This window comes from Sceloporus occidentalis, unplaced genomic scaffold (genome assembly GCF_023333645.1).
Source record: "Sceloporus occidentalis isolate IW3139 unplaced genomic scaffold, rSceOcc1.0.p SCAF_21, whole genome shotgun sequence".
Taxonomy (NCBI): Eukaryota; Metazoa; Chordata; class Lepidosauria; order Squamata; family Phrynosomatidae; genus Sceloporus; species Sceloporus occidentalis.
Genome location: NW_028317001.1, coordinates 15,673,561 through 15,812,185, shown reverse-complemented (window position 1 = coordinate 15,812,185; position 138,625 = coordinate 15,673,561). Strand labels below are relative to the sequence as shown.

The 138,625-nt window shown below is 43.5% G+C and overlaps 3 protein-coding genes across 3 annotated transcripts; 2 read left to right on the top strand and 1 right to left on the bottom strand.

The window, feature by feature from the left end:
• Nucleotides 1–24,508: 24,508 nt before the first annotated feature.
• Nucleotides 24,509–82,864, bottom strand: LOC149301678 (uncharacterized). The gene is made up of 4 exons (XM_089484351.1): nt 82,856–82,864; nt 64,923–65,435; nt 63,969–63,973; nt 24,509–25,553 (listed from the first exon to the last, which is right to left on the bottom strand). Exons 1-4 carry the CDS (start codon nt 82,862–82,864, stop codon nt 25,004–25,006), a joined length of 1,077 nt encoding a protein of 358 aa, XP_089340477.1. The 3' UTR covers nt 24,509–25,003.
• Nucleotides 82,865–91,616: 8,752 nt separating this feature from the next.
• On the top strand, nt 91,617–99,731 carry LOC149301677 (uncharacterized). Its single transcript, XM_089484217.1, has 4 exons — nt 91,617–91,678; nt 93,584–93,752; nt 94,590–94,710; nt 98,456–99,731. Exons 2-4 carry the CDS (start codon nt 93,678–93,680, stop codon nt 99,508–99,510), a joined length of 1,251 nt encoding a protein of 416 aa, XP_089340343.1. The 5' UTR covers nt 91,617–91,678; nt 93,584–93,677; the 3' UTR covers nt 99,511–99,731.
• Nucleotides 99,732–116,205: 16,474 nt separating this feature from the next.
• On the top strand, nt 116,206–121,357 carry LOC149301676 (uncharacterized). Its single transcript, XM_089484123.1, has 3 exons — nt 116,206–116,309; nt 117,124–117,278; nt 119,943–121,357. Exons 2-3 carry the CDS (start codon nt 117,245–117,247, stop codon nt 120,842–120,844), a joined length of 936 nt encoding a protein of 311 aa, XP_089340249.1. The 5' UTR covers nt 116,206–116,309; nt 117,124–117,244; the 3' UTR covers nt 120,845–121,357.
• Nucleotides 121,358–138,625: the final 17,268 nt, after the last annotated feature.

The window sequence follows — 138,625 nt, the reverse complement described above, 5'->3', positions numbered from 1 at the left end:
ATAATTTTAAAAGGATGTGGAGAAAGTGGAGCGTGTCCAAAGGAGTGTGAATAAAATGATGAAGGGTCTGAAACCATGCCCTATGAAGAACACCTTAGCGAACTGGGGGTGTTCAGCCTGGAGAAGAGATGGTTAAGAGGTGATATGATAGCCCTGTTTCTTGAAGGGATGTAATGTTGAGGAGGGAGGAAGCTTGTTTTCTACTGCTCCAGAGACTTGGACCCAGAACAAAGGATGCAAGCTCCAGGAAAAGAGATTTCACCTCAACATTAGGAAGAAGGAACTGACAGTAAGAGCTGTTCGACACTGGAACACACTCCTTCCTCTGAGTGCAGTCGAGTCTCCTTCCTCAGAGGTCTTTAAACAGAGGCTGGATGGCCATCTGTCAGGGATGCTTTGATTGAGATTTCCTGCATAGCATAATAGGGTTGGACTGGATGGCTGTTGTGGTCTCTTCCAATTCTACGATTCTATGATTCTATGAGTACATACATTATAGCCCCCAGAATTCCAAAGCATGGAGCCATCAATCTGCATTAATCCTACAGTGTAGGTGCCGCTTTATTATCTGTCTTTTATTGCCCTTTGTCCATAAGAGCAAGAAGGGGAATGGCCTCTGCCTGCATTGAGATCCTTCACTATCATCTTAACTGATAAGCTCTACAGACCACCCCCAAGGGATGGCCTGCAGTCGCCCCTTTTTGCGATGGATCAGGGCTGTGGCAGGCTCACCCTGTGGCCCTGATCTGGCCTTTCAAGAGTGCAAAAAAGAGTCACAAAAAGCAACACCTTTTTGCGCCCTCGAAAGGGCACCATAGCCACATTGCCACAGCTATGCAGCACTTCTTTGGGGCTGTGTCATGTGGAGCAGCACATGGCATCAGGGTGTCCTGGGAGGCAGAGTTGGGCATGCAACTTGAGGACACTATGCCCTGACACTGCCCCTATGCCAGCCTTAATGGCCAGTGCGTACAGGGCCTGAGTAACATCAGAGGCAGCATGTAGGCCTGTGGCTCCATTGCAAAGTGGTTTGAGCACTGGTTTATGACTCTGGAGACCAGGGTTCAAATCATAGCCCAACCATGAAAGCCACTGAGTGACCGTAGTCAGGCTACACTCTCTCAGCCTCAGAGGATGATCAAGGCAAAGCCCCTCTGAAGAAATGTGACAAGAAACCTCCTGATAGGATCGCCATAAGTCAGAAATGACTTGAAGGCACACAACAACTGTTATTTATTCGTTTATTGTAACCTAAAACATAACATAAACATGACATGACATACAAAATGACATAAAATATATAATAAGAATTCCTTTCATTCTTTCTCTCCTTCCTAAGATATCTATGCTTGGTGTTTATCCATATTTTTGGTAATGTTCCTTCCTTATATACACATGATAATAGATAATAATAAAGGCTGCACCTACAACGTAGAATCAGTGCTGTTACTTATATACAAATGATTTTTGGATCTATCTTAAATATATAGATCATCCCAAATTCTGAATAACTATAAAACAGCTTCTCTTACTTAGTCCTGAAAACCAAGAATTGACATTTCTCCCAACATGTTACTTAAATATTTCATTACCAGTTCCCAAATACTGACAGGTTTCCCTAGGCTTTCGGGTTTCATGGCTTTTATATGGGGTAGATGTATTAGATAATGCGTTTTCACTTTTGTATGTTTTTAACCTTAATTTTATACTGTTTTAATGGTCTTATTTTAAATTGATTTTTTTTAATTGTTTTAAAGGCGTTTTATCTTGAGAGCCGCCTTGGGAGAAAGGCGGTGTATAAATAAATAAACAAATGCATGAGACATATCCATTTGTCTCTTTCAGCCATTTCCAATAGTTTTAATGACCAATCTTGCACCAAAAGGATTGAACTCTCTTTCCATTTCGATGCTATTAAGATTCTGGCTATCAATGTCACATAAGTCAATATCTTAGCATCTCTGCCGGACGAAGAAGCCAGTTAAGCTTTGAAAGTTTGCATGATGCAATTTTTCCCCCATTTTGGGTGGCCAATAAAGGTATATATTTTGTATTGTGGACAAGTCTAGGTTTCCAAATCTTTAATCATCTTCACTCATCCTTCCCTGGAGACATTATTCCAGCTTGTCCACATCCTCTTGAATCGTGCTGCCAAGAACTGGACACGGGATTCCAGGGGAGGCTTGACCAGAGCAGAATACAGTGGCACTATTCCTATGATCTAGAGTCCTGCTGATTCATATTGGAATCATACTAGCTTTTCTGGCTGCTGCTCCACACTGTTGACACATTTAGCTTGGTGTCTACTAAGACTCCAAGATCCGTTTCACATGTGCTCCTTTCAAGCAAGGTGTCACCCATCCTAAGCTGAGCCTGTCATACTTTGTTCATGTCACGTGAAAACCTGAATCACTAGAAAAAGACAATAAAGATTGGCAAGGTAGACCACTGGAGCCAGGGTGCAGTAGTGGACTCCTCCTGCCCTTCCCCTGGCCTCCAGTTGTGGACGATGGATCTGGAGACCAGGGTTCAAATCCCCGCTGGGCCATGTAAACCCACTGGGTGATCTTGGGCAAGTCATATGCTCTCAGCCTCAAGGGAAAGCCATGGCAAACCTCCTCTGAACAAATCTTACAAGAAAACCCCATGATAGGCTCAACTTGGGGTCACCATGACATCCTGCATTTTGCATTGCCTTGGCCTCCTTTGCGGTGATGGCGAACATTTCTAGGTCCGTGTGCCGGGGGCGGGGCTTCTGCCCTCTGTGGGTGGGACTTCTGCCATCCATGGGCAGGGCTTCCACCATCGGAGGTGGGGCTTCCAGGGCAGGAAGAGACAGCTAGAAGCCGGGGGAAATTAGGGGGGTGACAGGCACCTGTTGTTGCTTCTGCTCCTCCTGCCCTTCCCTTGGCCTCCAGCTGTCTCTCAGCTGGGGGAGAGTAGGGGCCCGTGGTGGGGAGGAGCAATGGGCCCGCGCCTCTGCTGCCCTCCGCGAGGCTTTGCCAGTCCTGAGGTGTACTTCCAGGGACCATTGGATTCAAATTTCTGCATGTCTTTCGCTTCAAATTGTTTTAAAAGGCTGTTGGCTCTTCTTTTAATTTGCCATAATTTAAAATACAGATTAAGCCCACTTAAATCACTCTTGTCTTAAATTGCATTGCCATCTTATGGCACCTGTGAGACTACCTGAGCAAAAGAAGCTGAAGCATAAACTTTTGTAGACTTGGTCTCCGTCCTCAGATCCATGGAGTCAGCAGGTGCCCAGGAAAGACCTTCGATCCTTCCTGAGCACCCTCTCACTCCTTGCATCTGCCGAAGGAGATCAGGTCTACAAAAGCTGATGCTAAAACATCTTTCAAAGGCAAAAGACCTGGTCCAGCTCCTCTTGACTTCTCCACTGGGTTTTTGGCACAACTGGCCTCACTTTTATCTTTCACACAGTCCTTTTTCTCCTCCATTTCTGGACTAAATTCAGCAGGTAGTCAACTTGGGCTTGGAGCTGCTTCTCCTGTGGCCTTTTGTATCTCTCAACTAACATGACCTTTGGATGGGAAAATAAAGAACAAAAAGAAAAGAAAATCTCACCTAGTTTTTAATTAAAATTCCCTGCCGGAGCAGGAGAAGCAAGAGTCGGAAGGTGAGATTGTGAACCTGATGTGAACATTGTTTTCTGGGGGCAGGTTGTAGGTGGCACATCTGGTTCACATGGTCATCAGGGTATTACTGGAAACAACAACAATGCATGCTCTTTGATTGCAGTTTTTCTCCTTCTCCTTCTGTATTAATAAACATAACACTGAGAAATAACAGACACGTAAAAGTAATGATGCAATAAACAAACAAATGAGTTTCGACAACGATTTCCAAATCATGGCAGATAGGAAAACCCGGCAAGACAAATCATTTGGATCTGTGTACCTTTCTACAAATATATGCAGGAGGTTTAAAGGGAGATGTGTCTATTTTTGTTTACATATGCAATGCAGATATCCCAAATCTCCAACAAAATGTTGTATAATCAAATATTCTCTTGTATCTGGGAAATGTCTAATTAACAATTTGTAAGCCACTCTGATAGCCTTGGTTGAAGAGCGGGGTATAAGTAAATTATTATTATTATTATTATTATTATTGTTGTGTTTATTTTGGTAAGGAATTCACTTTATATACTTTCCCCCCCAGTAGTGATAGGCATTGATCTGCACCTTTTAATATATCTAAATGATAGGCTCTGACCTGCACCTTGATATCAAAAGTGCATCTTGACCTGAGTAGCTGTATGGCCCTAGCATGGGATCCAAATAACAGGTTCCCACTGAAACAAGGGGAAGCCATGGGTTTTGATATGTAAACGAATTTCCTTTCCCAGCTCTGAAGATGGGTGAGATCATGCCAGGAGCTGCTTAGCTGCTATCAGGCAGATGCCTTAAGGAAGTATTTCTCTCTTGCGATTGAGGGGGAGCCATTTGAATCAAAAGAATGGCATTCGCATAGCCATTTTGGGTCCCTACTCTAGCAGAAACATTTGGTAAGATCAAAACATGGACCCAAGATGTGAAATACACTTCAAACAGTTTCAGACTGATTGCCCTTTGTCTAGAGACCCTGTTAAACCCTTAAAAGGTCTCCTAAATTTAGGGATGTGCTGCTGCCATCCACTCTCAGCTGCCTCCCTCACCCAGGTCTCTGGTCATTTTGCAGCCAACATCTATGTCAGACTAAAATCAGAGTCGCTCTGACCTGGTCTGCTAAGCCTTAAATATTAAGCAGACTTACAAACCCTCACACAAATTGGACTTCCCAAGAGAGAACCTCTACATCAGGTGAGTATTACCATAAGAAAAGCCTATTATCTATCCCACATCTACCAGGTTATTTCCTGAGCCTTGTATGAATGCATGTGCATATGCTCCTGTGCGTGTTTGAACTCCTGTTTCCAATAAAAGAGACATTGATTGTTCTTAGAGCCTCTGCCTCATTTCTGGATTTCTAGTTCCTGGTATCCAGATCGAAGGGCCGATCCCTGAGGTGTAGCAACAGGCCTCCTCTTGTGACCCTGAGCTAATTAAATTCCCCATTGATAATATGGTCACTGTTCACTGTTACAGTAGAAAGGTGGTATGTAAATAAACCTGACTTGCCTCATAAAATTCATTGAATGGCTCTCACTAAAGACAAAGGTCTGTGTCCCATTGTATCCAGTCCCCTTAGTGGCTTCCATCTTAGTGGGACAGTGAATCCATGTTGGTTTTAATCTTGACTGTCCAAGACATTGAATTTATTGGGGGGAAGAGAGTTCAGTAAAAAGTTTGGGGTGGATTTAATGCCCTGACCTCCGTTACTTTAAGGATAAATTCTCAGTGGGGAGGAATAACTAACTCTCTTTCCAATACAGCCAGATGTGAACACGCTGCCCAACTCTAAAACACCATGGAAAGTGCATAGGCTTCTTCTGTACCTTTTCAGTTAGTTCCAGGTCGTCCTCTGATTCTATGAGATCCATGTTCCTGCAGCCATGCCAGTAAGATCCCAGCGGCAAATGTGAGTCATCCTCCAATCTGCATTCAACATCCAAATGGTCTGCTTTGACTCCGTAGGTCAGAGAAAACCTGTCCATTTGAACAAAGAGTAGAAAGATGAGCTGGTGCCCCTTTTCCATATTGCGGCTTGTCTCCTAAGGCCAAGAACCTATTGAATAAAAGTGTCCCAGACTCACTTGGCTCCCTTCTTCTGGGTCAGAAAGAATTGTCTGGTTCAGGATCGCCGTCTCTTCTTCATTTCGCATGATGCCTTTGTCATTCATCTTAAGGCCAGACAATTTTGTGGAGGGACCTTTCTTCTTTCCATGTCCTTTGTCTGGAGAAGATTTTTTTAAAGTATAAGAACAGTCTAACAAATAAATACAATTTTACATGAGCAAATTAAGTGAAACTCAGAAGAAGCATCATAGGATCTATCAGGAAGAACTCTCTTCATCATGTAAACTTTTAACAGGTTTGCTAGTGGTCAAGTTGAAGGCAGTTCTTCATTAGTCTGTGTTCAAAGGAGGTTTGTCATAGGCCATCTCCACCATAAAACTGTGGATGAAAAGCCCACCAGCCTCTATGCCTAGAAAAGAAATTGAGGGCACCTTCCTGGTAGGATTTTTCTTGAACTGCCTCCCAAATAATATGTCTTCTGTGAAAGATTACAAGCCTTGTGTTTTTTAAGGAGCAAATCTGTGACTAAACATGGCCATGAAAGAGGTCCATACATTTCTAAATGGGGTTGAGAAAGTGGAAGGAGACACAGTTTTCTCCTCCTCTCTTCTTGCTTGATCTTGGGGTCATTTAGTGGAGATGGGAAATTCAGGACAGACAACAGCAAAACAAAAACCACATTTCACACAGTTCATGTAAACATTGACAGACTGTGACTTCCATATTATTGGGGCATTGAATTTCAACAACTATTATGATAATTAGCTTCTTGTTCCCCAAACCACAGAGTTTTCTGAAATCTGAAAGACTGTGTTTATCACACGGAGGTTTTTGCAGCTCTTTGCAGCTCAGATCCGAAGCCACTGCGGGTCAAACGATGCGAATCCACGCGAAAATGTGAGTGTCATCACACAGGATTCCTTTCTATAGGGGCTCCTTCCATGGGGCTTCCGCAGTGGTTCCAAAGTGACCCCTCATTTTGGTGAAATAGGTAACAAGCGAATGCTCAGAAATTGCTTCCAAGCTCACTCTGATTCCACTCCGAATTGGTCTGGTGTGGAATGCAGCTCTGCTTCTGCTCTGTTTCAACACCGCAAACCCCCCAGTTGCAAATTTCCCATGATGCAGCGCTGCAATTCCCCCCACTTCCTTCCGGTGGTCCTTTCGCTTTCAGGGCAACCAAGGGGAGGGGGGAATAGGCAGCCAATGGGAGCAGAGGAAGGTCCAGGTAAAGGGAAGGAGGCCACGCCCCCTCAGGAATGGGGAGCCAATGGGAAAATCACATTAGTCCCCATAGACTTCGGTTTTATCAATAAAGAACATGCTTAATACAACGCCGCCCTCTTGTGGATACTCAGGGCACTGCAGCCTCCTTGGGCTTCTCACCAACTTCTATCCTGGAGCGCCATCTGGTGGCCACTCTGGGCAATTCACTAATAGCAATTAACCAAATTAAACGGTATATAAAACAAAAACATGAAACAAGCTAGACAAGGTAACTGTTACATGGAATTGTAATTGGTTGACCAGCCGAACCGAAATGGTGCTCAACAATGACTCCTTTTCATCCTGGATAGAAGTGACCAGTGCTGTGTCCAGTGGGGTCCTTTCCTGGGCCCAGTGCTATTCAACATCTTTATCAATTACTTGGATGACAGAATTGGGGGCATACTTATCAAATTTGCAGATGACACCAAATTAGGAGGAGTAGCTAATACCCCAAAGGACAGGATCAAAATTCAAAAAGGACCTGAATAGACTAGAAAGCTGGGTCAAAGCTAACAAAATGAAAATTAACATGGAGAAATGTAAGGTACTGCATTAAGGGCAGAAAAATGAAATGCACAGATATAGGATTATGGGGGACACCTTGATGAATGAAACTATGTGTGAAAGGGATCTAGGAGTCCAAGTAGACCACAAGTTGAACATGAGTCAACAGTGCGATGTGGCAACTAAGAAGGCCAATGCGATTTTAGGCTGCATCAATAGAAGTATAGAGCCTAGATCAAGGGAAGTAATAGTACTACTCTATTCTGCTCTGGTCAGGCCCCACATGGAATACTGTGTCCAGTTCTGGGCCCCACAATTCAAAAGGATGTTGAGAAACTGGAGGACACCCAAAGGAGGGCAACTAAAATGGTGAAGGATTTGGAAATCACAATGGGACATCCTCAGTGCTTCAGGCAATGAGCATCAGCTGCCCTCGGTTCGCCTCTGACATCTTCCTCCTCCATATCTTTAATTTCGACACCATCCACTTCATAAGGTCCTTTAATTCTTTTATGTCTTCCTCCATTCGATAAACGTCTACCTGGGGTTCTTCTTTGCTGGGGCGGCTATCAAGCGACTCCCCCACTGCCAGGTCCCAGGCGGTCACTCTGCCCCCCGACGGCCTTCCTTTCCCCAGTCTGGGGCCGGAAACCCAATTCCTCCAGTGGTGGCCTGGATGGTGTGAGCTTCAGGAGGTTTCCCAGTCTTGGGCTTGGCCCTAGTTCCTCTGAAGAAGGCACCTGCTCCTCCACCACCGGGATCTCCAGAACCACCAGGTTCCCTAAGAACTCTTCTTGTTCCTGGGTCTCCATTGGAGGTAAAACTGTGAGACTTTGCAAACAGTGAGATCTGGAGTCAGTCCTGTGCTCAGAAAATAAAACTCATTTGAAACAAAAGAAGCGTTATTGATGAATCCAGGCAGAAACACCCATTAACACCTTTTTGCAAAGTCTGAAGTCCAAAGGTACTTGCTCAATCCCTCCCTAAGCCAGCCCCCAATTCCCAAGCTAAAGCAACACAAGCGGAGGTTGCATAGATACCAAGGTTGTGTATACTTCCCTTCCCTTCTCCCAGACAGCCTCACCTTGAAGAGCGGTCTTCCCAAGCCAGCTTCACTCCTCCTTGATAACCATCTACAGCTGCAACCCCAGCCCCTCTCCAAACACCCTCCTTCATCTAAAAGCCACTCCATCTGCCCTTCTATCATTTTCCATTACATCCTTTCTATAATCCATCACTCTACACTGCCTACTATGGACTGCAACTATAACTCCTACTTTAATAACCAAACCCTAATATTTTTACCCTTTATGACAGAACTCTGACACACAATGGGCCAGTCTCAATCCTTCAGGGACACACCACCAGTTTGAAGTGACAATTCTCCCATCTCAATCGTTCAGGCAAGGAGCATCAGCCTGAGGTTGCAATGGGTCAGTCTAAATCTTTCAGGTAAAGAGCACCACCCTGAAGTCACAATAGTACTCTCTCAATGCTTCAGCCAAGGAAACTCAGGCTGAGATCACAATGGGCCAGTCACAGTGTTTCAGGCAAGCAGCATCAGCCTCAGGTTGCAATGGTCACATCTCAAACCTTCAGATAAGCAGTATTAGCCTAAATTCACAATGGTCCCATCTCATTGCTGCAGGCAAGGAGCATCAGCCTGAGGTCGCAATGGTCCAGTCTCATTCAGGTAAGGAGCACCAGCCTGAGATCACATTATCTCATTAATACCTTTATTTATGCATCTATTCATTTAGGGATTCATGTCATAAGGGTTATAGGTTTAGGTTTAGGTTAGAGTTAAGATAGATGGGATTTATGGTGGGTTAAAATAATATGTTTTAATATGTGCTTTAATAGAAGATACTAGAAAGAGGTAGAGAGATCATGGCTAAAGAATGTGCTTCTTTGCTAGGATTGGAATGTGTGGGAATCATCCTTCTAACAGAGGCTTGAGTTTAAAAGACTGGTCTCTGGAAAAGGAGGGGAAACATAGAGAGTTATGGATATTTTTATATTATATTATGTTGCTATGGGTTTAGGCATATTATATTTTCATGTGGTATCATATTATGTGGAGACTGATAGGGTTTTATATTATAGATAGCTATATATATTGCTAAGCCATAATGTAAATTAAAACCATTGTGTGGCTGAGTTCTGTGGTCCAAGGCCACAGGTGCAGTGGTTGAGAAAAGGCACATGAGAGCTTCATTGCTTTTAGGAAAGCTGCCAGAATCCCGGATGGGAGGACACTGCACCTAAAAGGGCGGGAGAACGCTGTGCGGGAAAGGGCTATCCTATTAATTAGCTTCATTGGTAAATGGAGTGAGGTGGATGCATATGGTTATAAAAGGAATATGTTTATACCTTCTTTAATTCCTGACAAAAAAGTTACTTCCATTACTTCTTCTTCAATAAAAGCTATTCCTTTTTCAAAGTACTGCCTTTTGTGTTGCAAGATGGGCTGCAATTAGGACCCTGACAGATATCTCTCTCCCCTTCCATTCACCCTTCTATCCCAAAAGGGCTGGAGAGCATACCAAACCAACCATGTGTAATGCCAGGTCAGTCAAAAATACAACGCAGATAGTCTAGGATCTCCTACTGGACGAAGAGGCTGACCTGGCTTGTTTCATGGAGACCTGGCTGCGTGATGATAGCTCAGCCACCTGGGATCAGGCCTTACCAGCCGGGTTCTCCGTCAGTGAGCAGGTAAGGGGACATCGCTTTGGTCCATAAAGACAATCTTGCCTTGAGCAGGATACCTATCCATATGATCGACCACATCAAATGTATTTGCCTCAGCTTAAAGACTAGGCGAAGTCTAGGGATTCTGTTGGTTTAATGTCCACCCCGTTCCTTAACAGACTCCCTAGCGGAGCTGACACAACTGGTCTCTGAGATGCTGCTGGAGTCACCTAGGCTTTTGGTCCTGGGAGACCTCAACATCCCCCTCGAGGCCCCTCCTCAACATGCGCAGGATTTGCAAGGGCCTCTCTGCTGCTGCTGCTTATTCCACTGGTGGCCTTTGAGGGAAAGGAAGGTATGCGCTGGGGATTCAGCAGTCTCCCCTTTCTTCCCTTCTTTCTTCCTTTGAGGAGACTCCAGGCGAGCCCAAGGTGCAGAGCTGGACTCAGGAGGAAAAGGCAGGAAAGGAAGGCTCTGCTTTGGAAATAAAGCTCTCTCTGTGTATCTTCTATGTTTGTGTTTGTGTGTGTTTGCCTCTGCTGTTCTTATGGCTGGGAATGGAACAGAAAACTGAGGAGGGAATAAAGGGTCAGTTTAGCACAAATTCACAACTTCTGTGCATTTAAGAGTCCAGTGTGTTGAAATAGTAAAGAACTTTATTGAGAACACAGAGTCAAAAATTCAGTGGTTAAGCCAGAACTGCCCATTCCAAGCAAACAATACATTAAAACCCCAAACACCTAAAACTGCTCCCTCTTCCAAGCCTAGCTCCCCCTTCCAATTCCTACAGTCTATGCCCCACAGGTAACAAGCCCCCCTTTGCCATCCCTAGAAACTAGCCCTTTCTGTTAATACCAGCCTCCGACTTTCTTCAGCCAACATCCCACACAATGCAAAAGCTATCATTCCCATAAATATTCTAGACAGCTGCAACAAATCCCAGCCCCTCATCTAGATAACCTATACCATGACCCACAATCCCCAGCCAAATAGACAACCCATAGCAACTATCTATACTATTGGCAAATAAAACCTAAACTTAACAAAATAGAACTTTAAAACAAACAGACATATGGACAGAGAAACGTTACAAACAAAATCACAAGGGCCTTTTCTTAGCACCGTTGGATTGAAAATATTTTATATTCCTTACTGACAAAAATAATGTTAGTTTACTGCTGAGATTTGTGTGGCTTCGCTCCTGTGTGGACTCTCTGATGTGTCACTAGGCTTGACCTCTGAGAAAAACATTTCCCACAGTGCTGGCATTTGTATGGCTTCTCTCCTGTGTGGACTCTCTGATGTTTCACTAGGCCTGACTTCTGAGAAAAACATTTCCCACAGTGCTGGCATTTGTATGGCTTCTCTCCTGTGTGGACTCTGTGATGTTTCACTAGGTCTGACTTCCAAGTAAAACCTTTCAAATGCTGGCATTTGTATGGTTTCTCTCCTGTGTGGACTCTCTGATGTGTCACTAGGTTTGACTTCGAAGTAAAACATTTCTCACAATGCTGGCATTTGTATGGCTTCTCTCCTGTGTGGACTCTCTGATGTATCACGGAAGGTGCCTGAAACAGGTCCCAAATCCTCCCCCCCGACTTCAGCAGTCCCTTTATGCTTCTCTTCCCTTGGCGCTTTCATTCCTTTCAGATGCCCCAAAGACCCCTTATCAGCATGCGCAGGGATTGTAAGGCCTTTGCTGCTGCTGCTGTTTATTCCATTGTCAGCCTTTGGAAGAAGGGAAGGACTATGGCCTTTTTTCCTTCCTTCCAGAATGGAGCCCAAGCTGCGGAGCTGGACTCAGGAGGGAAAGGCTGGGAAGGCTCTGGTTTGTACATATAGCTCTGTCTCTCTGAGTATATATGTGTGTTTGCCTCTGTTTTTATGGCTGGGAAAGGAGCTGAGGGCTGAGGAGAGAAGAAAGGGTACATTTTGTGCAAATGCAGAATTTCTGTACATCAATGAGTCCAGTGTGTTGAAACAACAAAAACTTTATTGCAAACACATAATCAGAAATTCAGTGTTTAAGTCAGAGCTGCCCTCCCCAAACCAAACATTAAAACCCCAAAACCTAAAACATCACACTCGTCCAAACCTGGCCCCCACCTCCAATTCCCACAGTCTATGTCCCACAGATAACAAGGCCCCCTTTGCCATTCCCACAAACTAGCCCTTTCTGTTGATACCTGTCCCCAACTTTCTTCAGCCAACATCGAACAAATTCCAAATGCTATCATTCCCATAACTGTTCTAACCAGCTGCAGCCAATCCCACCCCTCTGTTTAACTAACCTATTCCACCACCATGATATCCACTCAAATTTATAAACGAAAGCAATAATCTATAATAAAGGCAATTAAAACCTCAAAATAACAAAATATAATTGAAAAACATAAACAGGCATATGGACACACAAACCTAACACACGAAATCACAAGGGCTTTTTCTTATCACCACAAGATTTAAAATATATTCTTTGTTTTGCTTCTTGATCAATATAATGTTAGTTCATTTCTGGAATTTGTGTGGCTTCTCTCCTGTGTGGACTCTCTGATGTCTCACTAGGTGTGACTTCGAAGAAAAACATTTCCCACAATGCTGGCATTTGTTTGGGTTCTCTCCTGTGTGGACTCTCTGATGTGCCAATAGGTATGACTTGGAAGAAAAACATTTCCCACAATGCTGGCATTTGTAAGGCTTCTCTCCTGTGTGGACTCTCTGATGTGCCAATAGGTGTGACTTGGAAAAAAAACATTTCCCACAATGCTGGCATTTGTAAGGCTTCTCTCCTGTGTGGACTCTCTGATGTCTCACTAGGTTTGACTTCTGAGAAAAACATTTCCCACAATGCTGGCATTTGTTTGGGTTCTCTCCTGTATGGACTCTCTGATGTGCCAATAGGTATGACTTGGAAGAAAAACATTTCCAACAACGCTGGCATTTGTATGGCTTCTCTCCTGTGTGGACTCTCTGATGTTTCACTAGGTGTGCCTTTGAAGAAAAACATTTCCCACAATGCTGGCATTTGTTTGGGTTCTCTCCTGTGTGGACTCTCTCGTGAGTGACAAATTCTTCTGTAAAGGAGGACAATGACAGACAAGACTCAATCTCAGTGTTAAGAGATGAAAGTGTTGCCCAAAGATTTAGCCCCACGTTCATCCCTCCCTATTTGAGATTAAATTAATAATGTTGGTGTGAGTGACCTGAGCATGACCCTGTTCTGGATGCCCCAAATCCATATAATGACTGTATCCTTACTCAGAGCTACCAAAGAAGAAATTGAAGGGGAACTGTCATGAGGAAATCAGTAGAAGCAGATAGTCAGACAGTTGAAAAATATTCCAATAAATATATGTAAAAATACTTTGATTGAAAAGTGGCATCATTTCCTGTGAGAATGCCACAGAGTGTTGAGTCAGAGCACATGGCATGATGCAAGCTAACTGTAGAGGATGCTTCATGCTGTGTGTCACCAGGAGATGACTCACAACCAATACAGTATACAGCTCACATGCTGATTGATGTGGGTTGGAGTTGTGTGTACAAGAGATTGTGAAGTTGATGGAAGTCAGAGAGAAGAGCTGGTACATATTTGTTTTCTATTGCAAGTCAAGCTAAAGAACCTCCAAGGACTTGGAGGAAATCAACTGTGGCTGTAACTTATTTTTATGTGTGGAAAGTGGTTAGTGCATTGCCAATGCCTATATCTAGAGATTTGCTACTGTACTCTGCTATGTTATTATTGAACTCTGGGAGTGTTGCCTTCAGACTGTGCTATACATTGGCTTTGAATGGGACCAGAATTCAGAGCCAAGAAGGACCTGAGAGCCAGTGTGATAATCCTTTTTGGCTGAAGTATTTCCACCAAGCACCCATTTAATTTAATTCAGTTTCAGACAATTCTTTCCCCACCCAGGAAACATATTAAAGCAATTTAAACCTTTTTGAATGCCCAGTTTCTGCCCCCAAGCAACAATTTCAGTATAAATATCAGCCCCAACTGGCTGTTCTTCAGCATCAGTCCATTTGCAGACAGACACTCTGTTGGTTTACATTGCTAAACACCTCACTACACTCACCAGCCTCACTTGCTATAGCAGTTAGTGACTTCTCTCCCCATTCTGGACCCACAGCAATTGGAATCAAGATCCATCTAGGTAATGTATTACCATTAGCAAAGCCTTACCCTATTCACCACTCCCACCTTTGTTACCTAGTTCTTGCATGTGGTGTGTGAACACCTATATGTGTATATGTGTGTGTGCGTGCATGTATTTTGCTTTCCCCCTAAATAAAACACAAAAGCCTATTTGAAACGCCTCTGGAGTTCTGTGTGCTTCTGGGCCTGGTATAGTTGGGATGAATCCCGAGGTCACTGTTGCCTCAATCTCTCCTTTGAGCTACATATGAAATTCCCCTAAAAGCATAGCACTTGTGGGTGTCCTCCCCAGACTCCAGCATTTCGAGTGACAAAGGGCCTCTGGAATCAACCACGGAGCTAAGAAACCTCAGGTTGGAAAAGAAACATTAGAGAAAGAGGAATTTTTGTGATACCCTTTCCTCTCTTCATAGACATTGCTCATAATTGCTAAATGGAACCCTTAATATGTATGAAAACAAGGGCCTGATTTCAAGTTCATTTCCTAAATTCAGTGTTCTACATGGGGCTACCTTTGTACCAAGTTTGGAAGCTTCAGTGAGTTGAAAACGTGGCAGCCAGATTGGTCACCTGAACATCTAGGTCAGACCATATAACACCAGTATCCCTACATTGGCTGCCAATTAGCTTCCGGGCGCAATACCAAGCGTTGCTTATTACCTTTAAAGCCCTACATGGCTTGGGCCTGAGCTACTTGAGGGAAGGCCTCTCCCTACACCATCCGCCCCTCACTCTCAGAACATCTGGGAAGAATCTATTAGATTACCCAAAGGTCAGGCTAAGAACAACTTCTCACAGAGCATACACAGCCATGGCCCCCAAGTTAAGCAGCAATTTGCCGGAGGAGATCCATCTTAACACCACCTTGGATGCTTTCAAGAAAGACGGATCCCTTCCGGCAGGCTTACCCAGCTGACCTCTTGTAAAGAACTTAAGGAAAAATCCCACTTCTGATCACAACTGTGCATTTTAAATGATGTTTTTATTTGTCCCAAATTGAGTTTTAAGCGTTTTGTTGTTTTACTGTGTGTAAATTGGATGCTATTGTTGTTTTGTGGCTATTTTACGGTTGTAATACCGCCTCGCTCCATTGAGAGAGGCGGGTAAATACAAATAAAACTTATTATTATTATCAGTATAATCTGTGAGGTTGGTGGCTGCCTCCCAATCCCCAAGGCCCCTCTCCTGGTCCTTCCCAGAGGTCCCTTTCTCTCCGCACAGAGCTAGGCAATCCTGGCTTTGCTCCTGCCTCCCCCTCCTGGCTCCCATAGGCCTAGAATCATAGAGATGGAAGAGACTACAAGGGCTATCCAGTCCAACCACATTCTGCCATGTAGGAATCAAAGCATCCCTGACAGATGGCCATCCAGCCTCTGTTTGAAGATCTCTAAGAAAGGAGACTCCACCTAAATCTCAGAGGGAGTTTGTTCCATTGTCGAACAGACCTTACTGTCAGGAAGTTCCTTCTTATGTTGAAGTGGAATCTCTTTTACTGCAGTTTGCATCCATTGTTCCGTGTTTTAGTCTCTGGAGCAGCAGAAAACAAGCTTGACATTCCTTCAAATATTTAAACAGGGCTATCATATAACCTCTTAACCTTCTCTTCTCCAGGCTAAACATCCCTAGTTACCCAAGTCGTTCCGCATAGTTTCCAAATCCTGCACCATTTTAGTCGCCCTCCTTTGGACATGCTCCAGTTTCTCCACATCCTTTTTGAATTGTGGTGCCCAGAACTGGACACAATATTCCAGGTGAGGCCTGACCAAAGCAGAATACCATGGCACTATAACTTCCCTTGATCCTGACACTATACTTCTATTGATGCAACCTAAAATCGCATTGGCCTTGTTAGCTGCCGCATCACACTGTTGACTCATGTTCAACTTGTGGTTTATTTGGACTCCTAGATCGCTTTCACACGTAGTTTCATTCAGCCAGGTGTCCCCCATCCTATATCTGTTATTTCATCTCCCTCTTAAGCCTAATCTCCTTCCCTTTCTCCCTCCGCTCTCCAACCTTCCTTCTTGCCCATCTGCACTGCTTCAGTATTTCACCTTCACCATCTCTTTCCTGCCTTTCTGTTTTTCACATTCGCTCTTTCTCTCTATCACAGACACACACCCATTTATGTGATGCATAAAAGGGACACTTTGAGGCTCATTTGTTGAGGAAGGCAGGATAATCCATATACAAATTACTCATTGGGAAAGGCAAAGCAAGGGGGCTGGGACCTGGACTTCTGTTTTGGTGAGGATAAAGCACCAGGGAGCAGTATTAAGACATCTCTAAGACAGGGATGGGCTACTGTTGGGGATTGGGGGCGTCACATTGGCCCCCTGGGGATCTCAGGGGCAACCACACATTGTATTGCCTTAAAATAGGAATAAAGTTTTGTGCCTCAGTATCTCATTGCATCCCTTTGGGGAAGTGAAGCAGAACCTCAAAAGGCTGGAAGAGGGCCAAAAAAGGAAAAATACTCAGAGATGTGCTACCATTTCAATGAGAAATGCATTACTGGTAATCTCCATGCTGTCTTCGTACAAAATCCTAGCTTTGGTGAGATATCTGGGGCCAGAACTTAGCTTCAGAATTAAAAAGTCCTTTGCTTCCACCAAAAGGTTTATTGAGAAACTCAGGCAAAAGGATCCATTAATAAGTCTAAGCTGTCTCTGAAGTGTCTAAACCTTTTCCCTCCGTCATGAACTACCTTCACACTCCTCCCTTTTCCTCCCCTTCAGCCCCTAACCAGCCCGGCTGCCAAGGTACCTCTTGCCTTCTTCTTCCACCGTTCACATGCGCCTCTCCCCACTGGGGCATGTCTGCCACCCAGAGTTCACAGACCAGGCAGTTAATACCCTCCACAACTGCTTCCCTTCCCCCGAAGCCATTCTAGGCCCCAATATCCTTAGTAACTACTTAAAACTACTAGCATTTAAACTACTAACAATCCCTCCTAGACCCCAATACCATTCTGGATGAACCACAGAACCTGCTTCTGACAATTGGCAATTTACAATGCAGTATTTAGAATCCTTATAAAGTGGAAACCAATAGTGCCTCACTAAACTACAAATTCAAATATTCTACAGGATTTTGCTATCACAATTAAACTATGCTTCAAAGGGATCTAGGACTCCTAGTAGACCACAAGTTGAACTTGGACCAACAGTGTGATGCGGCAGCTAAAAGGCCAATGTGATTCTAGGCTGCATCAATACGAGTATAGTTTCTAGATCAAGGGAAGTAATAGTGCCGCTCTATTCAGCTTTGGTCCGGCCTTACTTGGAATAATCCTGTGTCCAGTTCTGGCCTCCGAAATTCAAAAAGGATGTTGACAGGTTGGAACATGCCCAGAGGAGGGCAACCAAAATGGTGAAGGATCTGGAAACCATCAAGCCCTATGAGGAGCGGCTTAGAGAGCTGGGTATGTTTACTCTGGAGAAAAGAAAATTAACAGCGGATATGATATCCAGGTTTAAATATTGGAAAGGGTCGTATTGAAAATGGAGCAATCTTGCTTTCTGCTGCTACAGAGAAAAAGAGACACCACAATGGATGCAAACGACAGAGAAAGAGGTTTCACCTAAACATTAGGAGGAACTTTGGGACAGTAAGAGCTCTTCGACAGTGGAATATACTTCCTTAGAGTTTGGTGGAGTTCTCTTCTTTGGAGGCCTTTAAACAGAGGCTGGATGGTGCTTGGAATGTGTATTCCTGCATGGCAGAAGTGGGTTGAACTGGATGGTCCTTGTGGTCTATTCCAACTCTATGATTTTATAATGCTATTGGATTCCGGTTCCTTACCCACAGAGGCCACATTCTTATAATTCTCTATCATGACATAACTGTACATCAGTCTCTGCTTCTTCGTCAACAGTTTCCATTCGTCCTCAGTGAAATATACAGCCACATCAGCAAAGGTCACCTGCAACAGAAAATAGCCCTCATCCACAGAGTGACTAAGCTAAAGGGAAGGAAAGCACATGGTGCATCCAAATATTATTTGATCACTTTAGAATTCAGTCCAGGAAATAAACTTTACATTCTGTCAGCAAGAAAAAAGCTACTGCCTTTGAGACCCAGTTTGTCTCGAATCTTTTCAATATAATATGCAATATAATCAACAATATAATTTAGGCCATGGCTGGGATATTGATGATGGATTAGGATACTGACTATCCGAACACATACAGTACATTTAGCCACCAAAGAATTATAGTGCATTTAGACATTTCTTGCCACATTTTGGAGGCAAATGTCATTTTTATAAAGCAGTTCTGGGGAGCAATCTGGGCTTAAGGGTCACTGGGCCCAATCCCAATTTATATCCAGAGACATTCTCCCATGGTCCCCAACATTTCATTGATGGGAAAAACAAGACACATATGGACAAGCAACCCAGAAGGCACTGAAGATGGCCAAAATTGTTTATGAGGAAGATCACACAAGCTAGGAAAGGCACAGCAGTTTGCTTTTGCTTCAACCTCCTGGGTAGGGCCATATCCAGTCTCCTTCTTTCCTCTCCTCTCCCCACTTTTGAGCTGAACTGAAGTGAGCTGAGAAAGGGGAAAGTGGGAGGAGGATAGACCAACTGGGACATTTTTAAAAGCCCCTGAAAAAGTGGGGTGACAGAGGATTAACCAGGACTGTCTCTGCCAAACTCTGACAGTACAGTGGACCCTTGTTATACGCTGGGGTTTGGTTCCAAGGTCCCCCGTGTATAACAAAATCTGTGTATGCTGAAGTCCCATTACATATAATGACATAGCAAAATGGTGTCCCTTATAAAAAATGGAAAATCAAGGTAAATTTATACTTTTTTGGAACATTTTCAATCCGTGTATGCTTGAATCAGTGTATAAGAAGGGCCGACTGTATTTTATTTGCTTCCTTTCACAAACTGGCCCAGCAGCGACACAGATGAAGCTAATAGGATAGTGACTCACCAAAGAGCTGGTGTATCTTGGCAACCTCTTTCTGTTGGAGCCCAACTCCCTCCGCTTGGCTTCTGTGTCGGCCATCAGGTGGTGAAGGGGTCCTGGTGGCCCTGCACTTGGTCACTTCCAGCAAGAGAGGCCCCAAAGCTGTGTCCAAGGAGGCCGAGATGAAGTTCCTGAGAGAATGGGCCAGGATTAGGATTGGCTTGGCAAGAAACCCTGCAGCACTCAAAGACACAGAGAACAGCATCCTGCTGGTGACATATGCAGGTGACATATGCCTCTTTTGGGCCGATGCAGAGCTGGGCATCCCCTTCCTCCCTCTGCACCAAACAAAGCCCCCTGGACCTAGCATAGATTCACTGCAGCTCCCATACACAACAGATACTCCATGCCTTATTAGGGTGGTTGGAGATTAGGGGATGGGGAATTGGAGAGGGCCCTGGTTATGTCCTGTAGCTAGATGTGAAATGAGGGCATCACAAATAAATAAATCATCTGCTGAAACCTCCAGTGCTTTTCCCCAGCATCAGCCCTTTTCCCAAGAAGGCTGCATCTGCACTATATAAATAAGGCACTTTGACACTGGTTTAACCACTCAGTGCTATGGAATCCTGGGATTTTACATTCTCTGCCAGAGAGCTCTCATGCCACAACAAACTACAAATCCCAGGATTCCACAAAATGGAGCCAGGAGAGTTAAAACGGTTTCAAACTGGATTATTTCTTCAGTGCAGATACAGCCACAGTTGGTTGTAAAAGGGTAGAAGCGCCCAAGTCTTGTTTAATTCTTGGTAATATGAGTTATTCTGGTCTTTCTTCTTCCTTCTTGTCTGAAAATCTATTAATAAGGAAACTGGGGAGACTTTAAAATTCCCAAAGGAGCCACTTTTGGCCTTGTTTGGGGGACTAGCCTCCTCTTAGAAGCCAAAGCCCAATGTTTGTGAAGAAGAAGAATAAGGCTTGTATTAAAACTATCCTCCCCATTTCTGACCCCCTTTAAAACCCATGATCCCCAGAAGGAGCAGAGCTGTGTAATAAGAAAACCCTCTCAGAAAAGAGACACAAAAGACACACAAAGAGACACACTTCCTTCCTTTTGGCCCAAGGAGCCTGGCCTCCTTCTCTCTCTGGAGCCTCAGGAGAGAAAGAGAGGCCTCTGTTCAACTGAGACTCAGAGAAGGTTCTGGAACAAAATGGCCACTGGAACACAAAATGGATGCCAGAACACAAGATAGCCAGGGATGGTGGGAGGGACAGGGGTTCCAGCCAATCAGGGCCAGGGATGGTGGGAGGGACAGGCATTCCAACCAATCAGGGCCAGGGATGGTGGGAGGGACAGGGGTTCCAGCCAATCAGGGCCAGGGATGGTGGGAGGGACAGGCATTCCAACCAATCAGGGCCAGGGATGGTGGGAGGGACAGGGGTTCCAGCCAATCAGGGCCAGGGATGGTGGGAGGGACAGGCATTCCAACCAATCAGGGCCAGGGATGGTGGGAGGGACAGGCATTCCAACCAATCAGGGCCAGGGATGGTGATAGGGACTGGGATTCCAGCCAATCAGGGCCAGGGATGGTGGGAGGGACTGGGATTCCAGCCAATCAGGGCCAGGGATGGTGAGAGGGACTGGGATTCCAGCCAATCAGGGCCAGGAATGGTGGGAGGGAGTGGGCTTCCAGCCAATCAGGGCCAGGGATGGTGGGAGGGACTGGGATTCCAGCCAATCAGGGCCAGGGATGGAGGGAGGGACTGGGATTCCAGCCAATCAGGGCCAGGGATGGTGGGAGGGACTGAGATTCCAGCCAATCAGGGCCAGGGATGGAGGGAGGGACTGGGATTCCAACCAATCAGGGCCAGGGATGGTGAGAGGGACTGAGCTTCCAGCCAATCAGGGCCAGGGATGGTGGGAGGGACGGGGATTCCAGCCAATGGCAGCCCTCAGAGTGTCCTCAGGAGGACTTCTTCTGTTCCCCTAAAAGAGCATTGAACCCATGGCTTTGAGCACTGTTGTCAGTTTCTTGACTTTCAGAGTGCTTTCAGTGTGATTTCTGTGTCTGTCTCTATTCTGTGGAGATTCAGGGACTTTTGCACATTTATCATGGGAGAGATGTCATCTATATATTATTTATATCTTGACTGGCAGAATATTGTCATCTTTTCCCCCAAGATATTTCCCATGGTCTTAATCCCAAAGGCTTTCTACAGTCCTTAGCCCACTTTATCATGTTCTCCTTTATCATTGCTCCTTCTAAGTGATACTCCAATAGCTTTTTGTATAATCTGGATTACATGACTGGTTTTTCCCCCAACATAATTTCCTAGAGTTGTCATTTTTCTGGAAAACCTCCATGTCCTGTTTCAGATCTCTCCTTAAACTATGATTCTATGATTCTGAGATCACAATGTGACAATCTCAATGCTTCTGGTAAGGATCACAATGGGCCAGTCTCAATCCTTCAGGCAAGGGGCATCTGTCTGAACTCATAACAGTCCCGTCACAATCTTTCAGGAAAGGTGCCTCAGGCTGAGATCTCAATGGGGCAGTCTCAATGCTTCAGGTAAGGAACATCAGCCTTGAGGGAGACTCAATTCTTCAGGCAAGGATCATAACCCTGAGGTCGCTATGGGCCAGGCTCAATCCTTCAGGTAAGGAACACCTGCCTGTAGTCTATAAACCCATCTTAATCCTTCAGGGAAGGAACATCAGCCTGAAGTCACAATGAGTTAGTGTCAATCCTTCAGATAAGGAGCATCAGTCTGAGATCACAATGGGCCAGTCTCAGTCGTTCACGTAAGGAGGACCAACCTGAAGTCACAATGGGCCCATCTCAATCTCTAAGGCAACAAGAAACAGCGTGAAGTCACAATGAGCCATTCCCGGTCTTTCAGGAAAGAAGCATCAGCCTGAATTCACAATAGTCCTTTCTCAATCCATCAGGAAAGGAGCAACAGCGTGAAGTCACACTGAACCAGTCTCGATCTCTCTGGCAATGAGCATCAAGGCATCAAGCACCTGAGGTCATAATGGACCAGCATCAATCCTCCAGTTAAAGAGCACGAGCCTGAAGTCATAATAGTCCCATCTCAGTCTTTCAGGCAAGGAACCTCAGGGTAAGATCACAATAGTCCTGTCTCAATGCTTCAGGTAAGGAGCAGCAGACTGAGGTCACAATGAGACAGTGTCAATCTCTCAGGCAAGGGCCATCAGCCTGAAGTTGCAAAGTGAGATCTACAGTCAGTCCTGTGCTCAAAAAGTCAAACTCATTTGAAACAAAAGAAGCTTTATTGATGAATCCAGGCAGAAACATCCATTAACACCTTTTTTGCAAAGTATGAAATCCAAAGGACCTTGCTCAACCCCTCCCTAAGCTAGCCCCCAATTCCCAAGCTAAAGTAAGACAAGCGGAGGTTGCATAGATACCAAGGTTGTCTCTACTTCCCTTCCCTTCTCCCAGACAGCCTCACCTTGAAGAGAGTGTTCCCAAGCCAGCTTCACTCCTCCTTGATAACCATCTCCAGCTGCAATCCCAGCCCCTTTCCAAACGCCCTCCTTCATCTAAAAGCCACTCCACCTGTCCTTCTATAATTTTCCATTACGTGCTTTCTATAACCCATTACTACTATAACTACAACTACAACCGTAAGAAGGACCCCTAATCCAGGAATGAAGTTACGTCAGCCAGTTCTGGATGGGGTCACATTTCCCCTGAAAGACTCTGTCTGCAGTTTGGGAAAACTCCTGGATTCATCACTTCATCTGATGGCTAAAGTGGATGCAAAGGTCAGGAGCACTTGTTATAAGCTTCGGCTGATACGCCAACTGCACTCCTTCCTGGAGCAGGGAGACCTTGAAACAGTAGTACATGCGCTGGTCACCTCTCGGCTCGACTTCTGTAACACACTCTGTTGTATTTCTTAAATTGTATGTTATTTTATTACTGTAATCTATATTCATTCCTTTGAGAAAAGGTGGAGTTTAAATTATTATTATTATTATTATTATTATTATTATTATTACTATTATTACATCCCTTCAAAAGGGTCCAAGGCCCTTTCAGTATGCTCCCAGAACAGGTGTGTGTATGTTTCTGGGGCTGTGGGTCTCTCTGTTGGTCCTCCTCTGCAGGGTTGTTGTGAAGGAAAAGGTAAGTATTTGAGGGGGGTGCCCAATCCAGATCCTGTGGGCCTCTAAGCCGTTCCCAGGTTGTCAGGGGATTGCCAGAGCTTTGAGGTCCCTCCTTCTCCCTCCTCTTGGCTTTGGCCTAGATTTTGGCTCTTTTCTACCCCCCCAGAGCCCCCTCCCCCAGGACTCCAGAGAAAACTTCTCTACCCCCCTCAAAAAACGGTGCTATTAACGATAACGATATTGCATAACGATTGCATACTGTGTGATGCTTTCTATTTGGCACAAACCTCTTCCCCAAATGAGGCATCAGAAGGGAGAGTCTCTCCTCTGCCCCACTTTCCAGGAAGGAGGCGGCTCCTCAAAGCCCTTTTTACCTTTGGATCCCCCTCCCCTTCATGGCCATGCCTCTGTCCAACGGTCCCCATGGCGTCTATTATCATAATAACCATCCAAGTACCTGGGACCCAAGGAATCCTCCTAGTAGGGGGCAGGGAATGAAAGAGGGAGAGGAGACCTGGCAGGCCCCCTGCCTTTCTTTGGGAAGAGAAGTGGGGTTTTATTCCTTCTTATAACCCCCCAAGGGCCCCCCAGAAAACCATTCCTCTGAATGAACAAGGGCTCTCCCCACTTCCCTCCCTCCCTAAGAACAGACTGTGAGGGCAGCCATGGCTTCAGGGGCTGAGACTCTGCATACATAGATGCCCCCAAAGGCCCCTCCTCAGCATTCGCAGGGATTGCCAGGGCCTAGCTGCTGCTGCTTATTCTGCTGGTGACTTTTGCGGGAAAGGAAGGTATGTACGAGAGGTTCAGCAGCCTCCCCTTCCTTCCCTCATTTCTTCCTTTGAGGAGATCGCAATGGAGTCCAAGGTGCAGAGCTGGACTCAGGAGGGAAAGCCAGGAAAGGAAGGCTCTAGTTTTGAAATATAGCTGTCTCTGTGTATCCTGTATGTTTGTGTGTTTCTGTGCACGTATGTGTGTGTGTGCCCCTTCTGTTCTTATGGCTGGGAATGGAACTGAGGACTGAGGAGAGAAGAAAGGGTCAGTTTTGGGCAAATTCAGAACTTCTGTGCATCAAAGAGTCCAGTGTGTTGAAATAGCAAAGAACTTTATTGAGAACACACAGAAATCCAGTGTTTAAGCCAGAACTGCCCACTACAATACAAACAATACATTAAAACCCCAAACGTTCAACATCACCCTCTTCCAAACCTAGCCTTACCCCCAATTCCCACCGTCTATGCCCCACAGGTAACATGGCCCCCTTTGCCATTCCCAGAAACTAGCCCTTTCTCTTAATACCCCAAATTTTTCTTCAAACAACATCTCACACTTTGCAAAAGATATCATTCCCGTAACTATTCTATCCAGCTGCAACAAATCCCACCCCTCATCTACCTAACCTATACCACAATCCACAATCCACGACAAATATACAACCCAAAGCAATTACCTATAATATTAGCAATTAAAATCTAAACTAAACAAATATGACTTTAAAACATAAACAGATATATGAACAGACAAAGCGAACAAAATAATAAGGGCCTTTTCTTATTACGACAGGATTAAAAATATATTCTTTGTACTCCTTCTTGACAAATATAATGTTAGTTCATTACTGGGATTTCTGTAGCTTCTCTCCTGTGTGGACTCTCTGATGTTTCACTAGGTCTGACTTTGAAGAAAAACCTTTCCCACAAATCTGGCATTTGTATGGCTTCTCTCCTGTGTGGACTCTCTGATGTATCACTAGGTGTGACTTCCGAGAAAAACATTTCCCACAATGCTGGCATTTGTATGGCCTCTCTCCTGTGTGGATTCTCTGATGTCTCACTAGGTGTGACTTCCGGAAAAAAACTTTCCCACAATGCTGGCATTTGTATGGCTTCTCTCCTGTGTGGATTCTCTGATGTCTCACTAGGTCTGACTTCGAAGAAAAACATTTCCCACAATGCTGGCATTTGTATGGCTTCTCTCCTGTGTGGATTCTCAAATGTGTCACTAGGTATGACTTCCAAGAAAAACATTTCCCACAATGCTGGCATTTGTATGGCTTCTCTCCTGTGTGGATTCTCTGATGTCTCACTAGGTGTGACTTCCGGAAAAAAACTTTCCCACAATGCTGGCATTTGTGTGGCTTCTCTCCTGTGTGGATTCTCTGATGTCTCACTAGGTATGACTTCCAAGAAAAACATTTCCCACAAGGCTGGCATTTGTATGGCTTCTCTCCAGTGTGGACTCTCTGATGCATGACAAGGATTGATTTGTAAGCAAAACGTTTCCTACAATGCTGGCATTTGTGTGACTTCTTTCTTCTGTGGACTCTCTCATGAATCAAATGTTTTTCTGTAAAGAAGGACAATGACAGACAAGACTGAAAATCAGAGTTAAGAGAGGAGGGTGTTGCCCCATTTAATAAAGTTGCTGTGAATAACCCAAGCATGACCCTGCTGCTTATGCCCCTAAATCCATTGAACGGTTGCATCTTTACTCATAGGAGCTAGGAAAGAATGGGGACTGCCTTGAGGGAATCAGTAGAAGAAGATAGTCAAAGGACTGTTAAAAAAATTCAATTAAATATGTGCAAAAATACTTTGATTGACAGCTGGCATCATATCCTGTGAGACTGCCATAGAGTCCTGAGTCAGAGCCCAAGGCATGATGGTAGCTAACTGCTGAGGTCATTTCATGCTGTTTGGCACCAGGAGATGACTCCCAACCAATACAGTATGCAGCTCACATGTGGATTGGATTGGAGTTGTGTGTTCAGGAGACGGTGAAGTTGATGGAAGTCGGAGAGGAGAGCTTGCAAATATTTGTATTGTTTTGCAACTCAAGAGAGAGAACCTCCAAGGATTTCGAGGAAATCAACTGTGTTTGTGCCTTATTTTTAGTGTGAAAAGTGTTCAGTCATTGCCAACGCCTATATCTAGATACTTGCTTCTGTACTCTGCTATGTTATTTTTGAGCTGCATCTGGGTGCATCACCTCAGATTGCAATGTACATTGGCTTGTGAACGCAATCAAAATTCAGAGCCAACAAGGACCTGAGATTCAGTGTGCTAATCCCTTTTGTCTCAGGCATTTGCATCAAACACCCACTGAATTCAATTCGGTTTCAAACCATTCTTCCCCCACACAGGAAATATTCTAAAGTGATATAAACCTTTCTGAACCCTTGGTTTCTGCCCCCAAGCACCAATTTCACTAATAAATATCAGCCCAGACTTGCTGTTCTTCAGTGTCAGTCCAGTTACAGACAGACACTGTTTGTTTTCTTGGCTAAGCACCTCCATGCACTCACCAACCCCAATTGTCGCGGGAACTACTGACCTCTTCCCACTCCAAATCCTCAGCAATTGGAAGAAAGATCTGGATAGATAACGTATCACCATTAACAAAGCCTTACATCTATTCACCACACCCATCTTTGTTACCTAGTTCTTGCATGTGTGTATGAACACTTATTTGTATGTGTCTGTGTGTTTTGCTTTCCCCCTAAATAAAACACAAAAACCTACTTCAAATCCCTCTGGATATTTGTTTGATTCAGGACCTGCTATAGCTTGGCTGAGTCCAGAGGTCACTATTGCCCCAGTAAAACTATTTCGTTCTATTCAGCTAATTCCTCTAAAAGCATAGCACTTGCAGGTATCCTCCCTAGACTCGAGCAGTTTGGGTAACAAAGGACTTCTTGAATCAACCATGGAGCTAAGGAAGCTTAAGTAGGAAAAGAAACATTAGCGAAAAATGAATTTTTATGTCAACTTTCCTCTCTTCATAGACATTGCTGATAACTGCAATATGGAGCTCCTTAATATGTCTGAAAACAAGGCCTGAGCCATGTTCTCACAGTTCACTCAAACCAGTTCTTAAAATCTGTGAGGTTGGTGGCTGCCTCCCAATCCCCAAGGCCCCTCTCCTGGTCCTTCCCAGAGGTCCTTCCTCTCCGCACAGAGCTAGGAGATCCTGGCTTTGCTCCTGCCTTCCCCTCCTGGCTCCCAAGGGCCTGATCTCCTTCCTTTTCTTCATCCGCTCTCCAACCTTCCCTCTTGCCCATCTGCACTGCTTCAGCATCTCACCTTGAGCATCTCTTTCCCGCTTTTCTGTTTTTCACATTCCCTCCATCTCTCTATCACAGACAGAAACACACCCACATAGTGTGTGTGATGCATAAAAGGGACACCTTGAAGCCCATTTGTTGAGAAAGGCAGGATAATCAATATACAAATAATGTATTAGGAAAGGGAGAACAAGGGGGCTGGGACCTGGATTCCAATTTTGGTGAGGGTCAGATGCCAGAGAGGCGCCTTAAAACAGCTTTAAGGCATCTCCAAGACTGGGATGGATTACTATTGGGGGTGGGGATTACATTGGCTCCCAGGGGATCTCAGAGGCAACCTCACATTGTGTCACCTAAAAATATGGAATAATGTTTTGCCCCTCAATATCCCACAGCATCCCTTTGGGAAAGTGGAGGCCATTTTGCCACTGTTGGGCCCTCTCTGATCCATTGCAGGGCCAAAGGATGCCTGTTCCCCAGAAAGCCTCTCCAGAGCCTCAAAAGGCTGGAAGAGGGGCCACAAAAGCCAGGAAACATGCTCAGGAATGGGCTGAGGACCATTTAAGGGCAAAAAGCATTAATCTCCATGGCTCCTTCCCACAAAATTCCAGAACTCGCAGTTTAGGATTCGATAATTAGAAACATTACAAAGTGGAGAACAATAAACTAGAAATTCCACTATTCCACAGGAGGTTGTTAAGGCAATTAAATTACGTGTGAAAAGGAACTAGGAATGGTAGCCGAGCACAAGTTGAACATGTGTCAACAGTGTGATGCAGCAGCTAAAAAGGCCAATGTGATCCTAGGCTGTATCAATAGGAGTATAGTGTCAAGATCTGGGGAAGTAATAGTGCCACTCTATTCTGTTTTGGTCAGGGCTCACTTGCAATAATCCTGTGTCCAGTTCTGGGCACCACAATTCAAATAGATGTTGAGAAGCTGGAGCATGTCCAGAAGAAGGAAACCAAAATGGTGAACGGTCTGGAAACCATGCTCTCTGAGGAACGACTTAGGGAGCTGGATATGTTTAGCTTGGAGAAGAGAAGGTTAAGAGTGGATATGATAGCCCTGTTCAAATATTTGAAGAGATGTGATATTCTGGATGGAGCAGGCTTGCTTTCTGCTATTCCAGAGAAAAGGACATGGAACAATGGATGCAAGCCACAGGGACAAGAGATTCCACTTAAACTTTAGGAGGAACTTCCTGAGAGTAAGAGCTCTTCAACAGTGGAATATACTCCCTCAGAGTTTGGTGGAGTCTCTTTCTTTGGAGGTCTTTAAACAGAGGCTGGATAGCCATCTCTCGGGGGTGCTTTGAATGTCTATTCCTGCATGGCAGAAGAGTGAACCGGATGGTCCTTGTGGTCTATTTCAACTCTTTGATTCTATAATTCTAAAGTGGAATCATAGCGCTCTGACAGTGAATTATGAAAGGGCCCTCAGTCTTCACAGGAAGGGCAATGGATTCAGGTTCCTTACCCACAGAGGCCACATTCTCATAACTCTCCATCATCACAGAACTGTACATAAGTTTCTGCTTTTTCGTCAACAGTTTCCATTCCTCTTCAGTGAAATATATCGCCACATCTGCAAAGGTCACCTGCAACAGAAAATAGCCCTTATCCAGACATGGTGCATCACAAATATTGTTTCAACAATTCAGAATTCAGTCCAGGAAATAAACTTTAAATTCTGCAAGAAAGCAAAAAGCTACAGCCTTTGAATGAATGAATGAATGAATGAATGAATGAATGAAGGTTTATTTATATACTGCCGTTCCAATGATCACGGCGGTTAACAATAATAACAAAACAATAACAATACATTATGTAACATAGGAACCCCCCAAGATAAAACCATACAACATCATAAAAGCCATCATTCATTCCTAACTTAAGACCAATAAAAACATCAATAAAACCCCCTAGCTAAAACACGATCAAACATCATTACAGGAGCAGATAATTCAGGACATGGTAGGGAAAGCTTGCCGAAACAAATGGGTCTTCAAATTCTTAAAGGACTCAAGGGAGAGGGCTGAGCGGAGCTCGATAGGGAGAGAGTTCCAGGACTGCGGGGCAGCGACTGAAAAAGCCCTCTGCGCTGTTATTACCAATCTCGTCACAGGAACTCGCAGAAGTGTCTCCCTCCTGACCTAAGTGTGCAGGGCGGATTATATGGGGAGAGGCGGTCCTCCAAGTACTCTGGGCCCAAGCCATTTAGGGCTTTATAGGTCGCGACCAACACCTTGTATTGCGCCCGGAAGCGAATAGGCAGCCAATGCAGATCTTTCAAGATAGGTGTTATGTGGCTGACCCTGGAAGAACCAGTGACCAGCCTGGCTGCCATATTCTGAACCAACTGAAGCTTCCGAGTTTGGTACAAGGGTTGCCCCATGTAGAGCGCATTACAGAAATCAAGTCGAGAGGTTACCAGAGCGTGTACCACTGTTTCAAGGCTCCCCCGGTCCAGGTAGAGATCCAGTTTGTCTCAAATTTTTTCAATATAATATACAACATAATAAAGAATATAATTTAGGCCATTTCTGGGATATTATTGATTGATTAGGGTACTGACTATCCCAACATGTATAGTACATTTAATAACCAATAAATTATAGTACATTTAGCCACATCTCACCTAATTTCATTTTTAAAAAGAACTTCTGGGGAGTACTCTGGGCTTGAGGGCCACTGGGCCCACCCTCAATTTAGGTCCAGAGATATTCTTCCATATCCCCCAGCATTTCACAGATTGGGAAAGCAAGACACATGTCGACAAGCAACACCAGAAGGGGATCAATATGGCTAAAATTATTAATGATAAATATCACTCAAGTGAGGAAGGGTACAGCATTTTGCTTTTGGTGGAGACTCCTGGCAATGGCAAGACCCTGCCCACTTTTCTCCTCCCCTCTCCCCTCTTTTGCGTTGATGGGCTGCAGACTCTTCTGAACCTGGAATGTACTTTGCAGCAACTGAGCTGACCTGAGGAGAAGGGGGAAAGTGGGAGGAGGAGAGAGAAATAGGACATTTTCTAAGCCCCTGAAAAAATGAGGTGACAGAGGATTAACCAGGACTCTCTCTGCCACACTGGGACAGGATGTTCTCCGCTTGCTTTCATGAGCCGGTCCAGCAATGACACATATGAAACTAATAGTCAGGATGGCAACTTACCAAAGAGTTTTTGTACCTTGGTAGCCTCTTTCTGTTGGAGCCCAACTCCCTCTGCTTGTCCTTTGTGTTGGCCATTAGGTGGGCAGGGGATCCTGGTGGCCTTGTACTTGGGTCACTTCCAGCAAACGATGTCCCAACACTGTGTCAAGAGGGTCGAGATGAAGTTCCTGAGAAAAGAGACCAGGGTAAGGCTTGGTTTAGCAAGAAACCCTGCAGCACTCAAAGTCAGAGATCAGCATCCTGCTGGGGACATAGGCAGGTAACGAATGACTCCTTTGGGCCGAGGCATCTCCTTTCTCCCTCTGCACCAACCAAAGCCCCCTGGACCTAGAAGACTCACTGCAGCTCCCCTACACAACAGGTACTCCATGCATTGTGAGAGTAGCTGGGGATCAGGGGATGGGAACTGGAAAAAGTCCTGACTATTTCCTCATATCTAGATGTGAAATGAGTGCATTATCTGCTGAAACCTGCAGAGGTCCACAGTGGCCCTCAGAGAAACATGTCTTCATTTTGCTTCTGACTACAGAAACACAGTTGGATGCTTCCTTAATACCTCACATCCAGTAGCCTGATTCCACCCGGAACAACACTGGAGCATAGAAGGTTCTGCTGGGTCAGGCTGTCTGGCCTGGTGGTTCCTCATTCTCCCAATGGCCAAACCAGCAGAACTCTCTATGCTCCAGTGTTGCTCTGGGTGGAATGGGTCTACAACTGTCCCTTCCCCAGGGAGGCCCCTCGTCAGGAAGGGCAGGAAAGGAGCTCTATCTTCTCAAGTTTTTCCCCTTCCATGGGATCCAGCCCTTCTCCCAGGATCAGGGGGCACCAGAGGATTGAGCTGATGGAAAGGGAGCACCCAATTCCTATGGCAGACTTCTGCATGCAGAGAAGTCACAATTCTGAGAGTTTCTCTGCCCATGTGGAGAATGCCCATTTTCCACACTGTTACCTGTTCATCTTGACCTGGGAATATCCTGTTCCAGCCACATGCAGACCTAAATCCTAGCCTGTATCCTATGCCTAGTCCTGATCAGAGTAGAATCACTGAATCAGTTTGATTTATTTATATGTTGACTCACCAGTCACTTATGGGTTTAATGGGTCTACTCTCGACGGTTAACCAACAGGATTCAGGACTCCTCAGATTTTGAATTCAGGAATACAAATTTTTCATGCTGTGTTGTCATGACTGATGAGAATCTGACTTCTCTTTCACAGAGAGGAGGAGGAGGAGGACCTGCTTTATGTCCCAGGTGGAGAAGCTCTAGCTCTTGGGCTGAATGAGACATGAATTACCTTACAGATCTGATCCATGCCCTCCCATCATCATGGCCCCCTTCCCATTTAGACACTGGTCAAAATAATTATTTCATTTTTTCAAATGAGACTATTTCTCTAAGCTTAACTGCTGTGTTTGTCTATGTCAGTCATGGCAGGAGCATGAGGTGTGCACCTCCTCCCTCTGCTTGCTAAAGCCACATAGAAATTTAGGCATGTACATTTGTCTGCATTGTTTCTGAATGGATCTATTGTAAAATCCACAATTTCTTCACTTTTCCTTGTATATTTTTGAAAAAGATGCACACTGCTGAATGTGTTGCATTTGATATAACAAAAATGTATAAATGTATAGGCTTATGACTGAACATTGCACCCTAGATTATGCTCATTTGAGGGAAGTGAAGATGTATGTAAACCCAGTGAAACTAATATCTCACAAAGCTCTAGTAAACAACATGTACACACACAGTCCCCATAAAAAGGGCTCACTGGCGAACTGTGTGTCTGAGGTCTGGAAATCTCACTTCCACCTTCTGGGAAGACAATGGTGCTAGAGATGGAATTGGGGGCTTTATGCCTACAAAGCATGGACTCACTCTCTCAGCTGCAACCTTTCCACATAATCCTGGACTGAAACATTTAAACAAAGATCCTCTTCCAGCTCCAGGAATAAAGGCCTACCTTCAGTATAAAGAACCTGATTCCTGCAGCCCCAGAAAGGTCTCTTCTGCAGTCCTTTATGGCTGGAGCTTCCCTGGGTCAGAGGCCGTCTCCTCAGCAGTAGAGAATGGTTGCTCTGAATGCGGAGGAGGTCCACAGGGCTGAGGGAGGGAAGGCAATGGGAAAAGGGGTCAGTGCCAATGGCCATGGAGGACAGAAGGTGACAATGCCTAGGAAACTCCTCTGAGTCCCAGCCCTAGAAATGAGAGGCAGGAGTGAGTCCAGGGGGCTGAGGGGGTTGCCTTTCCCAAAGGGGGAGGCAAGGACCAGTGGGACCCTCCCCAGCTAGGGCCCAAAGGGAGGGCTTCTTTCCCCACCTCTCTCTCCCTGCTTCCAAAGCCCAGCCTTCCCACTGGCCCTGAGTCTCCTGCCTCCCCTTCCTCAGACCCCCCCACAGACCCCTTCCTTCCTTCCTTCCTTCCTTCCTTCCTTCCTTCCTTCCTTCCTTTGCCCCAAAATGGAGGGCCCAAGGCACAAAGGGACACACTTCCTTCCTTTTGGCCCAAGGAGCCTGGCCTCCTTCTGACTCTGGAGCCTCAGGAGAGAAAGAGAAGCCTCTGTTCAACTGAGGCCTCAGAGAAGGTTCTGGAACATTATTCCCCACAGTCACAAGCAGCACAAAATGGCTTCCAGAACACAAAATGGCCTCTTGATTCTCAGTGTTTGGCAGTTGGCAGTTTGAGGCCTTGAGAGAACACAAAATGGGCGATGAAAGGGCCCTAAAGTCGGAAGGGACCCCAAACAGGATTTCTGATCCTAAAGAAAAGTATTCCTGATGGCACCCGATGGCTGTGAGAACACAAAAAGTCCCCAAATAGGACTTCCAAACCTTAACAACACCTAAACATTTTCCTGATGCTATTGAAAGGAGGAATCTGATCCCCTGCTTAATTGTTCACTATTGTACAATAGTGACAGATATTAATATTGATATCAAGAGTGCCCATCGTCCACAACTCAGTTCAGGTCTTGACCGTTCAGGGAGACCAGTCCAGCTACAGGTGGCCCTCCGTCTGTCCGTCCATCCTCCTTTCCTTCTGCATTCCTCCTCTTTTCCCCAGCATCTGCCCCATTCCCAAGAAGGCTGCATCCGCACTATAGAAATAAGGCACTTTGACACTACTTTAACCACTCAGTGCTATGGAATCCTGGGATTTTACCTTTCGGACACTTAGCCTTCTCTGCCAGAGAGCTCTCATGCCACAACAAACTACAAATCCCAGGATTCCATAGGACAGAACCAGGAGAGTTAAAAAGGTTTCGATCCAGATTATTTCTATAATGCAGATAAAGCCTGAGTTGGTTGTAAAAGGATAGAAGCACCCAAGTCGAATTTTTATCTTGTTAAAAATGGTTTAGCTTTTTTAAAAAATAAGGAGTTTTTTTTCTGTCTAATCCTTATTCTTCTTGTTGTTCTTTGATTGTATGTTTGTTTGTTTCATTCTTGGTAATATGAGATGGTCTAGTCTGGCACCTTCCTTCTTGCCTGGAAAACTATTAATAAGGAAACTGAGGAGACTTTTAAAACCTCCCAAAGGAGCCACTTTACGCCTTTTTTGGGGTACTAGCCTCCTCTTAGGAGCCAAAGCCCGATGTTTCTGAAGAAGAAGAATAAGGCTTGTATTAAAACTATCCTCCCCATTTCTGAATCCCTTTTAAAACCCATGTTCCCCAGAAGGAGAAGAGCTGTGTAAGAAAACCCTCTCAGAAAAGAGACACAAAAGACACACCAAGAGACACACTTCCTTCCTTTTGGCCTCCTTCTGACTCTGGAGCCTCAGGAGAGAAAGAGAAGCCTCTGTTCAACTGAGGCCTCAGAGAAGGTTGGCCACCGGAACACAAAATGATCGATGGAACACAAAATGGCCACCAGAACACAAATGGCCACCAGAACAAAAAATGGCTGCCTCTGCCTCAGCGCTTGGCAGTTGGCAGTTTGAGGCCTTCAGGGGAGAGAGAGAGACTGAAGGGAAGAGAGGAAGGAAGTCCTGGAGGGAGGGGGCCTTGAGAGATAGAGAGCCTTCCTGAGATATTCGGGGTTCGCTTCCTAACAAAGGGGTTTCTGGCCTCATAAAGGATTTGGGGCAAACTGGATCTGAAAGGCAGTAGCAGCCTTTTCTCTTGCCAATGGGATTTACAGTGTATTTCCTGGACTGGATGTCCCAGCATCCACAATGCCAGAAAGAGGAGGGGTCCTGCCCTGTAGTAAGGCCCCTCCAATCCCTCTGAACTAGGACTACAACTCCCATCTTTCTTTCTTTCTTTCTTTCTTTCTTTCTTTCTTTCTTTTTCTTTCTACCTATCTGGATTTTGAGGTGTGACTAAGCCCCCTTAGTAGTGTTACTTCTCTTGTTGTTTCTGACATGTCAACCCTAAGGGAAGCCCTTTGCAGGCTTTTCTTGGCAAGATTTGTCCAGAAGTGGTTTTGCAAGGACCTCTCCCTGAGTGTGACTACTTGCCTAAGGTCACTCAGTGGGTTTCCATGGCCAAGAGGGCATTCGAACCCTGGTCTCCAGGGTCATAGTCCAATGCTCCAGCCACTAAACCATGCTGTCTCTTTCTTGAGGCTGTGTTGTATTTTGTGCTGTAGCTCCAAGTCATTGCCGACTTCTAGGGAGCCTCTCCTGGGGTTTTCTTGGCAAGAGTTGTTCAGAGGAGGTTTGCCATTGCCTTCCCTGAGGCTGAGAGAGTGTGACTTCTTGCCCAGCTGGTTTCATGGAGGAGTGGGGCACTAGACCCTGGCCTCCAGAGTTGTAAGCCAACACTCAAACCACTGCACCACACTGCTTCCCATTCCCATGTACAACCTGAGAAATAATTGTAGACTTTTTTCTCTTCTTCATGTGTGTCTTCAAGTCATTTCCACCTTATGGCAACCCTAAGGCATCCTTATCATGGGGTATTCTTAATAATAATAATAATAATTTTTATTTTTACTCCGCCTTTCCATGGAGATGATCAAGGCGGCTTACAAAGGTTAAAAACATTACTTTACAAGATAAAACAATTACAATATAGGGTTAAAAACATTACTACAAGGGATGGGAACAGGAATCAATAAAATACACATCATGCTGCTCTCCAGATGTTAATGAGCCAGAACTCCCAACCACTCTGGCCAACTTCCTTCTTGGAAGGTTTCTTCAGAGAGGGTTGCCATTGCTATCCTCTGAGGTTCAGAGGGTGTGATTTGCAATGGGTCACCTAAATCCAAAACAACCTGCAGCAATAATCCAATATGTGACTGCTTTAACTGCTCTGGCTCAGTGTTAGGGAATTCTGGGAAAGGTAGTTTTGTGAGACATTGAGCCTTCTTTGTCAGAGAGCTCTGGTGCCACAATAAACTCCAGTTCCCAGGATTCCCTAGCACTGGGCCAGGGCAGTTAAAGCGCTCTCACACTGGACTATTGCTGCCGTGTGTTTTGGACCTTTCTTGGCCGCAAACTGTCCATAGCCTGCAATGCATCTCCTAATTCTGTTGGCAGTCCCTCCCTCCCAACGCTTTCGCATTTCCCCATATTTTATTAAAAGACTAAATGTCCCAAATGCTATCATCAGTTTTGTAGCTATTATTACAGAAAGACGGAGAGTGCAAACTCCTCAAGTACCTTTATTTTCTGGAGTGAGATGGGCTTTTCCAACTGACTCACTGTGATGATCTCCGGTGGTCCAAGCAGCCAAACTGCGGCCCTGGAATAATAATAATAATAATAATAATAATAATAATAATAATAATAGTTTTATACCTCTCTCTTCAGTCAAAAGGCTATCAGAGTGTCTTACAAATTGTTAATGAGACATTCAGACATTATGGTTCTTAGCCCAGCAGACCCTTAACTTCCTTAAATCACGCTGCCATCATTCAGTGAATTATAAAAGGGTTTCCCTTAACCTACACTGGGACCAGTTAAGGAACCTTATTTCTACTTCTTTACTGATCTTCCAAGCATCAACCAAGCCAAAACACGTGTAAAAGGAGTAGTAGATACTCTAAGGAGGTATTCATTATAAATAACAAAATATAACTGAAATATAAGTCATACAAGATATTAAGAATCTTGCAGGTACAATATTTGTAAGTATATAATATTCAATTCATATAAGCTATTAAAATAATAAATAGACCCAAGTGTCCAATTCTGAGACTAACTTCCAAGATCCGCTCTTTAACTCTCTCTCTCGATCTCCAACCGACACAATTCCCCCAACTGTCTCTTGGTCTCTCAGGCCTTATATCTCCTTCTCATGGAAGCTTCCAGAAGAACCTTTATCTTGCCTTCTGATTGGTCAAGGGAGCCTTCCGTAGCAGTGATGTCATTCTGCATTTGCATAAACCTCCTTTTACTGCCTGAAGAAGACCTCCATTGACTGGAGCCCAGTCATTACACTTTCCCAAGGCAAGGCTTGCACCTATATTCCCAATGTTGTTCTTGGTGTCTGCCTTCCAGTTGTTTCCAGGTCTTATGGTGACCTTTTGGGAGTCTCTGAAGGGGTTTTCTTGGCAGGTTCCTTCAGAGTGGTTTCCCATGGCCATCCTCTGAGGCTGAGAGAGTGTGACTTGCCCAAGGCTTCAGTTGTTTTCGAAGCCTTTTTGCTTTATCTTCTAGAAGGAAGCTGAGGTGTTGCTTCTTGCTCTGGAGAATGAGAGGAACCTTCTGGCATCCAAAAGGATAACATTCTCTGGAGTTATGTCTGATAATATGTATATATATAGGATTGCAATACATGTTCATTTATCAAAAGGTTTCATATCATTCCCAGCCATGAGAACAGAAGAGGCAAACACATACACACACACACACACATACACACACACACACACACACACACACAAGCATACAGGATACACAGAGAGATCTTTATTTCCAAAGCAGAGCCTTCCTTTCCTGCCTTTCCCTCCTGAGTCCAGCTCTGCACCTTGGGCTCTATTGCGGTCTCCTCAAAGGAAGGAAGGAAAGGGAGGCCGCTGAACCCGCAGAGCATAACTTCCTTTCCTGCAAAGGCCTCCAGCGGAATAAGCAGCAGCATCTAGGCCCTGGCAATCCCTGCACATGCTGAGGAGGCGCATCCAGGGGGATGTTGAGGTCACCCAGGACTAAAAGCCTAGGCGAATCCAGCAGCAGCACAAAGACAGTTGTGTCAGCTCCGCTGGGGAGTCTGTTAAAGAACGGGGCGGACAGTAAACCCACAGAATCCCCAGACTTTCCCTAGTCTTTAAGCTGAGGCAAATACATTTGATGTGGTCCATCGTAGGGATAGGTATCCTGGCCAAAGCAAGATTGTCTTTATGGACCAAAGCGACGTCCCCTTACCTGCTCACTGATGGAGAACCCAGCTGGTAAGGCCTGATCCCAGGTGGCTGAGCTCTCATCACCCAGCCAGGTCTCCGTGAAACAAGCCAGGTCAGCCTCTTGGTCCAGTAGGAGATCATGGACTATGTGTGTTTTATTTTTGACTGACCTGGCATTACACAAGAGCAGAGAAAGGTTCTGTGGATGGTTGGGTATGCTCTCCAGCCCTTTTGGGATAGCAGGGTGAATGGAAGGGGAGAGAGATATCTGTCAGGGTCCTAATTGCAGCCCCTCTTGCAACACAAAAGGCAGTACTTTGAAAAAGGAATAGCTTTTATTGAAGAAGATACATGTAATAGAAGTGACTTTTTTTGTCAGGAATGAAAGTATGGATATATCACTTTTATAACCTTATCAACCTCACCCCATTAACTAATAAAGCTAATTAACTGGATAGCCCTTTCCTGCGCAATGTCCTCCCAGCCAAGATTCTGGCAACGTTTCTAAAAACAATTAAGCTCTCATGTGCCTTTTCTCAACCACTGCACCTGTGGCTTTCGACCACAGAACTCAGCCACACAACAGTTTTAATTAACATTATGGCTTAACTATATATATACAGTGGAACCTTATTATATGCGGGGGATCCGTTCCGGATCCCTCCGCGTATAAAAAAATCCGCCTATGCTCGAGCCCCATTGTTTCCAATGGGGCTCGTGCGCAGCGGCGCAGCGGCACAGAAGGTGCAACGGGTGCGCGCACCCATTCAATTGAATGGGACGTGCCGCCCTTCCGCCCCGTGCGCGCCGGCGGCTTTGAGCGCCTATGCTCAAAGCCGCCTATAAAAAGACCGCGTATGCGGAGGCGCCACTGTATATATATATATATATATATATATATAAAATGAAACCCCATCAATCCCAATCTAATATGATACCATATGAAAATATAATAAGCATAAACACATAACAACATAATACAATATAACGATACCAATAACTATGTTCCCCCTCCTTTTACAGAGACCAGTCTTTTAAACTCCAGCCTCTGTTAGAAGGGTGATTCCCACACATTCCAATCCTAGCAAACAAGGACATTCTTTAGCCATGATCTCTCTACCTCTTTGTAGCATCTTCTATTAAAGCACATATTAAAACATATTATTTTAACCCACCATAAATCCCATCTATCTTAACTCTAATCTAAACCTATAACCTTTATGGCATAAATGCCAAATGAATAAATGCATGAATAAAGATATTCATGACATATTGTGATTTCAGGCTGGTGCTCCTTCCCTGAATGAGACTGGCCCATTGCAACCTGAGGCTGATGCTTCTTGCCTGAAACACTGAGACTGGCCCATTGTGACCTCAGGCTGATGCTCCTTGGATGAAGGATTGAGACAGTACTGTTGTGACTTCAGGGTGGTGCTCTTTACCTGAAGGATTCAGACTGGCCCATTGCATGTCAGAAACAGTGTATAAGGGTTCTGCCATAAAGAGTAAAATATTAGGGTTTGGTTATTAAACTAGGAGCTATAGTTGTAGTTCATAGCAGGTAGTGTAGAGTGATGGGTTATAGAGAGCATGTAGGGGGAAATGTTAGAAGGACAGATCGAGTGGCTTTTAGATGAAGGAGGGTGTTTGGAGAGGGGCTGGGGCTGCAGCTGGAGATGGTTATCAAGGAGGAGTGAAGCTTGGGAAGACCGCTCTTCAAGGTGAGGCTGTCTGGGAGAAGGGAAGGGAAGTAGAGACAACCTTGGTATCTATGCAACCTCCACTTGTGTTGCTTTAGCTTGGGAATTGGGGGCTGGCTTAGGGAGGGTTTGAGCAAGTTTATTTGGACTTCAGACTTTGCAAAAAGGTGTTAATGGATGTTTCTGCCTGGATTCATCAATAAAGCTGCTCTTGTTTCAAATGGGTTATATTTTTTGAGCATAGGACTGGCTCTAGATCTCACCATTTGCAAAGTCTCACAGTTTTTATCCAATGGAGACCCAGGAACAAGAAGAGTTCTTGTGGAACCAGGTGGTTCTGGAGATCCCGGTGGTGGAGGAGCAGGTGCCTTCTTCAGAGGAACTAGGGCTAAGCCCAAGACTGGGAAACCTCCTGAAGCTCACACCTCCCAGGCCACCACTGGAGGATTTGGGTTTCCGGCCCCAGACTGGGGAAAGGAAGGCCGCCGGGGGGCAGTTATAGCCTGGGACCTGGCAGTGGGGGAGTCCCTTGATACCTGCCCCAGCAAAGAATAACCCCAGGTAGAAGTTTATTGACTGGAGGAAGACAGAAAGGAAATAAAGGACTGTATGAAGGGGATGGTGTCCAAGTTAAAGATGTAAGACTAATGTGTGAAGTCTGACTTAAACCTAAAACTGAAGAACCAAAGAACCAAGGAATGGTGTTTTAAGACAAGCTAAAGAACTAAACAAGATGGTTCCACGCAGAGCATTGATGTGAAGTAGGGATTTGGCAACTGAGACGAGGAAAGACTGAGGAATTTGGAAGCTGAAGCGGGGTGCTGTTCAGGTGTGTCGAACTGTGACCAGTGCCTCTCCTGAGTCGCAATAAAGAGGAACTGACAGGACAATGGACTGATTTGAACAGAACGACCTGCCTTTGAACAGCGTGGACTCTTTGAACAGCTGTCTCCTCCCGAAAAGAAGAAGTTGAGTAATGGGCTGCAATATTGCAAGACTTCAGCAGCCAAAAGCCAGAGAGAAGAAAAGTATAAGGAGCCTTGGCTTTCACCCTAATTTTGTTGGCAACAACCGCGCGATGACAATGTCATCCCCAGTCTTTGAGGACAACTGATCAATGTCTGGCGGAAGGAAAGTGTGTGTGAGTATTGTATGAATGTGTGAGTGAATGAAAGAGCTCTTTATAATCAATGTTTGTATTATTTTTGTGATTTAATAAATGTTGCATGTATAGTGTTTAAACCCAAATTTGGTGTCTCACTATCTGTGTTAGCCCTGCTCTGAATAAGTCCACAGAAAGAGAAATTTTCATTACACGCTCTCAGGTTAAACAGGTTGCCCTTACAAACTTGGGCATAACAAAGATGTGGAGGAGGAAGATGTCAGAGATGAACTGAGGGCAGCTGATGCTCTTTGCCTGAGCCTGTCCCATTGTGACTTCAGTCTGATTCTCCTTGCCTGAAGCATTGAGACTGTCCCATTGTGACTTCAGTCTGATGCTCCTTGCCTGAACTCCAAACTTTGGCTATCTACTCTAATATTTATTTGTTTGTTTATGTAAGGTTATAGATTGTTATGATACTCATATAACTATATATGAACATAAATATATTAAAGTAAACATTCAATACTTATATAATTCATTCATATATCTTAATCTTTAAACCCTTCTGTAAATAAGTCGTTTCTTCCTTGTTGTATATATATTAACACGTTCTCCCAGTCTCTGTAAACATCTTCTAGATTTTCGTCCTTCAATAGTTGTGTCAGTTTGTCCATTTCTGCCAATTCATAAATCTTTTCAATCCAATCATTTATATCTGGAATGATTTCCTCCTTCCACTTATGGGCTAATGTTAATCTTGCTGCAGTGATTAAAAGAAAAACTATTCTACCATGTCCCCCCCCCCCCCCCCAAATTGTCATCTATTATATTTAACAGGTAAATTTCTGGCTTGAATTCCATTTTTATTTCCAATATATTGCAAATTATCTTCTGTATTTCTTGCCAATATTTTTTAACTTTTACGCATGACCACCAGCTATGGAAGAAAGTTCCTTTTTCTTTTAAGCATTTCCAGCATTCATTCCTTACACCATATATTTTAGCCAATTTATCCGGGGTCTTATACCACCTATAAAACATCTTGTAGTAATTTTCCTTTATATTTTGGCATCGTGTATATTTTAACCTTTTATTCCAAGTATATTCTCCTTGTTGCAACTCAATATTATGTCCAACATTCTGGGCCCAAATTATCATGTTATTTTTAATGCTTTCTTTTTCCAAATCAATTTTTAACAGATATTTATATAGTTTTGATAGTAATCCTTTATTACTTAAATTCAATAATCTCTCTAAATACATCTCTTCCTTCGCTATTGATTTTTCTCTTTGGTCCGTTTTAAATCTTTCTCTTAATTGCCATCTTAGGCACCAATGTATTTTATAGTTTTGATTTATTAATTCTTCTTCACTTTTAAATCTAAAATCATTTTTCTCTTTAACTAGTAAATCCTTGTATCTAAGCCAATTTTTGTCAGTCCTTTTTCTCTCCAGAGGAACGCTTCTTGAGGGGAAGTTTCAAGTGTAATTTCTTCACCTATTTTTTCCTATCTCTTTTCCAGATCCAAATGAGAGGTTGCCTTATACAATGATTATTGAATTCTTTATCAACTTTTTCTTTATTATAATACAAGTGCGCGTGCCATCTAAAAGCTATGCTCTCACCTTCCAATTTCAAAAGCTTTTTATCTTTTAATTCCCACCAGTCTTTAACCCAAACTAGACATGTTGCTTGATAATAAATTTTTAAATCTGGGACGTCTAATCCACCCCTTTCTCTGGCATCTTGTAGCGTCTTAATTCGTACCCTGGGTTTCTTCCCCATCCAAATGAATTTCGTTAATTCTTTCTGCCAGATATGAATTGATTTATCTTTTAATATAATTGGAATTGTTTGATATAAAAATAATATTTTCGGTAAAATATTCATCTTAATACAAGCTATTCTTCCTAACAGAGATAGTTTTAAAGGTTTCCAATTTTCTAAATCCCTTTTAATCTAACTCCATAATTTACTATAATTATTCTTAAATAGGTCAGCATTATTTGTTGTAATATCGATTCCTAGATATCTTACTTTTTTAGTTATTTTATATCCTGATATTTTTATTAGTTCGTTTTCTTCAGATTTATTTAATTTTTTAATTAGCATATTTGTTTTACTTTCATTTATTTTCAACCCTGATATTTTTTCAAATTCTTTTAATTCACTTTGAACTTCTTTAATACTTACTAAGGGGTTTTCCAGGAAAAGCGCCAAATCGTCTGGAAAAGCCAATGTTTTAATTTCCCTTCCTTTATTATCAATCAATGAGATTATGATCCAAAATAGATTTTACCAGTGTTTTCATATTAACTATATTTTTAGCCCAATTTTTAGAGATAAAAAACATGTCTATCCTTGAAAGTGATTTATGTCTATGGGAAAAGAACGTAAAATCTTCTTTTCGATCATATTTATATCTCCATACATCAATTAGGCCCAAATTATCAATCATGTTCTTAAAAGCAGTTGGTAGTTTTCCTTGATTTTTTAAAATTATTTTACCCGATTTTCTATCCAAGGTTGGGTTTAGCACCCCATTCCAATCTCCCATCATAATAATATCGTTATAATTTGAGTCCAGAACGTCATTCATTAAATTTTGGTAAAAGTTGTCTTTTTTGTTCAATGGTCCATACACACCTAATATCAATATTTTTTGATTTTCGACTTTTACTTCTACTCCAATGTAGTTCCCTTCATTATCCTTTAGAATCTCTCTAGATGGTATATTTGATTTAACATATATTACCACACCCTTCTTTTTGTTTTCATTTGCCAAAATAAATTCTTTTCCTAGTCTTTTGTTTTTCAATAGATTTATCTCTGATTTTTTTATATGAGATTCCTGGAGACATATTATATCCCAGTTCTCCTTTTTCAAGAGATGGAAAGTTTTTTCCCTCTTAATAGAAGTATTTAATCCCTTAATGTTCCAAGGAATTATCTTAAATTTCATCTCTGTTTTCTCTTGTAAAAACTAAGCAAGGAGGAAAGAAGGAGAGAAGAAAAAAACACTTATCTTATAACTCGTTAGCTGTTTCTCCTTCTTCTTTCTCTTCCTCACTTCCTTCGTCCCCCTGGTCACTTTGATTTTCTTCTTCTCCTAAATGGTCCAAGTGTTGATTAGAATTACTTGTCTCCTCTGGTAATTGGTTCTTCTTTAGTGTTCTCAGGAAATCTTTCGCTTTGCTTTGTGTGTTGATCCTCAACCTCTTTTTCTTGTAGGTAAAAGAAACTCCCTCTGGTATTTCCCACCTGTATGGCATATTCTGTCTTTTAAGGGATGATGTCAAAAGTTTATAATCTGCTCTCCTCCTCAGAATTCTCGCAGGAATGTCCTTCAAAATCATTAGCTCCTCTTTATCCACAATTAGTCTTTTCTGATAACTTTTCTCCAAAATTAGCTCTTTAGTTCTGGTTCTGATAAAATAAATTGAAATATCCCTTGATAGATTTCTTTCTCTTGCTGTTCTAGAGTTGATTCTAAAGATTTTGTCCACTTCTTTTATAAGCTCTGAACACGATATTTCTGTGAAATCAGCCAAAATAGGTAAAATATATTTATAAAGGTCTTCGATTTGTAATTCCTTGAGTCCTCTAATTTTAAGACATCGTTCCCTGGTCTTTAGATCTGCAATAGCTCTTTGATTGCGTTCTCTTTCTTGCTCTAGTGAAAGTTGTAATGTCTTATCTTCCAGTTCCTTAGTTTTAACTTCCAAAGTTTCAACTTTCGTATCTGTTTCTTTTAGATCTTTTGCCACCTTTTCGACCGTTTGTTTCAAGCTCTTAATTTCTGTTTTAAATTCACGTTTCAAATCTGTCTTCATTTTCCTCATTTCTTGCCGCATATCTTGCATTTCTTGATTTAGTTTTTTGATTTCCTCTAGGATTACAGACTGTTTTAATCTGATATAATAAGGGGAAAATATAATAAAGAAAAGCAAGAACCACTGACAAAGAAAATATTTCTATAGGATAACGAAAATGGCAATGTCTTTAAGGAAATACGCAACATCACAATTACCTCAATCCAGTGCCCAAAATAGGAGACCACCTTTAGAATATCTGTCTGTTTAGTATTATATTCTAAAGATGGTCTTCTATTTTGGGCACTGGATTGAGGTAATTGTGATGTTGCGTATTTCCTTAAAGACATTGCCATCCCTCTCTCTCTCTCTCTCTCTCTCTCTCTCTATATATATATATATATATATATATAAACTCTCTCTCTCTCCATATATATATATATATATATATATATATATATATATTTAAATACATGTATGTACACATGCACACGTCCCAACAGATATCTATGGGTATGTATAGATGTATCTATGGGTGTTGTATGCAAGATCTATAGACTTGAAACATTCCATATATATATATATATATATATATAGGCTCATAAAGGTATAAGTCTGAGTGCACTTAGATAGAGATGCCTACACACACACACACACACACACACACATATATAAATATATATACACACACAGATGTACGGATGTATATGCACAAACACACATGCCACATACATTTGTTGTTGTCCATTGTTCTGGTTCCGTGTTCCAGGTGATGCTGGAGAAGAGGCCCTGCCTCCAGCGGAACCAGAGGCTGCAGGCGATGAGGAGAGGGACTCCTTGCCCAATGCATCGCTCACCCGGAGGCCCAGCACCAGGAAGGCCAGTCCCCCCACCTTCACAAAGGCCCCATTCCCACTCCCTCATTTGCCCTGGACAGAACTGGGCAGATCCAGGTGCCCCCATATTGAATCTCCCCGGAAACAAGTTCCTATTACCCTTTACCTCAATCGGGGCAATCTACCCCCTGAACTTGACCTGATCATGACTCGGGTTGAGTTCATATTTGCCGGCAGCAGGGAAGAGCCAGTTGTTTCCAAAAAGAAAGGGTCAATAGTCCGCTTTCAGAAAACCACACTAAGGGGGATTTGTCCTGGATCTCTTGTGCAAGCGCCTAATCGAGTTGTGTTAAAATCGGCGCAAGTGTAAACCGGTTTGGGAACTGGGGTAAAATGTAGTCTGAATGGTCCCTACATTTAAGGGTGAAGGAAGCAAGAAACAACAAGCAAAGCCACCCTAAACACTTCCTTTGACCATTGCAGCGTTGGAGCGTGTCGCCACGCTCGAACTGTCAATGGCTCAACTGCAGCAAGGCCAGGAGCAGCACAGAATGTGGCTATAATAACTTGGTGTGTGGCCCTCCCCACAACAATGATGTGGGTCTTCCTTTTTTTATGTTCAAAATTTTTTATTACACTGAGATATTCCCATGATAGTATTTAAATGACCAAATATTGACCAAATATTAACTATTAATTTAACGGAATTTTATCGCCCTTTTCTTCAAACGTTTTAAGACAACTCTATTCCATTTCTAAATCTTCTTTTGGTTTCCCTCTTAGTAAGGCAGATACTATATTCATATTTCTAGCTTCATATATCTTAATCAACCAATCTTCGATAGAAGGATTAATTGTAGATTTCCAAACTTGAGCAAATAAGATCCTTGCAGATGAGACCATATATAAAACAATTCTATTGTATTTTACTGACTTTATGTTGTGTGTCATGTTTAGTAAAAATACACTTGGTTCAAAGGGGATATTCATATCAAGTATGTTTTGGATGGTTCCATGAATCCTTTGCCAGAATCCTTTAGCTTTAATGCATGTCCACCAATATGAAAGAAGCTTCCCTTGGGCTTCCTGCATTTCCAGCACTTAGTATTGCCAGTTTTGTGTATCTGGTGGATTTTGGGGGGTTAGATACCACCTCTATAACATTTTGATATCATTTTCTTTATAGTTTTGGCACAGAGTGAATTTATTTGTTCCTTTCCATGATTTTCCCCATTCCTCTATAATTATAGTTTTATTTATATCACGTGCCCATCTTATCATGCTGTGTTTAATAATTTCATCTTCTAGATTTCTTTCTTTTAATAGTTTATAATATTTGGATATGTGTTTACCTTTTTTGTCCATCATAATTTTATCTATTTCATTGTTATCCATCGTTAACCCAGGAGCTTTATTGTCTGCCTTAAAACGATTGTTTAATTGGTTCTATAAAAAACAGTCCTTCATGTTTCCTCTTTCATTAAGTTCTTCCATAGATTTCATATTGTATTTTCCTTCTGGTGTTTGGTTTATTAAATCTCCGTATCTTAGCCATGGAGTATCTTTGTCCTTTGTTCTACTGTAATAGGCTTCTTGCAGTGACACCCAAAATTGATGTCTCATTTTATACCATACTTTAAGCAATGATCTTCTTATAACATGATGGTTAAAAGTGTTATTATCTTTTGGTTTTGTATACCACATATATGCATGTATACCAAGATTCAGGTTAGCTTTTTCTGTATTCAATAAATTCTTGTTTTCTAATTTGAACCATTCTTCTAACCATTTGAGACAAGTTGCATAATAATACACCTTAAAGTTTGGGAAGTTACATCCCATCTTGAAGCAAAGATCATTTACTAAGGCAACCATAACAGTTTCGACTCCGTATCCCATCCTGAGGCCAGTTTGAAAAAGACCGCTTGGAGATGAAGAGCAACTGCCCTCAAAATTATGTTGGTTAGAAATGGAAGATGGGAGACCGGTCTGTAATTGTTCATCTCCATGGGATCTAAGAAGGGCTTTTCCATAAAGGGCCGTAGCACCGCTTCTTTTAAGCATGATGGAAAATAGCCCTAACTAAGAGATGCATCTATGATATATCTCAGGTGATATAAAAAGGGCAAGAGTCGGGAGGGCAAGTTCCACTCTTCACACTAAAAAGGAGCTTGTCCACGTCCTCAGTACTCAGATTCAAATTCATCCAGTATGATCTTACTCATGGACACCTCACTTACAGCCTCTGCAATAATGCTGATGTCCAATTTGGCTCTTATCTGGGAGATATTATCTGTGAAATAGCCATTTAAAGTATCATAGTGAGCTGTGGAAGGCTCTAATAATGGGTTCCAGGAGGAAGGTGCCTGAAACAGGTCCCAGATCCAACCTCCCCCCCCCCCCCCGACTTCAGCAGTCCCTTTATGCTTCTCTTCCCTTGGCACTTTCATTCCTTTATTCCTTCCTTCTCCTCTTTTAACATACATCGCTTCAAGGGGGTCCAAGGCCCTTTCAGCGTGATCCCAGAACCATGAGATTCCCCCAAATGAATGAGGGCTCTCCCCACTTCCCACTTAGAGCAGCTTCAGGGGCTGAGAGTCTGCATGCACAGATGCCCCAAAGACCCCTTCTCACCATGCGCAAGGACCGTAAGGCCTTTGCTGCTGCTTCTGCTTATTCCGCTGGCGGCCTTTGGAAGAAGGGAAGGACTACGGCCTTTTTTCCTTCCTTCCGGAATGGAGCCCAAGCTGCAGAGCTGGACTCAGGAGGGAAAGGCTGGGAAGGCTCTGGTTTGTACATATAGCTCTGTCTCTCTGAGTATATATGTGTGTTTGCCTCTGTTTTTATGTCTGGGAATGGAGCTGAGGGCTGAGGAGAGAAGAAAGGGTACATTTTGTGCAAATGCAGAATTTCTGTACATCAATGAGTCCAGTGTGTTGAAACAACAAAAACTTTATTTCAAACACATAATCAGAAATTCAGTGTTTAAGTCAGAGCTGCCATCCCCAAAGCAAACATTAAAACCCCAAAACCTAAAACATCACACTCGTCCAAACCTGGCCCCCACCTCCAAATCCCACAGTCTATGTCCCACAGATAACAAGGCCCCCTTTGCCATTCCCACAAACTAGCCCTTTCTGTTAATACCTGTCCCCAACTTTCTTCAGCCAACATCCCACAAATTCCAAATGCTATCATTCCCATAACTGTTCTAACCAGCTGCAGCCAATCCCACCCCTCTGTTTAACTAACCTATTCCACCACCATGACCCCCACTCAAATTTATAAACGAAAGCAATAAGCTATAATAAAGGCAAATAAAACCTCAAAATAACAAAATATAATTGAAAAACATAAACAGGCATATGGACACACAAACCTAACACAGGAAATCACAAGGGCTTTTTCTTATCACCACAAGATTTAAAATATATTCTTTGTTTTGCTTCTTGATAAATATAATGTTAGTTCATTTCTGGAATTTGTGTGGCTTCTCTCCTGTGTGGATTCTCTGATGTGTCACTAGGTTTGACTTCTGAGAAAAACCTTTCCCACAATGCTGGCATTTGTATGGCTTCTCTCCTGTGTGGACTCTCTCGTGAGTGACAAATTCTTCTGTAAAGGAGGACAATGACAGAGAAGACTGAATGTCAGTGTTGAGAGAGGAAAGGGTTACGCCAAGATTTAGCCCGACGTTTATCCCTCCCTATTTGAAATTAAATTAATAATGTTGGTGTGAGTGACCTGAGCATGACCCTGTTCTGGATGCCCCAAATCCATATAATGACTGTATCCTTACTCTGAGCTACCAAAGAAGAAATTGAAGGGGAACTGTCATGAGGAAATCAGTAGAAGCAGATAGTCAGGCATTTGAAAAATATTCCAATATATATATGTAAAAATACTTTGATTGAAAAGTGGCATCATTTCCTGTGAGACTGCCATAGAGTCTTGAGTCAGAGCACATGGCATGATGCAAGCTAACTGCAGAGGAAGCTTCATGCTGTGAGGCACCAGGAGATGACTCACAACCAATACAGTATACAGCTCACATGTGGATTGATGTGGTTTGGAGTTGTGTGTACAAGAGATTGTGAAGGTGATGAAAGTCAGAGAGGAGAGCTGGTACATATTTGTTTTCTATTGCAACTCAAGCTAAAGAACCTCCAAGGACTTGGAGGAAATCAACTGGGTCTGTGAGTTATTTTTAAGTGTGGAAAGTGGTTAATGCATTGCCAATGCCTATATCTGGAGATTTGCTACTGTACTCTGCTATGTTATTATTGAACTCTGGGAGTGTTGCCTTCAGACTGTGCTATACATTGGCTTTGAATGGGACCAGAATTCAGAGCCAAGAAGGACCTGAGAGCTGGTGTAATAATCCTTTTTGTCTGAAGTATTTCCACCAAGCACCCATTTCATTTAATTCAGTTTCAGACAATTCTTTCCCCACCCAGGAAACATCCTAAAGCAATTCCAAGTTATGGAACAACTTGCCGGAGGAGATCCGTCTTAACACCACCTTGGATGCTTTCAAGAAAGCACTTAAGACGGATCCCTTCCGGCAGGCTTACCCAGCTGACCTCTTGTAAAGAACTTAAGGAAAAATTCCACATCTGATCACAACTGTGCATTTTAAATGATGTTTTTATTTGTCCCAAATTGAGTTTTAAGCGTTTTGTTGTTTTACTGTGTGTAAATTGGATGCTATTGTTGTTTTGTGGCTATTTTACGGTTGTAATACCGCCTCACTCCATTGAGAGAGGCGGGTAAATACAAATAAAACTTATTATTATTATTATCAGTATAATCTGTGAGGTTGGTGGCTGCCTCCCAATTCCAAAGGCCCCTCTCCTGGCCCTTCCCAGAGCTCCCTTTCTCTCCGCACAGAGCTAGGAAATCCTGGCTTTGCTCCTGCCTTCCCCTCCTGGCTCCCATTGGCCTAGAATCATAGAGATGGAAGAGACTACGAGGGCCATCCAGTCTAACCCCATTCTGCCATGTAGGAATCAAAGCATCCCTGACAGATGGCCATCCAGCCTCTGTTTGAAGATCTCTAAGAAAGGAGACTCCACCAAAATCTCAGAGGGAGTTTGTTCCATTGTCGAACAGACCTTACTGTCAGGAAGTTCCTTCTAATGTTGAAGTGGAATCTCTTTTATTGCAGTTTGCATCCATTGTTCCGTGTTCTAGTCTCTGGAGCAGCAGAAAACAAGCTTGACATTCCTTCAAATGTTTAAACAGGGCTATCATATCACCCCTTAACCTTCTCTTCTCCAGGCTAAACATCCCTAGTTACCCAAGTCGTTCCTCATAGTTTCCAAATCCTGCACCATTTTAGTCGCCCTCCTTTGGACATGCTCCAGTTTCTCCACATCCTTTTTGAATTGTGGTGCCCAGAACTGGACACAGTATTCCAGGTGGGGCCTGACCAAGGCAGAATACAGTGGCACTATTACTTCCCTTGATCCTGACACTATACTTCTATTGATGCAACCTAAATCGCATTGGCCTTGTTAGCTGCCGCATTACACTGTTGACTCATGTTCAACTTGTGGTTTACTTGGACTCCTAGATCCCTTTCACACGTAGTTTCATTCAGCCAGGTGTCCCCCATCCTATATCTGTTATTTCATCTCCCTCTTAAGCTTAATCTCCTTCCCTTTCTCCCTCCGCTATCCAACCTTCCTTCTTGCCCATCTGCACTGCTTCAGTATTTCACCTTCACCATCTCTTTCCTGCCTTTCTGTTTTTCACATTCGCTCCTTCTCTCTATCACAGACACACACCCATTTATGTGATGCATAAAAGGGACACTTAAAGGTTCATTTCTTGAGAAAGACAGGATAATCCATATACAAATTACTCATTGGGAAAGGCAAAGCAAGGGGGCTGGAACCTGGACTTCTGTTTTGGTGAGGATCAAGCACCAGGGAGCAGTATTAAGACATCTCTAAGACAGGGATGGGCTACTGTTGGGGATTGGGGGCATCACATTGGCCCCCAGGGGATCTCAGGGGAAACTGCACATTGTATTGCCTGAAAATAGGAATAAAGTTTTGTGCCTCAGTATCCCATTGCATCCCTTTTGGGAAGTGAAGCAGAACCTCAAAAGGCTGGAAGAGGGCCAAAAAAGGAAACATACTCAGAGATGTGCTACCATTTCCATGAGAAATGCATTACTGGTAATCTCCATGCTGTCTTCCTACAAAATCCTAGCATTGGTGAGATATCTGGGGGCGGAACTAAGTTTCAGAATTAAAAAGTCCTTTGCTTCCACCAAAAGGTTTATTGAGAAACTCAGGCAGAAGCGTCCATTAATAAGTCTAAGCTGTCTCTGAAGTGTCTAAACCTTTTCCCTCTGTCATTAACTACCTTCACACTCCTCCCTTTTCCTCCCCTTCAGCCCCTAAACAGCCCGGCTGCCAAGGTACCTCTTGCCTTCTTCTTCCACTGTTCACATACGCCACTCATCCTTGGAGCATGTCTGCCACCCAGAGTTCACAGACCAGGCAATTAATAGCTTCCACAACTGCTTCCCTTCCCTGAAGCCATTCTAGGCCCCAATATCCTTACCAACTACTTAAAACTACTATCGTTTAAATGACTAACAATTTCTCCCTAAACCCCAAAAACATTCTGGATGAATGACAGAAGCTGGATTTGGCAATTGGCAATTTACAATGCGGTATTTAGAATCCTTATAAAGTGGAGAGGAATAGTGCCTCACAAAACTACAAATTCAGATATTCTACAGGATGTTGCTATCACAATTAAACTACATTTGAAAGGGATCTATGACTCCCAGTAGACCAGAAGTTGAACTTGGGCAAAAGTGTGATGCGGCAGCTAAAAAGGCCCATGTGATTCTAGGCTGCATCAATACGAGTATAGTTTCTAGATCAAGGGAAGTAATAGTGCCACTCTATAGAGCTTTGGTCAGGCTTCACTTGGAATAATCCTGTGTCCAGGTCTGGCCTCTGAAATTCATAAAGGATGTTGACAGGTTGGAACATGCCCAGAGGAGGGCAACAAAAATGGTGAAAGATCTGGAAACCATAAAGCCCTATGAAGAGTGGCTTAGAGAGCTGGGTATGTTTACCCTGGAGAAAAGAAAATTAACAACAAATATGATATCCATGTTTAAATATTGGAAAGGGTCATTTTGAGGATGAACCAAGCTTGCTTTCTGCTGCTACAGAGAAAGGAGACACCACAATGGATGCAAACCACAGGGAAAGAGGTTCCACCTAAACATTAACAGTAAGATCTATCGGACAGTGCAATATACTCCCTTAAAATTTGGTGGAGTCCTCTTCTTTGGAGGTCTTTAAACAGAGGCTGGATGGTGTTTGGAAATGTATTCCTGCATGGCAGAAGTGGGTTGAACTGGATGGCCCTTGTGGTCTATTCCAACTCTATGATTCTATAATGCTAGTGGATTCCGGTTCCTTACCCACAGAGGCCACGTTCTCATAATTCTCCATCATTACAGAACTGTACATAAGTCTCTGCTTCTTTGTCAACAGTTTCCATTCGTTCTACGTGAAATATACTGCCACATCCGCAAAGGTCACCTGCAACAGAAAATAGCCCCCATCCAGAAAGTGACTAAACAAAAGGGGAGGAAAGCACATGGTGCATCCAAATATTATTTCATCACTTTAGAATTCAGTCTAGGAAATAAACTTTAAATGCCGTCAGCCAGAAAAAAGCTACTGCCTTTCAGATCCAGTTTGTCTTTAATCTTTTCAATATAATATACAATATAATTTAGGCCATGGCTGGGATATTGATGATGGATTAGGATATTGACTGTCCCAAAATATATAGTACATTTAGCCATAAAAGAATTATGGTGCATTTAGCCATTTCTTGCCACATTTCGGAGGCAAATGTCATTTTTATAAAGCAGTTCTGCGGAGCACTCTGGGGTTGAGGGTCATTGGGTCCACCCCCAATTTATATCCAGAGACATTCTCCCATAGCCCCCAAAATTTCTTAGATGGGAAAAACAAGACACATGTGGACAAGCAACCCAGAAGGCAGTGAAGATGGCCAAAGTTGTTTATGAGGAAGATCACACAAGCTAGGAAAGGCACAGCAGTTTGCTTTTGCATCAGCCTCCTGGGAAGTGCCATATCCTGTCTCCTTCTTTCCTCTCCTCTCCCCACTTTTGAGCTGATAGGCTGTAAACATAATTGCACTCAGGAACTGAAGTGACCTGAGAAAGGGGAAAGTGGGAGGAGGATAGACCAACTGGGACATGTTTAAAAGCCCCTGAATAAGTGGGGTGACAGAGGATTAACCAGGACTGTCTCTGCCAAACTCGGACAGTATATTAATTGCTTCCTTTCATAAATTGGCCCAGAAGTGACACAGATGAAGCTAATAGGATAGTGACTCACCAAAGAGCTGTTGTACTTCGGCAGCCCGTTTCTGTTGGAGCCCAACTCCCTCCACTTGGCCTCTGTGTTGGCCATCAGGTGGTCAAGGGGTCCTGGTGGCCCTGCACTTGGTCACTTCCAGCAAAAGAGGCCCAAAGCCGTGTCCAAACAGGCCGAGATGGAGTTCCTGAGAAAAAGGACAAGGGTTAGGATTGGCTTGGCAAGAAACCCTGCAGCACTCAAAGACACAGAGAACAGCATCTTGCTGGTGACACACGCAGATGACATATGCCTCTTTTGGGCCGATGCAGAGGTGGGCATCCCCTTCCTCCCTCTGCTTCAAACAAAGCTTCCCAGACCTAGGATAGATTCACTGCAGCTCCCCTACACAACAGATACTCCATGCCTTCTTAGAGTGGTGGGGGATTAGGGAATGGGGAATTGAAGAGGGCCCTGGTTATGTCCCCGTAGTTAGATGTGAAATGAGTGCATCATAAATCAATAAATTATCTGCTGAAACCTGCAGAGGTCCCCAGTGCTTTTCCCCATCATCAGCCCCTTTCCCAAGAAGGCCACATCCACACTATAGAAATAAGGCACTTTGACACCGGTTTAACCACTCAGTGCTATGGAATCCTGGGATTTTACATTCTCTGCCAGAGAGCTCTGGTGCCACAACAAACTACAAATCCCAGGATTCCACAAAGTGGAGCAGGAGAGTTAAAGCCGTTTCAAACTGGATTATTTCTTCAGTGCAGAAACAGCCTGAGTCGGTTGTAAAAGGGTAGAAGCACCCATGTCTTGTTTCATTCTTGGTAATATGAGTTATTCTGGTCTGTCTCCTTCCTTCTTCCCTGAAAATCTCTCAATAAGGAAACTGGGGAGACTTTTAAAGCCTCCCAAAGGAGCCATTTTTGGCTTTTTTGGGGGGACTAGCCTCCTCTAAGAAGCCAAAGCCCAATGTTTGTGAAGAATCAGAATAAGGCTTGTATTAAAACTATCCTCCCCATTTCTGATCCCTTTTAAAACCCATGTTCCCCAGAAGGAGCAGAGCTGTGTAATACGCAAACACTCTCAGAAAAGAGACACAAAGAGACACACTTCCTTCCTTTTGGCCCAAGGAGCCTGGCCTCCTCCTTTCTCTGGAGCCTCAGGAGAGAAAGAGAGGCCTCTGTTCAACTGAGGAGGCCTCAGAGAAGGTTCCGGAACATTATTCCCAACAGTCACAAGCAGCACAAAATGGCTGCCAGAACACAAAATGGCCTCCTCTGCCTCAGCACTTGGAGGCCTCAGCACAGCAGTGAAGCCTACCGCTTCCAGGCCTTGTCCCTCTCCTCTCCACTCCCCTCCTTCCTTCCCTCCTTGTCTCTATCTCTCTCTGTCCCTTTCTCACTCTCTGCTCCTCACTCACTCTTCCGGGCACAGAACTAAATAGAGGCAGAAGCTCCTCCCCTTCTTCAGTCTGGCCAATGTGAGAAGAGGAGCTGGAAGACCCCGCCCCCTGCCCCACCCTCACAGGCTCCTCCTGCAGTTAATATGGAACAAGGCAGGAGGGACAGAGGGGCCCTGGAGCCCCAGCCACACGGACACTGGCCAAAGAGCCATGAAATGGCAACACTATGCAGTGCAGGACCCTCCTCTTTCTGGCCCTGTGGATGCTGGGAAATACAGTCCAGGAAATACACTTTAAGTCCCATTGGCATGAGAAAAGGCTACTACTACTCTCTGATGTCTCACTAGGTGTCAGAACCTGTTATTAAGATCAGTTATAAGGTTATATCTTTTCAGTTCATGAACATTCACTTGATTTTAAAACCTCCCAAAGGAGCTACTTTTGGGGTAGTTTGGGGGACAATCGTCGTCTCAGTGGCCCTCCTATTAGAGACCCCTCCTCTTTTGACCCAAATCCTTTATGAGGCCCAAAACCCCTTTGTTAGGAAGCGAACACCGAATATCTCAGGAAGGCTCTATATCTGTGAGGGTTGGAATCCTCTGATCAATGGCCCACAAATAAACTTATACCAAAAGTAGAAAGTCTATTGTAAGAGCATTGAAGTAGTGATCTGTAACACTTTTTTGCAGAGTCTGAGGCTTCAGAGAAAAATGTACACTTTTAAAATTATTATTATTATGATTAACCTTTATTTATAAGGCGCTGTAAATTTACACAGCGTTGTACATACAAAAACGCCCTCTCTGCTAGTTCCCCACCCCACACACACTTAGCCAGGTCCCCATCACAACCCAGCCTCACTCAGGACATTTGAAACATTGCCAGCTAACAATAGTTGTCTAAAACAACACTCCAAAGCAGTTAATAGGGCCCCACTTAGAAACTAACACCACTTTAATATTCTTCCCATATACTCTCCACCCCCCCAACATCTTAGCTAACAGAACAATATAGATCAGATATCTCAAAACATACATGAAGTGATTATATAGGAACTGAATATATACAGGATTATAACTGATCTCAATAACAGGTTCTGACAATATCTCCCAAGGCCCCCTCCCTCTAGGACCCCCTTCCACTCTTCCTCTCAGTCTCTCTCCTCTGAAGGCCTCACACTGCCAACTGCCAAGAGCTCAGGCAGAGGCAGCCATTTTGTGTTCCAGTGGCCATTTTGTGTTCTGGGGGGGGGGGATCCTAGAGAAACCATGGAACCTCAGAATATGATCAAGATTGGAAGGTTCTTTCTGAGGAAGGAGAGGCAAACTAGGAGAGGTTACAGCCTTTTGCTTTTGCCTGAGCTTCTGGGAAGGGCCCCTCTTCTCCTTTCTCCTTGGCTGTCTTCATGGAGGGCAGACTCCTTTTGCCCTTTGGACTCAGTTTGCAGCAATGGCAGTGAGCTGAAGAGAAGGGGAGAAATGACAGCAGGAGGAGGAGGATGAAGAAACCAGGACATTTTAAAAGCAGCTGAGAAGATTGGAGGGCAGCGGATGAATCAGGGGGAGGGACCCTTCCAAACTGGGAGAGTTGGAGGACATGCAGAAGGAGCTGGGCCTGGAAATGGAGGAGGAGGTGGGGGGGGCTTGCAAAATGATCTCCATGGATGAGAAAGCTGGGCCAAGTCCATGAAATGAAATGGCCCAGTGAAATGGTGTTCATAATATAGGAGCCAGTGTGGCATAGTGGTTTGAGCACAGCTGAACTATGACTCTGGAGTTCAGATTTGGAATCCCAGCTCTACCATGGAAGCCCATTGGGGACTTTGGGCAAGTCACACTCTCTCAGCCTCAGGGAAAGGCAATGGGAAAACTATTCTGAAGACATTTGCCAAGGAAACCCTGTGATAGGTCTGCCTTAGGGTCACCATAAATTCAAAACGACTTGGAGACACACAATAATAATAACAACAAAAGCAATGTCTATTATATAAAATGACAAAAACAAGAGTTGCTCTTGGAATTTACATTGTGTTTCTATGTTTTGAAGCTTTGGATGGTTCAATCCATGGGTAAAGAAATCTGTAGATAGAGAGGTCCATCATCGTCCTCCTCATCATCATCATGAAAAAATAGAGGGTCTTCTTTATCAGATTTTTATCAGGAGGGCAACTAAAATGGTCAAGGGTCTGGAAACCATGCCCTATGAGGAACGCCTTAGGGAGCTGGGGATGTTTAATCTGGAGAGGAGAAGATTAAGAGGTGATATGATAGCCTTGTTTAAATACTTGAAGGGATGTCATATTGTCATAATCATGATGTCCTGAAGAAAGAGGCTCCTCCCTCCCTAACTGTCATCTTTCGGCCTCTGAGGGAGAGAGAAGGCTGGCCCAGTTCCATCAGGGGCTAGCCTGAAGATACAGGCTCCTCCCTCCCCAACTGTCATCATTTGGCCTCTGAGGGAGAGAGAAGGCTGGCCCAGTACCATCAGGGGCTAGCCTGAAGACAGAGGCTCCTCCCTCCCTAACTGTCATCTTTCGGCCTCTGAGGGAGAGAGAAGGCTGGCCCAGTACCATCAGGGGCTAGCCTGAAGAAAGAGGCTCCTCCCTCCCCAACTGTCATCTTTCGGCCTCTGAGGGAAAGAGAAGGCTGGCCCAGTACCATCAGGGGCTAGCCTGAAGAAAGAGGCTCCTCCCTCCCCAACTGTCATCTTTCGGCCTCTGAGGGAGAGAGAAGGCTGGCCCAGTACCATCAGGGGCTAGCCTGAAGAAAGAGGCTCCTCCCTCCCCAACTGTCATCGTTCGGCCTCTGGGGGTGAGAGAAGGCTGGCCCAGTACCATCAGGGGCTAGCCTGAAGAAAGAGGCTCCTCCCTCCCCAACTGTCATCTTTCGGCCTCTGGGGGAGAGAGAAGGCTGGGCCAGTACCATCAGGGGCTAGCCTGAAGAAAGAGGCTCCTCCCTCCCCAACTGTCATCGTTCGGCCTCTGGCGGAGAGAGAAGGCTGGCCCAGTACCATCAGGGGCTAGCCTGAAGAAAGAGGCTCCTCCCTCCCCAACTGTCATCTTTCGGCCTCTGAGGGAGAGAGAAGGCTGGCCCAGTACCATCAGGGGCTAGCCTGAAGAAAGAGGCTCCTCCCTCCCCAACTGTCATCTTTCGGCCTCTGAGGGAGAGAGAAGGCTGGCCCAGTTCCATCAGGGGCTAGCCTGAAGAAAGAGGCTCCTCCCTCCCCAACTGTCATCTTTCGGCCTCTGAGGGAGAGAGAAGGCTGGCCCAGTTCCATCAGGGGCTAGCCTGAAGAAAGAGGCTCCTCCCTCCCTAACTGTCATCTTTCGGCCTCTGAGGGAGAGAGAAGGCTGGCCCAGTACCATCAGGGGCTGGCCTGAAGAAAGAGGCTCCTCCCTCCCTAACTGTCATCTTTCGGCCTCTGAGGGAGAGAGAAGGCTGGCCCAGTTCCATCAGGGGCTGGCCTGAAGAAAGAGGCTCCTCCCTCCCTAACTGTCATCTTTCGGCCTCTGAGGGAGAGAGAAGGCTGGCCCAGTTCCATCAGGGGCTGGCCTGAAGAAAGAGGCTCCTCCCTCCCTAACTGTCATCTTTCAGCCTCTGAGGGAGAGAGAAGGCTGGCCCAGTTCCATCAGGGGCTAGCCTGAAGAAGACGAGCCCTCCCTCCGGTCCATCTGCCTTGGTCCAGGCCTCAGAGGGAGAGAAGAATGCTGGACCTAATTCCCTCCCCCCTCACCATTCCCTTCTCCTTTTGTGTCGTGTCTTTTAGATTGTAAGCCTGTGGGCAGGGAACTGTCTGTTATCCCCTCTATTGTAAACCGCTCGGATTCCCAGTGATTGGGCGGTATATAAATAAAACCTATTATTATTATTATTATTATTATTATTATTATTATATTGAGGAGGGAGCAAGCTTGTTTTCTGCTGCTCCAGAGACTAGGACCCGGAGCAATGGAAACAAGCTACAGGAAAAGAGATTCCACCTCAACATCAGGAGGAACTTCCTGACAGTAAGGGCTGTTCGACAGTGGAACAAACTCCCTCAGAGATTTTGGTGAGTCTTCCTCCTTGGAGGTCTTTAAGCAGAGGCTGGATGGCCATCTGTCAGGGATGCTTTGATTGAAAGTTCCTGCATGGCAGAATGGGGTTGGACTGGATGGCCCTTGAGGTCTCTTCCAACTCTACAATTCTATGATCAAAAGTGTTAAAAATCAAACAGGAGAAAGGCACCACTGTTTTGTGCATTTTGGATGTTATTGTTTACAGTGTGGCCAAAACACCTTCTCCTGGATATGCTTTCTAGATTCCAGGATACTACATTTTTTTTTAACTTTGGTGCTAAAAGGAAAAAAACCATATAGGACCAACAACAATAACACAGATACAATTAAGAGACTTGACAAATACAAATATTTACAAGCAACAAAACTTGTGAAACATACTAAGGCGTGGTACAGGCCGCCAGAAAGAGGCGCATTCCCGGCGCCACTCTTTCCTCTGCAGAAGCGCCGCAACAACCAAATTGAGCAGCGCTGTTGCAGAGCAAAAAAGGAGCGCACGGAAGTGTCTCCTTTTTGCGGCGCACTTCTGCCATCCCAAAGCGCCAGCGATGGCGCGGGTACGTTGCAGTTGTGCCGCCCCATTTGGAGGTGGCACATCTGCAGTTTCCTCGTTATGCGCTGTGTATGGTGGGTGCACTGCAGCTGCGACGCCCTCGTCACATGCGAGGGTTGCTGGCTGTGTGGTCACTCCACCTACCAGGCAACCCTCACACGTGACAAGGGTGCCTCAAAGGCTTCTAAAGGCTTTTAAAAACCGATCAAAGCAGCTAACAGTAAAAGCACTGGTGAAACACAATAACAACTTGTCATTGCTGTGTCCCAAACTCTCCCAGTTCCTCCCATCCATAATAAAATATAATTAGTTCTTAAACAATTATTAAAACAATTATTAAAAATAGGGCAGAAGCAGTTAGAGCAGTTGCTGAACAATTAAATTAACAAGAGATTGCTGGAATGCTAATTTGGAAAGAGATATGTCTTAATGAACTTTTTAAAGCCTTAAAGACTGGTGATATATCAGATCTCTTCCGGAGGCTGTTCCATAACTTGGGAGAAGGTCCTTTGTGTAACTGCAGAGAGCCTTGTTATTGATGGCTGCAGTAAGTTTTTACTAGAGGACCTCAAAGTGTGGGGCAGATTGTATGGGAGAAGGCGATCCCATAAGTAAGCTGGACCCAAGGCATGGAGGGCTTTAAAGGTTATAACCAAGACCTTGTACTGTCCCAGGAAATTAATGAGCAGCCATTATAGGTGTGATATGGACACCTCTAGATATTCCAGTGACCACTCTGGCTGCCATATTTTGGATTTGTTGAAGTTTCCGGACTAAGTGCAAGGATAGCCCTATGTAGAGCTCATTGCGGAAGTCAAGGCATGAGGTTACCAGTGCATGCATCATAGTTTTCATGTCCTCAGGTTCCAGGAAGAGGCGCAGTTGGCGTATCAACCAAAGCTGATAACAGTCACTCCTTGCTATTGCATCTATCTGAGCTGACATCTGGAGTGACAGATTCAGGAGCACCCCCAAACTGCAAACATAGTCCTTTAGGGGAAATGCAACCGCTTCCAGGACCAGTTGGCAAACCTCCATACCTGGATTAGGACCTCCAACAATCAGCACCTCCGTTTTACCTGGATTCAGTTTCAGTCTGTTTTTCCTCATCCAGCCCATTACTGTCCCAAGACATTCATTCAGAGGGGAGATGCCTTCCTTAGTTGATGCTGAGATATATATATCTTGGTGTCATGAGGATACTGATAGCATCTCACCCCATGCGCCTGGATGATCTCTCGCAGCGGTTTCATGTAGATGTTAAACAGCACTGCAAGAAAGCATTCTTAAAGTTGTGCATAGATGGTACCTCACACCATACAACTTGCACGCCTTACTAAGAACCCCACCTATGCTGTTGGAGAGGATGTAATACTAGAAGTACCTTCCTGCGCATGTGGTACGGTTGTCCAAATGTATATGCATTTTGGCATTCAGGAGTTAACTTAGTTTCAGAAATCAATGATCAAAAGATTGTCCCTTCTCCAGAACTTTTATTGCTTTCAGTGTTTATTAGTGAAAACAAGACATTACACAATAAAGATATTGTGGGACTTTTGTTGGCATTGGCCAGGATTGAAATTGCCAGGGCTGGGAAAACTGGAAAGGTCAATATTGGTGGTCTTGATTTTGGGATTTTTGGTTTATGGAAAAGCTCACTGATCAATCCAGAAGGTTGCGGGGGGGAATCTTCCTCTGCCTTTTGAAGAACGATGGTCCCCACTTATATCTGATCTCAACCACATTGGAGCTGAAATGGGCCTTCCTTTGTAATAGGATTCCCTTTCGAGGACTGAACTGGTGCAAAGAAGGTATCTCTGTCTTCTGAGTCCATCCCTGTTTTTATGTCATGTTGCCCTTTTACATCCCATGTGACCTTGAATTTTTGAAGTTGGTTTTTAAGGTTTAAGAAAAAACAGCATTAGTGACAGGATGACGCCCCGAGGAACGCCAGATTTAAGCTCCCTTTTAGAGGAGCAACTGTCCTCAAGTATCTCCATCTGGAATCTGCCTGAGAGATAGGACCAGAACCACCGCAACGTATTGCCCCCGATCCCCAATTCCCAGAATCTCAGATCATTGCCCAAGCTGTCAGGGAAGGCATTATGAGGTAGGACAGAAATTTGCATGTGGATGGTGATTGGCTGAGGGCCAAAGAGGAAGGAGGAGCCTTTGTGGGGCTCTGGAAGTCTATTCAGATTGACTGTAGACTACTGAGGTAGGAAGGAAATTTGCATATGTGCGGTGATTGGCTGAGGCTTCTGGGAGATGAAGTCCAAAACACCTGGAGGGCTGGAGTTTGAGGACCCCTGATTTAAAGCATCACAGTGAGCTGTGATAGCTCTTACAATGGGTCCTGGGGGGTGAGTACATCAGTCTGGTCCAAGATACCCCCACCTCGCTTCAATAGTCCCATTATGCTTCTCTTCCCTTGGCACTTTCACTCCTTCCTTCCTTCCTTCCTTCCTTCCTTCCTTCCTTCCTTCCTTTCACCTCCAGCCAGCCAGGCAGAGAGCTGAGCCAAGCCAGAAGCAACCCTTTCTCTCCCCCAATTCCTCCAGGGGCCAAGGAAGGCAGCAGAGGCAAGGCAGCAGTGAGAGGGGCATGGCCAGGACTTTGGATCCCCCCGAAGCCAGAGGACGCTGGCCAGGAGACAGCCTTCTCCATTAACATCCCTGGCTCCCAGTGGCAGGGACGCAGTGGTGAATGGTGGGTGAGGCTGTGGGTGCCACTTTAAAGGATCCCTTCAGTCTGCCCTGGGAACAACCCTCACCCATCTGAGCACAGATGATGCCAACTGGAGGGTACCTTTTTCCTTGTGTACTTTTATTTCATATGTTCTTAGACAGATCTGTGGTGGGACACTTGGAGGGAGATGGACATGGGCAAGGAGAATATCATTCAGATGGAAAATTGGGGGAGGGGAGAGAATGGCTATACAAGATGTGCATGGTGCGCTAACAGGGTGAAATGTTGTTACAGTGGAAGGAGAGATTAATGTTTGATATCTCTCTCCCCTTCCATTCACCCTGCTTTCCCAAAAGAGCTGGAGAGCATACCAAACCAACCACAGAACCTTTCCATGCTCCTGTGTAATGCCAGGTCAGTCAAAAATACAATGCAGATAGTCCAGGATCTCCTACTGGACCAAAAGGCTGACCTGCCTTGTTTCACGGTGACCTGGCTGGGTGATGATAGCTCAGCCACCTGGGCTCAGGCCTTACCAGCCGGGTTCTCCACCAGTGAGCAGGTAAGGGGACGTTGCTTTGGTCCATAAAGACAATCTTGCTTTGGCCAGGATACCTATCCATAAGATGGACCACATCGAATGTATTTGCCTCAGCTTAAGGACTAGGGAAAGTCTGGGGATTCTGTTGGTTTAATGTCCACCCCCTTCCTTAACAGACTCCCTAGCGGAGCTGACACAACTGCTGTCTGAGCTGCTGCTGGAGTCCTGGGCAACCTCAACATCCCCCTCGAGGCCGGTTTAACGAACGTATCTGGTGCAGCTCGGGAGTCCATGGTCAGCATGACAAACATGGGCCTTTCCCAGATAGTCTCTGAGCCCACTCACTGTGTAGGTCATACTCTCAATGTGGTCTTCTTTACGGAACAGGCACATCCGTGGGTGGAGGTAGTCAATATCTCTACATTGTCATGGACCATGGATCATTTCCTGGTCAAGGTCGAGCTGAAGGCCACTATTTCCCCCGTCGGGGTTGGAGGACTTATTAAAATGGTCCGCCCTCGAAGGTTGATGAAACCCACTAGGTTACAAAAGGCCTTAGAGGGTTTGATGGCTGGTAATGCCTGCGATTCTGTTGAAGCTCTGGTCAATACTTGGAACAACGGTCCTACCAGAGCTATAGACACTATTGCTCCCAAGCACCCTTTTTCAACCCGCTTCAAATCACAGTTCATGGTATACTAAAGATCTCAAATTAATGAAGGGGGCTGGACAACGGCTAGAGCGCCTCTGGCTGAAATATGGACTGATACCTGATAAGGGTTTTTCTTAAATCCTATGTAGTAGCAATAGATGCAGCTAAGAAGTCCTTCTACTCTGCATGTACTGCATTTGCAAAGTCTCATACTGCAGAGCTATTCAGGATGGTAAGGGACTTGGCTCAAATGTCCCCCACCCTCAAGTCTTTGTGAGAACCTACAAAAGTCTGCTCTGATGCTTTTAATAACAACTTCGCAGACAAAATCTCTCAGATAAGAATCAATTTGGACTCTGGCTTTACAACAGAGGTGACAGGAGAGGTATCCAGAGCCTCCGCCTATACTGTTCTTCTGGATGCACCGGGGGTTCAGGAGCCTCCCCTTCCTTCCCTCATTTCTTCCTTTGAGGAGACCAAAATGGAGCCCAAGGTGCAGAGCTGGAAAGTCAGGAAAGGAAGGATCTAGTTTGGAAATATAGCTGTCCCTGTGTATCCTGTATATTTGTGTGTGTGTGTTTGACTCTGCTGTTCCTATGGCTGGGAATGGAGCTGAGGACGGAGGACTGAAGAAAGGGTCAGTTTTGGGCAAATGCAGATCTTCTGTGCATCAAAGAGTCCAATGTGTTGAAATGGCAAAGAACTTTATTGAGAACACACAGAAATTCAGTGTTTAAGACAGAACTGCCCACTCCAATACAAACAATACATTAAAACACCAAAACCTAAAACATTACCCTCTTCTAAACCTAGCCCCCACCTCCAATTCCCACAGTCTATGCTCTGCAGGTAACAAGGACTCTTTGTCATTCCAACAAACTAACCCTTTCTGTTAATACTGGCCTCCAACCTTCTTAGGCCAAAATCCCACAAATTGCAAAAGCTATCCTTCCCATAACTAATAAAGCCAGCTGTAACAAATCCCAACCCCCCCCCCCATCTACTTAACCTATACCATGACCCACAATCCCCAGCCAAACATACAACCCAAAGTAATTTTCTATACTATTAGCAATGAAAACCTAATCTTAACAAAGTATAACTTTAAAACATAAACAGACATATGGACAGACAAACCTTACAAACAATATCACAAGGGCCTTTTTTGGACTGTTGGATTGAAAATGTATTTTTTGTATTCATTATTGACAAATACAATGTTAGTTCACTACTGAGATTTTTGTGGCTTCTCTCCTGTGTGGACTCTCTGATGTCTCACTAGGTCTGACTTCTGAGAAAAACATTTCCCACAATGCTGGCATTTGTATGGCTTCTCTCCTGTGTGGACTCTCTGATGTTTCACTAGGTATGACTTCTGAGAAAAACATTTCCCACAATGCTGGCATTTGTATGGCTTCTCTCCAGTGTGGACTCTCTGATGTATCACTAGGTATGACTTCTGAGGAAAACATTTCCCACAATGCTGGCATTTGTATGGCTTCTCTCCTGTGTGGACTCTCTGATGTCTCACTAGGTATGACTTCTGAGAAAAACATTTCCCACAATGCTGGCATTTGTATGGCTTCTCTCCTGTGTGGATTCTCTGATGCATCACTAAGTGTGACATCTGGGAAAAACACTTCCCACAATGCTGGCATTTGTATGGCTTCTCCCCTGTGTGGACTCTCTGATGTTTCACTAGGTCAGACTTCCAGGAAAAACATTTCCCACAATGCTGGCATTTGTATGGCTTCTCTCTGGTGTGGACTCCTCGATGCATGACAAGGATTGACTTGTAAGCAAAATATTTCCCACAATGCTGGCATTTATGTGACTTCTTTCCTGTGTGGACTCTCTCATGACTCAAATGTTTTTCTGTAAAGAAGGACAATGACAGATGAGACTGAAAATCAGACTTAAGGGAGGAGGGTGTTGCCACATGATTTAGCCCTCATTAACCTCTCCTTATTTGCGATTAAATTAATAAAGTTGCTGTGAGTAACTTAAGTATGGCCCTGCTGCTTATGCCCCTAAACCCATTGAATGGTTGTATCCTTACTCATAGGAGCTAGCAAAAAATGGGGCTGCCTTGAGGGAATCAGTGGAAGCAGATAGTCAAAGGACTGTTGAAAAAATATTCCATTAACCATGTGCAAAAATACTTTGATTGACAGGTGGCATCATATCCTGTGAGACTGCCATAGAGTCCTGAGTCAGAGCCCAAGGCATGATGGAAGCTAACTGCAGAGGATGCTTCATGCTGTTTGGCACCAGGAGAGGACTCACAAACAATACAGTATGCAGCTCACATGAGGATTGGAATGGATTGGATCGGAGTTGTGTGTATAAGGGATGGTGAAGTTGATGGAAGTTGGAGAGGATTATTTTGTATTATTTTGCAACTCAAGATAGAGAACCTTAAAGGACCTGAATGAAATCTACTGTGTCTGTGACTTATCTTTAAGTGTGGAAAGTGGTCAGTGTATTGCCAATACCTATATTTAGATATTTGCTTCCATACTCTCCTATGCTATTTTTGAGTTGCATCTGGGAGTGTCACCCTCAGATTGCAGTGTACATTGGCTTGTGAACATGGTCAAAATTCAGAGCCATCAAGGACCTTAGAGGCGGTGTGCTAATCCCTTTTGTCTGAGGTATTCAATGCATTCAGTTCGGTTTCACACCATGCTTTCCCCACACATGAAATATGCTAAAGTGATATAAACCTTTCTGAACCCTCAGTTTCTGCCCCCAAGCAACAATTTCAATATAAATATCAGCCCCAACTTGCTGTTCTTTGGTGTCAGTCTAGTTACAGACAGACACTCTTTTTTTTCATGGCTAAGCACCTAAATGCACTCACCAACCCCAATTGTCAAAGGAACTACTGACCTCTTCCCAACCAAATCCTCAGCAATTGGAATAAAGGACTGGATAGATGACGTGTCACCATTAACAAAGCCTTACATCTATTCACCACTCCCACCTTTGTTACCTAGTTCTTGCATGTGTGTGTGAACACTTATATATTTCAAATGCCTCTGAAGATCTGTTTGATTCAGAACTTGCTATAGCTGAGCTGAATCTAGAGGTCACTATTGCCCCAGTAAACCTAATTCATTCTATTGAGCTAAGTACCAAATTCCCCTAAAAGCATAGCACTTGTGGGTGTCCACCCAGACTCCAGCATTTTGGGTAACAAAGGATGTCTTGAATCAACCATGGAGCTAAGCAAAAGAAACATTAGAGAAAAAGGAGTTTTTGTGTCCCCTTTCCTCCCTTCATAGATGTTACACATAACTGCTAAATGGAACCCCTAAATATGTCTGAAAAGAAGGATTTGAGCTGGTTCTCACCAGTTCACTCAATCCAGTTCTTAAAATCTGTCAGTTTGGTGGCTGCCTCCCAATCCCCAAGGCCTCTCTCCTGGCCCTTCCCAGAAGTCCCTTCCTCTCCGCACAGAACTAGGCGATCCTGGCTTTGCTCCTGCCTTCCCCTCCTGGCTCCCAGAGGCCTGATCCCCTTCACTTTCTCCCTCTGCTCTCCAACCTTCCCTCTTGCCCATCTGCACTGCTTTACCATTTCACCTTCCGCATCTCTTCCCTGCCTTTATGTTTTTCACATTGCCACCATCTCTCTATCACAGACACACACCCACAGAGTGTGATGCACAAAAGGGACACTTTGAGGTCATTTCTTGGCAAGACAATTAATATACGACTAATGCATTAGGAAAGGCAGAAAAAGGGGTCCGGGACCTCGTTTCTGATATTAGTGAGGGTCAAGTGCAAGGGAGAATCCTTAAAACAACCTTAAGACATCTCTAAGACAGGGATGGACTGCTGTAGGAAAGTTTGGTGGTCACATTGGACCCCAGCGGATCTCAGGGGCTACCCCACATTGTGTCGCCTAAAAATATGGCCTAATGTTTTGCCCCTCAATATCCCACAGCATCCCTTTGGGGAAGTGGAGGCCATTTTGCCACTGTTGGGCCCTCTCTGAGCCATTGCAGGGCCAAGGAAGGCTTTTTCCCCACAATGCCTCTCCAGAGTCTCAAAATGCTAGAAGAGGGGCTACAAAAGCCAAGAAACTTGTTCTGGGATGGGCTGAGGACCATTTAGCGGCAAAAAGCATTAATCTCCATGGCTCCTTACCACAAAATTCCAGAATTGGCAGTTTAGGATTGGATATTTAGAATCCTTACAAAGTGGAGAACAATAGTGCCTCACTAAAACTAGAAATTCCAAGATTCCACAGGAAGTTGTTATGACAATTAAATTACGTGTGAAAGGGAACTAGAAATGGTAGTAGAGCACTCTTGAACATGTGTCAAGAGTGTGATGCAGCAGCTAAAAAGGCCAATGTGATCCTAGGCTGTATCAATAGGAGTATAGTGTCAAGATCAAGGGAAGTAATAGTGCTACTCTATTCTGTTTTGGTCAGGGCTCACTTGCAATAATCCTGTGTCCAGTTCTGGGCACCACAATTCAAATAGATGTTGAGAAGCTGGAGCATGTCCAGAAGAAAGAAACCAAAATGTTGAACAATCTGGAAACCATGCTCTCTGAGGAACAACTTAGGGAGCTGGATATGTTTAGCTGGGAGAAGAGAAGGTTAAGACTGGATATGACAGCCCTGTTCAAATATTTGAAGAGATGTCATATTCTGGATGGAGCAGGCTTGCTTTCTGCTACTCCAGAGAAAAGGACATGGAACAATGGATGCAAGCCACAGGGACAAGAGATTCCACTTAAGCTTTAGGAGGAACTTCCTCACAGTAAGAGCTCTTCAACAGTGGAATATACTCCCTCAGAGTTTGGTGGAGCCTCTTTCTTTGGAGGTCTTTAAACAGAGGTTGGATAGCCATCTCTCGGGGGTGCTTTGAATGTCTATTCTTGCATGGCACAAGATTGAACCGGATGGTCCTTGTGGTCTATTTCAATTCTTTGATTCTATGGCCTGTTACAGACTGCCAAAATAAAGCTGCTTCAAGTCTCTTTGGAGGTATGCTATTTAAATGATGCATGCATCCTAAGAATCCGGAAGCTGCACCAAAGCCACACTCCAGTGCTTAGGAATGGAGTGTGGCTTTGGCACGACCTCCGGATTCTTAGGATGCATGCATCATTTAAATAGCATACCTCCAAAGAGACTTGAAGCAGCTTTATTTTGGCAGTCTGTAACAGGCCTATAATTCTAAAGTGGAATCATAGCGCTCTGACAGTAAATTATGAAAGGACCCTCAGTCTTCAGAGGAAGGGCAATGGATTCAGGTTCCTTACCCACAGAGGCCACATTCTCGTAATTCTCCATCATTACAGAACTATACATAAGTTTCTGCTTTTTTGTCAACAGTTTCCATTCCTCCTCAGTGAAATATACTGCCACATCCGCAAAGGTCACCTGCAACAGAAAATAGATCTTATCCAGAGAGTGACTAAACAAAAGGGGAGGAAAGCACATGGTGGATTGCAATTATTTTTTCAACAATTCACAATTTAGTCCAGGAAATAAACTTTACATTCTGCAAACAAACAAAAAGCTACAGCCTTTGAGATCCAGTTTGTCTCTAATCCTTTCAATGCAATATATGATATAATAAACAATATAATTTAGGCCATTTCTGGAATATTATACATTGATTAAGATACTGACTATCCCAACATGTATATTAGATATAGTCACCAATGAATTATAGTTCATTTAGTCATATCTCACCTAATTTCAGAGGCAAATTTCACTTTAAAAAAAACAGTTCTGGGGAGTACTCTGGGCTTTAGGGCCACTGGGCCCACCTTCAACTTAAGTCCAGAGATATTCTTCCATATCCCCCAGCATTTCACAGATTGGGAAAGCAAGACTCATGTGGAAAAGCAACATCAAAATGGGGTCAAGATGGCCAAAGTTGTTAATGATAAAGATCACACAAGCGAGGAAGGGTACAGCAGTTTGCTTTTGCCTCTGACTCCTGGCAAGGGCAAGACCCTGCTCCCTTCTCTCCTCCCCTCTTTTGAATTGATGGGATGCACACTCTTTTGAACTTGAAACACATTTTACAGCAACTGAACTGACCTGAGGCGAAGGGGGAAAGTGGAAGGAGGAGAGTGAAATAGGACATTTTCAAAGCCCCTGAAAAAATGAGGTGACAGAGGAATAACCAGGACATTCTCTGCCAAACTGGGACAGTATGTTCTCTGCTTGCTTCATGAGCCGGCCCAGACACAGATCAAAGTAATAGTCAGGATGGCAACTTACCAAAGAGTTGTTGTTCCTTGGCAGCCTCTTTCTGTTGGAGCCCAGCTCCCTCTGCTTGGCCTTTGTGTCGGCCATCAGGTGGGCGAGGGGTCTTGGTGGCTTTGGTCACTTCCAGCAAAGGATACCCCAAAGCCGTGTACAAGGGGTCCAAGATGAAGTTCCTGAGAAAAGAGACCAGGATTAGGCTTGGTTTGGCTAGAAACCCTACAGCACTCAAAGTCACTGAGATCAGCATCCTGCTGGTGACATACGCAGGTGACTAATGTCTCCTTTGGTCCAATGCAGAGGTGGGCATCCCCTTCCTCCCTCTGCACCAAACAAAGCCTCCTGGAACTAGCATAGACTCACTGCAGCTCCCCTACACAACAGTTACTCCATGCCTTGTGAGAGTGGCTGGGGATCAGGGAATAGGGAATTGGAAAAGGTCCTGACTATGTCCTAATAGCTAGATGTGAAATGAGTGCATTATCTCCTGCAGAGGTCCCCAGTGGCCCTCAGAGGAAGATTTCTTCATTTTGCTTCTGACTACAGAAACACAGCTGGATGTTTCTCTAATGCCTCACACCCAACAGTCTCACTAGGCATAGAATGGCCATGAGGGATGGCTTCCACAACTCTATGGCAGGACCTGGATCAGTGAATGGCCAGTTGTAGCCTGATTCCACCTGGAGAAACAATGGAGCATAGAGGGTTCTGCTGGGTCAGGCTGTCTGGCCTGGTGGTTCCTCATTCTCCCGATGGTCGAATCAGCAGAACTCTCTATGCTCCAGTGTTGCTCTGGGAGGAATGGGTCTACAGCTGGCCATTCACTAGGGAGCCCTCCGGTCAAGAAGGGCAGGAAAGGAGCTCTCTCTTCCCAGGTTGTTCCCCTTCCATGGGATCCAGCCTTCCTCCCAGGATCAGGGGGCACCAGAGGATTGAGCTGATGGGAAGGGAGCACCCAATTCCCATGGCAAACTTCTGCATGCAGAGAAGTCACAATTCTGAGAGTGTCTCTGCCCATGTGGAGAGTGCCCATTTTCCACACTGTTGCCTGTCCATCTTGTCTTGGGAATATCCTGTTCTAGCCACATGCAGACCTAAATCCTAGCCTGTATCCTATGCCTAGTCCTGATCAGAGTAGAATCACTGAATCAATTGGATTTATCTATATGTTGACTCACCAGTCACTTATGGGTTCAGTGGGTCTGCTCTCTGGGGTTAACCAACAGGATAAAGGACTCCTCAGATTTTTTAATGCAGGGATGCAAATTTTTAATGCTATTTCATCATCACTGATGAGAATTTGACTTCTCTTTCACAAAGAGGAGGAGGGGGAGGACCTGCTTTATGTCCCAGGTGGAGAAGCTCTAGCTCTTGGGCTGGATGATACATGATTTAATTTACAGATCAAATCCACGCCCTCCCATCATCATGGCCCCCTCCCCATTTAGACACTGGTCAAAATAATTATTTTATTTTTGCAAATGAGACTATTTCTCTAAGCTTAACTGCTGTGTTTGTCTATGTCAGTCATAGCAGGATCAAGAAGTGTGTACTTGCTCCCTCTGCTTGCTAAAGCCACATAGAAATTGAGGCATGTACATTTGTGTGCATTGTTTCGGAATGGATCTATTGTCAAAATCACAATTTCTTCACTTTTCCTTGTATATTTTTTAAAAAGATGCACACTACTGAATGTGTTGCACTTGATATAACAAAAATCTATAAATGTATAGTTTATGAATGAACATTGCACCCTGAATTATACTCATTTTGGGGAAGTGAAGACATATGTAAATTCTTTTTATAAACGAAAGACGTCATGCCAGACAAACCTGATCTCTTTTTTTGATAAAATTACCAGCTTGTTAGATGAAGGGAATGCTGTGGATATAGTATATCTTGATTTCAGTAAGGCCTTTGACAAAGTTCCCCATGATATTCTTGCAAACAAGCTTGTAAAATGTGGACTAGACAAGGCAACTGTCACATGGATTTGTAATTGGTTGACCGGCCGAACCGAAAGGGTGCTCAACAATGGCTCCTTTTCATCCTGGAGAGAAATGACCAGTGGGGTCCCACAGGGCTCTGTCTTGGGCCCAGTGTTATTCAACATCTTTATCAATGACCTGGATGACAGAATTGGGGGCATACTTATCAAATTTGCAGATGACACCAAATTAGGAGGAGTAGCTAATACTCCAGAGGACAGGGTCAAGATTCAAAATGACCTGAACAGACTAGAAAACTGGGCCATAGCTAACAAAATGAAATTCAACACGGAGAAATGTAAGGTACTGCACTTAGGGCGGAAAAACGAAAAGCACAGATATAGGATGGAGGACACCTGGCTGAATGAAACTACATGTGAAAGGGTAGTAGACCATAAGTTGAACATGAGTCAACAGTGCAATGCGGCAGCTAACAAGGCCAATGCGATTTTAGGCTGCATCAATAGAAGTATAGTGTCAGATCAAAGGAAGTCATAGTGCCACTATATTCTGCTCTGGTCAGGCCCCGCCTGGAATATTGTGTTCAGCTCTGGGCACCACAATTCAAAAAAGGACATTGAGAAACTGGAGTGTGTCCAAAGGAGGGTGACTAAAATGGTGAAAGGTCTGGAAACCTTGCCCTATGAGGAACGACTCAGGGAGCTGAGGATGTTTAGCCTGGAGAAAAGAAGGTTAAGAGGTGATATGATAGCCCTGTTCAAATATTTAAAGGGATGTCATATTGAGGAGGGAGCAAGCTTGTTTTCTGCTGCTCCAGAGACTAGGACCCGGAGCAATGGATGCAAACTGCTGGAAAAAAGATTCCACCTCAACATTAGGAGGAACTTCCTGACAGTAAGGGCTTTTCGACACTGGAACACACTTCCTCGGAGTGTAGTGGAGTCTCCTTCCTTGGAGGTCTTCAAGCAGGGGCTGGATGGCCATCTGTCGGGGATGCTTTGATTGTGATTTCCTGCATGGCAGGGGGTTGGACTGAATGGCCCTTGTGGTCTCTTCCAACTCTACGATTCTATGATTCTATGACCTGTTACAGACAGCCAAAATAAAGCTGCTTCGAGTCAGAGTGGAGGTATGGTGTTTCAATGATGTATGCGTCCTAAGAGTCCAGAAGCCACACCAAAGCCACACTCCAGGCTGGAGCGTGGCTTTGGTGCGACTTCTGGACTCTTAGGACGCATGCATCATTGAAACACCATACCTCCACTCTGACTCGAAGCAGCTTTATTTTGGTTGTCTGTAACAGGCCTATGATTCTAATATGTCACAAAGTTCTAGTGAACACAACATACAAACACAGTCCCCATAAAAAGGAATCACTGGCGCACTGTGTGTCTGGGTCTGGATATCTCACTTCCAACTTCTGGGAAGACAATGCTGCTAGAGATGGAATTTGGGGCTTTATGCCTGCAAAGCCTGGGCTCAGTCTCTCAGCTACAGCCCTTCCACACAATCCTGGACTGAACCATTTAAACAAAGATCCTCTTTCAGCTCCAGGAATAAAGCCCTACCTTCAGTAGAAAGACCCTGATTCCTGCAGCCCCAGAAAGGCCTCTTCTGCAGTCCTTTATATCTGGAGCTTCCCTGGGTCAGAGGCCGTCTCCTCAGCCATAGAGAAGGGTTGCTCTGAGTGCGAAGGAGGAGGAGGTCCACAGGGCTGAGGGAGGGAAGGCAATGGGGAAAAGATCAGCGCCAATGGCCATGGAGGGCAGAAGGTGACCATGCCTAGGAAACTCCTCTGAGTCCCTGCCCTAGGAATCAGTGGCAGGAGTGAGTCCACGGGGCTGAGGGGGTCTCCTTTCCCAAAGGGGGAGGCAAGGACCGGTGGGATCCTCCCCAGCTAGAGCCCAAAGTGAGGGTCTCTTTCCCACCTCTCTCTCCCAGCCCCCAAAGCCCAGCCTCCCCACTGGCCCTGAGTCCCTGCCTCCCTTCCTCAGACCCCCACAGACCCCTTCCTGCCTTCCTTCCTTCCTTCCTTCCCCCCCAAAATGGAGGGCCAGAGGCACAAAGGGACACACTTCCTTCCTTTTGGCCCAAGAAGCCTGGCCTCCTTCTGACTCTGGAGCCTCAGGAGAGAAAGAGGAGCCTCGGTTCAACTGAGGCCTCAGAGAAGGTCCTGGAACATTATTCCCCACAATCACAAGCAGCACAAAATGGCTGCTGGGAAGACAAAATGGCCTCCTGAGTCTCAGTGCTTTGCAGTTGGCAGTTTGAGGCCTTCAGGGAACCCAAAATGGAGGATGAAAGGGCCTCAAAGTCGGAAAGGCCCCAAATAGGATTTCTGATCCTAAAGAAAAGATTTCCTGATGGCACCCGATGGCTGTGAGAACACAAAAAGTCCCCAAACAGGATTTGCAAACCTTCACAAAACCAAAACATTTTCCTGATGCTATTGAAAGGAGGAACCTCATCCCCTCCTTAATTACAATCAATAGTGAAAGATATTAATATTGATATTAAGGGTGCCCATTGTCCACAACCCAACTCAGGTCTTGACTGCTCAGGGAGGCCAGTCCAGCTGCAGGTGGCCCTCCGTCCGTCCGTCCGTCCTCCTTTCCTTCTGCATTCCTCCTCTTTTCCCCAGCATCAGCCCCTTTCCCAAGAAGGCTGCATCCGCACTATTGAAAGAAGGCACTTTGACACTGCTTTAACCACTCAGTGCTATGGAATCCTGGGATTTTACCTTTGGACACTTAGCCTTCTCTGCCAGAGAGCTCTCATTCCACAACAAACTACAAATCCCAGGATTCCATAGGATGGAAGCAGGAGAGTTAAAGCGGTTTCAAAGCGGATTATTTCTGTAGTGCAAATACAGCGGGAGTCAGTTGTAAAAGGATAGAAGCAGCCCACTCTTGTTTTTACTCTGCTAATAATGGTTTTCCTTTCAAAAAAGATGAGCAGTTTGCCTTTCAGTCTGATCTTTATTCTTATTCTTCTTGTTTGTTTGTATGTTTGTTTGTTTCATTCTTGGTAATGAGTTATTCTGATCTGTCTCCTTCCTTCTTGTCTGAAAATCTATTAATAAGGAAACTGGGGAGACTTTTTAAACCTCCCAAAGGAGCTCCTTTTTGCCTTTTTGGGGGACTAGCCTCCTCTTAGAAGCCAAAGCCCAGTGTTTGTGAAGAATAAGAATAAGGCTTATATTAAAACTATCCTCCCATTTCTGATCCCTTTTAAAACCCGTGTTCCCCAGAAGGAGCAGAGCTGTGTAATAAGAAAACCCTCTCAGAAAAGACACACAAAAGACACACAAAGAGACACACTTCCTTCCTTTTGGCCCCAGGAGCCTGGCCTCCTTCTGACTCTGGAGCCTCAGGAGAGAAAGAGGAGCCTCGGTTCAATTGAGGCTCAGAGAAGGTTCCAGAACATTGTTCCCCACAATCACAAGCAGCACATAATGGCCGCTGGAAAGACAAAATGGCTGCCAGAACACAAAATGGCCTCCTGTTCTTCAGCACTTGGCTGTTGACATTTGAGGCCTTCAGGGGAGAGAGAGAGACTGAGGGGAAGAGAGGAAGGAGGTCCTGGAGGGAGGGGGGCCTTGGGAGATATAGGGCCTTCCTGAGATATTCGGTGTTTGCCTCCTAACAAAGGGGTTTCTGTCCTCATAAAGGATTTTGGGCAAACTGGATCTGAAAGGCAGTAGTAGCCTTTTCTCTTGCCAATGGGACTTAAAGTGTATTTCCTGGACTGAATCTCCCAGCATCCACATGGCCAGAAAGAGGAGAGGTCCTGCCCTGCAGTAAGGCCCCTCCAGTCCCTCTGAACTAGGACTACAACTCCCATGTCTTCTTGACCAGACACACTGGCAATAGCTCGCTTTCTTTCTCTTGTTGTGGTTGTGTGCTTTCAAGTTGTTTTGAGTTATGGAGACCCTGTGGGAAGCTCTTCTCAGGCTTTTCTTGGCAAGATTTGTCCAGAAGTGGTTTTGCAAATGCCTACCTCTGAGGCTGAGAGAGTGTGACTTGCCTAAGGTCACTCAGTGGGTTTCTATAGCCAAGAGGGCATTCAAACCCTGGTCTCCAGGGTCATAGTCCAGTGCTCCAGCCACTAAACCACACTGTCTTTTTGGTGAGGCTTTGTTGTTTTTGTGGAGTGGCTCCAAGTCTTTGCCGATTTCTGGGGAGCCTCTCCTGGGGTTTTCTTGGCAAGAGTTGTTCAGAGGTGGTTTCCCATTGCCTTCCCTGAGGCTGAGAGAGTGTGACTTCTTGCCCAAGGGACCCAGCTGGTTTCATGGTGGACTGGGGCAGTGGACCGTGGCCTCCAGAGTTGTAAGCAACATTCAAACCACTGCACCACACTGCCTCCCATTCCCATGTACAACTTGAGAAATAAGTGCAGACTTTTTTCTGTTCTTCATCTGTGTCTTCAAGTCGTTTCCGACTTATGGCAACCCTAAGGCAAATTTATCATGGGGTTTCCTTGGCAGGTTTCTTCAGAGAGGGGTTGCCATTGCCATCCTCTGAGGTTGAGAGAGTGTGACTTGCCAAGGGTCACCTAAGTCCAAAACACACTGCAGCAATAATCCAGTCTGAGACGGATTTAACTGCCCTGACTCAGTCCTAGGGTATTGTGGAAGATGTAGTTTTGTGAGACATTGCACCTTCTCTTTCAGAGACCTCTGGTGCCACAATAAACTCCATTTCCCAGGATTCCCTAGCACTGGGCCAGGGCAGTTAAAGCGCTCTTAAACTGGACTATTACTTCCATGTGTTTTGGACCTTTCTTGGCCGCAAACTGTCCATAGCCTGCAATGCATCTCCTAATTCTGTTGCCAGTCCCTCCCTCCCAAAACTTTCTCATTTCCCCCTAAAACCAGAGCAAAGCTGGCAGATGGAAAGAGGTTTCAAAGCAGCATTTAAATCTGCCATATTTGTTTTTAAAAGACTAAATGTCCCAAATGTTTTTGGGTTTTGTAGCTATTATTACAGAAAGACGTAGAGTGCAAACTCCTCAAGTACCTTTATTTTCTGGAGTGAGATGGGCTTTTCCAAATGACTCAATGTGATGATCTCCGGTGGTCCAAGCAGCCAAACTGCGGCCCTGGAATAATAATAATAATAATAATAATAATAATTTATACCCCTCTCTTCAGCCAAAAAGCTATCAGAGTGGCTTACAAATTGTTAATTAGACATTTAGACATTATGGCTCTTAGCCCAGCAGACCCTTAAATTCCTTAAATCTCGCTGCCTCCACCCAGTGAATTATAAAAGGTCTTCCCTTAACCTACACTGGGACCAGTTAAGGAACCTTATTTCTCCTTCTTTACTGATCTTCCCAAGCATCAACTGAGCCAAAACACGTGTAAAAGGAGAGTCGAGTAGTAGATACTCTAAAGAGGTATTCATTATAAATAACAAAATATAAGTAAAATATAAGTCATGCAAGATATTAAGAGTCTTGCAGGTACAATATTTGTAAGTATATAATATTCAATTCATACAAGCTATTAAAGAAATAAATAAACCCAAGCGTCCAATTCTGAGACTAACTTCCAAGATCCGCTCTTTAACTCTCTCTCTCTCGATCTCCAACCGACACAATTCCCCCAACTGTCTCTTGGTCTCTCAGGCCTTATATCTCCTTCTCACGGAAGCTTCCAGAAGAACCTTCATCTTGCTCTCTGATTGGTCAAGAGAGCCTTCCGTAGCAGTGATGTCATTCTCTGTGGGATGTGGGAGGGACTGGGATTCCAGCCAATGGCAGCCCTCAGAGTGTCCTCAGGAGGACATCATCTGTTCCTAAAACAGCATTGAACGCATGCCTTTGAGACAGGGCTTGATGCAGTGAGGCTCCTGGTGAAGGCAGCTGGTTTGGAGCCACCATGAAAGGAAGCCATTCCTAATGGCTGAATATGTGGTCTTCCTATTTCTATTGCCAGGGAAGGGAAGAGGGCCCTGGAGTGTTCTCTGCCTCCAAAAAGAACTGGACCTCCATAAAGACTAGAAATCAAATAAATAAATCTGATTATTGGGTGATGCTGCCCTAGATTTCTGTCAGTTTAGTAAAGCAGATTGGGAAGGCCTCCAGGGAAGAGCTTTCATTGCTAAACAAATACTCCCATCCCAGGAGAAATCTAGATGACCAGGAACACAGATTGCAGCCTTGTCTTTCCCCTCTCACCCCATTCTTGAAGATCCAGGGAGCTAAGGAAAAGAGAAGGGAGGATATTCCAATATGTCCCACTCTTAGGGTTGCCATAGCGCCGGACCTCAAAACTGGGAAAATGTAGGACAAAATTTTCAAATGTAGGACACACATACATTTGAAAATTATGTCCTACATTTTCCCTGGCGATCGCGGTGGGGAGCGGAGGCCAAGCGATGAGGGAAAGCCTCCACTTAAGGAGGCTTTCCCTCCCCGCCTGGGCCCCGGGCCTCACCGCGATCGGAGGCCAGGATCGGGGCCTCTCCTCGTTCCTGGCCCCCATGGAGGCCAGGAAGGAGGGGAGCAGGCCGGCGGCGATTGCCACGGCCTCTCCTTGTTCCTGGCCCCCGCAGGGACCAAGAAGGAGGGGAGCAGGCCGGCGGCGCTTGCCACGGCCTCTCCTCGTTCCTGGCCCCCGCGGAGGCCAGGAAGGAGGGAGGAGGCTGCAGGGAGGCGGGGAGGTTGGCGCGGCTGCGCCCAAGAGGTGCCGCCTCCCTGCAGCCTCCTCCGCACCAGGCCTCGCTGCCCTCCTTTTCCTCCGCGCGGCCATGCGCGGTGGAGGAGGAGGAGGGCAGCGAGGCCCCAGGGTTGCCCAGCAACCCCGCTGCAACTGGGCTTTTCCCGGTTTTTGGCTGCACCCGTGCCGTGACCGGGCAGGTGCTGCCAAAACTGGGAAAAACCCGGTTGCAACCGGGTTATGGCAACCCTACCCACTCTATTGATATCCTGAAGGGATCAAATCATATTTGGGATTCACCCTGTGCTTCCCTCCTGAATCGCTCTCTGGATGAGGGCTATTTTCTATTGCAGATCACCTTTTGAGATGTCGCAGTGTTCTTCACAGAAGAGGAGGAAAGGCCATTCTTGAGTCTGAAGCAGAAATTTCTATACAGGATTTGGAAACCATGAAGCCCTATGAGGAAGGACTTAGGGAACTAGGGATGTTCAGCGTGGAGAAGAGAAGGTTAAGAGGTGGTATGATAGCCCTGTTTAAATATTAGAAGGAATGTCATATTGAGAAGGGAGCAAGCTTATTTTCTGCTGCTCCAGAGACTAGGATGCAGAACAATGGATGCAAAGTGCAGGAAAGGAGATTCCACCTCAACATTAGGAGGGACTTCCTGACAGAAAGGGCTGTTTGATAGTAGAACAAACTCCCTCAGAGATTTTAGTGGAGTCTCCTTCCATGGAGGTCTTTAAGCAGAGGTTGGATAGCCATCTGTCAGGGGTGCCTTGATTGAGAGTTCCTGCATGGCAGAATGGGGTTGGACTGGATGGCCCTTGGGGTCTCTTCCAACTCTATGAGTTGTAATTCATTTTTATTGCATCTACACTGCAGAAATAGTCCACCTTTAACTGCCATGGCTCTCAGTGATATGGAATTCTGGGATTTGTAGTTGTGTGACTGTACAGAGGCATTCCAGGGGGGAAATCACTGTGTGCTTAATAGACTATAGCAGTGTTTCCTAAACTTGTTCCCAGGATTACAGCTTTCCTGTTTACTGACCAGTAAAGTCCAAACCACTTGGAAGACCAGAGTTTGTGAAACACTGGTCACTATAGCAAAGCCTTAGACTGCATAGATCATGAAAGGCTATGGAAAACCCTTAAAGCCATGGGAGTGCCAAGACCTCTGATAGTCCTGATGAGGAATCTGTACTCAGGACAAGAGGCTACTCTCAGAACAGAACATGGAGAAACAGAATAGTTCTCAATTGGCAAAAGGCTGCATCTTATCACCCCAACTGTTCAATTTACATGCAGAAAATAAATGAAGAGCTGGTTTGAAGAGGAGGGAAGATAAAAGGAAGAACATCAGCAATCTTAAGATACATGGACCATACAATACTACTATCGGAAAACCCCACGGACTTGGAACAATTACTAAGGAAGGTCAAGGAAGAAATGGCAAAGGTAGGCTTGTTACTAAACATAAAGAAAACAAAAATAATGACTAGGGAAGATCTACATAAATCCAACCTAAATAATGAGGAAATTAAAAGGTTTCTTGTATCTTGGAGCAAACATTGATCAGAATGGGAAACTGCAGTCAAGGAATCGAAACAAGACTATGAATGGGAAGGGTAGCCATGAAGGGACTCTAAAGATATACAACTGAGCACTAATGTCCAGTCCATTGTGTCCCCTGTTACCATGTTTGGCTGTGAGAGCTGGGCAGTAATGGAAGTGGATGAGAAGAACATAAATTCCTTTGAGATGTGGTGCTGGAGAAGAGGCTGAGGATACCGCAGACAGTCAAAAAGACAAACAAATGGGTCTGAGAACAGACCAAGCCTGAAATCTCCCCGGAAGCCAAAACAACTAAACTGTTGTATTTTGGCCACATCATGAGGAGGCATGAATAATTAAGAAGGAGAGTAATGCTAGGAAAGGTAGAAGGGAGAAGAAAGAGAGGAAGGCCGCATGCCAAATGGCTAGACATAATTTGGGAGGTTATGGGGCTGAATCAAGGGAACCTGAGCAGAGCAATGGAGGATAGAGGGATTTGGAGGTGTCTCATCCACAGCGTTGCTGTGAGTCGAAGGCAGCTAATAACAACAAAGCAAGTAAAGACTTAAGGGTTTTATTTCAGGATCAGCTTCTGTGGGTTGTGATTCATTTCGCCTGCATCCGCACTGCAGAAATCATCTCATCTGACACCACTTTAACTGCCCTGGCTCAGTGCTATGGGATTCTGGGAATTATGGTTTTGTGAGTTTTGTTGTTAGCCTTCTCTGTCAGAGAGCTCTGGTGCCACAACAAACTACACTTCCCAGGATTCCATAGCACTGAGCCATGGTAGTCGAAGTGGTGCCAAACTGGATTATTTCTGCAGTGCAGATACAGCCTTTTTCAGATGCTTGGAGTACAGTATTGTAAGATCATATGCGCGCGCACACACACACACACACACACATATGCATATAGACATATGTGTACACACACAGACACACAATTAAATGATTGTGGATTGAGATCAGAATGAAAAAAAGATGGAGGCAATAGCTATTATAATACTATTATAGGTGATATATGTTTTTAAATTAAACATGCTGAATTTGTAAGATGCCTGAGTGGCTGCTAGGAAATGAAAATGGTTGCATTGTAAGAGAGATTTATTTTGTAGGATCCAGTTAAGGATCCTATTGATTCCTTTGGGACACATCTGTGGTCCAAACCTATGGTTTATTTTCCTTCTCCAAGATTAGTACACATAGAATTATAGGCCCCAAATGCATCATTAATGATTCCTTTTGAAGTGAATGAAATGGAAACAGGCTGAACTATGGCTATACTATGGCCATTTTCCATTCTATTTTGTCTGTCTTCAGTACATGAGGAAGAGGCTTAGGGGTCCATGTTGGGTCTGATGAAAGTGATGCTCTCCTTAATGCCATCCATTGCCCTTTCACTCAAGGATTTCCAAGATATGTCTGTATCTGGGAAGACCCAGCAGCTGCACAAGAGTTGTGGGAATTCGCTTGTAGTGTAGGTGTATTTGGCCTAAAAACTTTGAAGGCACCAATGCCCATTTGATCTTAGAAGCTAAGCAGAGTCAGCCCTGGGTAGTAATGGATGGGAGACTGCCAACCAAGGTCAGGTGCTGCAGGCTATATTTCAGAGGAAGGGATTAGCAAAACCATGGCTGAGTCTTTCCTTGCCTATGAAGACGCATGAAATTCATGGGGTCACCATAAGTTGACAGGCGACTTGAAGATGGTGCACACACACACTCACAGACACATCAGTTTGGATGTAATCCAGTGAAATTCGCCTTCTCCTCCAAATTCTATGTCAATTTAATACCTGCAAGATACATAGTCCTACACTTTTCCCTTTTCTGGCACAAAAAAATATGAAGCTGCTTTTTAGCTTTATGGAGTAGAGTTGGCTTTCTACGTTTGTGGCTTTGACTTTTGCGGCTTTGATTATTTGATGTTTCGATTGACATGTTCTCTCTAGGAATCTCTTGCACAACTCTGTCAGAAGTTGGCCATAGGTTTATTCCTGGCTGCTGGTTTTTTCTTTGCTGTTTTTCACCACTGTTTTGTTGAATCACTGTTGTACTGTGTTTTGTATTTCCAGCAAATTCTATTCCATGCAGAGAATTGTGGTCAGTGGGTGACAGCGAATGAATGACTGTATTCTCGGAATAGTAATAAATGGTAGACGGAGAGTGATTTTCCACCCCCATCCCCTGGTGCTTCCTTTTAAAGTATTTGGTGGGATGTGGCTGTTCATGTGGCAGTCATCTGCTGGACATTGCCCATGTCATCAGTGGTCACAAAGGATTTCCCTCTAAAGCTTGTGACATCTTCAGTACCCTATTTAAATAAACCTGTAACCTCTTTGTTTAAGCATTTTCTTACTGCCCATGTGGGCTAATCTCCTGCTGAGAAAGGGGTGTCCCTTCTTCACTTCCAAATCATGTATCTCCTGTTATACAGGTTATAGATCCTGGTATGTGTTTTTACCTATTGCAAGAAAGGTGCTATAATGCACTGACAGCGTTCATGCTTTGCATGTAGGAGGTTCTGTGTTCAGTTTTTGTGTAGGATCTTATGAAGAAAGGAAGCTAAGAAAGATCTATCCCTGTCCCGAAAAAGTCAGTCAGAGCTTTCCCCAATCTTCTAGATATTTTGAACAGTAACTTGTGTCTATCATTCCACTATAGGAACTGATAGGGATTTGTAGTCCAAAAATGCCAGGAGAATATCACCCGAGGGAAGTCTGTTACTGATATAGCTGACCAGAGATCTCCATATGAGGCAGTATAGAAAACATTTTGTCTTCTTCCACACTTGGTGACACTGACCTGCTCCATGCGACAGTTTTCCTTATATCTTCTGTGTGCTACTGAGTGTGTTTTTCAGCAGTTGGTGCTTAAAGCCCTATCTAATGTACATACTGCCCTGGTATTATTGTAATGGGAAACCGTGGTTTCTTGTGGCATGAATAGTATATGAGCCTTGAGCTCTCATACTCTGCCCTCCTCTTTTTGCTCGCTGGAGAAGGGGCTTGAAAGCATTTGCTTCCAATTCTTTTTTTATTGGAAAAACAAAAGAACTTTATTGAAGACCGTCAGGATAGAAGTGATAGCAATGCATTTAGGTCAGATCTGAGGCTGCCCTCCTCCCCACGAAAGTATTAAGACTCAAACTAATTAGCTCCAGCTACTCAATTTTAAAGAATCCTTTGGAGAAGCCACAGCGTTGCTTTTTATGGGTAAACTCTGGTTAAAACAAACCAAGATCTGATACCTTAGTTCCTATTTGGTTGGTTTTTGTCAAGTTGCGTTTAGGGAAATCACATTGTTCATGTTTGGATGTCACAGAGATCTGTTTAAGTCCATAGAAGGAATGACCCATCTCTTCTTCCAAGGTATGAAAAAGCAGGAGTGGAGATGAGAAACTGCATCTGTGAGCATAAAGCTTTTGTTCTTAATACTGGAAAGGTCGTATCTCTTGATATAAACCAAGGTGTGCATTGACATCTAAAGGGAGGGCTTTCTCACAGTCCCACTATCCTCATAGATATGGTTAGTAAGGATTCGGGAGAGAGCCTTATCCCTGGCTGATCCCAATAGGTAGGACTTGGCTCCACAGAAAGTCCGGTTGGCTCCTTCCCTCCTGTCTTTCTTCTGGCAGATGGAGGCATTTCTATTTGGGCAAGCTTTGGGGTTTTAACTATGGAGCTGCAGTGTGTGACACGGTATGCTCTCTCTCTCTGTAGATATAGACTATATATATAAGAACTGTTTTAAATACGTTTTTGTTTTTAGTGTTCTAGTCATGTTTTCAATGCTGACGCTTAATTTCTTTATAGCTTTTGTAAATTAATGTTTTAGTTGAATATTTTAAAAATTACTGTAAGCCACCTTGTATCCCATTTTGGGAGAAAAGCAGGAATGTAAGTGCAACAAACATATTAAAGAAAGAAAATGTGGCTCATTCATGTACTGGGTTGAATTCTGTGTAAACCAGGTCACTCTCTGATCTACAAAAGTTATAATGTGTAATGTTGTTATCAAGGATGTTACTTCTCATTACAGATGCCTGAAATCTCCCACGTTTTGGGGGGGGGGGGGTAGCAGTGGGCATATTGACCATTTTTCAAATAGATGCAGACATGCACTTAATAACTTGGGTGTGTGTGTGAGAGAGATAAGTCTTAGAGAGTCAGGAACGTAGTTTCTTTTTTCTCATACAAAAAGAAAATAGGGAGGAAGAGGAGAGAGAGAAAGAGAAGTGGGAGATTAATAGAGAGAAAAGCCGTGGGGATAGAAAGAAAAAAACCAGAGAGGAAGAAAAATTGTGAGGGAAACAGATCCTCACACACAAAGAAGCAAAACAGCAAAGGAATGATGAGGTGTGTGATGACATGTATGATGTGCCCATGAAACCACTATGTGTGTTGTGATCAGTGGTGTGACACTGAAAGTCAGGCCTTTCCTTATATTTCCGAGTGATTGTTTGTATATGATGTGAAAAGGGCTGATGGGAAAGTGTAAAGGCAGGATTAATGCTGAACATAAAGAAAAGAAAAATAACAACCATGGAGAAGCTGCATGAATTTAACTTAGACTGTGAGGAAATCACAATAGTTAAAGAGTTCTTGTACCTTGGATCAAGCATTGATCAGAATGGAGACTGCAGTCAAGAAATCAGAGGAAGACTAGGAATGGGGAGGGCAGCGATGAAAGAACTAGACGAGATCCTAAAGATAAACAACTGAGCACTAAAACTAGAACCGTCCAAGTCATGGGATTCCTCATCACTTTATACACATGTGAGAACTGGACAGTTAAGAAAGCCAACAGGAAGAAAATCAACTCATTCGAGATGCGATGGTGGGGAAAAGTGCTAAGGATCCCATGGACAGCCCAAAAGCCAAACAAAGGGGTTCTAAAGCAGATCAAGACAGAACTCTCTCTGGAAGCCAAGATGACTAAATTGAGCCTGTCGTATTTGGACACATCACAAGAAGGCATGACTCATTAGGAAGGACAATGATGCTAGGAAATATAGAAGGTAGAGGAAACCGCATGCCCAATGGGTAGAGTCAATAATCGGACCTGAATCTGCAGGACCTAAGCAGAGAAATGGAGGACAGGGGTGTTGGAGATGTCTCATCCACAGGGTCAGCATGAGTCGGGGGCCTCGGGACCAGTTCAAGGGCAGTTAACAACGTGTATAGGATGTGAAAATGACAGACTCGAGTCTGTAAACAGTACAATATAATCTGATTTCCTTATTCAGTTTATTCAGAATATTCCAAATGTGTTATATTTTGGAATTAAATGAAGTTTGCAGCAATATTGCACTCTGGTTATTTTGCTTAAAGGTCATACAACAATGAAATACTACATTAGCCACGCAGAGAAGAAAGGAAGGGAGATGGTGAATTGTCTAGACTAGAAGATGTTGGAGAACCTGGGGCACTGGTGGCGCAGTGGTTAAATGTCAGTGCTGCAGCCAGGGTTGTGAGTTCGATCCCAGGCAAGGCTCCAAGGTCCACTCAGCCTTCCATCCTTTCATAGGTCAGTAAAAGGAGTAGCCAGCTTGTTGGGGGCAATTGGCTTACAGGTTGTAAACCATTAGGGAGTGCTAAGTGCACTGACAAGTGGTACAGAAGTGTACATTCTATATTGCTAATGCTATAACACAGTAATTTGGGAATTGTTGCTTCTATACTTATTTATTTAAAGTATTTATTCTTTTCTCTTCAGCCACAAAGGATCCCAGGGCAGCTTACAGATAGTAAATTAGACAATTCCCTGCCCCTCATCTAACTATCTAAAAAGACACAACACAAAAGAGAAGGGAATGGCAGTGGGGAAGAGGATCAAGTCAAGCAGGTACTTCTGGTTCTTCCCTCCCTTCAAGACCAGGGCAGTGGCATTTGGAATGAAGGGAGGACCTCTAAACCTAGTTCCCAGGTTTCCAGGGGATTGCCAGAGCTTTGAGGTTCCCCTGTCTCCCTCCTCTTGGCTTTGACCTAAAGTTTGGCTCTTCTCTTCCCCCCCCCAGAGCCCCCTCCCCCCAGGACTCCAGAGAAAACTCCCCTCACCCAGAAAATGTTGTTTCCAATGCTACTGAACCCTATCCTCTGTTATGCTTTCTATTTGGCACAAAACCCTTCCCCAAATGAGGCATCAGAAGGGATGGTCTCTCCTCTGCCCCACTTTCCAGGAGGGAAGGGGCTCCTCAAAGCCCCTTTTTCCTTTGGAGCCCTTTCCCCTCCATGGCCATTTCTCTCTCCAAGGGTCCCCCTTGCCTTCTCTTCTCATAATAACCCCCCAAGTACCTGGGCCCCAAGGAATCCCCTGAGGAGGGGGCAGGGAAGGAAAGAGGGAGAGGAGGCCTGGCAGGTCCCTTGCCTTTCTTTGGGGGAAGAAGAAGGGCTTCCTTCCTTCTTATAACCCCCAAAGGGCCCCCCAGAAGACCCTCCAGCCATTCCTGTGACTGAATGAGGGCTCTCCCCCTTCCCTCCCTCCTGTGAGGCCAGCAATGGCTTCAGGAGCTGAGACTACACGTGCGCATATGGCCTCACAGTCCCTTCCTCAGCATGCGCAGGGATTGCCAGGGCCTAGATGCTGCTTCTTATTCTGCTGGCGGCCTTTGCGAGAAAGGAAGGTATGCGCTGGGGGTTCAGCAGCCTCCCCTTCCTTCGCTCCTTTCTTCCTTTGAGGAAACTGCAATGCAGCCCAAGGTGCAGAGCTGGACTCAGGAAGGAAAGGAAAGAAAGGAATGGTCTAGTTTTGAAATATAGCTCTCTCTGCGTATAATGTATATTTGTGTGGGTGGGTGGGCGGGTGTTTGCCCCTGCTGCTCTTATGGCTGGGAATGGAGCTCAGGACTGAGAAGAGAAGAAAGGGTGAGTTTGGGCAAGTTCAAAGCTTCTGTGCATCAAAGAGTCCAGTGTGTTGAAACAGCAAAGAACTTTATTCAGAACACATAGAAATTCAGTGTTTAAATCAGAAATGCCCACTTCAATGCAAACAATACATTAAAACCCCAAAACTAAAAGCATCACCCTTTTCCAAACCTAGCCCCACCTCCAGTTCCCTCAATTTATGCCCCACAGGTAACAAGGCCCCCTTTCCCATTCCCACAAACTATCCCTTTCTGTTAATACCGTCCTCCAACTTTCTTCAGTCAACGTCCTACACATTGCAAAAGCTATCATTCCCTTAAGTATTCTATCCAGCTGTAGCAAATCCCAGCCCCCATCTACCTAACCTATACCACGACCCACACACCCCAGCCAAATTTATAAACTAAAGCAATTATCTATACTAACAGCAATTAAAATCTAAATCTAACAAAATACTACTTTAAAAGATAAACAGACATATGGACAGACAAACCTTACAAGCAAAATCACAAGAGCCTTTTCTTAGCACCACTGGATGGAAAAGATATTTTTTGTATTTCTTATTGACAAAAATAATTAGTTCACTACTGGGATTTGTGTAGCTTCTCTCCTGTGTGGACTCTCTGATGTGTCTCTAGGTTTGACTTCCGAGAAAAACAAAGCTTCTCTTTGTACGGCTGTGAGGAGGCCAAGCCTCAGACACCTCTCCACCGTCGCCGCCGGCAACTCCTGTGGTGGTGATGGTGACGGCGGAGAGGAGGCCAAGGAGAGTGCCAGAGGCGTCCTCTCCACCGCCGCCTTTGCGTGAGGGCCAGGTGCTGGGCTGGAGTCTTCTTGGCCTCCAACACCCAAACCTGGCCCTTTTGTGCTTGCGGTGGCAGCGAGGAGGCTGAGGAGGCATCTGGTGTTGCTGCTCCGCCACCTCGGGCTCCTCGTTGCCAAGGCCAGGGGAAAGGCGAGGTGTTTCTCCTGGAGGCCAAGTGTGCTGGCAGTGGAGCGAAGGCCGAGGAGTACTGCCAGAGGCCTCTTCGGCCCCCTCTCCACTGCCGCCATGGCGCAAGGGCCATATGGGGCTATTGGAGGCCAAGAGGCTTCTGGGTCACCACCCGGCCCTTCAGCAGTCATGACAGTGGAGGCGTGCAGGCCGAGGTGGAGAGGAGGCCTCTGGCGCTGATCCTCTGCCTCCTCTTCGCTGCCACCGCAGCAATCACTGCCACCTCCGCAGAAGGGCCGGATGTTCCCTTTTAAAACCCATGTTCCCCAGAAGGAGCAGAGCTGTGTAATAAGAAAAGACACACAAAGAGACACATTTCCTTCCTTTTGGCCCAAGGAACCTGGCCTCCTTCTGACTCTGGAGCCTCAGGAGAGAAAGAAATGCCTCTGTTCAACTGAGGCCTCAGAGAAGGTTCTGGAACATTATTCACCACAGTCACAAGCAGCACAAAATGGCCGCCAGAACACAAGGAGGCAGGGACTGGGATTCCAGCCAATCAGGGCCAGGGACACAAAATGGCTGCCAGAAAACAAAATGGCCTCCGGAACAGAAAATGTGAGTCTGGGGCAGGGGGTGGGGTCTTCCAGCTGCTCTGCCCCCATTGGCCAGCCTCAAGAAGAAGAGGAGCTTCTGCTTCTCTATTTAGCTCTGCGTGCGGAAAAGTGACCGAGGAGAGAAGCAGAGTGTCAGAGGGAGAAAGAGACAGATAGAGAGACAGGAAGGAAGGAGGAGAGAGGAGTAGAGTGTAAGAGAGATAAAGAGACAGACAGGAAGGGAGGAAGGAGTGAGGGGAGTGAAGCGACAGCAGAGGGACACGGCCTGGAACCACTAGGCTTCACTGCTGCCCTGAGATCTGTCTGGGCCTGCCTTGGGCCTACGGCTGCTGCTTTCCTTTGGCCACTGCCATTAAGGAGGGGAGGAAGGAGGCCCAGCAGTCCTTCTAGGCATGGCCCACTCTCTCTGAAGTCCCAAAGGGGATTCCAGTGCTTTTAATGGTGGCGCTCATGCTGTAGCAAAGATGATGATGATGATGATGATGATGATGATGATGATGATGATGATGATGATGATGATGATGATTTTATCAGGCCTAGGGGGGAGGATAGAGCTGCTGCCAGACCTTAATCATCATTAATGTCACCTTCCTGTGCCTTCTTGCTTTGCACCACTGTAATGGCCATGGCTCAGTGCTATGGAACTCTGGGAATGTTCTTTTGGTTTGGCATTTTAGGTGTTGTTAAGGTTTGGAAATACTGTTTGAAGATGCTTCCGACTTTGGGGCCCTTTCATCCTCCATTATGGCTTCCCTGAAGGTCTCAAACTGCCAAGTGCCAAGCACTGAGACAGAGGTGGCCATTTTGTGTTCCAGCAGCCATTTTGTGCTGCTTGTGACTGTGGGGAATAATGTTCCAGAACCTTCTCTGAGCCTCAGTTGAACAGAGGCTTCTCTTTCTCTCCTGAGGCTCCAGAGTCAGAAGGAGACCAGGCTCCTTGGGCCAAAAGGAAGGAAGTGTGTCTGTTTCTGTGTCTTTTGTGTGTATGTTTTCTGAGAGGGTTTTCGTAATACACAGCTCTGATCCTTCTGGGGAACATGAGTTTTAAAAGGGATCAGAAATGGGGAGGATAGTTTTAATACAAGCCTTATTCTTCTGCTTCACAAACATTAGGCTTTGGCTTCTAAGAGGAGGCTAGTCCCCCAAACAAGGCCAAAAGTGGCTCCTTTGGGAGGTTTTAAAAGCCTCCCTAGTTTCCTTATTAATAGATTTTGAGGCAAGAAGGAAAGAGACAGACCAGAATAACTCATATTACCAAGAATGAAACAAACAAAAAGAGAAACAAACAAGAACAACAAAAATAATGATTAGACAGAAAAACAAATTGCTTATATTTTAAAAAAGCAAAACCATTTTTTACAGGATAAAAAATTGACTTGGGTGCCTCTATTCTTTTACAACCAACTTAGGCTCTATCTGCACTGCAGAAATAATCTGTTTCGAAACTGCTTTAACTTTCCTGGTTCCATCCTATGGAATCCTGGGATTTGTAGTTTGTTGTGGCATGAGAGCTCTCTGGCAGAGAAGGCTAATGTCCCAAAGGTAAAATCCCACGATTCCATAGCACCGAGCAGTTAAAGCGGTGTCAAAGTGTCTTATTTCTAAGTGCGGATGCAGCCTTCTTGGGAAAGGGGCTGATGCTGGGGAAAAGAGGAGGAATGCAGAAGGAAAGGAGGACGGACGGATGGAGGGCCACCTGCAGCTGGACTGGCCTCCCTGAGCGGTCAAGACCTGAGCTGGGTTGTGGACAATGGGCACTCTTAATATCAATATTAATATCTTTCACTATTGATTGTAATTAAGGAGGGGATCAGATTCCTCCTTTCAATAGCATCAGGAAAATGTTTAGGTGTTGTTAAGTTTGCAAATCCTGTTTGGGGTCCCTTCCGACTTTAGGGCCCTTTCATCCTCCATTTTGGGTTCCCTGAAGGCTGCCAACTGCCAAGCACTGAGGCAGAGGGAGCCATTTTGTGTCCCGGTGGCCTTTTTCGTTTCTGTCAGCCATTTTGTGTTCTGGTGGACATTTTGTGCTGCTTGTGAATGTGGGGAATAATGTTCCGGAACATTCACTGAAGCCTCAGTTGAACATGTCAGGGAATGAAATGGATGTGGCCACTAGGTGGAGCTGTTGTGCACGTTATATACAGCTCTAGTGGCAGTTATATGTGTCAGCATTCGAACAGTGCATCATTGGAATGTTGATGCAACTGTCAACTCTCCTTCCTAACTGTCACTGACAGACAGACTGAGACAGTTGGTGTGTGAGAGCAACTGCCTCTCTGTGGATGGTGTTACTGTGGCTGCATCACAAGTTGTGTTATTATTGTAGGTTGGTGTAAATAGTGTGTATTAGAGACGGTTGTCCAATACACTGTATATATATATATTGTAAATATTGCAAACGAAGATTAAAGTCCTCATGAAGAGTGAAGGCTTGTTCTGTGGTTATTTCTCAAGCCTGGAGCTCATGTCCATTTGCAATGGTGAAGGAATATTTCCTTCTTGACCAGAATACCTTTGCAGACATCTCCACAGATTCCTTCTCCCTGGCGTCCTGTCAATGTGGTTCAACTCTGCAGGTGGTTGTGGTGGACACAGTGCGTCTTTCCACACGCCCCAACAGAACAGAGGTTCCTCTTTCTCTCTCTGAGGCTCCAGAGCGAGAAGGAGGCCAGGTTCCTTGGGCCAAAAAGAGGGTTGTGTGTCCCTTTGTGCCTCTGACCCTCCATTTTGGGGGGAAGGAAGGAAGGAAGGAAGGAAGGAAGGAAGGAAGGAAGGGGCCTGTGGGGGTCTGAGGAAGGGAGGCAGGACCAGTGGAGAGGCTGGGCTTTGGGGGCTGAGAGAGAGAGAGAGGTGGGGAAAGAGACCCTCCCTTTGGGCCCTAGCTGGGGAGGGTCCACCGGTCCTTGCCTCCCCCTTTGGGAAAGGAGACCCCCTCAGCCCCCTGGACTCACTCCTGCCACTCATTCCTAGAATGGCTGGGACTCAGAGGAGTTTCCTAGGCATGGTCACCTTCTGCCCTCCATGGCCATTGGCACTGACCTTTCCCCATTGCCTTCCCTCCCTCAGCCCTTGGACCTCCTCCTCCTTCGCACTCAGAGCAACCCTTCTCTACGGCTGAGGAGACGGCCTCTGACCCAGGGAAGCTCCGGCCATAAAGGACTGCAGAAGAGGCCTTTCTGGGGCTGAAGAAGTCAGTGTCTTTGTACTGAAGGTAGGCTTTTATTCCTGGAGCTGAAAGATGACCTTTGTTTAAATGTTTCAGTCCAGAATTGTATGGAAATGTTGCAGCTGAGAGAGTGAGCCCATGCTTTGCAGGCATAAAGCCCCAAATTCGCTCTCTAACAGCATTGTCTTCCCAGAAGGTGGAAGGGAGATTTCCAGACCTCAGACACACAGTGCGCAAGTGAGTCCTTTTTATGGGAACTGTGTGTGTATGTGTTGTTTACTAGAACTTTGTGAGATATTAGTTTCACTGGGTTTATAAAATGAATTTATATACGTCTTCACTTACCCCAAATGAGCATAATCCAGGGTGCAATATTCAAGTCATAAACCTATACATTTATAGATATTTGTTATATCAAGTGCAACATATTCAGCAGTTTGCATCTTTTAAAAAAATATTCAAGGAAAAATGAAGAAATTGTGATTTTAACAATAGATCCATTCAGAAACAATGCACACAAATGTATATGCCTCAATTTCTATGTGGCTTTAGCAAGAAGAGGGAGGAGGGTCATACTTCATGCTCTTGCTATGACTGACATAGGAAACACAGCAGTTAAGCTTAGAAAAATAGTCTCATCTGCAAAAATAAAGTAATTATTTTGACCAGTGTTTAAATGGGGAGGGGGCCATCATGATGGGAGGACATGGATTAGATCTGTAAGGTAATTCATGTCTCATCCAGCCCAAAAGCTAGAGCTTCCTCACCTGGGACATAAAGCAGGTCCTCCCCCTCCTCCTCTGTGTGAAAGAGAAGTCAAATTCTCATCAGTGATGATGACACAGCATGAAAAATTTGCATTCCTGCATTTAAAAATCTGAGGAGTCCTGAATCCTGTTGGTTAACTCTAGAGAGTAGACCCACTGAATCCATAAGTGACTGGTGAGTCAATATATAGATAAATCCAACTGATTCAGTGATTCTACTCTGATCAGGACTAGGCATAGGATACAGGCTAGGATTTAGGCCTGCATGTGGCTGGAACAGGATATTCCCAAGACAAGATGGACAGGCAACAGTGTGGAAAATGGGCACTCTCCACACTGGCAGAGACACTCTCAGAATTGTGACTTCTCTGCATGCAGAAGGCTGCCATGGGAATTGGGTGCTCCCTTTCCATCAGCTCAATCCTCTGGTGCCCCCTGATCCTGGGAGAAGGGTTGGATCCCATGGAAGGGGAGAAACCTGAGAAGAGAGACCTTCTTTCCTGCCCTACCTGACCGGGCGCCTCCCTGGTGAATGGCCAGTTGTAGACCCTTTCCAACCAGAGCAACACTGGAGCATAGAGAGTTCTGCTGGTTTGGCCACTGGGAGAATGAGGAACCACCAGGCCAGACAGCCTGACCCAGCAAAACCCTCTATGCTCCAGTGTTGCTCCGAGTGGAATCAGACTACAACTAGCCATTCAGTGACCCAGGTACTACCATACAATTGTGGAAGCCATCCCGCATAGCCATTCCATGCCTGGTGAGAGTGTTAGGTGTGAGGTATTAGAGAAGCATCCAGCTGTGTTTCTGTAGTCAGAAGCAAAATGAAGAAATCTTCCTCTGAGGGCATTGTGGACCTCTGCAGGTTTCAGCAGATAATGCACTCATTTCACATCCAGCTATGAGGGCATAGTCAGGACCCTTTCCAATTCCCCATCCCCTGATCCCCAGCTACTCTCACGAGGCATGGAGTAACTGTTGTGTAGGGGAGCTGCAGTGAGTCTGTGCTAGGTCCAGGGGGTTTTGTTTGGTGCAGAGGGAGGAAGGGGATGGTCACCTCTACATCGGCCCAAAGGAGGCATATGTTACCTGCATATGTCATCAGCAGGATGCTCTTCTCTGTGTCTTTGACTGCTGCAGGGTTTCTTGCTAAACCAAGCCTTACCCTGGTCTTTTTTCTCAGGAACTTCATCGCGATTCCCTTGTACACAGCGTTGGGACATTGTTTGCTGGAAGTGACCAAAGTGCAGGGCCACCAGGATCCCCCTGCCCACCTGATGGCCAACACAAAGGCCAAGCAGACGGAGCTGGGCTCCAACAGAAAGAGGCTGCCGAGGGTTAACAGCTCTTTGGTAAGTTGCCATCCTGACTGTTATTTTCATCTGTGTCTGGGCTGGATCATGAAAGCAAGGGAAGAAGATACTGTCCCAGTTTGGCAGAGAGAGTCCTGGTTAATCCTCTGTCTCCTCATTTTTTCAGGGGCTTAGGAAATGTCCTATTTCACTCTCCTCCTCTCATTTCCTCCTTTCTCCTCAGGTCAGTTCAGTTGTTGAAAAGTGCATTCCAGGTTCAAAAGAGTCTACAGCCCATCAATGCAAAAGAGGGGAGAGGGGAGGAGAGAAGGGGGCAGGGTCTTGCCCTTGCCAGGAGTCTGAGCCAAAAGCAAAATGCTGTACCCTTTCTCACTTGTGTGATCTTTATCATTAACAACTTTGGCCATCTTGACCCACTTCTGGTGTTGCTTGTCCACATGTGTGTTGCTTTCCCCATCTGTGAAATGCTGGATGATATGGAAGAATATCTCTGGACTTAAATTGAGGGTGGGCCCAGTGGCCCTCAAGCCCAGAGTACTCCCCAGAACTGTTTATTAAAAATGAAATTTGCCTCTGAAATTAGGTGAAATATGGCTATATGAAAACTAATATACATGTTGGAATAGCCAGTATGTTAATCAATCAATAATATTCCAGAAATGGCCGAAATTATATTGTTTATCATATTGTATATTATATTGAAAGGATTGGAGACAAACTGGATCTCAAAGGCTGTAGCTTTTTGCTTTCTTGCAGAATTTAAAGTTTATTTCCTGGACTGAATTCTGAAGTGTTGAAATAATATTTGCAATGCACCATGTGCTTTCCTCCCCTTTTGCTTAGTTACTCTCTGGATAAGGCTATTTTCTATTGCAGGTGACCTTTGCGGATGTGGCTGTATATTTCACTGAGGAGGAATGGAAACTGTTAACGAAGAAACAGAGACTGATGTACAGTTATGTGATGATGGAGAATTATGGAAATGTAGCCTCTGTGGGTAAGGAACCTGAATCCATTTCACTTCCTTTGACGACTGAGGGCCCTTTCATAATTCACTGTCAGAGTGCTATGATTCCACTTTAGAATTATAAAATCAAAGAGATGAAAGAGACCACAAGGACCATCTGGTTCAATCTTCTGCCATGCAGGAATAGACATTCAAAGCACCCCCAAGAGATGGCTATCCAGCCTCTGTTTAAAGACCTCCAAAGAAAGAGACTCCACCAAACTCTGAGGGAGTATATTCCACTTTTGAAGAGCTCTTACTATCAGGAAGTTCCTCCTAAGGTTTAAGTGGAATCTCTTGTCCCTGTGGCTTGCATCCATTGTTCCATGTCCATTAATTTGAAATTAATAATAATAATAATAATAATAACAACCATAATGCGATGCCACCATGCTCTGATGGAGTATATTCCACTGTTGAATAGCTCTTATTGTCAGGAAGTTCCTCCTAATATTTTGGTGGAACCTTTTTTCCTGTGGCTTGTGTGATCGAGTTTGGATTTATATACATTTTGGGTACCAAGCGATCAAAAATCATGACCCTGACTGACCCCATCACAGCCGCCATTATCCCAAAAGCGAGCTGACCACGTAGCCAGACAAGCCTAGCAGGCCATAGCTAAAGCAGAAAGGTAGATTTAAACCTTTAAAACCAGTTCTGGGAGTTGCCATTGTCGCAGGCAACCTGAATGAGGACAAAGGAAGTTTGCCTCACCTATTGATGGTATTAAGTACCCAGCCATCTACATAGTAGTCTTCTCCCAAAGAAGTGGCAGACCCTTTTGTGTATCCATTGTTTAACTTTAGTATTAGTCAATAGATAGCCATGAAGACCTTTGTTCCGCAGGTAGTTATAGCCTGAGGATACGTTTCGCAGTATACATAAGATCCAGATTCCAGCCCTCCTTTGGGCTTTGTGAGCTACAGATCCGGAGCTCTCTTGGGCACTGTGCCCTGCTGAAATCACTTGGGCAAGCCAAAGCCCACTGTCTCTTTCGGGCCTCTTGTTAGCTTAGCCCGCTGGAACTTAGCTCCTAGCCATCGCGGTTGCCACTTGCTTTCTGTTCCCCGCTGCCGTGTTCACTTACCAACATCCCTCACATCTGTCGCTTGGAGAAGACTCCTAAGGTAAATATTTCAACGGTGCCTCTATCCTTTCTCCTTTACCCCCAACTCTTCCCCTCCCTTGCTTTAGCATTGAATGTGCGTGTGTGTGTGTGTGATCCCTTTTTGGTTGTGTGGCTTTAATAAATGTTTATATTTTATTTGCAACTCATTGACATTGCAGTCTCTGTTTCTTGGGGTTGGACTATATGACCTCTGGTATACACATAGGGATCCAATCTGCTGCGTGCATTGTTAGGACACGCCTCTTGTAAATTTGAGCTAATTAAATTCTCCTGATTCGATCCTTCCTAACACTTGCGTCCATTGTTCTGTGTCCTTTGTTCTAGAGCAGCAGAAAGCAAGCTTGCTCCATACTCAGTATCTCTTCAAATACTTGAACAGGGCTGTCATATCCACTCTTAACCTTCTCTTCTCTAAGCTAAACATACCCAGCTCCCTAAGTCATTCCTCAGAGAGCATGGTGTCCAGACCATGCACCATTTTGGTTTCCTTCCTCTGGACATGCTCCAGTTTCTCAACATCTGTTTGAATTGTGGTGCCCAGAACTGGACACAGAATCATTGCAAGTGAGCCCTGACCAAAGCAGAATAGAGTGGAACTATTACTTCCCTTGATCTTGACACTATACTCCTATTGATACAGCCTAGGATCACATTGGCCTTTTTAGCTGCTGCATCACACTGTTGACACATGTTCAACTTGTGCTCTACTACCATTCCTAGTTCCCTTTCACATGTAATTTAATTGTCATAACAACTTCCTGTGGAATCTTGGAATTTCTAGTTTTAGTGAGGCGCTATTGTTCTCCACTTTGTAAGGATTCTCAGTATCCAATCCTAAACTGCCAATTCTGGAATTTTGTGGGAAGGAGCCATGGAGATGAATGCTTTTTGCCCCTAAATGGTCCTCAGCCCATTCCTGAGCAAGTTTCCTGGCTTTTGTGGCCCCTCTTCCAGCCTTTTGAGGCTCTGGAGAGGCTTCATGGGAAAAAGGCCTCCCTTGGCCCTGCAATGGATCAGAGAGGGCCCAACAGTGGCAAAATGGCCTCCATTTCCACAAAGGGATGCTGTGGGATATTGAGGGGCAAAACATTATACCATATTTTTAGGCAACACAATTTGGGGTTTCCCCTGAGATCCCCTGGGGTCCAATGTGACCACCCCACTTCCCAACAGTAGTTCATCCCTGTCTTAGAGATGCCTTAAGGTTGTTTTAAGGCTCATCTCTCACACTTGACCCTCACTAATATCAGAAACCAGGTCCCAGACTCCTTGTTCTGCCTTTCCTAATGCATTAGTTGTATATTGATTGTCTTGCCTTTCTCAAGAAATGAGCCTCAAAGTGTCCCTTCTGTGCATCACACTCTGTGGATGTGTGTCTGTGATAGAGAGATGGAGGCAATGTGAAAAACAGAAAGGCAGGGAAGAGATGCTGAAGATGAAATGGTAAAGCAGTGCAGATGGGCAAGAGGGAAGGTTGGAGAGTGAAAGGAGAAAAGGAAGGGGATCAGGCCTCTGGGATCCAGGAGGGGAAGGCAGGAGCAAAGCCAGGATCGCCTAGCTTGAAAAACACACAAAGCATCACAAGAAGTAATTTGTATTGTAGCAATAAGGGTAAACATCAATCCATAAAATGAAATCCTAAACCTGCCAGGTAAAAATTGTCCCAAATAACTTTGAGAAATATAGACTTAAAATAGTGGCTTTGGCACGGTTGCTTAGAAAGTTGTATCCTAATCGAGTATCTCCCAAGCTGAGTTATATAACATTTCAAGCAGAATACAAGCTGCACATGGCGTGTTTATAGTGTTTATAGTGGCAACCCACTCATTAACTTCAAACTTCTAAAATGATTCATATAGAACAGAACAGTCAAATGGATATAGTGCAGAAAACACCGTATACAATCCTATTAATTCCAAAATGGAAGTTGTATAAAAATGTAATAGCCTGACTCTGGGTCATAATTATTTCAAGATATTTCATGGGTGTTTCTACATCTGTTCCAAAAAAAAAATCTGCTACAAATAATCGCAGATGCACAATATCTGGCAACTTTAACAGTTACCTGCTCCTAATAATACAATTATTTGCAAGCTCTCCTCTCCGACTTCCATCAACTTCACCATCCCTTGTACACACAACTCTAATCCACACCAATCCACATGTGAGCTGTATACTGTATTGGTTGTGAGTCATCTCCTGGTGCCACACAGCATGAAGGGACCTCTGCAGTTAGCTTCCATCATGCCTTGGTCTCTGACTCAGGACTTTATGGCAGTCTCACAGGATATGATGCCACTTGCCAATCAAACTATTTCTCCATATGTTTAATAGAATATTTTTGCAACATTCCTTTTTCTGACTATCTGCTTCCAGTGATTCCCTTAAGTCCCCCTCCAATCTCTTCTTTGTTAACTCCTATAAATAAGGATACAATTGTTCCATGGATTTAGGGGCATAAGTAGTACGGTCATCCTTGGGTTACTAACAGAAACTCTCTTAATTTAATCTCTAATAAGGAGGGGTTAATGAGGGCTAAATCATGGGTAACACCCTCCTCCCTTAACGCTGATTTTCAGTCTTATCTGTCACTGTGCTTCTTTACAGAAAAATATTTGAGTCATGAGAGAATCCACACAGGAAAGAAGTCACATAAATGCCAGCATTGTGGGAGACATTTTGCTTACAAGTCAATCCTTGTCATGCATCGAAGGGTCCATACAGGAGAGAAGCCATACAAATGCCAGCATTGTGGGAAATGTTTTTCTCAGACGTCAGACCTAGTGAAACATCAGAGAGTCCACACAGGAGAGAAGCCATACAAATGCCAGCATTGTGGGAAATGTTTTTCTCAGAAGTCACACCTAGTGGTACATCAAAGAGTCCACACTGGAGAGAAGCCATACAAATGCCAGCATTGTGGGAAATGTTTTTCTATGAAGTCAGTCCTAGTGACACATCAGAGAGTCCACACAGGAGAGAAGCCATACAAATGCCAGCATTGTGGGAAATGTTTTTCTATGAAGTCACACCTAGTTATACATCAAAGAGTCCACACAGGAGAGAAGCCATACAAATGCCAGCATTGTGAGAAATGTTTTTCTCGGCAGTCACACCTAGTGACACATCAGAGAGTCCACACAAGAGAGAAGCCATACAAATGCCAGCATTGTGGGAAATGTTTTTCTATGAAGTCACACCTAGTGATACATCAAAGAGTCCACACTGGAGAGAAGCCATACAAATGCCAGCATTGTAGGAAATGTCTTTCTCAGAAGTCAGACCTAGTGACACATCAGAGAGTCCACACTGGAGAGAAGCCATACAAATGCCAGCATTGTGGGAAATGTTTTTCTCAGAAGTCACACCTTATGACACATCAGAGAGTCCACACAGGAGAGAAGCCATACAAATGCCAGCATTGTGAGAAATGTTTTACTTCGAAGTCAAACCTAGTGACACATCAGAGAGTCCACACTGGAGAGAAGCCATACAAATGCCAGCATTGTGGGAAATGTTTTTCTCAGAAGTCAGACCTAGTGAGACATCAGGGAGTCCACACAGGAGAGAAGCCATACAAATGCCAGCATTGTGAGAAATGTTTTACTTCAAAGTCACACCAAGTGAGACATCAAAGAATCCACACTGGAGAGAAGCCATAAAAATGCCAGCATTGTGGGAAATGTTTTTCTCAGAAGTCACACCTTATGACACATCAGAGAGTCCACACAGGAGAGAAGCCATACAAATGCCAGCATTGTGAGAAATGTTTTACTTCAAAGTCAAACCTAGTGACACATCAGAGAGTGCACACTGGAGAGAAGCCATAAAAATGCCAGCATTGTGGGAAAGGTTTTTCTCAGAAGTCAGAGCTAGTGGGACATCAGGGAGTCCACACTGGAGAGAAGCCATAAAAATGCCAGCATTGTGGGAAATGTTTTTCTCGCAAGTCAAGCCTAGAGACACATCGAAGAGTCCACGCAGGAGAGAAGCCATACAAATGCCAGCATTGTGGGAAATGTCTTTCTCAGAAGTCAGACCTAGTGAGACATCAGGGAGTCCACACTGGAGAGAAGCCATAAAAATGCCAGCAGTGAACTAACATTATTTTTGTCAATAAGGAATACAAAAAATATATTTGCAGTCCTGCTGTGCTAAGAAAAGGCCCTTGTGATTTTGTTTTTCTGTCCATATGTCTGTTTATGTTTTAAAATTGTATTTTGTTAGATTTAGGTTTTAATTGCTAATAGGATAGATAATTGTTTCGGGTTGTAACTTTGGCTGGGGATTGTGGTTCGTGGTATAAGTTAGCTAAATGGGGGGCTGGGATTTGTTGCAGTTGGTTAGAATAGTTTTGGGAATGATAGCGTTTGGAATTTGTGGGATGTTGCCTGAAGAAAGTGGAGGCTGATATTAACAGAAAGGTGGCTAGTTTCTGGGAATGGCAAAGGGGGGCTTGTTACCTGTGGCGCATAGACTGTGGGAATTGAAGGTGGGGGCTAGGTTTTAAGAGGGTGGAGTTTTAGGTTTGGGGGTTTTAATTGTTTGGATTGGAGTGGGCAGTTCTGACGTAAACGCTCAATTTCTGACTATGTGTTCTCAATAAAATTCTTTGTTGTTTCAACAGACTGGACTCATTGGTGTACAGAAGTTCTGCATTTGCACAAAATTTACCCTTTCTTCTCTCCTCAGCCATCATCTCCATTCCCAGCTATAAGAACAGCAGAGGCAAACACACATACATTTATATATATGTATATATGTGTATGTGTGTGTATTATATCTACATACATACAGTATACATAGACTTTATTTCCAATGCAGAGCCTTCCTTTCTTGCCTTTCCTGGGCTCTATTGTGGCCTCTTCGAAGTGTCCTCAAAATAAGGAAGGAAGGGGAGGTTGCTGAACCCCCGGCACACCCCTTCCCTTCCCTCAAAGGCCGCCAATGGAATAAACAGCAGGAGCAGTAAAGCCCTGGTGATCCCTGCACATGATCAGAAGGGGTCTTTGGATGTATGTGCGCATGCACAGTCTCAGCCCTAAAGCCATGGCTGCCCTCACACTCTGTTCTGAGGGAAGGAAGGATGGAAATGGGGGGAAACCGTTGTTTGTTCAGAGGAATGGCTGGAATGTCTTCGGGGGGAGGGGGGCTTGGGGATTATAAGAAGAAGGAATCCCCTCTTCTCCCCCCAACCAAAACGCAGGGGGCCTGCCAGGTCTCCTCTCCCTCTTTCCTTCCCTGCCCCCTCCTCGGGGGATTCCTTGGGGCCCTGGTACTTGGGGGGTTATCATGAGAAGAGAGGACAGGGGGGACCATTACAGAGAGGCATGGCCATGGAGGGGGGTCCAAAGATAAAAAGGGCTTTGAGGAGCCCCCTCCATCCTGGAAAGTGGGGCAGAGGAGAGGCCCTCCCTTCTGATGCCTCATTTGGAGAAGATTTTTGTGCCAAATAAATAGCACCACACAGCATAGGCTTCAATAGCATTGGAAACAACATTATTTGGGGGGGGGGAGTTTTCTCTGGGGTCTTGGGGGGAGGAAGGGGGAATCTGGGACCTGACTCAGGCACTTCCCCCCAGAACCCATTATTAGAGCCTTCCACAGCTCACTGTGATGCTTTAAATGACCATTTTGCAAATAAAATCTCTCAGATAAGAGCCAACTTGGATGCTGACATTATTGCTGATGCTATAGGTGAGGTGTCCAGTGACTCTGTGAATGGGAGCATCCTGGATCAATTTAAATCTGTGAGTACTGAAGACATGGACAAGCTCCTTGGAAGTGTGAAGAAGACAACTTGCCCTCTCAACCCTTGCCCTTCATGGCTAGTCATCCAAGAAGGAGATGCACTTAGGACTCACCTGAGATATATCATAGATGCATCTCTGAGGGAGGGCTATTTTCCATCTTCCATAAATGAAGCGGTGGTACAGACGCTTCTGAAAAAGCCCTCCCTAAATCCCTTCTACATGAACAAATACAGACCGGTCTCCCATCTTCCATTTCTAAACAAGGTGATTGAGAAAGCTGTTGCTCTTCAACTCCACGTGGTCTTGGATGAAACAGATTATCTAGACCCATTTCAAATTGGCTTCAGGATGGGATACGGAGTCGAGACTGTTATGGTCGCCTTAGTAGATTATCTCCGCTTGAGTATGGACAGGGGAAGTGCAACCCTGCTGGTGCTTTTGGATCTCTCAGGGTCCTTCGATACCATCAACCATGGCATCTTTCTTGAACGTCTGAAGGAATTGGGGACGAGGAGGCAATGCATTGCAGTGGTTCTGGTCCTATCTCTTGGGCAGATTCTAGATGGAGATTCTTGGGGATAGTTGGTCCTCTAAGAGGGAGCTTAAATCTGATGTTCCTTAGGACACCATCCTCTCCCCAATGCTGTTTAACATAAACATGAAGCTGCTGGGAGAGATCATCTGGAGACATGGCATTGGATGTTATCAGTATGCTGAGGAATTACAGATATATCTCTCCATGTCCCGGACTTCAGCGTCAACTAAGAAAGGCATCTCCCCTCTGAATGAATGTCTTGAAGAATTAATGGGCTGGGTGAGAAAAAAACAGAATGAAGCTGAATCCAGATAAGACAGAGCTGCGTAATGCTGGAGATCCTAATCCAGGTATGGAGGTTTGACACGTGTGAGCCACCTGTATAAGGGGTCACACTTTCCCTAAAGGACTATGTTAGTAGTTTGGGGGATGCTCCTGGATCCATCACTCCAGATGTCAGCTCAGATACATGTGACGGCGAGGAGTGCCTATTATCTCCTTCAGTTGATATGCTAACTGCACCCAGTCCTGGAAGCTGAAGGCCTAAACACTATAGTTCTGATCTTAATTTTATTTCATTATATTTATCAATTATTTCTATTAACTGATTTTCTGAATATATATCTGCTCACCTTTTTCCTCAAATAATTTTTCAAAATATGTAGTGAAAGTATTTTTAATTTTCCCTTGTTCCGTTATGATTGTGTTATTTTGTTTAATTTTAGTTATCATTTTCTTTTCTCTCTCATTCTTTAATCTATTAGCCATCCGTCGGCTTATTTTATTAGCATTCTCAAATTGATTTTGCTTTGATCTTCTTAAATTTATAGCTATTTCCTCTGTCATTTTTTTCTCTAATTGTTCTTTCAATAGTTTTATTTCATTCATTATTTTTTTATCCCCTTTTGTTTATTGTAGTTTTTGTTCTCTAATTTTAAATTCATTCCTAATTTTTTCCTCTTTCTGCTTTTCTCATTTTTTATTTCCATTGTTCTTTGTATAAATAGTCCCCTTACAAATGCCTTACTAGTATCCCATACAACCTTCATTTTTACCTCCTTTCCACTGTTTCCTTTAAAAAACATCTTTAACTCTCTCTTTACCTTATTTACAAATTCTTCATCATCCAGGCTATCCTCTTTCATTCTCCATCCTATATTTTTGTCCCAATTTATATTTAATCCCAGCTCTATCATATTATGATCCGACATCGTCCTTGGCCAAATTTCCATTTTTTTCTCTTTAGTAACCAGTTGCTTCGTCACGAAAAACATATCCAACCTTGAGAAGGATTTATGTGCATCTGAATAGAAGGTATACCCTCCTTTGTTCCCATTACAATGTGACCAAACATCTAACAAATTAAATTCCTCTTTTAAAACAAAAAACCTCTTGGTAATTTTCCTTGTCTTTTCTTAATTACTTTTTTCTGGGATTTCCTGTCCCAAATTGGATTTAGAACTCCATTGAAATCTCCTGTCAAGATTAATTTGTCATTATCAACTTCTCTCATAACCTCTGCCAAATTTCTATAATAGGTTTCCTTCTTCTCTAATGGCCCATAAACATTAATCAGTACATATTTAACATTATCTATCAAAATGTCCACACACAAGAGTCTACTGTCTTTATCTTTCTTCTTTATATATCCACCTTTTATTTTTGTTTCCTGTAAACACAATAAATCCAAATTAGTCTTCCCTAGATACTGCATTACATGCTTTCTCTTTCTCTCTTGGCTTATTCCTTTTACATTCCACGAAACTATTTTAAGCCCCATTTTCCTTTTAGAGAGGTTCTTATGTCTTTTATGTAGACTTTCCTATCTCTCCTGAGTAACCCTCTTCTGAGCTTTTGTTTCCCAAATTGTCAGTATTTACCTCCTTAATCCCTAGATTATCTCTCCTTCCTTGCCCTTTTCTCTGGGTCTTTTCTTCTCTTTGTCTATTTACACTTTCTCCTTCCTTCTTGTCCCTTTCTTTATTTCTTTCTTCTTGCTCTCTGTTATCTCTGCTTAATCTCTCATAAAAGGCTTTTGCTTGTTCTATTGTACTTATCCTATATCTCCTCTGATGGTAATTAAAGATCACTCCTTCTATCATTTCCCATCTGTACAGTATCTCATTCTTATTGCAAAAGAATATTGTTAGGAATTTATATTCCTGTCTCTTTCTAATTATTTGCAATGGTAAATCCTTATAAATTTCCACTATTCTATCTTCCACAATCATTTTTTTCTCATAATTTCTTTGCAATATTTGCTCTCTCATCCTTGAGCTTGTAAAACATACCGTAATGTCTCTGTCCAATTTCCTTTCCTTTGCTATCTTTGAGCTAAGTCTAAATATCTTATCAATCTGTGCCTCCATCAAATCCTCCTCAATATCCACATATTTTGCCAGCATAGGTATAATTTTGTCATATATTTGTTTGTCTTGTTCTTTACTTTCCCTAATTTTAATTGCCCTTTCCCTATATCTGACCTGCTGCAGAAGATTACTCTGTTGTTCCCTTAATTGAGCCTTTTCCAATTCTTCTGTTTTTTTCCAGACTTTCCGTTCTTTCCAATACTTCCTCCACCTCCACTTTTACTCCTGATATCTCTTTAGCTAAATTGTCTATTTTTCCCCCTAATCCATCTATCTCTTTCTGCATATCCTCCCTTATCTCATTCCTGTTATCCTTCAATTCATCCCATATCTCCTTCTTAATTTTTTTTAAATTCCCTTAGTTCTTTTAATATTATAGCAGAGATGTCCGCTTGCCCCAATGATCCTCTTCTCGCCGTCATACTTCTAGTTTGCATTCACTTATGTTTTACCTATTACCTTTTCTCCTATTTTCCTTACTCACTTTAGAGGATTACAATCCCTAATTTACTATTCATGCAAAAGCAATATCCGTACTAAAGTATCCCTATATCAAATACCAATATGGGAATCAGATAATTATAGTCCTTATTGCTTTAGATGTTTTTCCCCTTAATATGTGGGTGCCTTGAGTCTGATTCTCTCTTCCATCACTGTCTAGTCTTTTAATTCCACCTTCTTTCCAGCTGTTTACAGTGAGGTCTGGTTGTTATCTTTACGCTGTTATTTCTCTGTCTTAATTTACTCAGCCTGTCCTCCCAGCTGTCCATAATGAGCTCCAGATGTGTTCCTTTCGCTGTTTTATCTCACTTTTGAATTGCTGTCTTCCCAGCTGGGTGCACTCAACTCCCAATATTTCCAATTTCTTTCGTTGTCCAACAATTACACTCTCCAAATTAATGTTTAAAGTTTGTTTTATCAAGATATCAAATGTCCAGTCCAGTGTCCAGTATCCAATCTTATTCAAATCCTTCTGTTAATTCAAATGCACCAAAGAAAACCCCTTTTGTAAACACAAACATTCAGGTATTCCAATGCTTTAGGATCCGTTATTAACTCTCTACATCAATTTCATACAACTCAATAGTGACTTTCAGCTTAGATACAACAAATAGTCTGTAAAGGAGTAGCAGGCACCTACCACAGAAAAATAAGTTCAGAAGCTTACTCCTCTTTTTTACCAACATGTTTATCAGTAATTTACAACAGAGTCCAGCTTTCCTCAGTCCAAGGTTTTCTTTTCCCACACTCTTCCTGGTAAGGAGCTACTGCTCAGAGATTCAATTATAACACAGAGAGTTATCAAAATCTTCTTCCTTCTTCAATGTATAAAGTAAAGTTTGCCACGTTGCATCAGAGAATCCACACAGGAGCAAAGCCCTACAAATGCCAGCATTGTGGGAAATGTTTTTCTCAGAGGTCAAGCCTAGTGAGACATCAGAGAGTCCACACTGGAGAAAAGCCACACAAATCCCAGAAGTGAAATGACATTATTTTTCTCAAGAAGGAATACAAAGAATATATTTTCAATCCACTGGTGATAAGAAAAGGCCCTTGTGATTTTGTGTGTTAGGTTTGTCTGTCGATATGTCTGTTTAAGTTTTAAAGATATATTTTGTTAAGTTTTGGTTTTAATTGCTATTAGTATATTTCTTTGCTTTAATTTATAAATTTGGCTGGGGATTATGGGTTATGGAATAGGTTAGCTAGATAGAGGGGTGGGATTTGTTGCAGCTGGATAGAATAGTTAAGGGAATGATAGCTTTTGGGATTTGTGTGATGTTGGATGAAGAAAGTTGGTAGTCAGTATTAACATAAAGAGGGCTAGTTTCTGGGCATGGCAAAGGGGGCTTTTTTACTTAAGAGGCGTAGACTGTGGGAATTGGAGGTGGGGGCTAGGTTTGGAAGAGGTTGGAGTTTTTGGTTTTAGGGATCTTTGGCTTTGGGAGGGCAGCTCTGATTTAAAAGCTGAATTTCTCACTATGTGTTCTTAATAAAGTTCTTTGCTGTTTCAACACACTGGACTCATTGATGGACAGAAGTTGTGAATTTGCACAAAATTGACACTTTCTTTTCTCCTCAGTCCTCAGCTCCATTCCCAGCCATAAGAACAGAGGCAAACAGACAAACACACACACAAACACACACTCACACTCAGAGAAACAGAGCTATATGTACAAAGCAGAGCCTTCCCAGCCTTTCTCTCCTGAGTCCAGCTCCGCTGGTTGGGCTCCATTCTGGAAGGAAGGAAAGAAGGACAGAAGGAAGGAAGGAAGGAAGGAAGGAAGGAAGGAAAGAAGGGCGTACTCCTTCCCTTCTTCCAAAGGCCGAGAGTGGAATAAGCAGCAGCAGCAAGGGCCTTGCGATCCCTGCGCATACTCAGGAGGGGCCTTTGGTTGCTAATGTGCATGCAGAGTTTCAGCCTCTGAAGCCATTGCTGCCTTCACAGCCTGCTCTGAGGGAGGGAAGTGGAGGAGAGCCCTTGTTTGTTTGAAGGATTGGCTGGAGGGTCTTCTGGGGGGGGGGTGGAGGGTTGTAAGAAGGAATGAAACCCCGATTTCCCCCCAAAGAAAGGCAGGGAACCTGCCAGTCCGCCTCTCCCTCTTTCCTTCCCTACCCCCTCCAACGGAGGGTCCTTGGGGCCCAGGTACTTGGGAGGTTATTATGAGAAAAGAGAGCAGGGGGGGGGACCCTTGGAGAGAGGCATGGCCATGGAGGGGAGGGGGATCTGAAGGTAAAAAGGAGTTTGAGGAGCCCCCTTCCTCCTGGAAAGTGGGGCAGAGGAGAGACCCTCCCTTCTGATGCCTCATTTGGGGGAGATTTTTGTGCCAAATAAAGAACATCACACAGCATAGGCTTCAATAGCATTAGATCAATCAATCATTTTTTTTAATTAATGCTTAAGCCAAAGGCCATTCGCATGATTAAATGTAAATGTAAATGTAAAATTGGTTACAGAAATTCAGAATTATAAAATGCTCCATCAAATAGCTAACATCCAAATTTTATACATTAAATATAATAAAATTCCAGACATTTAAATAAAACAACATTAAAAAGAACTTCAATGTTTAGATAAGATCATCTTCATGACAATTAACTGCTATGTCCGCTATTATCCTTGCCCAAATTTTGATTGCTGCTGAGGCAAACAGTGAAACCTTATAAGTTACCTGAGAATCACTATCAGACAGGAGAAAAAAAATCTTTTAAGAAGTGCTATTAGACTGTAAATTGGACAGAATAGATCCCATAAATTTAGTTCTTGGATCAGTATATAGTGAGCAAAAAAGCAGATAATGTGGCAAGTCCTCGATTTCTGGGGCTCCACAAATACATAAACGGGGATCCGTAGGTCTGTGTGAATATCTACCATGAATCATGGCTGAAGGCATTGTTTGGAAACAAAGAGCTGTAAAAGCCTGCCTAAGCTTTGGGAATGTAAGCTTCCTTAGGTAAACAGCCCTCTGATGGTCCAATTTATATAATCTAAACCATTTGGAAAATTTTGAATTGTTAATAGCCAGTCTATCCAGATACACATCATGGTTAAAAATGTATTCACAAAGCTTCTCTCTTGAATTCCGGGTAGAAGGGTTTTCAGTTAGAGCAGGATATGATTCAAGCAACCTATTGTATCTTAAACTCCAGACTTTGCAGCTTGGTAAATGTTGGAAACACAACTTAGGAAAAACCTTAACCAGATAACCTATTACAGATCTCCAGTAGTTAAATAAAGCAAAATGAATACAAGCTCTGATGGAAGGGAGGAAGATCTCAGCCCAAACCAAAGCTGCAGGTGTTTCAGGTGAAAGTAGAAGCAATTTCTTGAAAGATGTATTCTGGATGGCCTCCAGTTTCACCAACTGGGAATCATCCCATCCCCACACAAGCGCCATATAGGATCTGAGCTATAACTTTAGAGCTGGTGCAACCAGATGACCCCCTGCCTGGTTGTAGGATCTAAGGATTGCTCCAATAGATCTCACAGCCATTGCTCTACTAGCTTCTATGTGGGACCATTTTAATAGGTCCTCTGCCCCCAACGGAGGGAATAGTGACCTTCAGCCCAACCTTGACCAAGAAACGATCCATGGCCCAGGGCAATGCGGAGATATGGACTACCTCCACCTACGGATGTGCCTGTTCCGTACAGAAGACCACATCGAGAGTATGACCTGCACAATGCGTGGGATCAGAGATTGTGATGATCTCCTGGGGTCCAAGCAGCCAAACCACAGCCCTGTTATGGCGCTTAGCCCAGCAGACCCTTAAATTCCTTAAATCACACTGCTTCCACCCAGTGAATTATAAAAGGGTTTCCCTTAACCTACACTGGGACCAGTTAAGGAACCTTATTTCTCCTTCTTTACTGATCTTCCCACGCATCAACTGAGCCAAAACACGTGTAAAAGGAGCGTCGAGTAGTAGATACTCCAAGGAGATATGTATTATAAATAATAAATATGACTAAATTATAAATCATGCAAGATATTTCATACAAGGGATTAAAACAAATAAATAAACCCAAGCATCCAATTCTGAAACTAACTTCCAAGATCCACTTTTTAACTCTCTCTCTCTCGATCTCCAACTGACACAATTCCCCCAACTGTCTCTTGGTCTCTCAGGCCTTATATCTCCTTCTCATGGAAGCTTCCAGAAGAACCTTTATCTTGCTCTCTGATTGGTCAAGTGAGCCTTCCGTAGCAGTGATGTCATTCTGCATTTGCATAAACCTCCCTTTACTGCCTGAAGAAGATCTCAATTGACTGGAGCCTTGTTATTACAACAACAACAACAACAACAACAACAACAACCTCTCTTTTCATTGGAAGAGATTCACAACTATACCTTGTTTCCTGGTTGGGAAGAACAGGAGGATTCCAGAGGTTTCCATTTCTATTAAGATTAGGAGCTCCCAAATTTCCATGGAAGAGGTTTCCTAAGGCATGTGCCAGGACAGAGCGGGGAACGGGGGGCTCCTAATGGGCGAATGGCCCTTTGTCAGCTGAACCTGGAGCTCAGGGTCCCTAAAAAGAGGAGGTGCTCAGGCCCCCAGAATCCCCTCTGAGCCTCCAGGAGAGCAAGACTCAGGGAAGGGACAGTCTGCGAGGGGCTAAGAGCCGCTTGGACCAAACCTTGAGGGCCCTTTCCCAAAAGCTGGCCAGGATTGGTTTCAGGGGCTGGCATTTTCCTCTCAGAGGACCATCAGGATCTCAGAGACCACTCCCCATTTTGGATTTTGTTTTTTTACTCTGCTGCCCTCAGTGGAAACTTGCTTGCTCCTAAGGTGCCATGGAGGTGAGCATAGGACGTACAGGGAAGATAGCGTTTGCAGTCTTTTCCACCATTAAGCTTACCTTGTGTTGTCTTCAAGCCTGTCAAAAGAGAGCAGGAAAGTAATCGGGGGGAGAAAGCAAAGCCCCACATTTGCTCCCATAAGCTCCCCTGAAGCTTTTCCCAGCATGCCCTGGTCCTCAGTCTCCCTCCCAGGCTCCTCTGTTTCCTAGAGAGATGGAAACATTCAAGGGAGAGTCTTTGGGAGTCAAGGCAAGCTCTCCTCTGCTTCCCCAAGGCCTCCTTCTCCATCCACTGCTGGTCTTTGGAAGGAAGACCTAGACTGCTCTTGGGAAAGTTACTTTTGGAGGGACAGGGACTCCCAAAACCTCCCAGTCTGGCTCTAACCTTAAGGACTTCAAATCTCTGCAATGAACTGGGCCAGGTCTTATGCCAGGAGTGGGAATCCTGTGGCCCTCGCTCCGTATCCCCATTAAGAAAAAGACTGAATCTCTATGACTGGTGCTATTTTTCATACTCTTGGGATGAGCAGCCAGGAAAACAGAATGCTTCAGAGAATTCAAAGGTTTATTAGATGGAGATAGAAGTACAAGATGCCTTAAAATCATATGTTCTGAATCAAAGACAGCATCAAAAGGGCTCTAATAGTTTTACAGGATAGAAACTTCCTCCAAACAAAAAGTATTTCGCACTTCCACTTTCTCTCCTTTCTGGAAATGCTGATGCCTCAAGGGCTGGATCCTAAGCAAAAGAGAGATACGGTTTGAACTGTAATTCAGAGGTCAAGGTTTGTATGTGGTTTTTGATGCAATTTACTATTTTCAAGGTCCAACTGTATAAATGATTTAATTTTTTTTAAATGCCTTTGCATTGTTTTGAATTTGTACTGTATTAAATGTATTGTCAGCCACCCTGAGTCCCTATATTGGGAGAAAGGATGGATGTATATAAATAAAATATATAAACTGGAGATCCCTTGAAGATCCATGGGTTTCTTGGTGTAAATAGCCCTCCACCAATAGAGACAGAGACTGAAGAAGTCTGTCCAGAATTGCTAGGGGTCATTTTTGGAACCTGGGTTGTATCTCCATTGCCCAAACCTAGCACTTTCACACCATGAAATTTGATACCCAGAATCCTGGGATTTCCTCTTTCAGGTACTTAGAACTATATAGCAACTCATGAAGGACTGCACTGGGGTTCTCTACCAAGCATCCAGTTCTAAGCACCCCATTCCCAGGTTTCTCTAGGGTGGATCCACAGCTGGTAACATGGCACCAAACTAGTACAATTGGATAATATGTATAGGACTTTGGTTGCCTACTTTCTGGTGTCCCTCCATCTCTCTTATAGGGCTGTGAATTCAGGTCCTGAGGTTTGTGAGCTAAAACCTAGGACCTGGGGAAGGGCCTCTAGCGATCTCATTCAGCCTAATGCATAAATTACTAACCACAGTCGCTCACAGTTTGTCATTCAAATCTACTCAATATACTTTCCTGTGTAGAAATGAAAAGAGAAATTTCTGTTCTCAGGTCAAGGGGAAATGAGAGAATTATTCCTTCTCACTTGCTTGGAGAGACAGAAGAAAAAGCGTGAAGTCGAAGGCTTTCATGGCTGGCTTCCATAGCTTTTTGTGGGTTTTTCAGGCTATGTGGCCATGTTCTAGAAGAGTTTCTTCTGACGTTCATCTTCAGAGATGCCAGCCACAGATGCTGACGAAACGTCAGGAAGAAACTCTTCTAGAACATGGCCACATAGTCCCAAAAATCCACAAAAAACTAAGGATAAAAAGCATTTAATTTAGTCTCCTTCTTTCTAGCCAGATGGCGAATGCAGAGTATAGTAGTGAGCCCTTGTACCACCACAACTGAGGGAAAGCAAGAAACTAAACCAATCCATAGACCCCTGCAATTTTTCTAGTTGAAGAAACCAATGAACTAAGCCTTGCAAATTATAATAAGCTACTGCTCTCACATCTGATCTGGATGTTTGCACAGAGCCCTTTCCTCTTTCCTGGAATCAGGCTCCCTCCAAAATGGAGAAGAGGCAGCCTCATCTCCTGTCTGAAGATCATGCATGAAATCTGGAAGCTGAATGCCAGGCCCTGATGTATCGTATCTTTACTGCCACGTGTAAAAAGGGCAAGGAAAAACACCTGTTACAGGAGAAGAAAGCAAATAAAGACTGAAAGGTCCTGAGGAGGAGGAGGAGGAGGAGGAAGGCTTAGAGGAAGGTCCTGAGGAGGAGGAGCAGAGAGTCCTCTGGAGGATTCTCCAGAGGACGAATAAGGAGAAGAAGAAGGGGCTCCTGAGCATACGCAGAGGCCTCTGGGGGAGAAGCCACAAAGAGAAAGCTCCTGGTTGTAACTTATTATTACTATTATTAGTAGTAGTAGCATTAGTATTATTAAATTTTATTTATTTATAAAGACATGTAAAGACGTATTTATAAAGAGTATCTCAGTGAGTCTCTGTATTATAGCATCAGGAAAGATTTTAGCTGTTGTTAAGGTTTGAAAATGCTGTTTGGGGTCCCTTCTGACTTTGGGGCCCTTTCATCCTCCATTTTGGGTTCCCTGAAGGCCTGAAACTGCCAAGCATTGAGGCAGAGGCAGCCATTTTGTGTCCCAGCGGCCATTTTGTGTTCTGGAGGCCATTTTATTGTCTGCTTGTGACTGTTGGGAATAATGTTCCAGAACCTTCTCTGAGGCTTCAGTTGAACAGAGGCCTCTCTTTCTCTCCTGAGGCTCCAGAGAGAGAAGGAGGCCAGGCTCCTTGAGCCAAAAGGAAGGAAGTGTGTCTCTTTGTGTGTCTTTTGTGTCTCTTTTCTGAGAGGGTTTTCTTATTACACAGCTCTGCTTCTTTGGGGGAACATGGGTTTTAAAAGGGATCAGAAATAGGAAGATAGTTTTAATACAAGCCTTATTCTTCTTCTTCACAAACATTGGGCTTTGGCTTCTAAGAGGAGGCTTGTCCCCCAAAAAAGGCCAAAAGTGGCTCCTTTGGGAGGTTTTAAAAGCCTCCCCAGTTTCCTTATTAATAGATTTTCAGGGAAGAAGGAAGGAGACAGACCAGAATAACTCATATTACCAAGAGTGAAACAAACAAACATAGAAGCAAACAAGAACAAGAAAAATAAGGATTAGACAGAAAAGCAAACTGCTTTTATTTAAAAAAGCAAAACCATTCTTAACAGGAGAAAAGTACGAATTGGGTTCTTCTATCCTTTATAACCGACTGAGGCTGTATCTGCACTTCAGAAATAATCTGGTTGGAAACCACTTTTTTTCTTTTGTAATTTGTTTATAAACAATCCTTTACAAACAAAAATGAAAAAAAAAACATACCAAGACATTTGCATAACAAATACAGCTACAACAACAAAAAAGTACAAATACCTATAACATAGACATAAAACATGCAATAAATAACATCCTGATATACAAAACTGTCAGAAATGTACTATTAAGTTACTTCCCAGTTAAGCTAAGATGACCTTTTTATTTAATTTACTTAAATTCCTTCAAGGTATCGATATGTGTTAAACCTCTAATGTTCCTGTAGACTTTCCATATGATATCTGGGATTGTAAATCAATAATTACTATTACAAAATAAATCAAAGCATGACCAGTCCTCTTTAGTTTTCTCAACTGATTTATCCCTCATGATTGCGGTTAAAATGTCCAATCCCTTTGCTTCTCTTAGTTTAATTATCCACTCCTCTGTTTTATGAATTTGGATGCTTTTCCAATACTGTGAGTGACCATCTACAAAATTAGTCTGGAAAATCTTTTAGCTACTTCCTTTCCCAGTTTACATGTCATATTGAGCAAAAAGATCAAAGGGTTTAAAGGTATTTCTTCCTGTAAATGCCATCAAAGAAAATGCCATCAAAGAAAACCATTATCCTGAAACATGGAAACAAGCTAATATAACTTTGCTGTTAAAAGAAGATAGAGATGCAACTGAGGTAAAGAGCTATAGGCTTATTTCCTTATTAGATATGGATTATAAATTATTTTCTATGATTTTGGCCCATAGACTCAAAAAAGTTCTTAAACACTGGATTCATAAGGACAAGTCAGTGGTAATATACAAAACGTCTGAAATATAATTGAATATTTTCAAAGGCACAGCAAAAAAACACTTATCTTTTTAGAAAAGGCCTTCAATAACATAGGATGGGATATGTTATTTGCGACACTTGAAAAATGGAAATAGGAGCTTCTTATTTAAGATGGATAAAGGCAATTTATAAAGATCAAAGAGCCAAACTAACTGTTAGCTATAAAAAACAGAGGAATTTAAGATTTCTAAAGGTACAAGGCAAGCTTTCCCACTATCATCCCTTTTTGTTTATTCTGATCCTTGAAGCACTGAATAATAGGATAAGATAAGAAAATAAAATCAATGGAATAAAAATAAATAAAACTGATTTTAAAATGAGAGTCTTCTCAGACGACATTTGTATTCCCTGGAGAACCCAGAAAAGAGCACAAGACAATTGCTGGATGTAATAGAGGAATTGGAATATGTTTCAGGACTAAAAGGAAACAGAGACAAAACAACATTAATAAAAAAATATGGGGAAAAGGAAGAACAAATGCAGGAAGAAATTAGTGGATTTGAAGAGGGAAAGAAAGTTAAATATCTAGGAATAAATTTAACACATAAAAACTCATATCCATTTCAGAATAACTATGAGACACATGGAAGGAAATCAGAAAAGACCTAGAAAAATGGGGGAAATTACACTTATTGATATTAGGAAAAATATCACTGATCCAAAGGAGTTTCCTTCCTGAAATACTGTTTCTGTTCCAAGCGATTCCCATCATCCAGAATGAAAAACCCTTGAATCTATGGCAAAAGGAAATCTCAGAATTTATTTGGAATTAAAAATAGAACCAGGATAAAGATGAAAATACTTTGTGATGACAAAAGTAGAGGAGGGCTGGGTTTACCGAACTTAAAACTTTATTATGCTGCTTGTTGTTTAGTTTGGATTAGAGAATGGTTTGTATTAGAGAATGAACAGCTGTTATGTATGGAGGGTGAACATTTAAGATTTGGGTGGCATGGATACCTAATTTACGGTAAAGAGAAAGTCCATAAAGAAAGCACAAATCATTTCATAAGAAAAGCTCTATTGAAGATCTGGGGGGAAAACAAATGTAGAATGTGTCCAAAAATACCTTTATGGTGTTTGCCACATGAGGCTCTTTTTGGGAGGAAAGGTATCCAGAAAACTATATGGTTAAGATACAAGGATGTACTGAAAGAATCGCAAGGAAAACTAGAGATCAAATCACAAGAAGAACCTAAAGAATCTGGCCTAGATTGTCACTGGTATCTTTATCCTCAAATGAGGGAGAGGTTTAAAATAGATGTGAAATTAGAAGGAATACAAAATGCAAAATGGGAATTGTGGAAGCCATGCTCCATGTTCATTCCATGCCTGATGAGAGTGTTGGGTGCGAGGCATTGGAGAAGCATCCAGCTGTGTTTCTCTAGCCAGAAGCCAAAGGAAGGCCTTCTCCTCTGAGGGCCACTGGGGAGGTCAGGAGGTTTCAGCAGATGATGCGCTTATTTCACATCTAGCTACAGGGACATAGCCAGGGTCCTCTCCAATTCCCCATCCCCTGACCCCCCTCCACTCTCACAAGGCATGGAGTGTCAGGACCATGGTGAACAGGTCTCAGGAAATGACAGGCATGTGGCCACTAGGGGGAGCTGTTGTGGAAGTCATTGACAGCTCTAGTGGCAGTTAGATGTGTCAGCATTTAAACAGTGCATCATTGGAATGTTGATGCAACTGTCAACTGTCATTCTCAACTGTCACTGAGGAAGAGTCAGACAGTGTGTGCCTCAGAGTGGGTTGTTACTGGTGTAGATGGTGGAGGGTGTCAATGTATATAGTGTTGTACACAGTGGAACTTCTGATATGAATAAAAGCCTCATCTGAGAGAAGATTACAGTGTCTCTCTGCTCATTGAGAAAGAGACAGGTGTTTCTTCAGCTCACAAGCTACTGACTACAGTCAAGGTGGAGAATCTGGTGCCATACATTAACATGTTACCTCACGTGCTGCGCAACATAGCAACGTCAAAAGCGTTTTAACATGGAGTATCTGTTGTGTAGGGGAGCTGCAGTGAAGTTATGCTAGGTCCATGGGACTTTGTTTGCTGAAGAGGGAGGAAGGGGATGCCCACCTCTGCATTGGCCCAAAGGAGGCATATGTCACCTGTGTATCTCACCAGCAGCATGCTGTTCTCTGTGTCTTTGAGTGATGCAGGATTTCTTGACAAATCAAGCCTAACCCTAGTCTCTTTTCTCAGGAACGTCATCTCGGTCCCCTTGTATACAGCTTTGGGGCATATTTTACTGGAAGAGACCCAAGTGCAGGGCCACCAGGACCCCTTCGCACCTAATGGCCAACACAGAGGCCAAGCGGAGGGAGTTGGGCTCCAAGAGAAAGAGGCTGGCGAAGTACAACTCTTTGGTGAGTGGCCATTCTGATATTAGTTTCATTTGTGTCATTGCTGGGCCAACTCATGAAAGCAAGTGGAGAACATATTGTCCCAGTTTGGCAGAGAAAGTCCTGGTTAATCCTCTGTCTCCCCACTTTTTCAGGGGGTTTCAAAAGTGTAGGTTTCTCTCTCCTCCCACTTTCCCCCTTCTCCTGAGCTCTCTTGGGTTGCTGAAAAATGACTTCCAAGGAGTTTGCACCCATCAACCCAAAAGGGGGGATAGGAGAGGAGATAGGTTGCCAGGGTCTTCCCTTGCCAGGAGGCTGAGGCAAAAGCAAACTGCTGTGCCCTTCCTAGGTTGTGTGATCTTCCTCATAAACAACTTTGGCCATCCTCACCACCTTCTGGTGTTGCTTGTCCACATGTGCCTTGCTTTTACTGTCTGTGAAATGTTGGGGATATGGGAGACCATCTCTGGATCTAAATTGGGGGTGGGCCCAGTGGCCCTCAAGTCCAGAGTGCTCCCCAGAACTGCTTTTAAGAATGACATTTGCCTCTGAAATTTGGCAAGAAATGGCTAAATGCACCATATTCTTTTGTGGCTAAATGTACTCTATGTGTTTGGATAGTCAATATCCTAATCCATCCTCAATATCCCAGCCATGGCCTAAATTATATATTTTTTATTATATTGTATATTATATTGAAAGGATTCAAGACAATCTGATCTCAAAGGCAGTAGTTTTTGCTTGCTAACAGAATTTAAAGTTTACTTCCTGGACTGAATTGTGAAGTGATGAAATAATATTTGGGATGAACCATGTGCTTTCCTCCCCTTTTGCTTAGTCACTCTCTGGATGAGGGCTATTTTCCATTTCAGGTGACATTTGCAGATGTGGCAGTATATTTCTCCCAAGATGAATGGAATCTGTTGACGAAGAAACAGAAACTTTTCTACAACTATGTAATGATGAACAATTATGAGAATGTGGCTTCTGTAGGTAAGGAACCTGAATCCATTGCTCTTTCTATAAAGACTGAGGGCTCTTTCATACTATATTATCATGTTGCTATGGTTCCACTAGAATTATAGAGTCATAGAGTTGGAATAGACCACAAGGGCCATCCAGTTGAACCCCCTTCTGCCATGCAGGAATACACATTCAAATCATCCCCAAGAGATGGCCATCCAGCCTCTCTTTAAAGACCTCCAAAGAAGAGGACTCCTCCAAACTCTAAGGGAATATATTCCACTGTGAAAGTGCTCTTACTGTCACAAAGTTCCTCCTAATGTTTAAGTGGACCCTCTTTCCCTGTGGCTTGCATCCATTGTGGTGTCTCCTTTTCTCTGTATCAGCAAAAAGCAAGCCTGCTCCTTGCGCAACCTGACAACCTTTCAAATATTTAAACATGGATATCATATCCACTCTTTATCTTCTTTTCTCCAGGCCAAACATAACCAGCTCTCTAAGCTTCTCCTCATAGAGCTTGATGGTTTCCAAACCCTTCACCACTTTGGTTACCCTCTTTTGGACATGCTCCAATTTGTCAACATCCTTTTTGAATTGTGGGGCCCAGAACTGGACACAGGATTATTCCAAGTGAAGCCTGACCAAAGCAGAATACAGTGGCACTATTACTTCTCTTGATCTAGAAACTATTCTTGCATTGATGCAGCCTAGAATCACATTGGCCTTTGTAGCTGCCTCATCACACTGTTGGCCCATGTTCAACTTGCGGTCTGCTAGGAGTCCTAGATCCCTTTCAAGCCTAATTTAATTGTGATAGCAACATCCTGTAGAATATTTGAATCTGTAGTTCAGTGAAGCACTATTGCTCTCAAGTTTCTAAGGAGGCTAAATACCCCATCCTAAACTGCCAATTCTAGGATTTTGTGGAAAGAAGCCATGGAGATTAATGCTTTTCACACCCACATGGTACTCAGCACATCCCTAAGCGGGTTTCCTACCTCTTTTGGCCCCTCTTCCATCCTTTTAATGGCTCAGAGAGGGCCCAACAGTGGCAAAATGGCCTCCACTTCCCCAAAGGGATGCTGAGGGATGTTGAGGGGCAAAATATTATTTCATCCCCCCCGCCTCCATCAATACAATCTGGGGTTGCCCCTGAGATCTCTTCCAAACCCCATCAGTAGTCCATACCTGTCTTATAGATGTTTTAAAGCTGTTTTAAGGCTGCTCCCTGGCACTTCACCCTCACCAAAATTGGAGTCCAGGTCCCAGCCCCCTTGCTCTGCCTTTGCCAATGATTTATTTGTATATTGATTATCCTGCCTTTCTCAACAAATGGGCCTAAAAGGGATGTCATCCTGAGCAGGGAGCTGACTTGTTTTTAGCTGCTCCAGAGACTAGGACCCGGAGCAGTGGATGCAAGCCACAGGAAAAGAGATTCCACCTCAACATTCGAAAGAACTTCCTGACAGTAAGGGCTGTTCGACAGTGGAAAACACTCCTTCCTCGGAGTGTAGTGGAGTCTCCTTCCTTGGAGGTCTTCAAGCAGCGGCTGGATGGCCGTCTGTTGGGGATGCTTTGATTGAGAGTTGCTGCATGGCAGGCAGTTGGACTGGATGGCCCTTGCAGTTTCTTCCAACTCTATGACTCTATGATCCCTTCTATGCATCACACTCTGTGGGTTTGTGTCTGTAATAGAGAGATGAAGGGAAAGTGAAAAATAGAAAGGTAGGCAAGAGAGGCTGAAAATGAGATGCTGAAGTGGTGCAGATGGGCAAGAAGGAAGGTTGGAGAGCAGAGGGAGAAAGGGAAGGGGATCAGGCCTCTGGGAGCCAGGAGGGGAAGGCAGGAGCAAAGCCAGGATTGCCTAGCTCTGTGCAGAGAGGAAGGGACCCCTGGGAAGGGCCAGGAGAGGGGCCTTGGGGATTGGGAGGCAGCCACCAACCTGACAGATTTTAAGAACTGGTGAGAACCAGCTCAGGTCCTTGTTTTCAAACATATTAAGGGGTTCCATTTAGAAATTATGAGCGATGTCTATGAAGAGAGGAAAGGGCGACAGAAAAATTCCTTTTTGTCTAATGTTTCTTTTCCAACCTGAGCTTTCTTAGCTCCATGGTTGATTCCAGAGGCCCTTTGTTACCCGAAATGCTGGAGTCTGGGGAGGACACTCCCAAGTGCTGTGCTTTCAGGGGAATTTCATACTTAGCTCAAAGGAAATATTGGGGCAACAGCAATATAATAATAATAATAATAATAATAATAATAATAATAATAATAATAATGATTTATTTCTAGCCCGCCCAATCATGAAGAATCCCGGTGGGTTACAACAATAAAATAGATCAAAGTACAATAGAGTTAAAAAAAATACCTTGACCTACCCCCCCCCCCCCCATTCCCAGTATTAAAACAGGATTAAACAGTAATACTATAAAAACAGTAAAAACATTAAAGACATTTTAAAAAAAGGTAGAAACATAGGCAGGGAAGAGTAGACAGATGAGGGAACAAATATCTCTATATCTGGGGAGGGTAACTAGGTTGGAAAGGCCTGCCGGAAGAGGTCCATCTCGAGTGCTTTCTTAAAGGCTTTATTAATTTAATATCAAATAGGGAGTTGTGAACGTAGGGCTAAATCTTGGGCTAACACTTTCCCCTCTTAACTCTGATATTCAGTATTATTTTCCTTCTTCACAGAAGAACTTGTCAGTCATGAGAGAGTCCACACATCAGAGAAGCCACACAAATGCCCGCATTGTGGGAAATGTTTTTATTTGAAGGGAGAGTTAGTGAGACATCAGAGAATCCACACAGGAGAGAAGCCATACAAATGCCAGCATTGTGGGAAATGTTTTTGTGTGAAGTCACACCTAATAAGACATCAGAGAGTCCACATAGGAGAGAAGCCATACAAATGCCAGCATTGTGGGAAATGTTTTTCTCAGCAGTCAAACCTATTGACACACCAGAGAATCCACACAGGAGAGAAGCCATACAAATGCCAGCATTGTGGGAAATGTTTTTCTCGGCAGTCAAACCTATTGACACACCAGAGAATCCACACAGGAGAGAAGCCATACAAATGCCAGCATTGTGGGAAATGTTTTTCTCAGCAGTCAAACCTATTGACACACCAGAGAATCCACACAGGAGAGAAGCCATACAAATGCCAGCATTGTGGGAAATGTTTTTCTCGGCAGTCAAACCTATTGACACACCAGAGAATCCACACAGGAGAGAAGCCATACAAATGCCAGCATTGTGGAAAATGTTTTTCTTTGAAGGGAGACTTATTGAGACACCAGAGAATCCACACAGGAGAGAAGCCATTCAAATGCCAGCATTGTGGGAAATGTTTTTCTTCAAAGTCAAACATAGTGATACATCAGAGAGTCCACACAGGAGAGAAGCCATACAAATGCCAGCATTGTGGGAAATGTTTTTCTCAGAGGTCAGGCCTATTCTGTCACCAGAGAGTCCACATAGGAGAGAAGCCATACAAATGCCAGCAGTGTGGAAAATGCTTTTCTCGGAGGTCAGGCCTATTCTGTCACCAGAGAGTCCACACAGGAGAGAAGCCACACAAATCCAAGAAGTGAATGAACATTATTTTTGTAACGATGGAATACAAAAATATTTTTTCAATCCAGCGGTGCTAAAAAGCCCTTATGAATTTATTTGTACAGTTTTTCTGTCCATATGTCTGTTTATTTTTTAAAGTTATGTTTTGTTAGGTTTAGGTTGCTACTAGTATAGATAATTGATTTGGGTTATAAATTTGGCTGGGGATTGTGGGCCGTGCTTTAGGTTAGTTAGATGGGGGGTGGGATTTGTTGCAGCTAGCTAGAATACCAATAATAACATTCAGAATTTGTGGGATGTTGGCTGAGGAAAGTTGGGGACTTTAAGAGAAAGGGAGCTAGCTTCTTTGAATGTCTGGGGCAGGGAAAGATTGTGCGTGTGAAAAGGATGGCAAAGTGGAGCTGGTTAATAGTGGGGGGTGGATGGTGGGAATAGGTAAGGGCTAGGTTTGGTAGAAGGTGGAGTTTTAGGTTTTGGGGTTTCAATATATTCTTTGGCTTTGGGAGGGCAGTTCTGGCTTAAATACTGATTTTCTGACTATGTGTTTTCAATAAAGTTCTTCGCTATTTCAACACACTGGACTCTTTGATGGACAGAAGTTGTGAATTTGCACAAAACTGACACTTTCTTCTGTCCTCAGTCCTCAGCTCCATTCCCAGCCATAAGAACAGCAAAGGCAAACACACTCACGAGATATGAGCCGACTTGGATGCCAGCATAATATAATAAGAAAAGATTTATTTCTATTTAATTTTAATCTTTATTAATTTTCAATTAAAATAGCCATAAATTCAAATCACAGTCACAAAGTCTCTATTACAAATAACAAATTAAAATAGCCAATTCTTCTTGTATTTCTTCTGTATCTTCAAATCTTCATGCGACCCTTCTTTGGATATCTACTTCCTTCTATTTCAGGTATTGGAAAATAACTATATTAAAAGAGAAAACAATCCCGCTTCCACTTTGTCAAATCGTTTGGTATATAACACAATAGTCCTAGTCGCTCATCTTTTGTACGTTTGTTCCCGTCTCATACCTTATAATAATCTTAACAGCTTTTAAGAATAAAAAAAATTCATATATTCCTGGAACAACTTTAACTTTAAAATCGTACAAACTCAAAATTGTATACAACCCTTTATTATACAAATTAGTCCCTCTGGTTGCTACTCTTAGCTTTCTCGTTTTTCCCTTTAGCCTTGTATTCTTCTCACTTTGCATCATTTCAAAGCTTGTTTCTTCCTGGAGATATGGTTAGCTATATCAAGGTGGGTATATAAAGAAGGAAATTTTAATTGAAGGAACAAATAAAAAAATCATCATAACAGCTTTTAAGCTTATATCACATTCATGTTATTATGCAGCACATTATTTATCTGCCTTTTATTCTATCCTTTACATTTCCCCAAGTTCCACTTTTTCTTCAAGAAAGTTGTTACATTCTTCCAGTCTTCTTTTGATCTTTTCCTACTGAAATTCTTTACATTGCAGGAGAGCATGTCTAAAATTCTATAATCATTAACCTTTATCAGCCAAGCCTCTTCGGTTGGAATTTTATTTGATTTCCATAGCTTGGCAATTTCAACCCTTGCTGCAGTGACCATATAAAGTACTATCCTCCAACAAGCTCTTTCATCCTCAGATTCTAGTACTGATGTCATATTTAAAAGAAAGATTTTTGGGTCAAATGGAAATTTTATTTTTAGTATTTCCTGAATCAATTTGTGGATTTCTCTCCAGAAACCTTGAATAGCTTTACATTTCCACCAAATATGAACCAGATTGCCCACTTCGCTATTACACCTCCAGCAATTCCCATATTTTAAATTAAACATTTTTTTTATCCTCCATGGTGTATAGTACCACCTATTCATAATTTTTAATAGGTTCTCCTTAGGTTCCTGTGCTATAGTAAAGCTATTCGTCTTCTGCCATGCATTTTGCCATTCATTCATATTAATCGTATTATCCAGATCTTGGGCCCATTTTGGCATATATTCCTTAACCGTTTCTTGTTCTAGAATACGACTTCGTAGCAGTTTATAAAACTTTGATACTTTCCCTTTATCTGATTGCCAAAATAATACATCCAATTCGTTCATCTTATCTTCAATTCCTCCCATTTTAATATCTTCTTTGAACTTATTTTGAATCTGATAATAATTAAACCAACTCAAATTTTTCCCTCCATCTTTTAGCTCCTCTCTTGTTTTAACAGCCCAATTTCCTTGTGGATTTTTTCCTATACAATCTCTATATGTTACCCAGTTGTCCTTATCTATCCAAAACCACCTTCCAAAAAAGGCTTCCTGTGTGGATGTCCATAATGGAATTCTAAAATAAAACATCTTTTTTATTTTACCCCAGGTCAATAATAGTGACTTCCTAATCGGGTGGTTGTTAAAATCCTTATTCTTCCCCAATTGCTCGTAGCATAAGAACGCATGCCAACCATACCTTAGCTGGATATTCTCTAGGTTTAAAATCTCTTTCTCCTCCAATTTCACCCAGCTTTGGATCCACATCAGGCTGCACGCCCAATAGTATGTCTGTAAATCAGGGAGTGCGTATCCCCCATTCTCTTTGGCATCTTTCAGAGTAGAGCTTTTAATCCTGGGTTTAGCTCCTTTCCAAATAAATTTGCTCAATTCTTTGTCCCACTCTTTAAATTGGCTTTGTTTTATAGACATCGGGAGATTTAAAAATTAAAACATTAATTTCGGTAAAATAACCATCTTAATTACTGCAATTCTGCCTAGCAGTGAAAGGTTTAAGTTATTCCATCTAACTATGTTTTCTTTAATCTCTTTCCACTTTACACCGTAGTTATTTTCGAACAGTCTTAGACTGTCTTTAGTAATAGTAATGCCCAGATATTTCATTTGTTTCACTATCTTAAATCCCGATTTCTGGCCAAGCTTTTCTTCCTCTTCTGGAGAGAGATTTTTGGTAATCATGACTGTTTTATCTTTATTTATCTTTAGTCCTGCTAATTGCCCAAACAGCTTCAATTCTCCTATTAGTGGCTCTAAGCTCTGCAATGGGTTTTCAAGGATTATCGCCACATCATCTGCAAACGCTTTTGCTTTAATTACTTGGTCTTTAATCCTAATACCATTCACCTTCCTATTTTCATTAATCTTTCCCAATAATACATCAATTGCCAATATGAAAAGTAAAGGTGAAATCGGGCATCCTTGTCTCACTCCTTTTTTAACCTCAAACTCCTGTGATTTTTCATTATTTACTATTACAGCAGCTTTTTGTTTTTTATAAATTTGACTCATTGATTTGATAAATTTATTTCCCATATCCCTTTTCTTTAATACTTGAAATAAAAATTCCCAACTTAAATTATCGAACGCTTTTTCCATATCCAGTCCAATCAAAGCACATTGTTTGTCATTATTCACATGATAGTACTCTAAGCTGTTTAAAATCATTCTAATATTATTCCTTATTTGTCTCCCGGGTAGAAACCCATTCTGTTCCTTTCCAATTATTTCATTCAAAATATCTTTTAGTCTTGAGGCCCAAATCAAAGTAAAGATTTTGTAATCTACATTCAGGAGACTAATAGGTCTATAATTAAACATACAGGTGCTGTCCCTATCCGTTTTTAGGATAAGTGTAATCATGGCTTGTTCCCACGTTTGAGGAATGCCCTCATTTTCAATCGAATTAAAATAAATAGAGGATCTATCAATTCTCCTTTAAAAATCTTATAGTATCTTGTTGAAAAGCCGTCACTTCCCGGGGTTTTTCCTTCCTTTAATCGTTTGATGGCATTAAGAATCTCTTGTTTGGAAATTTTAGATTCCAAAATTGATCGATGTTCTTGCGTTATTTTATTTAGTGCTCCACAATCCAAATATTTATTGATCCTCTCTTCTAAATTAGCCACTACTTCTCCCTGATTATATACTGATTCAAAGTAATTTCGGAATTTTTTCAAAATTTCAGATTGGGTGGTGACAGTTTTTCCATGTGCTACTATTTTCACTATTCTTTTCTTTTCTTGAAACCCTTCAATTCTCCTAGCTAGCCATCTCCCCACCTTATTACTATTTTCAAAAAAATTTAGTCTATTCCTTTTAAGGTCTTTTTCTAATTCTTCATTAATCCTGCTTTGAAATTGTCTTTGTAATATTTTAACTTCATGTAACAGTTTCTCATTTGTTGGGTATTGTTTCAACAATTTTTCCTTTTTAGTCAATTCTTCAACAAGTTTTCCTTCCTTATCTTTTTGAGCTTTTTTTCATTTCCCACTGTTTTTTAATCAATAAGCCTCTAATGACCACCTTGCTAGCATCCCACACAATACTAGTCTTAACTTCCTTGCCCTCATTTATTTTAAAGTAGGTCATAATTTCTTTTTTCATAAATTTAACTAAGTTCTCATCTTCCAACATCTCTTCCTGTAGTCTCCAACTATTTCCCTTTTTACTGTCTAGATTTATCTTTACTTCAATCAAACAGTGATCTGAGAGAGCTTTCGCATCAATCTCCATGTTTCTTATATTAACTAATAGTGGTTTGGAGGCTAAGCAAAGGTCTATTCTAGACCAAGATTTGTGAACCTCAGAATAGAAAGTAAAGCCCGGTTTGTTATCATATTTATATGTCCAAACATCATCTAGGTCATGTTCTCTCATTAAATCAAAACAACTTTTGGGTAGTTTCCCCTGGGAGTCTTTTAGCTTTTTTTCGGATTTCCTATCCCTTTTCACTTTCAGTACTCCGTTAAAGTCACCCACAATTATTAATTTCCCTTTATCATATTCCATTAAGTCCTCATTGAGTTGCATAAAGAAACTTTCTTTCCGTTCCAAAGGACCGTACACACTGACTATTACAAATAACTCATTTCCTGTGTTAATTTCCACTATCACAAATCTACCTTCAGGGTCTGACTTCACCTCTTTCGCCCCCCCATTTTTTGTTAACAAACGTTACACATCCCCTTTTTCTCTTTTCTGATGCAGTTACAAAACACTTTCCCAACTTCGGGTTCCTAAGGTACTTTATATCACCCTTCCTAATCTTAGTTTCCTGTATGCATATCACATCATACTTCCTTTTTTCCAGAAGATGAAAGATCTGCTTCCTCTTCCTATCCTTATCTATCCCCCCCACATTCCAAGACGCTACAGTTAACATTATTATTGTTATAGTAAATAAGAGAGGAGAAAAGGGAAATCAAACCTATAACAGGTTGATTCAGCTTTGACCAAATCTTCTTATTCAATTTCCAACGTCCCCAACAATAGATCTTTATCCGTTGACAAATTATCTTCGCTCCGAGTCTCTGTAACCACTTCGCTTCTTCCTTCTAATGAAACTCTCCCTTTTCCAAATGTAGAAGTTTCTCTTGTCTCGCTCGAAGGCGAGTTTCGAGTTTCCCCTTTTTCCTTTTCTTCACTCTGCAGCAATCTCTTATAAAATTCCTTTGCTTTCTCCAGTGAGTTGATTTTGAATCTTCTTTCTTTAAACATAAAGACCAGGCCTTCTATATTTCCCCATCTATAACTAATATTCTTTCTTTGTAGTAGCGCGGTAAGGAACCTATATTGTTGTCTTTGTTTCAGTATAGATAAGGGCAAGTCTCTGTAAATTTCCACTTCCACATTGTCAATAGTCAGGCCTTCCTTAAAGTTTTTTTGAATAATTCTCTCTCTGATCCTCGAGTTATTAAAACTTACCGCTATGTCACGCGGCCGTCCTTTTTCTTGGGCTACTTTGGAAAATATTCTAAACAACTTATCAATTTGAACATTGATCAGATCTTCCGGGGAGTCCAGAAAATTGGCTAGGGCTGGAATTATTTTTTCCTCCAGATTTTCTCCTTCCGTTTCAGGGAGGCCTCTTATTTTTATTGCTCTATCCCGTTGTTTCTTTTCCTGCGCCCATAGAGCTCTTTCTTCTTTATTTTGTATTTTCACTATCTCTTCGATCTTGTTTTCCAATTCCTCTGTCTTTCTTATATTCAAGTAAACTTCCTCCTTGATTTCCTTAAATTCCTTGTTCAGGCTGTCAATTTTCTTCCCTATGCCATGTATTTCTGTCTGTAAGTCCAATCTTATTTCTTCCCTTAAACTTTTCTGTTCATCTCTTATTTCCGCCTTAAAAGATTTGTTGAACTCCCGTAGTTCCTCTAGTATTATTACATTTAAATCCTGTTGTTTATTGGGCAGGTCCGTAGACTCTCTTCTATTTCCTGAATGTGTCCAACTCATATTATCCTTTCTGATTTTGGTTTGCCTTGTCTCCATTTGTTGTTATTTATATCTTACTTTCGATATAACAAAGACTTTTAAGCCAGAGCCAGAAATATAGTCCAAAATCAAGTCAAATTCAAGGGCGCCCCGCTTTCTTTCTTAACTTCTTGTCTGTATTTATATTCTATCAATAGCAGATCCAACCGCGACTTCCCTCGGGGTGTTATTTCAGGGCAGTGATCAATTATAATAACAAAAGGAAAAACGACACCTGCCTGTAATAAGCCAAATACCCACAGCGAAATAGAAAGTCTCTTTAGGTCTTTCAACAGATCGTTATCAGCTGAGATAAATGCTAGCTATTTTCCAACAGCTGCTCCCAGCGAGTTTCCTTCGCTTAAAGAAATACACATATACAGCTCGCAATTAATGTATATCTATTAAATCCAATTTTTCTTTTTAGCTGATACATGGAGACTCAAACTTCTCACTCCAAGCTATTTCGTTTTAAACATTATTTTTAAGGCTCTGCCAAGAGCGCCAAAAGAGAAAGATCCAACCAAGTCAAATTCAAAGTGAGAAAGAGACAAAACGCAGCTGTCTCTTCATTCTCTTCTTCTCTTTCTTTTTCTATTAGCCAGAGATAGACAAGTTTCCAAAGTCCTTTTTTTGTTATTTCCAATCCGAATCCACCTCCGTCCAAGACTGATGAAACCCTGTGTGGGTCGAAACAAGGTTTCTTCTGATGATTAAAAGTTGTAGCCAAGGCTGGTACCTGAAGGTTAGGCTCACACTGCGTCGGTTGCCTTGCGACTCTTGTCGAGACCTCTTCCTCTCCCGCGACGGCTTCCCGACACAGGGGGGCAAAGAGGACTCTGAGGACCCCGACAGGCCCTCGCCCCAAATCTCCCTCAATTCGGGGACTTTTCTGGCTCCAATAGATGTAGATATAGATTGGAGCCTTAAACAAGTCCGCGGTGGACCTTCGGAGACAGAGCAAAGCTACTTGCCTCCGTTTGCTTTGACGTCTCAACCGGAAGTCTCCGAAAAGGTTTAAATTGCTTTAGGATGTTTCCTGGGTGGGGAAAGAATTGTCTGAAACTGAAATAAATGCAATGGGTGCTTGGTGGAAATACTTCACCCAAAAGGGATTGTCCCACTGGCTCTTAGGTCCTTCTTGGCTCTGAATTCTGGTCCCATTCACAAGCCAAAGTATAGCACAGTCTGAAGGCAACACTCCCAGAGCTCAACAATAACATAGCAGAGTACAGAAGCAAATCTCCAGATATGTATTAACCACTTTCAGCACTTAGAAGTAACTCACACACAGTTGATTTCCTCCAAGTCCTTGGAGGTTCTTTATCTTGAGTTACAATATAAAACAAATGTTTACCAGCTCTCCTCTCTGACTTCCATTAACTTCACAACCTCTTCTAAACACAACACCAACCCACATCAATCCACATGTGAGTTGCATACTGTATTGGTTGTGAGTTATCCTCTGGTGCCAAACACCGCATGAAGCATCCTCTGCAGTTAGCTTGCATCATGCCATGTGCTCTGACTCAAGACTCTATGGCAGTCTCACAGGAAATGATGCCACTTTTCAATCCAAGTATTTTTACATATATATATTGGAATATTTTTCAAATGCCTGACTATCTGCTTCTACTGATTTCCTCATGACAGTTCCCCTTCAATTTCTTCTTTGGTAGTTCCTACGAGTAAGGATACAATGATTATATGGATTTGGGGGCATCCAGAAGAGGGTCATGCTCAGGTCTCTCACACCAATGTTATTAATTTAATCTCAAATAGGGAGGGGTGAATGTGGGGCTAAATGTTGGGGTAACACTTTCCTCTCTTAACACTGAGATTCAATCTTGTCTGTCATTGCCCCCCTTTACAGAAGAACTTGTCAGTCATGAGAGAGTCCACATAAGAAAGAAGTCACATAAATGCCAGCATTGTGGGAAAGAAGAGCCCTCCCTCCGCCCCAACTGTCATCACCAGACCTAGGAGGGAGTGAAAAAGACAGGCCCAATTTCCATCAGGCCTAACTGTGAATTTTACTGTAACTCACGTCGCTCTGTTTTATTTTACTGTATTGTATTTATTTTTGTATTTTATTTTATTCTCTTTATTTTTATTGTTATAACCCACCCGGATTCCTTGTGATTGGGCAGGCTATAAATAAATCATCAGCATCATCATTATTATTGGTGCAAGTACCTCAGACAAAAGGGATTAGCACACTGATTCTCAGAGCCTTTTTCTGACTATTTCCTTCCAGTCCCATTCCTTAGCCATAATCCCTTCAACCTCTACAGACATAAATGGATCATGCAGCTAAATCCACTCATTTTCTCAAGGCAGGTTCTCCTACAATCTCTTCTTTGCTACCTCCTATGAGTAGGGATCCATACCTGCAAAAATGCTAAATTCAGGGCACCCACTCCAACTTTATTAATTTTATATCAAATAGAGAAGGGTTAACAGGTGGCTAAATCTTGGGGTAACACATTCCTCTCTTGATTCAGAGAGTCAGTCTTGTGTGTCATTGTTCTTTTTTTTTCTTCAGAAGAACATGTCAGTCTTGAGAGTCCATACATGAGAGAGGCCACATAAATGCCAGCACTGTGGGAAATGTTTTTCTTGGAAGTCAGACCTAGTGATACTTCAGAGAGTCCACACAGGAGAGAAGCCATAAAAATGTCAGCATTGTGGGAAATGTTTCTCTTCAAAGGCACACCTAGTGATGCATCAGAGAGTCCACACAGGAGAGAAGCCATACAAATGCCAGCATTGTGAGAAATGTTTTACTTCGAAGTCAAACCTAGTGAGACATCAGAGAGTCCACACAGGAGAGAAGCCATACAAATGCCAGCATTGTGGGAAATGTTTTTCTATGAAGTCAGTCCTAGTGAAACATCAGAGAGGCCGCACAGGAGAAAAGCCACACATATCCCAGATATGAACTAACACTCTTTTTGTCAGTAAGGAATGGAAAAAATATATTTTCAGTCCAGCAGTGCTAAGAAAAGGCTGTCGTGGTTTTGCTTGTATTGTTTGTCTGTCCATATGTCTGTTTAATTTTTCAAGTTATATTTTGTTAAGATTAGGTTTTAATTTCTAATAATATAGATAATGGCTTTGGGTTGTAAATTTGGCTGGGGATTGTGGGTCATGGTATAAGTTAGGTAGATGGGGGCTGGGATTTGTTGCAGGTGTCTAGAATAGTTATGGGAATGATAGCTTTTGCAATGTTTGGGATGTTGGTTTAAGAAAGTTGGGGGCAGGTATTAACACAAAGGGCTAGTTTTTGGGAATGACAAAGGGGTCTTGTTACCTGTGGGGCATAGACTGTGGGAATTGGAGGTGGGGCTAGATTTGGAAGAGGGTGATGTTTTAGGTTTTTGGGTTGTAATGTATTGTTTGGTTTGGAGTGGGCAGTTCTAGGCTTAAACACTGAACTTCTACGTTTTCTTAATAAAGTTCTTTGCTATTTCAGCACACTGGACTCTTTGATGCACAGAAGTTCTGAATTTGCCCAAAACTGACCCTTTCTTCTCTCCTCAGCCCTTAGCTCCATTCCCAGCCATAAGAACAGCAGAGGGAAACACACAGACACACACACACACACACACACACACACACACACAAACATACAGGATACACAGGGACAGCTATATTTCCAAACTAGAGCCTTTCTTTCCTGCATTTCCCTCCTGAGTCCAGCTCTGCACCTTGGGCTCCATTGCGGTCTCCTCAAAGGAGGGAATGGAGGCTGCTGAACCCCTGGCACATACCTTCCTTTCTCGCAAAGGCCACTAGCGGAATAAGCAGCACCAGCTAGGCCATGGCAATTCCTGTGCATGCTGAGGAGGGGCCTTTGGGGCCTTATGCGCATGCACACGAAGCCACTGCTGCCCTCACAGTCTGTTCTGAGGAAGGGAGGGAAGTGAGGAGTGCCCTCGTTCATTCAGAGGAATGGTTGGAGGGTCTTCTGGGGGTCCTTTGGGGGGTTATAGGAAGAAAGGAAGCCCCTCTTCTTCCCCCAAAGAAAGGCCTCCTCTCCCTCTTTCCTTCCCTGCTCCCTCCTCGGGTATTCTTTGGGCCCCATGTTCTTGGGGGGGTTTTATGAGAAGAGAGGGCAGGGGGGGGGCCTTGGAGAGAAGCATGGCCATGGAGGGGAAGGGGATCCAAAGGTAAAAAGGGCTTTGAGGAGCCCCTTCACTCCTGGGCAGAGGAGAGACCCTCCCTTCTGATGCCTCATTTGAGGAAGAGTATTGTGCCAAATAGAAAGTACCACACAGGATAGAGTTTAATAGGATTGGAAACAACATTTTTTTTTCGGGGGGGGGGGGTTCTCTGGAGTCCTGGGGGGAGGGGGCTCTGGTAGGAGAGAAGAGCCAAAATCAAGACCAAAACCAAGAGGAGGGAGACAGAGGGACCTTAAAGCTCTGGCAATCCCCTGACAACCTGGGAACTAGGCTTTGAGACCTACAGGATCCGGATTGGGCACCCCCCTCTAATACTTACCTTTTCCTTCACAACAACCCTGCAGAGGAGGACCAACATAAGAGACCCACAGCCCCATAAAGATCCCCCCCCCCCCCCAGTTCTGGGACCATGCTGAAAGGGCTTTGGACCCCCATGAACAGATATTATTATTATTATTATTATTATTGCACCTTTTCTCAAAGAAATCAAAGCAGATTACAGCAATAAAAGAACAACCCTTCTCCCAATTATAAAAAAAAATCAACCCTTAAAAAGCTATTAAACAGCAAGACATTTTAAAACATTCCAAACTCAATACAGTAAAAAGGTTTTTGGGGGCAAGAAATGGGTGGTTTTCTGAAGGTGAGGGGAGGGCAGGAACGATACATCAATAACAATTTCCATTACACTGATGGCAAGGGTAAGCAAGTCAATAGATCTCATCTAGTCTGGAAAGAGATCCATCTTAATAGCCTTCTTAAAGGCTTCCAAGGTGTTAATAGGATGGATCTCATCTGGCAGGTCAGTCCAGATCGAATCAGCACCTTGTATCTTGCCCAGAAACTAATGGGCAGCCAGTGGAGGGATTTAAGAACTGGTGGAATGTGGGCAGTTCTAAGAAGTGCCCGTAACCAACCTGGCTGTCATATTCTGTACCAAATGAAGTCTCTGAACGTGGCAGAAGGGGAGCCCCATGTAAAGCGTGTTACAGAACTCGAGCCAAGAGGTGACCAGCTTAATGCCAAGTTTATTTAATGCCAGCTACAGACTCCACTACATGCACAAAACAGGCAAGGGTACAGACCTTTTATATAATGAGTAGCCAGGTTACAAGCTAAACAATGTAGAGTGTTACAGAAATCAAGCCGAGAGGTGACCAGGGCATGTACTACTGTTTCAAGGTCTTGTTGCTCAAGGGAGCCGCGCAGTTGGCGTATCAGCCGAAGCTGACAACAAGTGCTCCTGACTTTTGCATCCACCTGAGCCGTCAGATGAAGTGATGAATCCAGGAGCACTCCCAAACTGAGCACAGAGTCTTTCAGGGGAAGTGTGAACCCATCCAGAACTGGCTGACATAACTCCATTCCGGAATTTGGGGTCCCCATTACAAGTTCCTCTGTTTTACCTGGATTCAATTTGGGTTTGTTTTCCCTCATCCATTCCATTACTGCATTAAGACAGGCATTCAGAGGAGAGACACCATCCTTAGTCACTGAATCAGTCGGAGACAGACAGGTTGCATAATTGTAATGGTATTTCATTTCAAATAAATAAATGCATGAATAAAGGGATTCATGACATATTGCGACCTCAGGCTGAAGCTCCTTGCCTGCAGCAATGAGATGGGACCATTGTGAATTTAGGCTAATGCTGCTTACCTGAAGGTTTGAGATGTGACCATTGCAACCTGAGGCTGATTCTCGTTGCCTGAAACAATGAGACTGGCCCATTGTGACTTCAGTCTGATGCTCCTTGGATGAAGGATTGAGACGGTACTATTGTGACTTCGGGGTGGTGCTCTTTACCTGAAGGATTGAGACTGGCCCATTGCAACCTCAGGCTGATGCTCCTTGCCTCAAAGATTGAGACGGGAGAATTGTCACTTCAGACAGGTGCTGTATACCTGAAGGATGGGACTGGCCCATTGCGTGTCAGAAACAGTGTATAAGGGTTCTGTCATAAAGAGTAAAAATATTATTGTTTGGTTATTAGAGTTATAGTTGTAGTTCATAGTAGGTAGTGTAGAGTGATGGGTTATAGAAAGCATGTAGTGGGAAATGTTAGAACGACAGATGATTAAGGAGGGCGTTTGGAAAGACGGATGGGGTTGCAGCTGGAGACTGGTTATCAAGGAGGAGTGAAGCTGGCTTGGGAAGACCGCTCTTCAGGGTGAGGCTGTCTGGGAGAAGGGAAGGGAAGTATAGACAACCTTGGTATCTATGCAACCTCCGCTTGTGTTGCTTTAGCTTGGGAATTGGGGGCTGGCTTAGGGAGGGGTTGAGCAAGTTCCTTTGGACTTCAGACTTTGCAAAAAGGTGTTAATGGATGTTTCTGCCTGGATTCATCAATAAAGCTTCTTTTGTTTCAAATGAGTTTGATTTGTTGAGCACAGGACTGACTCTAGATCTCACATTGCAACTTCAGGCTGATGCCCCTTACCTGAGACTGTCCCATTGTGACCTCAGTCTGCTGCTCCTTACCTGAAGGATTGAGACTGGACTATTGTGATCTCACCCTGAGGTTCTTTGCCTGAAAGACTGAGATGGCACTTTTATGACTTCAAGCTCATGCTCTTTACCTGAAGGATTGAGACTGGCCCACTGTGACTTCAGGCTGATGCTTTTTCCTGAAAGATTGGGAATGGCTCATTGTGACCTCAGGCTGATTCTTGTTGCCTGAGAGATTGAGATGGGCCCATTGTGACTTAAGACTGGTCCTCCTTACCTGAATGAATGAGACTGGCCCATTGTGATCTCAGACTGATGCTCCTTATCCGAAGGATAGAGACTAACCCATTGTGACTTCGGGCTGATGTTCCTTCCCTGAAGGATTAAGATGGGCTTATTGACTTCAGACAGGTGTTCCTTACCTGAAGGATTGAGCCTGGCCCATAGTGACCTCAAGGTTATGATCCTTGCCTGAAGGATTGAGTCTCCCTCAAGGCAGATGTTCCTTACCTGAAGCATTGAGACTGTCTCATTGTGATCTCAGCCTGAGGCGCCTTTCCTGAAAGATTGTGACGGGACTATTATGAGTTCAGACTGATGCTTCTTGCCTGAAGGATTGAGACTGGTCCACTGTGATCCTTACCTGAAGCATTGAGATTGTCACATTGTGATCTCAAAGCCATCCAGTCCAACCCCCTTCTGCCATGCAGGAACTCTCAATCAAAGCATACCTGACAGATGACCATCCAGACTCTGTTTAAAGGCCTCCAAACAAAGAGACTCCATCATTCTCCATTGAGGGAGTGCGTTCCACTGTCAAACAGCCCTTTTTGTCAGGAAGTTCCTCCTAATGTTGAGCTGGAATCTCTTTTCCTGGAGCTTGCATCCATTGCTCCGAGTCCTGTTCTCTGGAGCATCAGAAAAGCTAGCTGCCTTCTCAGTATGACATCCCTTCAAATATTTAAACAGGGCTATCATATCACCCCTTAACCTTTTCTTCTCCAGGCTAAACATCCCCAGCTCCCTAAGTCATTCCTAATAGGACATGGTTTCCAGATCCTTCACCATTTTAGTTGTCCTCCTTTGGACACACTCCAGTTTCTCAACGTCCTTTTTTAATTGTGGTGCCCAGAACTGGACACAATATTCCAGGTAAGGCCTGACCAGAGCAGAATAGAGTGGCACTATTACTTCCTTTGATCTATATACTATACTTCTATTGATGCAGCCTAACATTGCATTGGCCTTTTTAGCTGCTGCATCACACTGTTGACTCTTGTTCAACTTGTTGTCTACTTGGACTCCTAGATCCCTTTCACACGTAGTTTCATTCATGGTTTATCCCAGGTCTAAGTATTCCCAGAAAGCAAATCTTTTAGGAAAACTCAAGGGGAAAAACAAGATCAATTATCCTAGGTTTAGTTGCTTTTTTGGCACACACTCACACACACACACACACACACACAACATACTCAGCTGCATGCAATTGCAGGGTTTGTCCACTTTTTGTGTATGTTGATTTTAGATTAATGCTCAATGTGTCTGAAAACGATGCCACTTTTGTGGTTTTAAATCCCATTTCTGCACAGGATTTGGCCGGTTCCCTCTCGTGTGATAAACTCCTAGGAACTGGAAGGGCAGCTATGAACTAACTATACAAAATGTGCCCCGAAGTCATGTCCAGTGGTCACCATTTCCTTTGGCTAAAAACAAGTGATGGAGAAAAGATTTGGAGCAGAGATCTTTGGGCCATCATCAGCTTCTCCATCTTTAGACTTGACTGAAGTGTTCTAAACTAGTCTGGATAGTAAACCTATTAAAAATCTCATTTTGGGATCTCAGGAAGGAGATGGGGAGAGATTTGCATGTTTGTTTGTTTTTAAATTAAATGCCACAATTCAAAATTTTGGACTGTGGATACTCTCTCCCACTCTGTCCCAGGGTTGGTTTTTTTTAATTTATTTTATTAAGAAAACATATAAAGAAGACATAATACAAAACATACAATACAAAACAACAACAACAACAAAACACAATACATAAATGATTATATGATAATCCACATTAGTTTCATACACTTCCAACATAACACATGGTACCCCGCTTTTATAACGCCATTTATATCCCTCCAAATTGGTATTAAATCATCAGCTTCTATGAAAATATATGAATATCACAAATATATTTATGTTATGCAAAAAAGTTAAAACAAGGAGAGTTAGGCAAATAAACAAAGTTAAGCAGCAGAGGCTATAATACCTTAAGTCCACAGTATCTATCTAAGTATTTCCAGTCCTTAATTACAACATTTATGTCTTTATTCCTCAGTCTTTCTGTCAAAATATCCAATCTCTTAGCTTCCAACAACTTAATTAACTATTCCTCTTCAGTTGGTACCACACTGTTTTTCCAATATTGAGCATAGAGAATCCTAGCCAGCGTTTGCATGTAGAGAATTAGACGTGACAGTTTCTTAGCCTAGACATCCTCTAATATACATGTCATGTTTAACAGAAAAATACGAGGATCTAAAGGAATATCTGTCTGGAGTATATTTGTCATTAAGTTATGAATGTTACTCCAAAATCCCTTGGCTTTGTCACATTTCCACAAAGGTGGAAGAAAGTGCCATCCTGTTTCCCACATTTCCACCATTTAATGTTAGCAGTGTTATACATTTTGTTAATTTTGAGAGGGGTCATAGACCATCTATGTAACATTTTGGCATAGTTCTCCTTGTAATTTTGACACAAGGTAAATTTCCTTGTCTCTTTCCAAGGTGTTTCCCAGTGATCTTGTCGATGGCTTTCTGCAAATCCTGTGACCATTTTGCCATGGAAAGTTTAACAATTTCATCCTCCAAATCGCTCTCTTTCAAGATCTTATCATATTTTGAAAGATGTTTACTCTCTTTATCCACAAAATTTTTGTCCAAGATGTTCTCTTCGTAAGAAATACCCATCAATTTTTGGTCAGACCTAAACCTTTCAGCTAGCTGAAAATACAAATATCAATCAATATCCTCACCTTCAGAAACAAGTATTTCTCTCGATTTCAGTGACACAATATTACTGGGTTTCCACTGAATCAAATCTTTATATATTATCCATCTATTCTTGAAGTCTTTAGTTCTTTTATAAAAGGCTTCTTGGGGCGATACCCATTGTGGAAGATTACTATAGAAAAGGTCTTTAACCTTCTTCCAGACATAAAGTAGAGCATTTCTAAGAAAACGATGTTTAAAGTCTTTATGTTCTTTGACCTTTTCATACCACAAATAGGCATGAATCCCAAACCTCAAGTCACAGCATCCTAAAGATAACAGTCTATCATTGCTTAGATTAATCCAGTTCTCTAGCCAACACAGACAAGATGCATAATAATATAGCTTAAAGTTTGGTAAAGCACAATCCCCTGTCATATTCGTCTGTCTAAATTTTCCATCTCACCCTAATAATAATAATAATAATAATAATAATAATAATAATAGGATTTATTTATATGCCGCCCAATCACTGGGAATCCGAGGGGTTTACAACAGAAGGGATAATAGACGGTTCCCTGCCCTCAGGATTACAATCTAAATTTGGCTCATTACCTTCCCAAAGAAATTTAGAGAACTCTTTTTGCCAGATTGCAAAGTGTTTCTCTTTGGCTATAATTGGTATGTTCTGAAATAAATACAGAAAACGGGGAAGGATATTCATTTCTAACGTTGCTATTCTCCCATAAAATGAGAAATGCAATTTGGACCATGAAGACATATCCTTTTTTACTTCATTCCATAGTCTTCCATAGTTGTTGTGGAACAAGTCAATGTTTTTGGTCGTTAAGTATATTCCCAGATATTTAGCTTTATTAACGACTCTATACCCCGATACATTACTTAACTCCAGTTGTTCTTCTTGGTTTAAATTCTTCGTAATAAACACAGTTTTGTTTTGATTCACCTTTAAACCCGATATTTCAGCAAATGCCTCCAGAGTATAATTGAGAGCCGAAATGCTATTTAGTGGGTTATCTAAGAAGCAAATGAAATCGTTGGCAAATGCTCTAGCTTTATAAACATAATTCTTAATCTTCATCCCTTAATGTCCACATTGCTTCTAATATTGTTTAACAAAACTTCTAAGGCAACTATAAATAAAAGAGGTGATAAGAGGTCACACACACACACACACACACACACAAATATATGGAATGTTTCAAGACTATAGATCTTGCATACAACACCCATAGATACATCTATACATACGCATAGATATCTGTCTGAATGTGTGCATGTGTACGCACACTTATTTAAACATATATATATATATATAGAGAGAGAGAGAGAGAGAGAGAGGAAGAGAGAGAGAGAGAGAGAAGCACATGTACACATATATGTTGGATCATATATATATATATATATATATATATATATATCACATTTTTATATATATACTCTTCTACTTACGTACAATTTAAACATAATCAAATGCATGGAGAAATATGCGCATGTATACACCCCCCACGTTCTGCTCAACATCAGCATGTATATATAATGATAACTGCATATATGTTTACTTCCGGTCATAACAGCATAACTGCCCTGCGATGACTGTAATTTAAATGTTTATACTTTGTGATGTTTTTATGATATGTATTTTACACATGATTTCCTCCTGAGGACACTCTGAAGGCTGCCATTGGCTGGAATCCCCATTCCTCCCTCCATCCTGGGCTCTGATTGGCTGGAATCCCCGTCCGTCCCACCATCCCTGACCATTTTGTGTTCCGGCAGCCATTTTGTGTTCTGCTTGTGACTGTGGGGAATAATGTTCCAGAACCTTCTCTGATTCCTCAGTTGAACAGAGGCGTCTCTTTCTCTCCTGAGGCTCCAGAGAGAGAAGGAGGCCAGGCTCCT

Coding starts and splice junctions, on each gene's coding strand:
- LOC149301676 (XM_089484123.1), top strand. CDS start 117,245: ATGATGAACAATTATGAGAATGTGGCTTCTGTAG. Junction 117,279..119,942: donor TGAGAATGTGGCTTCTGTAG/GTAAGGAACCTG, acceptor CCTTCTTCACAG/AAGAACTTGTCAGTCATGAG.
- LOC149301677 (XM_089484217.1), top strand. CDS start 93,678: ATGGCCAACACAAAGGCCAAGCAGACGGAGCTGGGCTCCAACAGAAAG. Junction 93,753..94,589: donor CGAGGGTTAACAGCTCTTTG/GTAAGTTGCCAT, acceptor TTTCTATTGCAG/GTGACCTTTGCGGATGTGGC. Junction 94,711..98,455: donor TGGAAATGTAGCCTCTGTGG/GTAAGGAACCTG, acceptor GCTTCTTTACAG/AAAAATATTTGAGTCATGAG.